The 140850-nt window shown below is 35.0% G+C and overlaps 20 protein-coding genes, 1 long non-coding RNA gene, 1 other non-coding gene and 1 pseudogene across 29 annotated transcripts in view; 16 read left to right on the top strand and 7 right to left on the bottom strand.

Annotated features, from left to right (window-relative positions):
• The first annotated feature begins 3523 nt into the window (after window positions 1-3523).
• LOC106442994 (peroxisomal fatty acid beta-oxidation multifunctional protein AIM1-like) lies at window positions 3524-5034 on the top strand. Its single transcript, XM_022717470.2, has 3 exons — window positions 3524-3858; window positions 3949-4020; window positions 4203-5034. Exons 1-3 carry the CDS (start codon window positions 3762-3764, stop codon window positions 4451-4453), a joined length of 420 nt encoding a protein of 139 aa, XP_022573191.2. The 5' UTR covers window positions 3524-3761; the 3' UTR covers window positions 4454-5034.
• A 329-nt stretch (window positions 5035-5363) lies between these two features.
• LOC111199730 lies at window positions 5364-6245 on the top strand (annotated as a pseudogene).
• Window positions 6246-10137: 3892 nt separating this feature from the next.
• On the top strand, window positions 10138-11984 carry LOC106361013 (5'-methylthioadenosine/S-adenosylhomocysteine nucleosidase). The gene is made up of 8 exons (XM_013800709.3): window positions 10138-10350; window positions 10443-10506; window positions 10579-10670; window positions 10751-10857; window positions 10962-11036; window positions 11119-11193; window positions 11319-11411; window positions 11497-11984. Exons 1-8 carry the CDS (start codon window positions 10254-10256, stop codon window positions 11692-11694), a joined length of 801 nt encoding a protein of 266 aa, XP_013656163.2. The 5' UTR covers window positions 10138-10253; the 3' UTR covers window positions 11695-11984.
• Window positions 11985-12192: 208 nt separating this feature from the next.
• On the top strand, window positions 12193-13605 carry LOC106361012 (type III polyketide synthase B). The gene is made up of 3 exons (XM_013800708.3): window positions 12193-12428; window positions 12520-13086; window positions 13154-13605. Exons 1-3 carry the CDS (start codon window positions 12245-12247, stop codon window positions 13579-13581), a joined length of 1179 nt encoding a protein of 392 aa, XP_013656162.2. The 5' UTR covers window positions 12193-12244; the 3' UTR covers window positions 13582-13605.
• LOC106361011 (probable alkaline/neutral invertase B) lies at window positions 13559-16215 on the bottom strand. 2 transcript variants are annotated; one of them, XM_013800707.3, is made up of 5 exons: window positions 15908-16212; window positions 15395-15808; window positions 14900-15331; window positions 14248-14806; window positions 13559-14177 (listed from the first exon to the last, which is right to left on the bottom strand). In XM_013800707.3, the coding sequence occupies exons 2-5, from the start codon at window positions 15782-15784 to the stop codon at window positions 13882-13884; spliced, it is 1677 nt and encodes a 558-aa protein (XP_013656161.2). In that variant the 5' UTR covers window positions 15785-15808; window positions 15908-16212; the 3' UTR covers window positions 13559-13881. The 2 variants fall into 2 exon arrangements, with proteins under 2 accessions (XP_013656161.2, XP_048594793.1); XM_048738836.1 differs by having other exon boundaries at window positions 15395-16215.
• Window positions 16216-16848: 633 nt separating this feature from the next.
• Window positions 16849-20052, top strand: LOC106361010 (DEAD-box ATP-dependent RNA helicase 16). Its single transcript, XM_013800706.3, has 14 exons — window positions 16849-17099; window positions 17191-17352; window positions 17429-17518; window positions 17592-17720; window positions 17885-17985; window positions 18063-18174; window positions 18258-18389; window positions 18458-18523; window positions 18606-18791; window positions 18865-18960; window positions 19041-19178; window positions 19242-19324; window positions 19403-19664; window positions 19760-20052. Exons 1-14 carry the CDS (start codon window positions 16872-16874, stop codon window positions 19850-19852), a joined length of 1878 nt encoding a protein of 625 aa, XP_013656160.2. The 5' UTR covers window positions 16849-16871; the 3' UTR covers window positions 19853-20052.
• A 1006-nt stretch (window positions 20053-21058) lies between these two features.
• Window positions 21059-22373, top strand: LOC106361009 (PI-PLC X-box domain-containing protein DDB_G0293730). The gene has a single exon (XM_013800705.3). The coding sequence runs from the start codon at window positions 21183-21185 to the stop codon at window positions 22137-22139; it is 957 nt and encodes a 318-aa protein (XP_013656159.2). The 5' UTR covers window positions 21059-21182; the 3' UTR covers window positions 22140-22373.
• A 5400-nt stretch (window positions 22374-27773) lies between these two features.
• On the top strand, window positions 27774-29060 carry LOC125576936. Its single transcript, XM_048737481.1, has 2 exons — window positions 27774-27855; window positions 27907-29060. Exons 1-2 carry the CDS (start codon window positions 27774-27776, stop codon window positions 29058-29060), a joined length of 1236 nt encoding a protein of 411 aa, XP_048593438.1.
• Window positions 29061-36095: 7035 nt separating this feature from the next.
• Window positions 36096-37708, top strand: BNAANNG36510D. Its single transcript, XM_013798710.3, has one exon. The coding sequence runs from the start codon at window positions 36154-36156 to the stop codon at window positions 37447-37449; it is 1296 nt and encodes a 431-aa protein (XP_013654164.2). The 5' UTR covers window positions 36096-36153; the 3' UTR covers window positions 37450-37708.
• A 1147-nt stretch (window positions 37709-38855) lies between these two features.
• LOC125576935 lies at window positions 38856-46934 on the top strand. Its single transcript, XM_048737480.1, has 12 exons — window positions 38856-39384; window positions 42136-42335; window positions 42485-43180; window positions 43280-43537; window positions 43647-43721; window positions 43830-43919; window positions 44010-44180; window positions 44253-44569; window positions 44684-44768; window positions 44843-45302; window positions 45436-45561; window positions 46831-46934. The coding sequence occupies exons 1-12, from the start codon at window positions 38856-38858 to the stop codon at window positions 46932-46934; spliced, it is 3111 nt and encodes a 1036-aa protein (XP_048593437.1).
• Window positions 46935-63043: 16109 nt separating this feature from the next.
• Window positions 63044-65389, top strand: LOC106359745. The gene has a single exon (XM_013799392.3). The coding sequence runs from the start codon at window positions 63231-63233 to the stop codon at window positions 65208-65210; it is 1980 nt and encodes a 659-aa protein (XP_013654846.2). The 5' UTR covers window positions 63044-63230; the 3' UTR covers window positions 65211-65389.
• A 2117-nt stretch (window positions 65390-67506) lies between these two features.
• LOC106359495 lies at window positions 67507-68598 on the bottom strand. The gene is made up of 3 exons (XR_001272540.3): window positions 68244-68598; window positions 67859-68159; window positions 67507-67757 (listed from the first exon to the last, which is right to left on the bottom strand). It is a non-coding gene; the product is annotated as an uncharacterized LOC106359495 (long non-coding RNA).
• A 796-nt stretch (window positions 68599-69394) lies between these two features.
• LOC106361008 (protein NUCLEAR FUSION DEFECTIVE 4) lies at window positions 69395-72065 on the bottom strand. Its single transcript, XM_013800704.3, has 3 exons — window positions 71651-72065; window positions 70511-71382; window positions 69395-70062 (listed from the first exon to the last, which is right to left on the bottom strand). Exons 1-3 carry the CDS (start codon window positions 71978-71980, stop codon window positions 69591-69593), a joined length of 1674 nt encoding a protein of 557 aa, XP_013656158.2. The 5' UTR covers window positions 71981-72065; the 3' UTR covers window positions 69395-69590.
• Window positions 72066-80733: 8668 nt separating this feature from the next.
• Window positions 80734-82551, top strand: LOC106421703 (peptidyl-prolyl cis-trans isomerase CYP21-1). The gene is made up of 7 exons (XM_048738835.1): window positions 80734-81041; window positions 81373-81454; window positions 81524-81571; window positions 81642-81665; window positions 81763-81945; window positions 82031-82106; window positions 82192-82551. The coding sequence occupies exons 1-7, from the start codon at window positions 80943-80945 to the stop codon at window positions 82349-82351; spliced, it is 672 nt and encodes a 223-aa protein (XP_048594792.1). The 5' UTR covers window positions 80734-80942; the 3' UTR covers window positions 82352-82551.
• Window positions 82552-86078: 3527 nt separating this feature from the next.
• LOC106361006 (basic leucine zipper 19) lies at window positions 86079-87598 on the top strand. Its single transcript, XM_013800701.3, has 2 exons — window positions 86079-87197; window positions 87314-87598. Exons 1-2 carry the CDS (start codon window positions 86450-86452, stop codon window positions 87331-87333), a joined length of 768 nt encoding a protein of 255 aa, XP_013656155.2. The 5' UTR covers window positions 86079-86449; the 3' UTR covers window positions 87334-87598.
• A 1431-nt stretch (window positions 87599-89029) lies between these two features.
• On the bottom strand, window positions 89030-89927 carry LOC106359744 (heavy metal-associated isoprenylated plant protein 25). The gene is made up of 2 exons (XM_013799391.3): window positions 89655-89927; window positions 89030-89579 (listed from the first exon to the last, which is right to left on the bottom strand). Exons 1-2 carry the CDS (start codon window positions 89730-89732, stop codon window positions 89193-89195), a joined length of 465 nt encoding a protein of 154 aa, XP_013654845.2. The 5' UTR covers window positions 89733-89927; the 3' UTR covers window positions 89030-89192.
• Window positions 89928-90527: 600 nt separating this feature from the next.
• Window positions 90528-92293, top strand: LOC106359743. 7 transcript variants are annotated; one of them, XM_013799388.3, is made up of 4 exons: window positions 90912-91155; window positions 91380-91534; window positions 91625-91632; window positions 91803-92293. In XM_013799388.3, the coding sequence occupies exons 1-4, from the start codon at window positions 91109-91111 to the stop codon at window positions 92043-92045; spliced, it is 453 nt and encodes a 150-aa protein (XP_013654842.2). In that variant the 5' UTR covers window positions 90912-91108; the 3' UTR covers window positions 92046-92293. The 7 variants fall into 7 exon arrangements, 5 of the variants coding, with proteins under 5 accessions (XP_048594788.1, XP_048594791.1, XP_048594789.1 ...); XR_007315812.1 differs by having other exon boundaries at window positions 90528-91155; window positions 91383-91736; XR_007315811.1 differs by having other exon boundaries at window positions 90862-91155; window positions 91383-91534; window positions 91625-92293.
• A 5253-nt stretch (window positions 92294-97546) lies between these two features.
• LOC125576934 lies at window positions 97547-99115 on the top strand. Its single transcript, XM_048737479.1, has 3 exons — window positions 97547-97649; window positions 97713-97855; window positions 97928-99115. Exons 1-3 carry the CDS (start codon window positions 97547-97549, stop codon window positions 99113-99115), a joined length of 1434 nt encoding a protein of 477 aa, XP_048593436.1.
• Window positions 98012-98118, bottom strand: LOC125577523. The gene has a single exon (XR_007315931.1). It is a non-coding gene; the product is annotated as a small nucleolar RNA R71 (small nucleolar RNA).
• Window positions 99116-115789: 16674 nt separating the features above from the next.
• LOC106421784 (probable BOI-related E3 ubiquitin-protein ligase 2) lies at window positions 115790-117184 on the top strand. The gene is made up of 2 exons (XM_013862602.3): window positions 115790-116258; window positions 116338-117184. Exons 1-2 carry the CDS (start codon window positions 116010-116012, stop codon window positions 116842-116844), a joined length of 756 nt encoding a protein of 251 aa, XP_013718056.2. The 5' UTR covers window positions 115790-116009; the 3' UTR covers window positions 116845-117184.
• Window positions 117185-125830: 8646 nt separating this feature from the next.
• Window positions 125831-128388, bottom strand: LOC106436083 (catalase-2-like). Its single transcript, XM_048738829.1, has 8 exons — window positions 128142-128388; window positions 127965-128061; window positions 127591-127868; window positions 126732-127508; window positions 126547-126636; window positions 126402-126469; window positions 126222-126315; window positions 125831-126132 (listed from the first exon to the last, which is right to left on the bottom strand). Exons 1-8 carry the CDS (start codon window positions 128154-128156, stop codon window positions 126073-126075), a joined length of 1479 nt encoding a protein of 492 aa, XP_048594786.1. The 5' UTR covers window positions 128157-128388; the 3' UTR covers window positions 125831-126072.
• A 5366-nt stretch (window positions 128389-133754) lies between these two features.
• Window positions 133755-136781, top strand: LOC106421786 (aquaporin PIP2-7). Its single transcript, XM_048738830.1, has 4 exons — window positions 133755-134164; window positions 134231-134526; window positions 136164-136304; window positions 136405-136781. Exons 1-4 carry the CDS (start codon window positions 133876-133878, stop codon window positions 136522-136524), a joined length of 846 nt encoding a protein of 281 aa, XP_048594787.1. The 5' UTR covers window positions 133755-133875; the 3' UTR covers window positions 136525-136781.
• Window positions 136782-139523: 2742 nt separating this feature from the next.
• LOC106421695 overlaps window positions 139524-140850 on the bottom strand; it is a 1965-nt gene continuing 638 nt past the window's right edge. The window contains exons 3-4 of the mRNA XM_013862539.3: window positions 140540-140829; window positions 139524-140461 (exon numbers count right to left, since the gene is read on the bottom strand). Coding sequence (XP_013717993.2) covers window positions 139730-140461; window positions 140540-140829 — 1022 coding nt within the window. The 3' untranslated portion in view covers window positions 139524-139729. The remainder of the gene's footprint in view (window positions 140462-140539; window positions 140830-140850) is intronic.

Here is a 140850-nt window from a genome sequence, read left to right as displayed (position 1 = left end):
ACAAACTCTTCAAAACCCATTAAAATCTTTTATAAACCCTTATAAATCTTTTTTTTTGTCAACATTCTTTTCATTTAAGCCTCATGGGCTGAAATTATGGGCACAAGTCTTTCGGCTTAAAGCCCAACACTTTGATACACAAGATTAAATTCATAAGAATAAAGAACACGTGCATGTTTTATAAAGAGATGATGATACGTGGCAGATTCTGAGGCACATGCGGACAGCGAACAATGCTCCACCGCTTCAGACCCCACCGCTTCAGCTCCACGAACGAAGAAACCTCCTTTGTCGGACTTACAAATCTTATATGTCTTTATAAATGGTTTATAGACTCCTACAAATAATTTTACATACCCTTATAAATTATTTTATAATGGTGTATCAATTTTATAAATTATTTTTATAAACCCTTATAAACTATTATACAAACCATTATAAGTTGTTTTATAAAGCTTTCTAAATGGTTATAGACTCTTTTAGGTGATTTATAAACCTATACAACTCTTATAATACCCCTTATAAATTGAATATATGCTTTCATAACATTTTTATAAACTTTTATAAATAGTTTATAAATTGCTTTTATAAACCCTTATAAATTATTTACATTCATCAATAATCATAGATCCACCCCATTGGTTGATCTGAGAAAGTGAACCATAGATCTTAGAGACTCTTAAAAATAATTTATAAACATTTATAAATCGCTTATAAACTTACAAAAATGTTTTATAAACTTTTGTAAATGATTTATAAACTCTTATTTGCCCTTTAAATTTCTTTTCTCTTCACTTTTATCTTCTTTCATGTGTTATTGCTTTATATCATATACTGCAAAAAAGTAAATCCACAAAATTTTGTTCCCATTAACTTTTCTTCTTTTTATATCCTTGTTGAACTAATTGTACAACACTGTCAAAATCTATGTCATTAAGATCTGGATGCGTTGGGGTCACCAAATGTTTGTATTCCTTAGAGAATCCAAACATTGTATTAACCAAAAGATGTAACAAATAATAAACAAGTTTTATAAGTCTCCCAAATCTCTAATTTACAAATTTATAAACCCGTATAAAACTATATTTATAATCTTTTATAAAATACTTCACATTATTGACTAAAACAACGATTGGATAATCACTTTTAGATTGTCTAGTGGATCTGTTCCAGCTTCATAAATCCTCAGAGGAATCACGAAGATGTGCAAAATTCATTGCTATCTAACTGCCTGACGAAATAAAAAGATAATGTTAACTTTTAATCGTGTAAAGATACTTTATCCAAGCATAATGTTCATGTATTTTGGTAACAGTCTTACAAAGAATATAGGATAACACAACACAAGACTTCTCATGTTCACACGTTTATATGTTGTTCTATAGATATATACGATGAACTCTTGTTTAAGAACTTCTTTTATAACACCTTGTAAATCGTTGAGATGTATTATCAGCAATATCCTAAAACTCAGATTTATAAGGGGTTATAATTCCTTAATATGCAGTGTACTATTGGAAAATACCTCTCTTAAATCGACATATTCAAATGAGAAGTCTGAAGCATCAATGATATGAACTTAATAAAACGATGATATGAACTTCTAATCATGGTCTAAGATGGATAAGCATAGTGTTCATGTATTTCGACAAAAGTCTTACAAATAATATAGGATAACACAACAAAAGACTTCTTGAGTTCACACATTTATATGTAGACATATACAACTCTTGTTAAAAATACTTCTCTTATAAATCAACATGTTCAAATGAGAAGTCTAAAGCAATCTTGTTTGATTGTTTCATTGGAAACTTTTCCAGAAATTATAAGGAACCAAGATAGACACAACTGTCACTAATCAGCCAAAAAAAAACTAAATTAACATATTTGGAAGAAAGAGAGAAGCTAATTTAAAAAGTCTTACTTTCATAATTCATCGTAGAAAGAGCAATTGATACTAAAACACAAACTCGTTAAAGACATACACACTGAATTTCATGAATACGACGACGGCGGGGCTCGATGAAGAAGACGACGAACTCGTTAAAGACAGACACGGTGAAGCTCATAAATACAGCAACGACATGTTTGAGGAAGACGAAAGAGAAGCTTGACGAAGAAGACGACGAACTCGTTAAAGACGGACACCGTGAAACTCATGAATACGGCGACGGTGGATCTCCACGAGAGAGAAGGTAGATCTGAAAAGAGACGTTTATGGTTGAAGATAAGGAAACGTTAATTTAGTCTTTCGCCATTTAATGAAGAATGTATTTTTGAAAATGTCCATTTAGTGGTGGTAAAAGTGAAAAGTGGTACATTACAAAGTGTATAATTGAAATTTCTCCAATTTTATTTACATCTTTAAACCTATTATCTAATTAAAATGATTCTAAAAAAAGTGTCAGCATGAAGAGTTAAAAAATATACAATAAAATATAATACATAACGTTAAAAATACATTATCACTGATCTCTAAAAATCATGTTAGTAGTAATAAAAATGAAATGACAGTACATTTATTAAAACCATAGAACATCACACAACAAGGTGTTATTAAATATACAAACTACAAATTAAATATGCTCAACGCAAACACACATAAAAATGAGACATCATATTTGGATATATTTAAATAGATAATTTTAAATATATTATATTCTTGATAATTTTAAAATTGCTTAAAAAGAAACAAAATTATTAAAAAAATTAATATCAAAATAAAACTAAAGCAATATTTTCTAACGTCAAAATAATAAATGAATAAAAAATATATTATGTTAATAAAATAGATTTTAGATTTTAAAGACTTCTAATTCATGTAATATTACAAAATTCAAAATTTGTTTATTACAACTAACATTTTACCATTAGATATATTAAAATAATATTTTAGATCGATATTCAATTATCAGTTTTCAAACTATTACACGTAAAAAAAATATTATTAAGTACGCTTCTTTTTTTGAAAAAGGGGTTTTATATTTTAATTAGGTTATTGGAGTACTTTTTCGTGAATTTATTCGAGATGAAATTCCGATCTTTTAAACTAAGATAATTTGTGTTCTATACATAATTATATTTTTTTTACATAACTCTAAAATCTCGGACTTGATTCTTCATATTTTATTAGTTAATTATGTTACATATAATAGAAATACTTACTTCAAACTTAAAATATTAAAAAAATCCAATTTAAAAATTAGTTATATATAATTTAATATACAAAAATTCACATACAAATAAAAATGAGAAATGTAACAAATTTAAATATATTATCCGCGCGTAGCGCGGAGAAAGTATCTAGTTACTATAATATGTAAATCAATGTTAACAAATCAGAAGAAGACATATTAGCGTCAAATAAACGCATAATATATATTAAAAATAAGTGAAACAGTATTGAACAATTGTTTTAGTGAAATTTATCATGATAAAAATGTAAATCATATCTAAATGATTGCACATTTAGATTTTCATTCAAGCACATCATGTTACTCTACGTTGTTAGAGCATGTGCAACGCAGGCTTTTAGCTAATCCTTAGCTTTAGTCCTTAGCTTTTTAGGAATAAAAAAATATTAAAAAAGAGGGAAAAGCTAAGGATGAATCCTTAACTAAGGAGAAGAAGGATCAAGTCCTTAATATGCTGGCGCAACGGGATTGGTTCGAGCTTTCTATTTTTTTTTCCTTGATACAAAAATAAAAAAACACAGATCTTTATCCGATTACGGGAAAAAGCTAAAAACTTTGTTAAAAGCTATGGCGAAGAAGATGGGAGTAACAATGGAAGTAGGGAACGATGGCGTTGCTGTGATCACCATTTCGAATCCTCCTGTTAACTCTCTGGCCAGCCCAAGTATTAAAAAGCTTCTTACTTTTGATTAATTTCAAGATGTTGATTTGCTTTCTCTTTTAAGCTGATTTTTTATTTTGTGGAATTATTTAGTTATTTCTGGGTTGAAGGAGAAGTTTCAAGATGCGAATCATAGGAGTGATGTTAAGGCCATCGTCTTGACAGGTAAACAAACAAAATTGAGTTTCTTTTGTTTAGATTTTGAAGGATTGTATTCGGATCATGTAGCGTTTAATCTCTATCGAACTTAGCGTTGGTAAAAATTGTGAATTGTCAAAGAAGAGTTTGAAAGTTGAATCCTTTTTTTGGTTTGGTTAAGGCCCTTGATTGTATTTTGATCATTTCAGAGAACGGTGGAAGATTCTCGGGTGGTTTCAACATCAATGTTTTCCAGCAAGTGCATAAGACTGGTACACAAGCGGCATTACTGGTATTAACAAAAACGACGCAGTTCATCTCTTCCAGTCCATGCTTCGGTCTCGTCCCCTCCCTACCGTCATTGACTTCAATAAACTGTCAGCGCCGTCGCCAAGACAAAACAGCACAGCCTCGTGTTATCCCTCTCCAAGCAGATGGAATTCAACGGTATTGCCTTTGACCTCTACACTCTCAACATAACGATGAACTGCTTCTGCCGCCTCCGGAAACTCGGTTTAGCATTTTCCGTTTTGAGCAAGATCTTGAAACTCGGCTTCACCCCCAGCACGATCATGTTTTCAACTCTGGTAGAGTCTCGAAGGCAGAGTCTCCGAAGCCGTGGCTCTAGTTGATCGTATGGTGGAAACGAAAGTCAGACCAGATCTCATCACGTTCACCACTCTCGTCAACGGACTTTGTCTCAAAGGCTATGTGTCTGAAGCAATGAGTTTGATAGATCGGATGGTGGAACACGGCTTCCGACCTGATGGAGTTACCTATGGAACGGTTTTGAACAGATTGTGCAAGTACGGGGAGACTTCCATGGCCTTGGATTTGCTCAGGAAGATCAAGCACCAGGAAGCCGCTTGTTGCTGCAGTTGAAGGATTAGCTCTTGGTGGTGGTTTAGAACTGGCTATGGTGAGACTTTTCAAGTTTATTTTTAAAAGTATCTTTTTGTTGTTGTTCTTGTGTTGTTCTTGTGTTGTTGATTGTACTACTTGTAAAAAAAAATATATCTAAGGATTTCATATTGGATAACACCATTGAACCTACAATTATGATTAGAGTTCTTAACTATTCAAAAAAAAAACATTATTATATTGCTAAGGATTCCAATGGTGGGTAACACCATTGGAGTTGCTGTTAGGAAGAGATAATTGTCAAAAGTGTCTATTTTCATCAATGACAATGAGGAAACTTATTTCTGTTGTCTATTCATCATAACCAATATGACCACACCTGTTTCATGTAACGGCCAGAGGTTTCAATAAGTGACAAAGAAAGCATGTGATTCCTGTAACTTAGGTGGGGCCTATCTGGTTATATTCTTTAGTCACTCATAGAAATCAGAATCAGCTTGATGCTCTAGGTAAACCCTAGTTTTTATTAAGAAGATCCCATGTGAAACCCTTCACTTTTAAATACAACAAAAAATTATTGTATCATTAAACACAAATTCGAAATTAGATTCCTTAACCTATAAACTACTCTATAAATAGTAACTAACACACAACTCCACCAAAAAAATTAATCTTTCTCCGTTTTCATAAAACATATTGTTCTTACAGTCTCTATAGAAACTCTTGGTGTAGACATGGTGGCTATTCGATTGTCGTGTGTTACCAACTCTAAACAGTCCCAAAAACAGCAATTTCGGGTTCCAAAAGGACATGTTGCGGTTTATGTCGGAGAAGAGATGGAGAACAATAAGAGATTCGATCGTGGTTCCCATTTCGTATTTGAACCATCCTTTGTTTCAAGGTTTGCTTAATCGAGCAGAGGAAGAGTTCGGTTTCAATCATCCCGTTGGTGTATTGACGATTCCTTGCAGAGAAGAAACATTCGTAGGTCTTTTGAATTCTTATGGTTGTATTGTTTCAACTTGAGCATCTTTTTTTGGGAACCTCAGAAATTTCTTTTATTTTATTTTCTTTTCTATTTTATAGATTTTTTTGGTTGTTCCTTTTGTTTATTTATTCAAAAGAGAACTGCCTGCATCAACATGTATATATTTTGTACTTCCACAAAAACATTGATATAAATCATGTTTGCGAAGATAATCTTGTTATATAAGTTCATTCGGAATATCCAAAGTACCTTTAGCTTGACAGCTGATTTAAACCTGACAGCACTTGTAAGGAGTCTCTACAACAGGTTTTTAAACTTCAAAACATATTACATATTGTTATACAAAAGTTATTTTATAAAGTTAGAGAACAAATTTTATGCGTCACGCTGATACCGGTTCCTATCGTCTTGCATTTGGTTCCATGGTTGTTCCCAGCGAGAATTCCGAAACCTTGATCTTTCTTCCTCCACTCTGCTGCTGGTACGTAGGATGAAGGCCTCTTGTTTCCTCTTTCCGGAAACTTTACCCATTTAGTATCTGGTTCCTCGTACATTTTTCCCTTGCCTTTTTCATAGTAGCCTCTCTAATCTTTGAGATTCTCTTGATTGCTCACGTCACCATTGATCACCACTCCTTTGTAGCTCCTTGCACGATCCTCTTTCCGGCTTTTTGATTCGTCCTTGGTTTCTTTCTTCTTAACAGGACTCTTTGGGTTCAAAGGACAATGATCCTCATCATGACAGAGCTTGAAACATAGCTTAAAGAACTCAAACAGTTTCTCATATTTGAGAAGAACTGGCACTTCTTCCTCATAAAACTCACCGCTCTTAAAATCAACATTTGCATCAAAACATAGCTCTTTAGTGCCATCTATCACGACTCTCATCTTGCCATAATCCAGATCAACAACATCTGTTGTGGATAGATAAAGGATCCAAAGCCCAAATATTAATTAACTTTTCACAGTAGACCCTTTCGGTTTATTTTTCAGTTAATTCGAGGAATAATTTGCATTTAATTTATTATAAATTTATATACATTATATATGTACCATATTTAGTTCATTTATATAATAATCCGACAATTTATTTGCATTTGATACACACCTTGATCTCTGGTTAGAAAGTTGAAATCGAAATCTCCATATTTACAGCTAAAACATATTCCAATAATCAACTCAAGATTATATACATGCTACGAAACCATAGTTTCAATGCAGCCATGTCGGCACACCAAACTATCATATTATATAAAATGATTTTTTAATATTATTGAATATTTGTTTAACGTCCTTTTCCTCAGACATCAAATTTTCTGTAACTAGAAAATCAAGAATGGAATATGGGTGATTAGATGTGCGACTCAAAAAATCAAAGATCAATATGTAATGATTTGTTAATTGCAACTTCTAGAAATTCAATATATTTGTGGCATTAATTATTTGCCACTCAGAAGATTCGCTTCTATGAGAAGAAAACCAAACCAATGATTAGCCAATTTGACATTGTCTTCTATATTTAAATCTGAAATATCAACTTGGTTATTTGTATCCTGAATTTTTGCTTCATGTTCATTGTTATTTTATCCAATGAAAAAAGAAATGTGACAAGTTGCGCTCACAGTCTTATTTGAAAGTTCTCTGTCCACTTGTTATTATCTGTTACTTAAAAGTACACATCTCTAATAAGTTCAATTTAATAATAAGAAAAGAGTATAATGATAATAATACGTTTGATTTTTCAGCATACATTTATTATTTTCATATAAGTAAGAACAGAGCATTTCTTTTGTTGGAGAGCTCGATGTGAGTTAAGTTAACTAACCCATGGGACAAGCTGATAAGTTAAACAACATACATGAGAAAAAAATGAAGAAAGATTACACTAAGAGTCACTTTTCTACTTTATTATTATACTAGATAAAAATCCACGGCGTAGGGTGGAGTATTACAACACGAAATTTCTTTTGTTAGGTATCAAAATCAGGAAAGCTTGAAATTTATGCAATATAAAAGTCTAAGCAACAATCAGCAAACTATTAGCCATCGGAAAAGTTCTAAAGCCTTTGTGTTTTCCTCTTTGGTACTTATGAATTGATGCAGTTAGCGATCCAACCATTTTCCTTCAGATATTTCTCTGATTAAAATTTCTAGTTGTTTGTTCACTAATTTATTTTTATCTTTGGTCACATTTTGTGTTACCTTCTGTTAGGAACAAAGTTTGAAAAGCATACCATACGGAATTATTTATGTTTCTACGCTTATAAATTGTATTAGTGGTTATTTATAACTAATGTTAATACTTGATTGTTAGATTAACTTCTTATCTACAACTTTGAAATAAAAAATTGAAGTGTTTCATGATGGTTTCTCTGAGATGAAACATAAAAGGGAAAATCATTGGTCTCTTCATCTTGTATATTGTGCTACACATACACTGTAAATATTATAAATACTCTGAAGTTGTAAACATAAACCACCGTGGAAAGTTTAGTATAACAATATAAAGTATGTAAACAAACTAAAGTATTCTTTCCTCAATATGTTGGCTCCAACAACAAAGTTGAAGGACTTGCAGTGTGGCTGCGATCTCCCTGACCAAATACAAATAAGCTCACTTATTTTGAAGTTGGTCATGCAAGCTTAGCTCTACTCTGTTTGGAAAGAGCGGAATCATCGATTTCACTCATCGCTATCTCAACCAACAACGTAAGGGATGGGCCTTCATTTGAAAATCTCCCAAACAATGAGAGCTTAGCTACATCTTTTTTCCCCGAGTTATACCGTCTAGCGTTCAAGAAAGTTTATTACTCTCTACATAGTAATGTTTGGTAAAAGAAAATTTAATTTAAACCGAATTAATTGACTAAAACTGAAACAGTAAAAAATTTAGGGCTTGTTTGTTTTTCCATTTGGATGAGTCATTTAGATGAAAATGAGAATTTTGTTTGTTTATGCACTAAAAGTACAATTCTTTCAGATGGATCAGCCAAATGACTTTTGAACTAATCGACTAAAACCGAACTAATTGACTAAAACTGAAACAGTAAAAAAATTAGGGCTTGTTTGTGTTCTCCATCTGGATGAGTCATCTAGATGAAAATGAGAGTTTTGTTTGTTTATGCACTAAAAATACAATTAATTCAGATGGACCATCCGGATGACTTTTGAAAATTTAGGCTTAATTTTAAAATTCATTCAGCTGAACCAATTTGGATCATTTGAATGGAGATGGTTCATTCAAAATGCTATAATATCTATTATACCCCTAATGTAATTCACAATTTACAAACATAAACATAATATCATTTTTGTCACACACGAAAACTGACAAAACTACAAAAACATGTTTTCCCGCAAAAATTGCAAAAACGTGTTTTTCCGCCAAAACAAAAAAACGTATTTTTACGCTAAAACCAAAAATCTCGTTTTCCCGCCAAAACCAAAAAACGCACTTTCCCGCCAAAACCAAAAAATTTCTCGTTTTCCGCCAAATCCGAAAAATCTTGTTTTCCCGCGAAAACTGCAAAAATGTGTTCCCGCCAAAAACGCAAAAAAACGTGTTTCCCGCCAAATCCGTGTTTTTCCGCCAAAACCGCAAAAATATGTTTTTCCGCCAAAATCGCAAAAACGCATTTTCCCGCCAATAACAAAAGATCTCGTTTTCTCACCAAAACCGAAAAATTTCATTTTCCTGCGAAAATCGCAAAAAACGTGTTTCCCTCCAAAACCGCAAAAAAACGTGTTTTCCCGCCAAAAACGTGTTTTTCCGCCAAAACCACAAAAATGTGTTTTCTCGCCAAAACCAAAAATTTGTATTTTCCCGCCAAAATCGAAAACTCTCGTTTTCCCGCCAAAACTGAAAAATCTTGTTTTTCCGCCCAAACCTCAAAAAGAAAACTCGTTAATTTTGAAATAATTTTAATGTAAATATATTAAACTAAATAATTAAATGTAATATAGTTAAAATTAGTATCAAACATATGATTAAACCAACACAAGAGTATTTTGGTAATTTGTTTACTAAATTCATTTGAATGGAAATGAAAATAATAAAACAAACATAAGATCCATTTAAATGATTTATCTAGATGAGTTATGTGGATAAACAAACAAACAATCACAAAAATCTGAATGAATCATCTGAATAGATCATACAAATAAATCATTTAAATGGAGATGAGAAATAGTTCTCTAACTGAACCGAACTTTCAAACCGAAACCGAACTTTTCCGACAATAACTTCGGGCCTACCTGAATGCAATATAGCTATTTTTATATTCTTTTGATGGGTCTGGATTCCGGTTTAAATCCGGATAGGTCTCGGGTCGGATCCGGTTTTCCACCTCTTCTTTATGCACGTTTCCACTTTCCGGTGGGAAATCAAGAAATTTGTATCTTGACGAATCGCCATGGCTGCCAACGGCGACGGATTCTCAAACGCTTCCATGGAAAATCTTACGGGCCACGTAGAGAAACGCCCGATCTCCACCATCGTCTTCATCGTCGGTACTGTTCTCTTCTCCTCCGTTGATGTTTCTTCTTCGATTGTGAATTTTCTTTTGTTCTTCTTCTTCTTCTAATGATTTGTGTATTCGCAGCTATGCAAAAGGAAGCTCAGCCTCTTATCGAGAGGCTCCGCCTCGTCAAAGACGTTAACTCGCCGTGAGTTCTTTTTTTCATCTCAAAATGTGATTCCTTTGAAAAAAAAATATGAAAACTTTATTTTTAATTTAGGTTTCCAAAAGAGGTGGCTTGGATTCTGTTTAAAGGAATGTATAAAGACTTGAACATTAATATAGTGTGCCCAGGAAAAGATTCAGCTCTTGGTATGTATGCGGTTTCTTGATTTTGGAGTTGCTGATGTGATCTCTAATGGTCATTGTTATTTGGGTTTGATTATGTTTAGGGGTTGATAGTGTATGTACGGTTCCTGCATCTCTCGTGACGTATGCATCTATACAAGCGCTTCAGCCGGACCTAATCATTAATGCAGGAACCGCTGGTGGGTTTAAGGTACAGACATTATTACATAATGCTTTCTCTGCATAAGTTTTGTCTCTTATGTGTCAGAAAGAATAAACATTATCTTTGATTTTTTTTTTGTGGTTCTTTTTCAGGCCAAAGGAGCAAGTATTTGCGATGTTTATATTGTCTCTAGCTCTGCTTTCCATGACAGAAGGATACCTGTTCCTGTGAGTGCTCTTTTGTATGATTTGCCGAGTAAAGCTGTTGTTTTTAGTGAACAGTTTCTCTGTTGTCTACTTGTCTGTTCAGGTCCTTGATCTATATGGTGTTGGTATGCGGAAAGCCTTCCCTACACCCAACCTTATTAAGGAGCTGAACCTAAAGGTGTGTGTGTACTTTATTTGTTCCTTTGAGTTCACCACTGTGAATAGACAGATCTGTTGGTCTGTTCTGTCGTGTAAACAAATGCCATAAGTTGTACATTTACGCTTTGATCTTGATGTTCACAGGTGGGACGATTATCCACTGGTGATTCTATGGATATGTCTCCACATGACAAAGAATCCATCACAGCAAATGATGCTACAGTTAAAGACATGGAGGTAAACAATCCACGAACCTTTTGCTCCAATCTATGTGTTTTAATCAGTTGCAACTGCTTATATTGGGTATCTCCACAAAATTCAGGGAGCAGCAGTGGCCTATGTGGCTGATATTTTTAAGGTTCCTACGATTTTAATAAAAGGAGTAACTGATATTGTGGACGGAAATAGACCAACTTCAGAGGAGTTTTTGGAGAATTTAGCTGCAGTCACTGCCCAACTTGATGAGTCCATTACCAAAGTGATTGACTTCATCAGTGGCAAGTGTCTTTCAGACCTCTGAAGAGAGAGAGAGAGGTTCACATTTTTAATAAAGATTCAAGCAAAAGGGAGAGGTTATAGGCAAATTAGGCAATAGGTTGGAGCAGTGAGTTCATTTTAACTCCATTATTCCTCATGAGTTCTCTTTTTTGGCTCTCTTTCATATGATGATGGATCAATCTAATATGTAGAAACTCAACAAATTTTGATACACAATAACATAATAATTTGCTTTCATCTTATTTCATTGCATTGTTGATGTTCTTTTTTTTTATTTATGCTTGAAATAACAATAAACTTTCTCTGGCCATTCTTTTCAAGTCTATAATTACTTACTCTTGTGTTGGTTAGTAACTAGTATCCCTTTTAGTTAAGGCCTAATATTTTTTAGAAAGAGCCAATGCAATAAACATGAAGCTCCTGAATCTCACACCTAATCTTCACCAAATATCAAACTAGACAAACATCACACAAGGTGCAGATCATATACTTCAAAAGCTGCAGTGTATATATATGCCTTCACTTTGACCCTTTTAAATAGACCAAGAAAAGAAAAAAAGAGATAGATAGAAATGGGAAGCATCGATGCAACAGAGTTGGGTTCAGAGAAGAAACCAAATCCGGGGAAAGCTACAATTCTTGCAATTGGAAAAGCCTTTCCTCAGCAGCTAGTAATGCAAGAGTATTTGGTTGATGGCTACTTCAAAACCACCAACTGTGATGACCCTGAACTCAAACAGAAGCTTACTCGTCTCTGTAATGTCTTCACTTTAACCCTTTTTGAGTTTACTTTGTATAGCCTTTATGAGAACCTGAGGTTGTTTTGACTGTTTCGATCACTATACAGGCAAGACAACAACGGTGAAGACAAGGTATGTTGTCATGTCAGAGGAGATACTAAACAAGTATCCAGAGCTCGCCATTGAAGGAGGATCCACCGTGAAGCAGCGTCTTGACATATGCAACGACGCTGTAACCGAAATGGCAGTGGAGGCTTCTAGAGCCTGCATCAAGAACTGGGGCCGTTCTATTTCCGACATAACTCACCTTGTCTATGTCTCCTCAAGCGAAGCTCGTCTCCCTGGTGGCGACCTCTTCTTAGCCAAAGGGCTTGGTCTCAGCCCCGAGACACACCGTGTCCTGCTCTACTTCGTTGGCTGTTCTGGTGGCGTTGCGGGTCTCCGTGTAGCCAAAGACATAGCTGAGAATAATCCGGGGAGTAGAGTCCTTCTCGCCACGTCTGAGACGACCATCATTGGGTTCAAACCTCCTAGTGCTGACAGACCGTATGATCTTGTTGGTGTTGCCTTGTTTGGTGATGGAGCCGGAGCTATGATCATCGGATCCGATCCAGATCCGATTCTTGAGAAGCCTCTCTTTGAGCTTCACACTGCAATTCAGAACTTCCTGCCTGGTAAAGCTACAAGATACTTTGTAACTTATAACTTAGACTAAACATGGATTGCATTTTCATGGTGCAGACACAGAGAAGACGATAGATGGGAAGCTAACGGAACAAGGGATAAACTTCACGCTGTCTAGAGAGCTTCCGCAGATAATAGAAGACAACGTGGAGAGTTTCTGCAAGAAGCTAATAGGAAAAGCTGGACTGGCTCATAAAGACTATAACCAAATGTTCTGGGCGGTTCATCCAGGTGGACCGGCCATCTTAAACCGAATGGAAAAGCGGCTTAACCTCTCGCCGGAGAAGCTGAGCCCAAGCAGAAGGGCTCTCATGGACTATGGCAATGCAAGTAGCAACTCGATCGTTTATGTGTTGGAGTATATGTTGGAGGAGAGCAGGAAAGCGAGGAACATGAATGAAGGTGGAAACGAGTGGGGTCTGATTCTGGCTTTTGGACCTGGTGTTACATTTGAAGGCATCGTTGCTCGAAACCTTGATGTCTGAGCAAAAAAGTAATGGGGCTTTGGTATTACCTTGAAGCTCAAGAACTGTGGTTTGGTGATAACTTGAAGCTCAAGAAAGAATCCTCTTCTGTTATACAGTCATTTCACCAGAGAGAGAAATCATATATAATAATAAGATAATGAAAGCTAAACCAGATGAAATCTTTTTATGATGCTTAAATTTCTCATAGTCTAAAAATACAAAGCAAAAAACAGGTAAATGTGGAATTTGAAAAACGAAGAAAGAGTAGTTTAATCAGCCTTAGCTCATCTTTTTCCTACGTTACCATGATCAAACTTTTCAACAAGTCCAGGAGTTGGATCTTCTCATAACGGGTTTCATTTGTTTATCTTCCTCAAGAGCAACCATACCGACATGTGATGGATCTTCCAGCATCATCTTGGCCACTAAGTATCCAGCAATTGACCAGGTCTGGCATTTACGCGCTTGTTTCCCCACGTATCTCCCTACCGTCCCATCATAGTATTCAGGCCAGTTGTCTTTATGAAGCCTAGCTTCCGCTACTTCAATCGCTCGTCTTGCTATTTGAGGTCGACCAGTTTTGATACAAGCAGCCGTCAGTACCCATAGCAGCACTGTACCAACGAAGATCATGTCAGCTTTTGTAATCAGAAGCAATATGAAAAGAGAGTTAGTAAATTTTACCTGGCCAGGACCCTCCATTGTGGTAGCTCCATCGAGTGTTTTTGGGGTCACAGCCAGTTACTATCTTCCATTCATGGCTTTCTATTGCAGGGTAGCAAACTTTGAGTGGCATTTCTCCGACCAGCTCTTCCCAGCGAGCTTCTATTAGATCCATAATTGCTGTTGACTGTTCAGGAGTAGCCAAGGAAGACAATATGGCTATACAGTTACCCAGAGCAAACCAACGGAAATCCATTCTCGCGGGACTAACATTGCCGATGAAGAACCCTCCTTGAGGCGGCATGAAGTCGAAAACCCATTCTGGAAGAGAGTCAGGGATCACGTTGAACTTGTTGACAGCAGTGTGAGAGTATTCCTCCGTCTTGTATCGGTAAATGTCATTAAGCTGCTTCAAGTCTAGCCAAAAGTAGCTCCTCATATGGTAGCTCAAAGCATGAAGTCGCTTCACTATCTGTTCCACCATTTCTTTACTTTCTCCTTCATGTTTAAGTAGGAGCAAGGCACACCTCAAGGACATGAAGAAAAGAGCTTGAATCTCTATCGGGTAACCATAAACTCCCTAAAACACACAGAAAACAGATAGCTTCAAACAGTCTTCTTCTAGAAAGAGTCCCTATAATAAAAAAAACTACTAAGATAAGACTTTTCTCACCATCCTACGATCAATCATACAGCAACCATCAGCGCACAAGAGAGTGGGGAAAGTATCAAACCCCTCAGAGAGACACAGGCTTAGTATCAGCCGTATACCCTTCTGGCATTCAGGCATGTCAGCAAGAGAAGAGTCTCCAGTAGACTTGGTGTAGGCCCTGAGCAGAATAATCCACCAGAACCCAGAATCAACCGGCGCCACTCTTCCAATCGCGCTCTCCCCAAAATCAGCTATCAACGTCTCATAGTTTCTAACGGGATCATGAAAAACCTTGAAGCTAGCAGGCATCACTCCTTCACCAAGCTGGAACCTATCAATCTTTTTCTCCCATGACTGAAGACGAAGAGTCTTCAAAAGGAAGTTCTTCACAATATCCGGCTCTCCGTTCATCAAAAATGCTAAAGCACTTGGTACAAAGTCTCTCACAAACACCTAAAACAACAGATCAACATTATGATATTAAACTGTATAGTAAGAATCAAGATTCTTCTTCACCTGATCATAGTTAAGTTTCTCTTCCGAGTTATCCACTGCAGCAATTGTCCCAACGGGCTGTCCACGGAAGTACACCAAAGACCTTCTCAAAGCATCCCAGGCCTCTCCCACCATCGGATGAGACTCAAATCCAGCCAGCGACCGAGGTGTATTGAAGCCAACGCTAGGCGAAACCACACAATCCGCGCGATCTTGGAGACGAGAAGCAGAAGCGTTATCCCCGTTCCTAAGGTGTGGTGGTGAGGTGGATAGTTCAGTCAGAGACCTTTCTTCAAGTGATCTCAGTCTTTCCATATTCAACGGCCTTGGCTTCTCTAGCAACTTTGAGAAATCAATATCGTCCGATGTATCAGCATTCTTGGCGTCACCGTTCTGATTAAAACTCGACATTGCGCAGTCCAATGATCTCACTCCCTGCATTTTCAAAAATCGAATCAGATCCATTTTTTACAACCTCACTAATCATAAATGTTGCTTCCTAACCACAGAGAAAGACGTAGAGAGATAACGAACCTTAGTTATTATAATCGAGTGTAGAAACGAAGAAGAAGACGAAACGAACCTCTCTGCTCTGCGTCTCTATGATCACGAAACAGAAGAGAAGCGAGAGTATATATATATATGACTTAGTGGAACAAGTAATTAAACGGCGGAAGGGTAGACGTATCAGCCATTCAGCGAAGGAGGGTTTGGGTCCACGTGTACGGGCAAGATGTGATATTAGCTATCGGGAAGGTGAAAAAGTTTCAAGTCTTCTTCATGAAGCCATGCATATCATATGAGGTTGTTGAGTTGACAAAAAAAGAATATCATATGGGGTTGTTGAGTTTTGAATTTCACCGGTGGTATTATCTTCACTATATAAGTTCTCATAGGATATTCTTCACAATTAAACATGTTAAAAAACCTCTCTATGAGATATTTTTAGAACTTTATTTAGACACATAATTTTGTTTTTCGAAAGAAAATAAATTATAACTATTTAATTAAAATATATTAAGAAAAACATTTGGTTGACATATTTAGCAGTCTGAGCAGTGAATAAGATGGTTGGCTGTCCACGTGTACGGTGACGTCATATCTGGTGCCATGCACAGGCTGACTATTTGCTGGTTTCAAAATATTTTTACTTTTTAACTTAATCAAATTTTAATTGGAACCATACAATACTTAATCATTCTTGTTGGTAATGAAACAAAAGAAAGGTCTAAATTAGTGTTAGTTTCCAAAGTTGGAGAATGTCTTTTGCTGCCAATGCTTGATTTGCTTTATTTATTTTCTGGATAATATATCTGTTGTCTTAAAAACTTCTTTTTTTTTGGCAAAGCCCACTGAATAAAAAAGCCCAAATCAACATGACAAAAAGGCCCAAAACAACAAAAACAAGAGTGTTACTTCTTCTTCTTTGTTAACCTCTGTGCCGTCGCTTTTGAAACTCCTTCTCCTTCCTCGTAGGTTTAAAGTTTAAACTGTTTCCATGGCTAACACGAAGGGGAAACCTGTTGATGATGTGAACCCGGAAGTGAAAGAAGCAGAGGAAGTTGAAGAACAGAGAGACGTCATAGAGAAAGAAGAGGAAGAGGAAGAAGAGAAAGATAAGAGCTTCGAGGAGCTACGTCTTGATCCTCGTCTCATTCGTGCCTTAACTAAAAAGGGTATAGAGAAACCCACTCCTATTCAGCAAACAGCCATTCCTTTCATTCTGGTAAACAACCAAAGTCTCAACCTTTAGGCTTGTTTAAGAGTCTTATTAGCTTTAGGCTAAGCTGATAGTGTCGTCTCTGTGTTCTTTCTAGGAAGGAAAAGATGTGGTTGCTAAAGCTAAGACGGGCTCAGGTAAGACCTTGGCTTACCTTCTTCCATTGCTCCAGAAGCTCTTCTCAGATTGTGGAAGCAAGAAGAAGAAGCCTGCTCCTTCTGCTTTTATTCTCGTTCCTTCTCGAGAACTATGTCAGCAGGTATGTGTTTCCGACAATTGTTTCATATGTTTCATACTTGCATAGATTTTAATAATCTTTGGTTTGGAAAATACAGGTGTACGCAGAGGTTTCTTCACTTATAGAGTTGTGTCGTGTTCAGATTAAAGCAGTGCAGTTGACTAGTAGCATGCCTCTATCTGATATGGTTTGTGTTTCATCTTTCACCTTTGATAATATATAACCTTCCTACCATTGATATATAATCTTTTCATTTGCAGCGTAACGCTTTGGCCGGACTGCCTGAGATTCTTGTGACGACTCCTGCTTGTATTCCAAAATGTTTTGCTGACGGAGTTTTAAATCCCGCAGCTATCAGTGACTCGCTTGAAATCTTGGTTCTTGATGAGGTATGATAAGCAACTGTAGCTTTGTGGACTATAATTGTTTGATTATACTTTCTTGGAAAGTTATTAGTATAAGCACTTGATTAATTCTTTTAGAGGTTGTGTCATGTTTTCTTTCTATTCCTCTGATTTGAGGAGATGTTGATATGTTTCTGCTATATCATCAGGCAGATCTTTTGTTGTCGTATGGATATGAAGACAATCTAAGGTCGGTCACTTCAATAGTTCCAAGACGTTGCCAGTGTCTTCTCATGTCTGCTACGACAAGGTAATTAATAAATAATTCTAGTTAACCCCTCACATTTTCTTCTGAGAGGTGATGAAATCATGTTTGCAAAATATCAGTTCTGATGTTGAGAAACTGAAGAAATTGATTCTTCACAACCCGGTCGTTTTGACCTTGCAAGAAGGTGCTGACAAGGAAGAGCCGGTCCCAAGTAATGTTCAGCAGTTTTGGGTATGATTCATAGACTAAATCAAATTTTTGCTGGTTATGTTTGGTTTATGAGTGATGATGATTCGTGTGTTACCTTGTCTTAGATTTCTTGCAGTGCTCAGGATAAACTGCTTCACATTCTTGCTCTCCTGAAGCTAGAGGTGGTTCAGAAGAAAATTCTTATATTCATCAATACCATTGACATGGGTTTCAAGTTGAAATTATTCTTAGAAAAGGTAACCGTCATCTATGGTACCATCATGTAGTAATATTAGTGAAGTAATTCGTTTTTTGTTTCTGCCAGTTTGGTATTAAAACTGCAATTTTAAACGGAGAATTGCCTCAGAACTCTCGGCTTCACATCCTTGAGGTACATCACCAAGTCACACACCGGACTTTAGTTTATTCTGAGGTGGCTGCATTTTCATTTTAATCAATGCATGTTTCTACAGCAATTCAATGCAGGTCTTTTTGATTATCTGATTGCAACGGATGATAATAGCCAACAGGCTAAAGCAAAGGAAGAGGCTAAAGACGAAGATAACAAGGAGAAAACTAAAAACAAAAGGCGGTTCAAACCCAAGCTGGACGCTGAGTTTGGTGTAGTTAGAGGAATCGATTTCAAAAAAGTTCACACGGTGTGTATTTCATTTTTTCTCTTTGCCTTAGATTCTTAGCCTTATCTTAGACTCTTTTTTTTTCTATGTACAGGTCATAAACTATGATATGCCTCAAAGTGTGACAGGGTATATTCATCGCATAGGGCGTACAGGGAGAGCATATAGCAGCGGTTCTTCTGTTTCTCTTGTGAGTTTTTTTATCGTTGTTCTATTTGGCATGGTTCTCTTGTTATTTGCAAGTCTAATGATCTGCTTTATCTGCCACAGGTTTCTCCTGATGACATGGAAGGGTTTGAAGAAATAAAATCCTTTTTAGCAGGTGAAGAGGACAAGGATAGTGATGTCATCACACCTTTCCCTTTGTTGACAGAGAATGCTGTAGAGTCTTTAAGATATAGAGCTGAGGTGAGTAATGGAAACTTTGAACATGTGATGCGAGTAGTATTGAAGTTACCTTTTGTTTTGTAGGATGTTGCAAAGAGTGTTACAAAGATTGCTGTTAGAGAGTCTCGAGCTCAGGATTTAAGAAATGAGATTATCAACTCTGAAAAGTAAGCAAGAAGCCAACTTTTGTTAAGATGTGTTACTTAAGTGGGTGTTTTGCTTAGTTCTCTGTTTCTTTTTTTCAGGTTAAAGTCTCATTTTGAAGCTAATCCAAGAGACTTAGATCTGTTGAAACATGACAAGCTTCTGAGTAAGACTGCGCCTGCACCGCATCTGAAGGACATCCCTGAGTATCTAGTGGACCCAAAGACTCAAGAAGCAAGCAAGATGGTGAAGCTAGCTAGAGCAGCAATGGGCAACAGTAGGAGATCCGGTGGTGGTCGCAACAACGCAAACAAGAAACGATCAAGAAAAGGCGTTGACCCTCTCAAAACCTTCAGCGCCAATGTAAAATATAACTAACATATCTCTCTCTTTTTTTCCTTTGCTTTTGTATATTTGGTACTTACTTTTTCTGTTGTTTGCTTTCTTCTATCAACCAGGGATCTAAGAGAGGACGTAGTGGCGGCGTTGGCCAGAAGAAAAATGGTAAAGGATCTAGTGATGGCCTGACCAAGAAACAAAGGACAGCTTAACATTATTTCGTTTTGCTTATGTCTAATCAAATTTTGACTCGTTGTGATTACACAAGTGAAAGGAGACAAGAGTATACCAATCCTTAGCTCTAACAGAGATTTTTGAGAGAATATTATTATCGTTTTCAGTTATTTTTCCGATATAATTTTCTGTATGGTTATGAAGATGCTTAATTGCTTATCAACCGTATGTTATACCTCTCATAATGGTTTGCCATGTGGTATTAATTTGCAAGTGCCAAAACTTTGTAGGGTCGGAAACATTCTAGTCCACTTGCGTCTCTTTTCTTTGTTTTGTTGGGATACAAGCGCTATATTTTTGCACGTTTCTTGTTTGGATAAATTATCGTGGCCACATGTGTCATCAACTGATAGATTGTTTTGTTTATATGATCCCAAATGTAAAGGATATCTACCGGATGATATATGTTGTACTTGTACATACTAATACAATCATCATTATCCTACAGAATTATAGATAGCAAAATTAGAAAACCGCATGAAACAAAACAAACCAACGAATGTGAAATTATCGACTCCTTTCCATAATATAAAGATGTTTTAGAGAAAATTTAATGTTCCATATAATAGAGGTTTTGCTACTTTTAAAATCATTTTAACTTTACCAAAAATTGACTAACCAATAATATTTTACTGCATTATTTATAATTGGTTAATTTATATTAAATGTATATTACTAATACTCATAGCATTATGGAACAGATGGAGTATATTAACTCAATGATATGAAACTATAATGACTGAGCTGATAATTTATATACCGTGAGTTGATTTCTAATATGTCACGAGAATTTTTCAAAGGTAAAAGAAAAACAAATAGATTGATAGTAACAGTTTTTGTAAACAAACTTTGACGGAAAGTTATATAGTTTGAAAAGAAAAAGTAACTTCAAGTATTCAAATAGATTTGATTATAAGTTATCTATGCTGAGCTTCTAAAGCGATAATAATGAAAAAGAAAAAAGGTAAACAACCTAACAAATATTCTATAGATCAAAAAAAGATTTTGATATAATATACAAAAACACATCGCATATTCGGTTTATTAACAAACTCATGTTAATCACAAATCTTAATTGGTGGCAACTTTTAATTAGACAGCCAATCAATTAACTTAAAGAAGTCAAACTCCAACCAATCCACACCAAATAATTGTCTTTGATGTAACGTTTCACACATTAAGGACCATCACTCCACGATCTCTCTCTAGATTTTATATAACCGAAAGACCTCAACACAAAGTTTTGTAAAACTCGACCACAATCACAAACCTTATCTTCTTCTTAGTCATCGTCCATCTCTCAAAACAATGCTATCTTTCTTCTCCGACCAGATCGACAAGCACAAAGCTGTGTCTGAAGAGGAGAAAACCATAAACGATCTCGAGCAATCCGAAGGGTCACACTTCCCTGGCGATGACTACCGTCCGTCCGATCGGAAAAACTGGATGGCCGGTCTAGACGTGGAGAAGCTAACTCTCAGCAAGATCGTGTGGCCAGGGACTCACGACTCAGCCACCAACGACATCGGTATCCCTCTGGTCTCTCGTCCCTTAGCTGAGTGCCAAACGCTCTCCATCTACGACCAGCTCGTTCTTGGAACACGTGTTCTCGACATCCGTGTCCAAGAGGATCGCCATATCTGCCACGGGATCTTGACGTCATACAACGTGGACGCCGTCATCGACGACGTCATCAGATTCTTGTCGGAGACTCACTCCGAGATCATTATCCTTGAGATGAGGACCGAGTACGGACACAAAGACCCTCCAGAGTTCGAGACTTACTTGGCTGACAAGTTAGGTCAGTTCTTGATACAACAAGATGATAACTTGTTCAACAAGTCTGTATCCGAGATCTTGCCCAAAAGGGTTATCTGCATCTGGAAACCTAGAGAGTCTCCAAAGCCGAACCGCGGTGGACTGTTATGGAACTCAGACTATCTTAAAGATAACTGGATCGATACCGATCTTCCATGGACGAAGTTTCAGAGCAACTTGAAGCATCTGAGTGAGCAGCAACCTATATCTTCTAGAAAATATTTTTACCGTGTTGAGAATACTGTTACACCTCAAGCAGATAACCCGGTTGTTTGGGTTAAACCGGTGACCGATCGGATCCGAAAGTACGCGAGGCTGTTCATATCTCAGTGTGTTGCCAAGGGGTGTGGAGATAAGTTGCAGATTCTGTCGACGGATCTCATTGAAGAAGACTTTGTTGATGCTTGTGTTGGATTCACTCACGCAAGAATTGAAGGGAAAGTTTGATACAACTCTACATCAGCACTGGAACTAAGATTATTTTCGTTTGGGTTACGTGTCTTAAGTTACGCTACTTTATAAAGTGTTAAGTGTGTATCCTTTGAAAGTTCCTCATATCGTAAGAGTTTCTTTTCTTGCAAAAGAACGAAACATGATCGCTATTGCTGATTTATTTATTGAATAAATAGGTCGGATATTAGTTGATCGACCATCACCTACCAGTTTATTATTTCATCGATATTAATATCCCCTATATATTATTTGAGAAGCATTGCAACATTTTTTTGTATCCACATGTCATCACTAGAATGATTTTTAGAATCCTTAGATAAATAGGTTGGTCCATCTAAATATATAATAAGTTTTTTATTAAACCACAATAAATACATTATTAAATGTGCTTCGTTATTTCTTTAAATAAGATTACGGAATTGCCTAATGTGGCTAAAGTATATATGACAATTAATGATTTTGAATAATAAAGATTTGATAAAAATAAGTGTGTATTATAATTATATTTGTTTAATTTTAAGCTATTAAAATAAATTAAACAATCATAGTAACTATATAATAAAAATTTAAAAAATTATTTATATATTATATTTTGAATTTTTGAAAGCGAGTATAAATTACTAAAACTGTTAAAAGTTTCACATTCAAATTTTGTGATCTATGATTTAAAAATTTTGTTATGACATGATAAAAATAATTAAAAAATAATATAAGTTGAAAGTCTCATTTAATAAATATCAAAAATAAAAGATATATAAATATATGTATCATTTTAAATTAAACTATATGCCATATAAAAATATATAAATATCTTAATTTTGAAATTTATTTTGAACATTTTTTTGATAAAAAATTTGAAAAAATATTGACAACTTAATTTTTTAAAATATTATAAATTACTTAAACCATTAATCCCATAGTGAAAATTTTGTTATCACTAATTTAGACTTTTTGGTATAACAGATACAAATGATAAAAAAAATATGAGCAAAAAGCATCATCTAATAAATATTAATATTAAAATTTACCATATATATGTTACTATCATTTAAATTTAATTATGTATCATATCAAATATAAATATTTTTTTATTTATAAAATTTATTTATATGTTTGCACCAATTTAATTATATAAGTAGTAGATAATGACTTTTTAATTATTTAATATATATTTATTATTTCATAATATGTTATAAACATATAATATATAAAATAATTTATATATATATAATATTTATCCCGCGCAAGGCGCGGGTCTTAACCTAGTATACGAGTATATCACAAGAAAACGAGTTACTTAAAGAAATGGTCCAAATGGATAAAAGACAAAGATGACGGGACTTACCAGATTGAATAAGGTTTTTGACCAGAAGGATGAACTTGGACAAAGCCAAGTCTCTTACCAAAAAAAATTCAGAGTTCGTATGGAACAACAGATCCTTTTACAATAGGATTTGAATCTTGAACGATCTTTACACCTCTTTGTTTGATTTAACAAGCTCAAACACTAAGCTTTGGAGTTAAGGCAGAAACGCAAAGGAGCTGTAAACTCGTGAGAACAAGCCGGTCTAATACGTTCTCGTGGCGCTGGAGTCTCCAGAGGGAACCAGTTGGCAAAACCAACCTCGCTTCTAGCCACTTGATCGCTTCCTTGATGAAGCAATAAAGAATGGTGGCTCATCCAGTGCTTAGATGAATGTATTGCCTTTGTATTCGTATTCCCTTGATTCAACATAGTATAACCTCATATATATATATATATATATATATTCAAATGAGTTGGTTTGCTTACCAATTTAAAGCTTATTCTTGTAGTGGCACACCTTGAGAAGAGAAACATTGATATGTCGTTAATGGAAGGTATTTTATTGTTCCCTGGGCCACAAGTGAGCAAAGTTCCTAACAATATCCGACTAAATTGTCTATAGTCCCCAAAATTCAAGGATCTGCCATGCAAAACATGAACTCTTCAAAGAATGTATTATTTTTGTTTGTTTTGCTCTTCATATCAATTAGGAATATGCCCAATTCCTTTCTTGCTTGAGTTCCAGCACAGACCAAGCCAAAACAGGGTTCATTAAGGAAAATTTCCTCTAGTGAATTGTGACAATAATGTGGATAAACACATGAAGAAGAGGAAATTATAAAATGCAAATGGGCTTAAGATATCATAATCCTTTTAGGATATAGTAAATCATCTACTATAATAAAGAAGCAGGCGACACTCAATTGGCAATCCAAAAGATAAGAACAATGAGAGATAGAGAGATTAAGTTGCTAGCAAAATAACAAGAGTGCTTTTTTGCTTTGGTTATTAACTTGTGATATTTATTTTTGTTCTTGAGAAACATTAGCTATTCCTTTGAGAGTGAATAAAAGATAAGTTTTGGTATCAAGTTTAATCCAAGTTCTATAGCACAAAGTAGGTTTGAATCCTAACAATACCGGATGACAATGCAATATGCAAAGACAAATGGGATGGAAAGAAGGACAGATTCCATCCATCCCACTCTTATAAGGGCTGCTCCGTAAGGAAGATGGACTGCTGCGTCCATTTCTGTTTTTTTACAGAACCATTCACTTGTCAGAACTGGCCTCCACAATGTTTGGGTACCAAAACAAAATTTACAAGTGGGAAAGTATAAATAATTCGAATAAATCATATCTATTGAATTAGTTATCTCAAAGCCTCGAAATGAATATTGAAGTATTGATCAATTCGTTTAGTTATGATAATAGAAAATGCTGGATTATATAAATATTAAATAGTTTATATACACTACACAAATCAGAAATTTTACTCGGATTTTCTAAGAAAAAGTACAAGAGTTTCTATGAGTATTCTAACAAATATTTATTAGAGAATGTTGGATTATATATACACATCTTTCTCTATATATAAGTATCCTAACAAATATTTATTAGAGAAAGTTGGATAATTTATATACATTATATACACATATCAGAAATTTCGCTAAAGTTTCTAGGAACAAGAACAAAAAATTATTAGAGAGTTAGATTATATATATAGTTTATATACACATATCAGAAATTTTGTTAAGTTTCTAGGAACAAGAACAAAAAAATATTAGAGAGCAGGATTAATTATATATATATATATATATATATATATATTACATACATATCGGATATTTCGCTAAGTTTCTAGGAACAAGAACAAAAAAAATATTAGAGAGTTGAATTATATATATAGTTTATATACACATATCAAAAATTTTGCTAAGTTTCTAGGAACAAGAACAAAAAATATTAGAGGGTTGGATTATATATATAGTTTATCTACACATATTGGAAATTTCTAAGTTTCTTTAAACATGAACAAAAAAATATTAGAGAGTTGAATTATGTGTAGTTTATATACACATATCAGAAATTTTGCTAAGTTTCTAAGAACAAGAAAAAAATATAGAGAGTTGGATTATATATATATAGTTTATATACTCATCAGAATTTTTGCTACGTTTCTAGGAACAAGAACAAAAAAATATTAGAGACTTGAATTATGTATAGAGTTTATATACACATTTCAGAAATTTCGCTAAGTTTGGAACAAGAACAAAAAAAAATATTATAGAGTTTGATTATATATATATATATGGTTTATATACATATATCAGAATTTTTGCTAAGTTTCTAAAAACAAGAACAGAAAATTATTAGAGAGTTGGATTATATATAGTTTACACACACATATCGGAAATTTTGCTAAGTTTCTAAGAACAAGAAAAAAAAATAGACAGTTGGATTATATATATATATAGTTTATATACATATATCAGAAATTTTGCTAAGTTTCTAAGAACAAGAAAAAAAATAGAGAGTTGGATTATATATATAGTTTATATACACATATTGGAAATTTCGTTAAGTTTCTAAGAACAAGAACAAAAAAAAATTAGAGAGGAGGATTATATATATACATATTTTAAATTTTGCTACGTTTCTAGGAACAAGAACAAAAAAAAATATTAGAGAGTTGAGTTATATATGTAGTTTATATACACATATCGGAAATTTTGGTAAGTTTCTAGGAACAAGAACAAAAAATTATTAGAGGGTTGGATTATATATATAGTTTATATACACGTATTGGAAATTTTGCTAATTTTCTAGAAACAAGAACAAAAAAATATTAGAGAGTTGGATTATAAATAGTTTATATACACATATCAGAAATTTCACTAAGTTTCTAAGAACAAAAAAAATAGAGATTTGGATTATATATATAGTTATACACATATTGGATTTTTCGCTAAGTTTCTAGGAACAAGAAAAAACAAATATTAGAGAGTTGGATTATATATATATATATATAGTTTATATACACATATGAGAAATTTCGCTAAGTTTGGAACAAGAACAAAAACAATATTAGAGAGTTGGATTATATATATAGTTTATATACACATATCGGAAGTTTTGCTAAGTTTTTAAAAACAAGAACAAAAAATTATTAGAGAGTTGGATTATATATAGTTTATATACACATATCGGAAATTTCTGTAAGTTTCTAGGAACAAAAAAAAATTATTAGAGAGTTGGATTATATATATATAATTTATATACACATATCGAAAATTTTGTTAAGTTTCTAAGAACAAGAAAAAAGATAGAGAGTTGGATTATATATATATATATAGTTTATATACACATATCGGAGATTTTGCTAAGTTTCTAGGAACAAGAACCAAAAAATATTAGAGAGTTGAATTATATATATAGTTTATATACACATATCGGAAATTTCACTAAGTTTGGAACAATAAAAAAAAATATTAGAGAGTTGGATTATATATATAGTTTATATACATATCGGAAGTTTCGCTACGTTTCTAGAAAAAAGAGAAAAAAATTATTAGAGAGTTGGATTATATATAGTTTATATACACATATCGGAAATTCTGCTAAGTTTCTAGGAACAAGAAAAAAATAGAGAGTTGGATTATATATATAGTTTATATACACATATCGGAAATTTGGCTAAGTTCCTAGGAACAAGAACAAAAAAAAATATTAGAGAGTTGGATTATTTATATAGTTTATACACATATCAGAAATTTTTCTAAGTTTGGAACAAGAACAAAAAAAATATTAGAGAGTTGGATTATATATATATAGTTGATATACACATATCAGAAGTTTTGCTAAGTTTCTAGAAACAAGAACAAGAAATTATTGGAGAGTTAGATTATATATAGTTTATATACACATATCGCAAATTTCGCGAAGTTTTAAGAACAATAAAATATGAGAGAGTTAAATTATATATATACATATAATTTATATACACATATCGAAAATTTTGTTAAGTTTCTAGGAACAAGAAAAAAAATATTAGAGAGTTGGATTATATATATAATTTATATACATATCGGAAATTTCGCTAGAAAATAAGAACAAAAAAATATTAGAGAGTTGTATTATAATATATAGTTTATATACATATATATATCTGAAATTTTGGTTTGCCAACAACTTCATATATTATAAACAACAACAAATTAATTTATATTTTATATTTTATATTTGGGTTTTAGAGACCGAGTAGTGGTCAACTTTTAGATAAACCAATAAAATTGAGAAGCTACATCCAACGAGGCAAAGGAAATGGTCTTACATACGAGGTATTCACAAATAGGGAGAAACACTTCACGAGATTCCATATTTAATGGTGAAGACCCTAAGCGAAGTTCTTATCTCTCATTTCACTCAAACATGGATTTCCTCTAAAAAATCGCAGACGCTTTAGTAAATAAAGTGGTGGATCCAACGGTATCTTTTGCTGAAGATTCTGCAAGAACTGTTGTTAGCAAAGTGGTAGATCCAGCGGTGACTTTTGTAGAAGATTGTGCTAGAACTGTTATACAAGAAGTGATGAATCCAACCGTCACTTTTGTAGAAGATTCTGCAAGAAGTGTTATACAAGAACTGATGAATCCGACAGAAGAGTTCATCGCAACCCAGCTCCAGCGGCCACAGGACGTCATAGAACAACAAGGAATCCTAGACAATCTCCTCGCATCCAATGGTGCACGTTTTCCAGGCGATGACTACCATACACCCGACTTGAAAAACTGGATGGCCCATCTCTCAGTAGAGACACTGGCTCTTAACAAGATCGTATGGCCAGGAACGCACCACTCAGCCACCAACGGGTTACCTTGGCCAACTCGTCCGTTGGTTGAATGCCAAACGCTCTCCATCTACGAGCAGCTAGTTCTTGGCACGCGTGTCTTTGATATCCATGTTCAGAAGGATCGCCGCGTCTGTCATGGAGATCATCGGCCTTCGTACAACGTTGATGTCGTCCTAAACGACATCATCAGGTTCGTTTCGGAGACCCAATCTGAGATCATTATCTTGGAGATAAGGACCGAGTTTGGAGAGAATGACCCTCCGGAGTTTGATACTTACTTGGTTGACAAGTTAGGTCCGTGGTTGATTCATCAAGATGATAACTTGTTCAACAAGCCAGTATCTGAGATCTTGCCTAAAAAGGTTATTTGCATCTGGAAACCTAGAGAGTCCCCCAAGCCGGTCCGTGGTGGAGCTCTCTGGAACTCTGACTATCTGAAAGACAATTGGACCAATACGGATCTTCCATGGACGAAGTTTCAAAGCAATATGAACCATTTGAAAGAGCAGCAACCGATATCTTCTAGAAGATTCTTTTACCGGGTTGAGAATACACTAACGCCACAACCAGATAGTCCGATTCTTTTAATCAAACCCGTGAATGGTCGAATCCGAGAGTACGCTAGGCTCTTCATTTCTAGGTGTATAGCCGAGGGATGTATAGATAAGTTGCAGATTTTTTCAAGGGATTTCATCAATGAGGATTTCGTTGATGCCTGCATTGGGCTTACATATGCCAGAATCAATGGAAGAGTTTGACGATGTATACTACCCTGGACGATGGTTGATGATCTCTACATGTGTAAATATGCTTTTTTCGTTGGCAAAATAAATAAAAATAAAAAATGCTTTTTTTTATATGTTTACTTTAGGGCATGTATGTTCTTTGGACGTGTGAATGTTTTCTTTTGTATATATGTTTTTTTTTCAACCGTGTAAATATATTTTCTTGTAAGTGAGCGTGTAAAATATATTATAAAGTTTGTAATAGTTTTTTTTTGTTGTAAATATACTAAAGAAGCAGGCGACAATCAATTGGCAATCCAAAAGATAAGAACAATGAGAGATAGAGAGATCAAGTTGCTAGCAAAATAACAAGAGTGTGTTTTTGCTTTGGTTATTACCTTGTGATCTTTATTTTTTGTTCTTGAGAAACATTAGTTATTCCTTTGAGAGTGAATAAAAGATAAGTTTTGGTATCAAGTTTATTCCAAGTTCTATAGCACAAAGTAGGTTTGAATCCTAACAATACCGGATGAAAATGCACTATGCAAAGACAAATGGGATGGAAAGAAAGACAGTTTCCATCCAGTCCACTTTTATAAGGGCTGCTCCGTTAAGAAATAGACTGCTGCGTCCAGTTCTGTTTTTTCTACAGAAACATTCACTGGTCAGCACCGGCCTCGACAATGTTTCGGTTCCAAAACAAAATTATACTTTTGGGCAATTATTTATTGAATTTTGTCTTTTTTTTTTAAAGATGAGAGAACAAATTTACAAGTGGGAAAATATAAATAATTCGAAGAAATCAAATCTATTGAATTATTTATCTCGAAGCCTCTAAAAGAATATTGAAGTATTGATCAATTCGTTTAGTTATGATAATAGAAAATGCTTAATTATATAAATATTTTATATACAATACACAAATCAGAAATTTTACTAGGATTTTCTAGAACAAGTACAAGAGTTTCTAAGAGTATTCTAACAAAGATTTATTAGAGAAAGTTTGATAATATATATACTTTATATACACATATCGGAAATTTCGCTAAGTATTTGGGAACAAGAACAAAATATTATTGGAGAGTTGGATTATATATATAGTTTATATAAACATATCAGAAATTTCGTTAAGTTTCTAGGAACAAGAACAAAAAAATATTAGAGAGTTGGTTATATATAGTTTATATACACATATCGGAAATTTTGCTAAGTTTCTAGGAACAAGAAAAAAAATTAGAGAGTTGAATTATATAGATAGTTTATATACACATATCGGAAATTTCGTTAAGTTTCTACGAACAAAAACAAAAAAAAAATATTAGGGAGTTGGATTATCTATATTTTATATACACATATCAGAAATTTCCCTAAGTTTCTAGGAACAAGAACATAAAATTATTAGAGAGTTGAATTATATATATATATATATAGTTTATATACACATATCAAAAAATTTGCTAAGTCTCTAGGAACAATAGAAAAAAAATATTAGAATATATATAGAGTTTATATACACATATCAGAAATTTTGCTAAGTTTCTGGTGACAAGAACAGAAAATTATTAGAGAGTTGGATATATAGTTTATATACACATATCGAAAATTTCGTTAAGTTTCTATGAACAAAAAATAAAATTAAAAAAAATTAGAGAGTTGGATTATATATATGGTTTATATGTACATATCAGAAATTTTGCTAATTTTCTAGGAACAAGAACAAAAAAATATTAGAGAATTGGATTATGTATATAGTTTATATACACATATCGGAAATTTAACTAAGTTTCTAGAAACAAGAATAAAAGAAATATTAGAGAGTTGGATTATATATATAGTTTATATATACATATCGGAAATTTCCCTAAATCTCTTGGAACAAGAATAAAAAATTATTAGAGAGTTAGATAATATATATAGTTTATTTACTCATATCGTAAATTTAACTAAGTTTCTAGGAATAAGAACAAAAAAAAATATTAGAGAGTTAAATTATATATATATTTTATATTCACATATCGGAAATTTTGCTTAAAGATTTTGCAAGTGAGCAAAGTTCCTAATCATATCTCACTAAATTGTCTATAGCGCCTGAAAGTTTCAGGATCTTTTGTACTTCTCAACATCCAAAACATCAACTCCGATCCTTAAGGATTATGTATTATTCTTTGTTTTTTTTTTTTTTTTTTTAACTCAACATCAACTTATCATTAGCCAAATGTTTTGATACAAACAATTGTGACCACAATGCCTCAAGAGGCTTTAACCACAATGTGATATATGGAAGTAGATGTAGCATCATCTAAGATCACTTATTTGGATCCTACATTGCCTCATCTAACTACCTATCACTTTGACCACCATGAAAACAAATTCACTTTACCAAAATGGTGAAAATGAACTGTCCCTTAAACCACTAATTACACGAGCATTGACTAAAACTGAAAACTAGACTTAACAGATGAATTCCAAACTAAGACCTTGCTGGAGATCACCACTTAATTGACATTCAGAACTTGGATCATACCAACTCAACGCCAAGGCGCATACTTCACCCTCAAGTCCCGTCCAGATATCAGTCGTACTCCAGCCTTATTATATGGATTCCAAGCCAAAAGAACCACATAATGAGAAGATACCTTAGTTGCAGATTTCTTTTCAAACACAGAAACGGGTTCCCCACCAAACTGGTGCGTAAACTGCCACACAAGACCTTCCATCACGAGTTCCTAGTCTTGACTCCAAAACCGAGCCGCCGGAACAGAGCTAAACAACATCTCCAAGAGCATGAGTTTCAGTTCTTCCGGAATGAAGAAAAGACGGGTTCAGATGTCGAATCCAACCGGAGCTCATCCACTAACGCCTGCGAAAGAACACTGAAGCTCGGAGGAGAGCGACGACGGCACAGATTAGACATCTACGGAGGTACACGGAGCGACAAGGGGAAAATAGCTCCATCCAAAATCCAACCCTAAAAGCCGACCTCCGATAACGACACCTTCCTGACTCAACTCGCTGTGACTCCAGAAACTCGGAAACCGCACTACACGGCCAGATCTGAGATCTGAAGAGCCGAAGAAGCCAGAGTTCACACGCATCTCGCTGAGGGGAAGGGACGTTAACGAAGGCAAAAGGAAAAGGAGAAAAAAGAAGGTAAAGGGTGACTCTCCGGCGACGACACAGCGACAACGCCGCCGGAGAAACGCGGCGGGCTAGGGTTTCTACTGACTCTCTCTCTCTCTCTCTCTTTATCGTGTATAAACTTGTATTATTCTTTGTTTGTTATCTCTTCACTAGGTGTGAATCCGCACAACTAATGCGAACTAATTTATATGGCAATAATTGTTTTTTGTATTAATGTTCATTTTTATTTAAATTTATTAAATTTGATATTTTTTTGAACGACCTTAAATTAGATATATATATTGTACATGAATGTTATAAAGTATATATCTCCACTATTCGTAATGGCAAATTATTTGTTAAATTTCATTTTCTGTTTTATCTTTTATTTAAAGGGTGTAAATTTTGAATCAAAATCTTCTTTAGTAATAATCCAACTATCATTACTCAACTTGGATTTGAAATCAATCACGTAATCAATCACTTTTTCCAATTGTGGATTGAAAAGAATATCAGTGGTATTGAAAGCATTAGAAACATTCACAACACATAAAACATAAACAAAATAACAATACCCGATAACCATTATACATTATCAACAATTTAGACATTAAATAATATGACAAAAAAACAAAAATAATAAATTACAAAACATGTGTTACTCATATAGTATAATGACATATAAATATGTATTAAGATAAAATCATTTTAATTTTACTGAACTAAATATAAAATAAACTTAACTGTGATATTATCTCTAAAATCTGTTAATATTTATTTATGGGCAAATCTCCAAAATAGCACATTTCTAAGTTTATATCACAAAAATAGCACTCAAAAACTAAAATGACCAAAATAGCATTTTATCTTTTGAAAAATTTAAATTTTTTTATTTTTCAAAATTTGAAATCTTATCCCCAAAACCTCACTTCTCAACTCTAAACCCTAAAACCTAAACTCTAAACCCTAAACCCTAAATTCTAAACCCTAAACCCCACCCTTTGAGTGCTATTTTTGTGACTTTTGGCCTTGAGTGCTAGTTTGAGAACAAAAACTTGATTTAGTGCTATTTTGGTCTTTTTCTCTTTATTTATTTATTTATTATCCCAAATATTTATATTGATAAATTATCATCTAAAGCATTAAAATTGTTTATTAAAAATAATGAATCACCCTAAAATGATGGATAACATGACAAATCAGAAAATTCAATTCTAAAACAATAGTATTAATTGATTGATATCAGACGAAAATGTAACATGCATGCAAAGACAATTTGGATGAAAAGGGAGACAGTTTCTGTTTAGCCCAATCTGATCAGAGCTGCTCCGTTTAGCAAAATGGACTGCTGCTTCGAGTTTTGATATTTCTATAGAACCATGCACTGGTCAGAAGCCGACGTCGACAATGTTTGGCTCCTAAAGAAATTATTTTTGGCCCAATATTAATTGAATTTTGTTTAAAAAAATAAGCAAATTTATAAGTGGGAAAATCCAAATCCTTTTGAAGAAGACATCTATTGAATTAGTCATCTCAAAGCCTGAAAAATGTATACTCGAATATTGATCAATTCATTCAGTTTTTTTTGTCATCAACGATTTAATCAAGAGTAGCTTAACTAAATTGAGGACTATGTTTATAGACAACGTAAAATGACTAACTTCGAACACGAACTTATATGTTCTTGTATTTTGGTTCTGAAACTATCTTTACCAATCGAGAACAATATGTAGTAAAAATCGCATAAATTATCTGAAATTTTCATCATCCAAATGAGAACTTTAAACTTGGGGTGTAAGAGTGAGAGGCCAGATCTTGTATTTCTTGTTTCTATCAAACCATCAAAACATTGTAGTGTACTATACCAATTTTGTCATCCAAACATGTCTTTGTCCTTTCAAGATTCATCCGTAAGATTTAAGTGGCGTGCGTTGGTTTCCTCTTCCCTAGTGATTGAGGTTGTGTTCCAGGTTTTCTGTTTATGCAAAGTGCAAAATATCTCTAAGATTTTTGTCGATACTGTTAAAGACCTTATCAATTTATACTATAACTAATATTACCACCTGTGCTACGCACAGGTTAATTCACTGTTTTAAAAATTATTGATCATCATCAGAATTTTTATTCAGAGTGAATATTATTTAAAATATTGTATAAACAGTAGCACTTACATGCATCCAAACAAAGCGGTTGAAAGGATATAATAATAATTTTGATATCATATAAAATAGATACATATTTGTAGAAGTTTTCAAAAATAAATAAAATATATACCAAAATACGAAACACACTTGGAATAGAATATTAGATGATTTCGTACAGAAAAACAAATACCTAATTTAGCTTAGTGTAAATTTAGATACCATGAATCTAATAAATTTACCATTTAAACTTTTATAGTTTAAAATTGACATTTTATGTTAATTTACCTAACATATTTTTTTAAATATGCATTTAAACAAAATTACCCACATTACTTATTTTGATAGTTTGTTGAATTTATAGGATTATAATTTACAACTTTAGTTTGCCTTTTATAAATTAAAATGAATTGTCTAGTAATAACTAAGTAAAGTAAATTCACCTTTGAATTCAGAAATGCAAGTTCCGTGTGATAAGTTCAGCAATATTTTTAGCCTTGAATTCAACTACAGTAATGAATAATGAAAAATAATTGATTCAAAAAATGAAACATTGGTCAACAAATTAAAGAAATTAGTAAAGAACAGAAAACAGAGACACCTTCTTTGTCAGGCTAAAGCCGTATGATTCTTTGATTCAACTGGAATATTATTGTGGGAGAGTGTAGCTATGAGTTTTCCACAAGAATAATATTGCTAATGCTCCATCTATCTCTCAGAACCTGACTCCAGGGGCTGTAAATCAATACATAGAGAAAAATTCTAAGTTAGCTATATTGTAGTGATCTAAAATCAAATATCTTTAAAACTAACGTACATTAATTCCTTCCCATAATTCCACCGTACCAATCTTAAATCTTGTCGAAAATAGCTGTAAGTATTAATCCAGAACAGAGTAGTAAAAGAAAATTTTGGTGCAGAAACGTAACAGAAGAATACATGATGTTTGGTCTGCAATCTATCAGGTTTAGTGCAGAAACATAATAGACATTACCACTGTCGCAATCTATCAGGTTTGGTCTGCAGTTATCTAACGTAATAGACGAATCCATGATGGCATCACCCTTCCGGAATCTATCCTGGTCAGGAACACCTTGCGACAGGTAAAAGAAAAGGCCATCGCGCTTTCGAACACAGGTCTGGCCATTGGTTCGGAACTTCATATCTTTTGGACGTCTCGTCCGTAGTTTTTGCTTTGCATTTTCTTTGTGATCTCTAAGTCTGAAGAACCGTTGTTTTGCTAGAGAAGATAGAAAAAGGGAAAAAAGAAACAGAAAATAAATTATTAAATAAAAAATTATGTAAAAGAGAAAAACAGTCTAAAATCGTGGTCAGAAACTTTGAACGTGGAGGATTAATTTTGTTCAAAAAAATATTAGGATATAACTGCTAGGATCAAATTTAATTTTTTCAATCAATTATTTCAAAAAAAAATATTTTCCACTTGTCAAACTTTGATTGATCAAGTGACTTGTGGTTTAGTATATAAGGGATATCGAAGCAAGTAATGATTATCAATATCTAAAACAAGTAGTCCATGTTGACCAAGACCATTATAAACAGGAAATCATTAAAATAAGAACAAGAGTTTCTAAGAGCATTCTAACAAAGATTATTTGAGAAAGTATAGGTTATACATTTATATACACCAACAACTTCATATATTCTATATGGGTTTTAGAAGACCAAAGTTTTTAAAGACGGAGAGTTGCTCAACTTTTAGATAAGCCAATCGTTAGGTTGAGAAGCCAAACACAAAGAGGCAACAAAGCAAATTGTCATTTTTTTTATAAGACATTCACGCCATTCCATTTTTATTACTGACGACCCAAGACAAAGTTCTTATCTCTCATTTTCTCTCAAACATGGATTTTTTCAAAAATTTGGCAGACTCTTTTGTAAAAGAAGTGGTCGATCCAACGGTATCTTTTGCAGAAGATTCTGCAAGAACTGTCGCAAGAGAAGTGGTCGATCCAACAGTATCTTTTGCAGAAGATTCTGCAAGAACTGTTGTAAGAGAAGTGGTAGATCCAACAGTAGCTTTTGTAGAAGATTCTGCAAAAACTGTTGTAAGAGAAGTGGTAGATCCGACTGTGGCTTTTGTAGAAGATTCTGCAAAAACTGTTGTAAGAGAAGTGGTAGATCCGACAGTGGCTTTTGTAGAAGATTCTGCAAGAACTGTTGTAAGAGAAGTGATAGATCCGGCCGTCGCGTTCATTGAAACCCAGTTCCAGCGGCCACGAGACGTCATTGAGCAAGAAAAAATCCTAGACAATCTCCTTGCATCCAACGGTTCACGTTTCCCTGGCGACGACTACCATTCCCCCGACCGGAAAAACTGGATGTCCCATCTCTCCTGTGAGAAACTGACTCTTAACAAGATCGTATGGCCAGGAACGCACGACTCAGCCACGAACGGAATCGGTATAGATGTGGTAACTCGTCCCTTGGGTGAGTGCCAAACGCTCTCCATCTACGAGCAGCTAGTTCGTGGAACACGACTCCTCGACGTCCGTGTACAAGAGGATCGCTATATCTGCCACGGGATCTTGGCGTCATACAACGTGGACTTCGCCATCGACGACGTCATCAGATTCTTGTCGGAGACTCACTCGGAGATCATTATCCTAGAGATAAGGACGGAGTACGGACACAAAGACCCTCCGGAGTTTGAAAGTTACTTGACTAACAAGCTAGGTCAATTCTTGATACATCAAGACGATAACTTGTTCAACAAGTCACTATCCGAGATCTTGCCGAAAAGGGTTATTTGCATCTGGAAACCTAGAGAGTCCCCGAGGCCGAGCCGCGGTGGACTTCTCTGGAACTCTGACTATCTAAAAGATAACTGGATCGATACGGATCTTCCATGGACGAAGTTTCAAAGCAATATGAACCATTTGAAAGACCAACCATCGATATCTTCTAGAAGATTCTTTTACCGGGTTGAGAATACACTTACGCCACAAGCAGATAACGTGGTTGTGTGGGTCAGACCCGTGACTGATCGTATCCGAAGGTACGCAAGGCTCTTCGTCTCTAGGTGTATAGCCGAGGGATGTATAGATAAGTTGCAGATTTTTTCGACGGATTTTATCGATGAGGATTTCGTTGATGCCTGCGTTGGGCTTACATACGCTAGAATCAATGGAAGAATTTGATTATATGTACTACACTGAACGATGGTTGATCTCTCTGATGTAACACGAATATGATTTTTCTTTTCTTGTTTGCCTTTTCTTTTTTGACATCTTCTTGCTTGCTTGCCTTTTAAATATGTTTACTTTATGCTTCTTTCGACGTGTAGATGTTTACTTTTTGTATATACAGTATGTTTTTATATCCATGTAAACATATTTCTTTGTCGGGGAACGTGTAAATTATATAGTATAAAATATGTAATGAATTGTATTTAATCTTTGGGGAATTGCACTGTATGACGTCCAATAACCGCATAATTCACTCGATGGTTACTTTCCCTAACTCACCGATATATGGCTCACCATTTATAAAATATTGCCATTTTGCCCTCCTTATTTACCGGGAGTAACGGGCAAAAAAATAAAGATTTAAGTAAAAATTTAAACTGTTCACCCAACTGTCGTGGCGCATCGCTAACCCACAATTTTCTTTTTTACTTTACCATTCCTCTCTCTCTAAACTAAGCACCATTCTTCTCTTTCATCACCACCGCAAATTGACATCGTGTTTTCCCTGACTGTAATCTGCTCGTCACCGCGATACTACTTCACAGACCGACGAATCGGAACACGGAAAGTATTCTACAGTTCTTAATCCGGCGAGGAAGACTCCGGTAGTCTTGTAAGTTCGAATTTACTTTTCTATTTTCTTGAAATTTTCAGTTACTCCGACCGGATTTGAGTCTTGTTGTCCGTTTCTTTGTTCTTTTCAACTTCAAGAGAGATTTAATTGTCCATTTCTTTTATGTACTGTATCGATTTACTGGTCTCTCCACGTGGTAGTTCTTTCGAAGAAAGAAACAAAAATCGACTCCGTGCCTTCGTTTGGAATGTTGTAACTGTGATTTGTGCGTTGTCGCTTTCGGTTATCTTTTTATTTCGTTTTGAACCGGCATTATCTGAACACGAAAATGGATTTTGAATATTAAAGTGGTTTCATTGTTCAATTTGGGATTTAGGATATTTCATAAATATACTCATACTAGACCATTTCTGTTTTGCAATTATAATATAGTCTGTGAATACCATTGTCTTGCCGTGTTCTATTCCATTTTGTGGGTGTTCCGATTTTTTGGTTACGTTTGCAGAATATTCTACTTCATATTTGTGCAATATGTATATGGAATAGTATTGCAAGTACCTACTCTATTTCCTGTCTCTGTCAATCTAACTGGTTGCATTGTTTTGATGGTTGGCAGTGGCAAAATGGACGAACTAGGTCTTCCTCTGAGAATGTTTGAGGCGGGTTCGGAACCATCAGGGCGGAAACGGGTTCGGAACCATCAGGGCGGAAACGGGTTAATAACTACTTTAACCTACGGTGGATTGACCTCATAAAGAATGCACTAGAGGAAGAAGACTTAGAAATGTTGAATCAGTCGCAGTTCCGGAGAGTTTTGCAGATGGGGTCGCATACTTTCTCAGTAATGTTCCTCCATTACTGCCTCTCACGCCAGTTGATCACTGCAAAAGAGTTTGAACTTTGGTGGATCTTCGCTGGTAAGCCGATACGCTATGCCATACAAGACTTTGCTATGGTCACCGGACTGAACTGTGGCGATGGGGTTGGGCTGGCTGGAGAACCCCCCGAAAAAGGTATCGGGCGAGGAAATGCGTCCGGTAAAGGGAAATCATCTATCTCAATATGGGATGATTTATTTCGTGGGGAGGAGAAGCCCACACCTGGATGGATCATGGAGCGGCTTGTGAGGGGTAAAAAATACAAGGATCGGTTAACGCGTTTGCGGCTTTCGTTGTTGGTTTTGGTGGAAGGAATTTTGTGTCCAACATGTGGGACAACAAATATCAGACCCGAAATAGTGAGCATGCTTGGTGATCTTGACGCTTTCCTGAAGTATCCATGGGGCAGGGAGTCATTTTTACTGACGGTTAGAAGTACAAAAGCAAGATCTGCAGTTAATTATGTGAAGGATACTGTGACACCCCCGATCATAGATGACCGGAAATGACACGGTCGATGTTCCTCGATGGTCGATCTGAGGTTCTCAGAATACTTCCGATCGCCTTAGACCAACAATCAAAGAACACCAACGCTCCTATCGGATACCACTCTAGGCTTTTCAACCCGAGAAAGCAATACCTGATAGTTAGTTCGTCCACACAAGGACTAATATCATATGGAACCCGTACTTAAAAAAAAAACATTATTTATATATTATTCAAAATCATCTTACAAAATTTGTTATAAATTAACCTCGAGGTTTTCGGTCTACAAATCTTATTCATAAGATATATCAAAATGACTTTGCAAGGATAATAAAACTACTGCTGGCTAATGCCGTTCCTTCCCGTCCTAGAGTAAAGGTCTCCCACCTACTGGTTACCTGCATATCAAATGAGTCATGAGTAACTAGTTTACTCAGTGAGTCTAATCCCACACCCAAACACATATCAATAGTATCCCGAGCAATCGACACCATTTGAATGCAGTGGAATTATATTCCATAATTAATATAAGGCCTCTCAATCCATCCATGTGAATCTATCTTAAACATCACCTCCACGATACCCGCCAATCACTCATACTCTTAATATATATATATATGCTAAACCCAGAAAACCACCAAGGCTAACCGAGCTTAACGGGGAATAAATATAACCATCATCTCCATCAGATATTCCAAGATATAACATCCAACGCTGCATGCAGTTACACGGCCTCCAGGGTGCGACCCCATCATCGTGTCTTCATGACCTTGATCCATATCGCAGGACCAATTCACGGCAATGCGGGACTTTTGGGAGAGTGAGTATACAATAAGACTTCACATGATTTACACTTATTAATAGAATACTTATAGATTAGTACTTGAGAACAAGTACTAAGGCTCGGGATAACCTCAAAGAATTATTCTTATTAATTCTTAAGTATTTAAACTAGATAAATACTTCATATATAAATATAGATCAAGGGATAATACTTAATCAATCAACCATAACTCCTTAATTAATCCATGATTAATTCTTAATTAATCAATGATTATCCCTTAATTAATTCATGATTAATTCTTAATTAATCAACCATATTCAATATGCAATCATGCATACTCATTCATAATTCACTCATGATCTATCTAGACTCACCTTTAAATCCATGAGATTGACTAAGGAAGACTAGACTCGAGCTCAAGCTAATCACACTTCACTTTTGGATCACTCTCGGTTCAGAACCATCACAAGGATCCAGCTGATCCGAACACTCTCCTTGGCCATCTGAATTCAAAACATAACAGTTGGAACATAAGGTTCAGTAGTCTGGTTCAAGAAGAAACTCAACTCAGTTCATAACATTTCAGTTCAGTTCTCTCATATCAGTTCGGTTCAAGACAGATTGATACCATGTTCAGCTCGGTTCAAGCTTTAACAATTTAACTCGGTTCATATCAGCTTAGTTCATGCTCAGCTAACTCCGGTTCTAATCAGTTCCCAACAGCTTAACTCGGTTATACTCAGACGACATCAGTTCAAGACAATTTCAGACCATAGACAGCTCCGCTCAGATCAGATCAGAACATACTCAGCTCAATTCAGTTCTAAACAAGATCAAATCAGTTCTGTTTAATTCCCATAATTCTTAACAGTTCGTCTACTGGTTCTATGAGACTGATTAAATCATAAACCAACCAAGACTGAAGAGAACAAGACCTTAGACAACTGATCCTGACAGGTTAACCAACATACAGCAATTGGTTCTCATCAAAACATGGCTGAATCAAGAAGCTGAAGCTTACCGGTTTTACTCAACTAATTAAACTTGACTGGTTGTCTCTCTTCAAGCTAACCACGAATTAACCGATCAAAATCAAAGGCTGAAGAACATAGGTGATTCTCAACTTTAAGACACCAAATCTTCAGCTCTTAAACACTCCAAAACTCACTGATTAAAGTCACAGGATGGTGAGAAAGAGTTTTCCATGCTCACTCCTCTTCTCTGAATATTTTTCTGAATTTTTCATGAATCTTTTCTCACAGATTTTTCTCTCTTCTTTCTCTCTTTCTCTCTGAATTTTTCTCTGGTTTTTCTTGCAGGTTATGAACGTCCAGAGGAGAGAAGAGGGTATTTTATATCATAAGGAGTTGCTTCAGATGAGGGTTTGCTCCCACAAAAGACAAAGATGAGGTTAGACAGTTGGTGACATGCTTCAGCACACCAAGCAGCACAAGCAGCTGAACTTTTCCTTCCCATGAAGAAAGCTACAAGCAGCTGAAGCAAGTAGCTTGTGACCAGCATGTGACTTCTAATGAGCAAGCAGGCAAGCAAGTAGGTGTAGGTCATGTGACCTAATTACTGAGGAAGCAAGTAGGCTAGAAGGTGCAAAGCATGTGACTGTTCAGAAATAATTTTAAGAGTTTTGTCGATATTTTCCGGACTGTTTCGACTAAATATTTTTCATCATTCGAATCTCGTCCTGCTCTGAATAAACTCACCCAGCATGAATAAAAATCAACGATAATAATTAACACTCGACCAGAACCATCAAGAGATGGTTTTTCAACCAAAAGACAGCCCCGTCGAGATTAATTCACCGTGTCGATTTTTATTTAAATTCTGATCGATCAATCTTCAAACTGATCTTAAAGAATTTTCTTGACCAAAATTATATCTGCTCGTGAGGGTTATTACAGATACAATGGCCCTTCAAGGATTCACCCATGCGATGGTATTGGTTACTGTGACTGCATGTCCTTCTATCATTATTAAGACTGGCGGTGCGGATCCTCTAGCAGATTCCAACTTGTCCAGCGAAGAGATTATCAGGCGCGTTGTTGATAGAAAGGTGGTAGTCAACATTGTCTCGGCCAAGTCGGTTGATCAACTGGGACAGGTTAGTCAGCATATTTTTCTATTTCATATATATACCATTCCATATATCTATTCATACCATACTATTACAAAGACCTACACCTGTTTTTATTTGACCAGACTACTTACTTAAAATTTCATGCCTTTCACTATCTTGTATTTGTGTTGCAGGCATATGTACGGTCTTTGATTAGCATAGATGAAGTGGGGGAGGATCTTTATCGTGGGTTGGGAGATAAGGAAGATACGAGTGTTGATACCATGGTTGCTTTGATTGACGATGATTACCCATTTGAGCATAACACTTGGTCATGTGGTGTGAAAGCGGATGATGTTAAACTGAAGAAGGGTCATGCACAAACGTCGGAGTCAAGTGATGAAAATGTTCCTGACCCGGTTGAAAAGGATAATGCTCATCGTGGTGGCGTAGAGAGTGGTGGTTACCCTGGAGATCCGAGAGGGCAATCATCAGCTAACCCCTCGGGTGCCCCGCATGGTGGTGAGAGTTTCCCTGTTGATTTCGAAACATTACTTAGGCGTGCAGCTGAGGTTTACGAGGATAAGGTAATTGCAATGTTTGAGGGCTATATTCTGAGTTTGAAGAGACATTTTAATTCTGAAGTGGGAGGCCTTCGAACCGACTTAGAAGCAGCTACCACCGCGATTGGCCATTTGGAAACTACGGTCACAGGGGAGTTTGATAAGATCAATCAGTTACTTAAGTCTGGGCTTAGAGGTGCGGATATGGGAGCAACGTATGGGTTTAGTCCTGGGAGACATTCGTCACCATTCCCAGGTCAGAATGATGATTTCAACTATACAGAGGTTGATCCCGATCGACACACTACACATAGTGGTGTTCCACAGGTAAATATCAATACAATGAAATTATTATTCTATAGTATGTCATTCCATTATCGCACCAGACTATTCCATATCATTTTAATTGTTTGTATTTTTCTCTAGTCAACACCGCGAGATGGAGAGGATGTTGCGGCAACAGAGACCGCCTCAGTTGGTTTGGGACAGAATCTGGATGAAGGAGAAATGGGTGAAGGACTATCTCCGGGTAAACAGACCGAGTCAACTCATGGAGCCGAATTTAGAGCTGAGACAGGGATCCAGCATGTGGGAGATGCTGACATTGGACATGACCCCATAAACGTGGAGGTGGGCGAGCAGGGGGGAGATGCTGAAATGGGACATGACCCCATAAACGTGGAGGTTTGTCCTTTAAATTCTGTTGTGTTTATACCATTCTATGCAGTTGATGGCAGTAGACCCTTTCCATATTGAGATTTGACACGGACATTACCATACTATTTTAATTTAGAATCCCTCGCATTCGGTAAACGTCGCAGCCCCTGACAATTCTGATGCCGCCAATCCTCCTTCTCGAGTTGATGTGGTAAGAATGAGTACAAACCTGATAATCAGTCAAACTGTCGGCTTTGTCTTAATAATATAATAATGTATATTGGCTCAGTTAATTGAAAAATGTGGTTAATCTATCTAGGACGAAGTGAATGTATCATCGGAACGCCGCGTTGATGACCCAGTGTCTGGCGTCGTTAATAAAATTCTATCAGAAGCGGGCATTGATAAAGTAAGTTCTCTAGACTATATTTCCATATACAATTCTATATAACTACTCCATTTGTTAATGGATTCTATTCTATGTGCTTTACATTGGCAGAACCCGGTCCGAGCCTCCGCTGGTTCTGGAACTGATGTACCTCAGACATCATCAGATGTCAATCCGGAGAAAGTGGGTCTTGATGCTGTGCATGACGATCGTGGTGAGGCTGCTGTTGGGAATAAGGGTGACGATGTGGATGAAGATGATGTTACAATTACTAAAGTTCAGGTATAATGCTTTACCTTCTTCCCAGCTCAACTGTAAAGTGTGTTTGCAGAGGTGATAAGTTTATGTTAATAGGCTGGACATAAGAACACTGATGCAGCCGGTGGTCAAGCTGATGGTGGCAGACGTTTTAGTAGACGTACGCATATAAGTACGAAACGCTACACTCCTCCTGCACCCACCGTCCGTAAGAAAGATGGAAACAAGAAAGTGGCGCGTCAAACTGATGATAATCCTGCACCTCCTAAACGGGTTAAAAAGGTGGCGGCTGAGCCAAGTAACCCAAAGCCTCGTCCTCAAGAAAAACACACCTTTATAGGTGGCTTCTCCCCATTTACTCCGCCAACCCCAGCTGCAAGAGAGGCCTTCCTGAAGACAATGGCGGAGGCAAAGTAAGTTGACAGAATAGTATGGTTACTATTCCATTTAAAAACTATATATTCCATATTATATAATATGGTATAGTCAGGAAATAATGAACTAACGGCATTACCACTTTCCTTCAGATCAAATGTGCCATCCCTCGGGTCAATCAGTTCCATTGCTTCTTTGGATGATCTGTTCCATTGCACCGGTGTTTGTTCGTATGAGGTAAGTTATAATCCTCACTCCTTTGCATAAATTATGTTTTTTTGTTTTCCTTCTTATTTATGACTATTTTGTAGGCTGTGGATCGTGTTGTAGGTTGGATAAGAAAGAGGCGTGACAGCAATCCATCTTCAAAATTTGACTTCATCCCTCCAACTTTCTTTACCGATCTGATCCGAAGTTATCCTGCTTTTGAAGCCATGCAAGATAAGTCCGCCTTCACTTTTCCGGTGTCTCTGCGCAGTCAGTTCATGCACCGGCCACAGTGGTTTACGCAAGTAGACTTTCTCTACACTCTGATTAAAGACAGACACTGGATTGGTATGATCGTAGATTTGCCTATGTGGGCCATCTATGTGGTGGACGCAAACCAGACATGTCCTCCTATTTCAGTGGTGAAAGATGTCGTCAACCCGATATCGATTATGATGCCGCACATGGTATCGAGGTTCTGTCTAACTTCTCGACCTCGTGAGTTGAATTACCTTCCGTTCCCCATATCTCGCTTAGACATACCAGTTCTACTTGAACATCCAGGTACTAATCGCCTCTCATTTAAATTTTTGTTTAACCGCCCGAACTATACCATACGCATATCCTACTATACTATATGACGCAACTAGTATAGCATTCCCCCCAGTATTTGTAATAATCCTTTTCCTATTGTTAGGGTACGCCGCGGTTGTGGCACTGATTATGTTAGAAATTGCTGCTGTGGGGAAGCCTTTGCTTGATCTGGCTCTCACTGATGAGGAGGTCCGTGTTGCAGCGGAGAACTATGCGATCTCTACCCTGGGTATGTTTAAGGTGGTCCCCCCTAATCCTGCAGTTTAGTCGTTTTCAGAACTGTACTACTTTATGTTCATTCCTGTTTGATGTAATCCACATTCTGTTGCTGAATTCCCTTTCTCCTACCTCTTTATGTTTTACTCCTTAATCATTTGTTTCTTCAGAATAACAAACGATGATTTCTTATGTTTACTTTATGATGTACTCAGTCCCCGGTTTCTTTATTCCATGCAATTAAAATAGTATTTTTACGGGAGTTAGTGTTTACCGTTTAGAGTACTGATAGTAGAACATGTGGAAGGAAGGATATGCTAAGTCAGTCTCTCTTAAGTCATACCGAAGTTTATGTTCATCTACAAAATCCTATGTAAAGAAAACACATTCCATCTATATTCCATACTGTTTAGTCAATCTTCCGGTACTATCTATTCCATATATGACGATTGATAAATGCACATTGGATTGTTGGTGATTACGTTTGTATCATACAAGTGTGTATTGTATTGGGTTTAGGGTTAAGGGGGGTGGGGTGGGGGGTTTGGGTTTAGTTTTCCGTACGGGTTGGTTTGTTATGTTTAGTATTTCGATTGGTCACGACTTCGAGGACTAATTATAGTATAGTACTGGCAAAAACAGTATAGAATAAATAATGTAAACCATGAATGCTTGTCAGATATGTGGACATAATACATAACTGCACTATTAATATTACACCAAAAAAAGGTCTACCGGTATTCTGTACAATAACCACAACATGTCTAAAAGGGGCCTTTCTATTGGGTTTAGGGTTTATGGGGGTGGGGTGGGGTTTGGGTTTAGTTTTCCATACGGGTTGGTTTGTTGTGCTAAGGTGGTAATGTTAACGTCTGTTCAGGTATTGGGTTTAACTGTATAGAGTTCCTTTTGTAATGGTTATTCGTTTGTCTGCTTATTTCAACTTCACCATATTAACTTTAATGTAGTATAGTCGTACATGAAAAGGTATAGTACGTTATTCTAAGATAGTTACGTAAGCGTGTGGATGTTATGTTTAGTATTTCGATTGTTAAGGACATAGAGGACTAATTATATGGTGATACTGGTAATAACTGGTATAGTATGGTACAGAAGACACATAACGGCATTATTAATATAACACAAAAGAAAAGGTCTACCGGTGTTCCTTACAACAACCACAACATGTCTAACAGGGGCCATTGTATTGGGTTTAGGGTTTATGGGGGTGGGGTGGGGGTTTGGGTTTAGTTTTCCTTACGGGTTGGTTTGTTGTGCTCAGGTGGAAATGTTAACGTGTGTAAAGGTATAGGGTTTAGTGTTGATGAAGGGTTGTTTCGGGTGTTGGGGTTGGATGTTGGATTTATGGGTCTATTTCATGTATGACGATTTATAATATCACGTTATATTGGGTAATTGTAATGTGTATAGGGTTACGGGTGTGAGGGGGGAGGGGGGGGGTTGGGGTTGGGTTTAGTTTTCAATAAGGGTTGGGGTGTTGATGAGGTTTTGTATTATTAAAACGTGTTATTGTATTGGATTTAGAATTTAGTATAAGTGGGGATGTTGTGTTTAGGATTTCTTTTGTTAACGGTTCGAATGTTTTATTAATAGTATAGTACTAATCGCAAATGGTATAGAAAAAACAACCTAAAGGCTTAAGGCTTATAAGGTGTGAGCAAATAGAGGAGAACGGAATTATTAATATTAGACAAAAGAGAAGGTCTGGGGTGTTCCGTACAACAGCCACAAGAGTTGTGATTTAAAGGGGTCTACATAACATGATATGTACATACCAAATAGATAGATATATAACCGTGACGCATATACCATTCTATTGGTTAAAACACTGTTTTACTCCGTTTCCACTTCCTGTACATGCCCGGTCTTCAGACGACACTGGCTACTGCATAATCACCCAGTTCCCAAAATATTTCATCGAACTGCCTTCTGCTGCCTTCTCCTTAGTTATAGATGATCATATTGGGTTGCGGCAGGATGCCCTGTTGTGTCCCGAACGGCCACAACGTTTGCATTTCCTGTTTGACGAGCTTCCTCCTTTCTACATACCAAAGTTAAACATATATCATTCTTGCGTAAATGTAGAATATATAACGTTCCATATTAATAGGTATTACGACAATATTTACATATTGTACTTTACGTTTGGTCCATTTGAACAATTTCATATTTATGTTGACTATTCCATAAGTTTAGCTAACTATTCCGTTCTTTGATTACAAATTTCATCAGTTGTAGAGTAGATTACCTTGTACTCCCCACGTGATAGGATACGGACTTTCCTAGGACGCCCAGGTGGGCGGCGTACTGCTGGTGGAAGTAATGGAGCTCTAGTTCCAGATCCGAGTTCTAATCCACCAACAGATGGGACCGGATAGATTCTTCCGATGAAGCCTTCGCGCCATGTTGGTACACGGTAAGCCGGTGCCACCAGCGCATCTGATGGAAATCCAACCCTGGTGGAACAAGCTAGCGCATGCATACAGGGTATCCCTATTAGTTGATACTCACCACATGTGCAAGTACCGCGACCCAATAAAACTGTGAAGCATTCCCCCGCGGGGTCCTGCACTTGGTATTCAAGATCGGCTATATCACGTACAGCCATAGCGGTGGAGAGATCAAAGTTTTCCTCCACGAGTTTCCTGACATTTGGGGTGATAGTTTCTTGCTCCCGGGTTGATTTCGCGCGACGCAATGCGAACCAAGACATAACTGTTGTACGTATGTACTCAAACATCGTAATGAGGGGATATTCACGTGCTTCCTTAAGCACCCCATTCCAGGATTCAGCTATGTTTGAATCCATGATGTTGAACCTATTCCCCCTGAAATGAACCCTACTCCACTTGTCGAACCCTGTTAACAACAATAATAAGTAGTGGCGAGTTTTATATTTAACACTTTATTTCGTTGAATAGAATGGAAATAAATAAATATAGTATAGTGTCGTCGGATACTATATAATATCAGATTTAATCGTCACCTATATCAACCAAGTAAGCCGCGCAATTTGGGCTGATTTTCTGAATTTCAATAAACTTCTTATTAAATTCAGTCACGGTGAAAGCTCTTGCAGCAGCGGACATAAGGTTGGCGAGTCTGCTACTCTTGTATTTTGCCATCACATTTCTCCACAGATGGACAACACATATGACATGCTGAGCATGGTTGTATACCTGTACAAGTTCAAATATATTATAAAGTCAGTTAATGTTACATATAGTATAGTTGAAAAATGGAATGTGCTAACTTTAAAGTTCACTGAGGATTGTCCGGATATTTACCTTCCTCAGTCCAGTGGCAATATTTGGATGGCGATCAGAGATGAAAACCAAGCCCGGGGTATCGACAACAAAAGTTTGTAGCCTCTGGAAAAACCATTCTCAAGCATCGTCGTTTTCGCTATTAACAACAGCAAACGCAAGGGAAAATATTTGGAAATTCCCATCTTGTGCTGAGGCTGAAAGTAGACACCCACCATACATCCCTTTAAGCGACGTCCCATCAACAACAATAACTTTCCGCATACACGAATACCCTGCCACCGATGCTCCATAAGCAACAAAACAGTATTGAAACCGTGTTCCACCTTCTTCTTCATCCGTACTTTCCACGTAGCATACGGTTCCTACATTAGAAGACTGAAGGAGTGCCAAATATGGAGGTATCAGTGCATAACTCCCAACCATGGTCCCCATTGCCTGCTCCATTGCCATCTCTCTAGCTCTCCAAGCTTTCCAGTATGAAACGTTGACATGAAATTCATCTAGCAATATTTTCCTTATTGCGGCGGCAGTGGGACCCTTCTTAATACCAACAAAACGGGATTGCAATATCTGGCCAATCACGATAGTCGTTGCAAGTTTGTGGTAGTTTCTACGGTCGTCAACGGTGCAAGAGTGAACTAGGTTAGCTTGTCTGACTTGGAAGTTCCCACTGGCATCTAACAAGACCGCATACACGCGCCAGGGGCATGCATCACCAACGCATTGTGCAAGTAGTATGGAAGGGCTTGAACGAGTTGTCCTGAAATGGAACTTCCGGTTTATAGCATGTATTGCAAGTTTGATTTTGCAGTCGGCTTTGGATTTGAAAACACGAACCACATAAAAGTCATCTCCCTCGTATTAAATGTCGGCCAGAGCCGTGTCAACCCCTACAAAGTCAATGAAACATTCAGCTGCATGTCAATTGTTTTATATAGTATGGAATAAGATATTACATTCCAAATATAGTATAGAAAGCCGGCATTAGAAATCGATTCTATATAATTGCATTCCTTATGATGTAGCTTTACATTTGTATTAACTTAGAAGTTATTTTTTACCTGTTCCCTCCCGATTGTTGAATACAGGTGGAGCATCCCTTCCAAAAAAAGCTGGCGTATTCGTGTTGTTTAGCATCTCGTGGAGTGCTTCATCGAATTTACCCCAGTGTAGACCATCGTCTACTGGTAATTCTTCAGAATGATCTGAACCAGAGTTTGAATCTCCAACTCCACCGTCAGTGTCTGGAATGCCAGCATTTCCAAATAATAGACGTCTCCGGACCGGCCTAGACCCTTCTCCGGTTTCACCAACAACCGGGGGAACAACAGGAACGACCATGTCATCATCTGACTCAGACTCTGATTCTGTATCCTCTTCGACAGGACGTTTGTTTTTTGCCCTATCACTCGGGCCTGTCTGACGCCTGGTAGCGCGGGTAGGATCACCTCTTTCTGTGATTACTATTCCACCTGGAGAATGTGGAATAGTAAGGAGTCGTTCTTTAGGTCGCCCCGCATTTGTAACAGAATAGTCTGGAACTTCATGTGGAATCGCCTTTGTTTGCGGTTGAGTGAGTGGAATGGTCAGTGGGGTTTCGGATAGTGCAAAGGTATGCCAGTCTTCTTCATCGATTCCATCTACACCATCCTCGGCCATAGGCTCGCGCTCCTTAGTAAGTAGCTTCCCTCCATGTGATTGGCGGTAGATAGAGACATATAGAGGAACTTCTTCAATAGATCTCCTCATGTTTAGAAACACACCTACTTCTGTGTCCTCGGTTATGTACTGAGGCATTTCGAGCTCCGCATCTCCAAAGCTCACCCATTCCGGATATTGATTGTTGGGGTCAAAATCGGTCACGACGGAATCAATGTCTGAAAGTCCGTAAAAATCAGCATAACCGTTTTTACGAAAAGTAATCTTCGTAAAGATATATTTACGAACAGCCTTGCAGTAAAATATCGTCCAAATCTCAATCGAACCACTAAATACCGATTGTCCAAAGGCAACGGACATGTATCCAAATCGGCCGCGGACAAGCTCGAGTATGGAAATCAGACCGCGGACAAGCCAAGCTCGATCGATACGCGGAGACCAAGCATGCACACAGCTCGGTCGCTACGTAGCGACCGAGCGATCGTCCCGCTCGGTCGCTACGTCGCGACCGAGCTCAGCCAAGCTCGGTCGCTACGTAACGACCGATCGATCGTCCCGCTCGGTCGCTACGTAGCGACCGAGCTCGAGCCAAAGCTCAGTCGCTACGTAGCGACCGAGCGATTGTCCCGCTCGGTCGCTACGTAGCGACCGAGCGATCGTCCCGCTCGGTCGCTACGTAGCGACCGAGCTCGAGCCAAAGCTCGGTCGCTACGTAGCGACCGAGCGATCGTCCCGCTCGGTCGCTACGTAGCGGCCGAGCGATCGTCCCGCTCGGTCGCTACGTAGCGACCGAGCTCAAGCCGAAGCTCGGTCGCTACGTAGCGACCGAGCACTCGTTTCGCTCGGTCGCTACATAGCGACCGGGCTCGAGCCAAAGTTCGGTCGCTGTGTAGCGATTGAACCTTTCCGAACATCGATACGACACCAGTCCTTGCATTCTCGTCAAACCTTCGAATGCTATCTCCCGAAGACCATAGCAAGCTCAGTCTATGTTTCCCGCCATTCTAATTCATCGATCAAACTTCGCGGATTAGAAACCGCGGAAAACTCGTAGTAAACGTGTCGAGTCGTAAGACGGCCCAAAGGGACCTAAAACACGACTCGAGGCCCATCCTACGATTTTCCTAATCAAAAGCCCGTAAACCACAGCCTGGTTTACGCTTGGTCCACAAGGAAGGATAAATGTCAAGTTTCCGCGGATAAATACGGAAGTTTTGAAGATAATTGTGAAGATCGGGAAAAATGGAATATCTCCATTTTTATGCTATGACGGCTTAAGGGCAGAAGAGTAAAAGCGTAAACCGACCTTGGAGCTAGTATATAAGGAGTCCTAGGCGAGGAGCAAGGGGGGAACTTTTTAGATTCGGAATTCTCTGCACTTAGAAACTTTAGGCTTATTCTCGACAAGTTCGGTTTCTATGACTGGCACTCAATTACTAGACGAACTCGCCCAGGCAGTTCGATCTCTTGTCCAGCTCTATCAATTGAACTACGTTCGGCTTGATCCTCGAAAGGGGTACGTAGGCAGCCTTTAACAAGGTTCAGTCCGAAATCAATTTAAGCCTTTTAGATATCTTTTTCGTCCTTTGTTATCGAGCTGCGACTCAACTAGGATTAGGGTTTTATGTTGCTAGAACTAGGTAACTCGCTGACGGCCCCTGCGGCCAAAGCCTTTGTATTCTCTTGTAATGATCGCAACACTCTTACGCGGACTCGAAATAAGATCTACTGTTTTCTCTAAACTCGTTTGTTATCTTTTCATGATTTCCGCATATATTCGATCACTTGTCGTTGGCTCTCGCAGAGATACGGGACCTCTGGGAAATTAGGGTTTTCCTAGTTTCCTAATTTAAACAGAAATCGACAGTGCGAATTTCGGTTCCCACAGTTTGGCGCTAGAAGGAGGGGGGGATACGGATTACTCTTACTCATGGCCACAAAACGCTTGATCGAAACGATGTTTGGATATATGAAAGACAAACTCGCAGCACTGACTGCTCCTATGGCCAACGCTTACGCAAACGCCGTAGTTTTCAACAAAATCGAAAACTTAGTCGCGACCTTCCGCCACAGGAAGAGCACTAAAACAAGCTCGCGATTCCTCCCTGTAAACAAGAAGGGAAACGATAAATCTTATCAAAACCCAGTAAACAAATCTCGATGCATAAGGGTTTTACCAAAACACGTTTTCCGAAAACATTTCGGAAGGATAAAACTTGTTCTCCCAAAAAAACCGCTGAAAAACCCCTACGTTAATCGCGGAAAAAGGAAACACAACAAAACGATTACACAGCTCGGTCGCTACGTAGCGACCGAGCACGCACACTGCTCGGTCGCTACGACGCTGCTCGGTCGCTACGTAGTGACCGAGCACGAACACGTTGCTCGGTCGCTACGTAGCGACCGAGCACGCACACGCTGCTCGGTCGCTACGTAGCGACCGAGCACACACACTGCTCGGTCGCTACGTAGTGACCGAGCTCAAGCCAACTCTCCACTCGCTACATAGCGACCTGTAAGGCCTCAGAAAGGTCCTCCTTTGGGTTCTCTTTTGAATCCTCGTCGAAACGCTTTTCGTTTCGTCTCAATCGGAGTTTCCGTTGAGATTTTACGATGAACACAAGTGGGAATCTTCTCGGCTTGCTTCCACTCGCTACGTAGCGACCTGTCAGACTGTCAGTCGCTACGTAGCGACCTGTAAGGCCTCAGAAAGGTCCTTCTTTGGGTTCTCTTTTGAATCCTCGTCGAAACGCTTTTCGTTTCGTCTCAATCGGAGTTTCCGTTGAGATTTTACGACGAACACAAGTGGGAATCTTCTCGGCTTGCTTCCACTCGCTACGTAGCGACCTGTCAGACTGTCAGTCGCTACGTAGCGACCTGTAAGGCCTCAGAAAGGTCCTTCTTTGGGTTCTCTTTTGAATCCTCGTCGAAACGCTCTTCGTTTCGTCTCAATCGGAGTTTCCGTTGAGATTTTACGACGAAAACAAGTGGGACTCGTCTCGGCTTGCTTCCACTCGCTACGTAGCGACCTGTCAGACTGTCAGTCGCTACGTAGCGACCTGTAAGGCCTCAGAAAGGTCCTTCTTTGGGTTCTTTTTTGAATCCTCGTCGAAACGCTTTTCGTTTCGTCTCAATCGGAGTTTCCGTTGAGATTTTACGACGAAAACAAGTGGGACTCGTCTCGGCTTGCTTCCACTCGCTACGTAGCGACCTGTCAGACTGTCAGTCGCTACGTAGCGACCTGTAAGGCCTCAGAAAGGGCCTCCTTTGGGTTGTCTTTTGAATCCTCGTCGAAACGCTTTTCGTTTCGTCTCAATCGGAGTTTCCGTTGAGATTTTACGACGAAAACAAGTAGGACGCTTCTCGGCTTGCTTCCACTCGCTACGTAGCGACCTGTCAGACTGTCAGTCGCTACGTAGCGACCTGTAAGGCCTCAGAAAGGTCCTCCTTTGGGTTGTCTTTTGAATCCTCGTCGAAACGCTTTTCGTTTCGTCTCAATCGGAGTTTCCGTTGAGATTTTACGACGAAAACAAGTAGGACGCTTCTCGGCTTGCTTCCATTCGCTACTTAGCGACCTGTCAGACTGTCAGTCGCTACGTAGCGACCTGTAAGTCCTCAAAGGGTTCTTCCTTTGCGTTCTCCTTTGAATCCTCTTCGAAATGCTTTTTGTTTCGTCTCAATCGGAGTTTCCGTTGAGATTTTACGACGAAAACAAGTAGGACGCTTCTTGGCTTGCTTCCATTCGCTACGTAGCGACCTGTCAGACTGTCAGTCGCTACGTAGCGACCTGTAAGTCCTCAAAGGGTTCTTCCTTTGCGTTCTCCTTTGAATCCTCTTCAAAATGCTTTTCGTTTCGTTTCAATCGGAGTTTCCGTTGAGATTTTACGACGAAAACAAGTGGGACTCGTCTCGGCTCCCTTCCACTCGCTATAGCGACCGAGATGACATCCTCACTCGCTATAACAACCTGTCAGGCCTCAAAGGGGTCCTCCTTTGCGTTCTCCTTTGAATTCTCATCGAAACGTTTTTGGTTTCGTCTCAATCGGAGTTTCCGTTGAGATTTTACGACAAAAACAAGTAAACCTCATCCTAAACTCCTTGGCTTGTTTCTGCTCACCCTACCTCCATCTTTGCGTTCACTTTCGAATCTCGATCGAAACGTCTCTTGTTTCGCCTCGATTGAAGTTACCATTGAGACTTTACGATATAAAAAAAAAAACCCGCAAAGACCTATTTTCTCGCATGGATTCAGATTAATCGTATAAAACGGCAATGGTTAACTTAACACCTTAGCCGCCTTAACTATACGATTACGTTGGACCTTTTTACAAAAATCGACGTCTTATCTAAGGAGAAGATAACAGTCAAGTTCGGAAGATAAATGTCAAGTTTCAAAGGGACAAAACTGCATCTTCGAGAGAACTAAGGTATTTCCGACTTGAAATTTTTGAAATCAGACTTGGAATTTTCGTAGGAAATTACTTTGAGGCTGCCATAGAACTTTAGGGAACGTAAAACCTAGGCGGATAGTCTAGCGAACTAAGTTTTAAGCGATTTTTCCTGTCTCGATATATTGTCCCATAATTGTTCATCCAAATCTTGCAAACCGATCTAAACTCTCCGAAAGTCGAGAAATGATCGCCACGCATATCAAACTCGCTTCCTAAAGAGAGAAAAAGTTAGAGACATGAACGTCGTCTTAAAACCGATTCGTTTTTGACAATTTTCTCGGAACCGACATATCCCAAGTCGTCAACGTGGAAACAACCAAATCACAGTCCAAGCGTCGTCTATAAATCGTCCCGAATTATCGATCATTCCAAACATCAGGAGAGGAAACGTACACAACCCTTCAAAGTATCGGTTCAACCGTTTTTCTTTCGTAAAAAAAAAAAAAGGGGGAGTAGGTACGTATACTATACTCGTATACTCCCAAACTTCAAAAAACTTCTGCAAATCGTCAAGAATAGGCAAACGACAATCTTAATATTCGTCTAAACGCTAGCAACATATCCAGACGATCATGAACATAATCTCAAAAACTATACATCATTTCTTGTCGCAATCATGCGTACAGAAAACTTGTACCAATATCAAACTGAAACTCGACGATTAGCCAAAGTATTGAAGCCTTTTCCGGCTTCAGAAAGCCAGTTTCGTTTCAAACTTAGCGGCGAGAAATCTTCAATCACCAAAGCATTTCTTTCAGTTTCCGTTGTACCAAGTAAGTCACGGAAAAGTATCGAAAACATTTGCGACGAAGAAAACTCGAGAATATATGTAGCATCGTGCACATTAAAAGAAGCACTTTCCTCCCGATGGTTAGCTAGATCCACTTCTGGTTGACCAATTCTTTCAAGAAACAAATGTGTCATGAGAATCCTCTCGAAAAACCTATGAAAAACGTTCCGCGACTAGATCGTATTGAAATAAACTTCGGTAATACTCCATGGGTAACGCCAAGCAACCTTCACCTAAGATCAAAATCACAGCGGGAACGTTTCTCGTAGAACCCGCAGAAACAATGCTACTTTGACATATGTATACATATCACTGATTTACGACCTTCGTAAAATCGGTTATATGATATGATAAATTATCGTATAGCCCACAATCGGAAATCATATGATAAATTCTTCATAACGAAACTAAGTCCTAACAACCAAACGGTTAACGGAAAATCTAAACTTTTCGAAAATTGACCAAGTTCAATACGCTCCACAATTCACTTTAAGCCCGCAACGTTTTAACCACAATACGCGGCATGTAAGGAAAAATTCGTAACAAAGCTTCTAGAGCTATACGAAACATCCTAAAAAATGCACGAAATACATCTCGGAAGGCCAACTCTTCACAAAGCACCATGAAGGAAAACACTTGTTCCCATGGACAAATTTACACGACACCTCAGTCATAATTCCTCGATCGCAAACAAAACTATTAGCATCCGAACAGGAACAACAATTTTTGGCTGCGAACATTCTTAGTCAAACCAGAATGTTTCTCAAACACAGGGCTAATACTAAACCCTCGCAACATCGCGAAATATCTTCAAAGCCCGCGAACATTTCAAGCACGAAACGTGGCATACGAAAGAATAACAAATCTTCAGCATCGCGAGACGTCGCGGACGCCTGAAGATTAGTTCTTCGACGAAATTTCCTTCCTCGATAAAAACACCTTCATGGAAGACCAGACAGTCATACGCACTAACATCTTCTCAAAACATATTCTTCGCGAAGACTCAAAATAGTAATTTTTACCATTAAGTTTGTTGCTGATCACAACAAACTCTTAACGTCCTAAACAGACTTAGCCATCTCGTAGAAGATGACTCTCTTACATCCGACACAAGGATAATAGCGCTATAAAAGAAATCCGAAATTTTGGTCCAGCACTTCCGGTCTCCGGAGAGATGCTCGATTCCAACCATACAAGTCGTATAAGCCGAGAACCTATCGCGGACTTTAAATCGGTATGGAATCAGGATGAAACTGAAACGGGATACGTAAGTCGAATTAGTCATCGCACCCTCTAAAACCAGGAGTAAACCTAGGTCTTGCCCTAAACCCAGCGCACTGGTCTCTAACATCTCTAGGCATAGTATCAAACACCCTGATACGAGATCCCAAAATTTGTCTCTTTGCCAATATTCGAACGTCTTCAGAAAATCCCGCAAGTTTACACACTGCGGAAAACTCTCGAAACAGATTATGGATATGGCAATTCACACAGAGTTAGATTACGAGACGACAACTCGTAGTCTTCCCTCTACACCCATACAAAATGCCATCGGCAGCAACACGCCTTATAACCGCTACATAAAAACTAGACCATAAAGGTCCTACTGGAAAACTAGTCATAAGAACCTTAACTCCAAGATGAACTACGAAAGGCTTGATCCCTTCAACAAGGGTACGTAGGCAGCCGTCATAAGGCGCAGCCCCAATCTTATCGCGTTTTCTACTTTTAGGAGAGCGAGAAGATCACTTACCACAGACCTTTTCAACCATTAATTCCGCCTAACTCACCTAACTTGCCTAACTTGCCAAGCCACTCGCTAGAACCTCACGCTAGAAGCTCATGATTCTAACGAGCTGGGGGGCTAACTGTTGGGGTCAAAATCGGTCACGACGGAATCAATGTCTGAAAGTCCGTAAAAATCAGCATAACCGTTTTTACGAAAAGTAATCTTCGTAAAGATATCTTTACGAACAGCCTTGCAGTAAAATATCGTCCAAATCTCAATCAAACCACTAAATACCGATTGTCCGAAGGCAACAGACATGTATCCAAATCGGCCGCGGACAAGCTCGAGTATGGAAATCAGACCGCGGACAAGCCAAGCTCGATCGATACGCGGAGACCAAGCATGCACACAGCTCGGTCGCTACGTAGCGACCGAGCGATTGTCCCGCTCGGTCGCTACGTCGCGACCGAGCTCAGCCAAGCTCGGTCGCTACGTAGCGACCGAGCGATCGTCCCGCTCGGTCGCTACGTAGCGACCGAGCTCGAGCCCAAGCTCGGTCGCTACGTAGCGACCGAGCGATCGTCCCGCTCGGTCGCTACGTAGCGACCGAGCGATCGTCCCGCTCGGTCGCTACGTAGCGACCGAGCTCGGGCCAAAGCTCGGTCGCTACGTAGCGGCCGAGCGATCGGGCTCGAGCCAAAGTTCGGTCGCTGTGTAGCGATTGAACCTTTCCGAACATCGATACGACACCAGTCCTTGCATTCTCGTCAAACCTTCGAATGCTATTTCCCGAAGACCGTAGCAAGCTCAGTCTATGTTTCCCGCCATTCTAATTCATCGATCAAACTTCGCGGATTAGAAACCGCGGAAAACTCGTAGTAAACGTGTCGAGTCGTAAGACGGCCCAAAGGGACCTAAAACACGACTCGAGGCCCATCCTACGATTTTCCTAATCAAAAGCCCGTAAACCACTGCCTGGTTTACGCTTGGTCCACAAGGAAGGATAAATGTCAAGTTTCCGCGGATAAATACGGAAGTTTTGAAGATAATTGTGAAGATCGGGAAAAATGGAATATCTCCATTTTTATGCTATGACGGCTTAAGGGCAGAAGAGTAAAAGCGTTAACCGACCTTGGAGCTAGTATATAAGGAGTCCTAGGCGAGGAGCAAGGGGGGAACTTTTTAGATTCGGAATTCTCTGCACTTAGAAACTTTAGGCTTATTCTCGACAAGTTCGGTTTCTATGACTGGCACTCAATTACTAGACGAACTCGCCCAGGCAGTTCGATCTCTTGTCCAGCTCTATCAATTGAACTACGTTCGGCTTGATCCTCGAAAGGGGTACGTAGGCAGCCTTTAACAAGGTTCAGTCCGAAATCAATTTAAGCCTTTTAGATATCTTTTTCGTCCTTTGTTATCGAGCTGCGACTCAACTAGGATTAGGGTTTTATGTTGCTAGAACGAGGTAACTCGCTGACGGCCCCTGCGGCCAAAGCCTTTGTATTCTCTTGTAATGATCGCAACACTCTTACGCGGACTCGAAATAAGATCTACTGTTTTCTCTAAACTCGTTTGTTATCTTTTCATGATTTCCGCATATATTCGATCACTTGTCGTTGGCTCTCGCAGAGATCCGGGACCTCTGGGAAATTAGGGTTTTCCTAGTTTCCTAATTTAAACGGAAATCGACAGTGCGAATTTCGGTTCCCACATTGATATGAAAGCTTGAGCGTAGCATCGGTCGATGATAGTTGATAGCGTTCTCTCACCGAAGTCAATAACTCTGTCATCGTCATCCCGGAGAAAATCCGAATGAAATGTTCTACTTTGGCCGTTATGTCAGGTTCAAATATCCACCGTTGATCGCTATCACGGACCCACGTCCCATGGACAAGTAAGACTTTATCCTGCCCTGTCATCTGTATGTTGGATGTAAAAAATTACTATCTCAGGTCTACATCAAATGGTCCATTCCATATTGAGACAATAATACATATTAAAGAACATACTGATCATCAACTCCAAATACAGATAAATACAAGGATTAGTTGGTTGTTACTGATGATTACCTGTTCGAATCTGCTGAGCATTAACTCGTTCTCTGCTTTCACCTTCGTCAATGTCTTTTTCTTACTTAACAAGAGATGGACAGACTGTCAAATTATATGGAATGCTAGATATTTTCTGAGGGTGGTCTATTCTCATCCACATATTTACTCAACTCAGTAAATAGCATGTGGTTATTTTTATGAGGACGTGGCTTCTACTCTCTCCTTATGATATGCACAGTGCATGGTGAATATCATCCATTCCTCCTTCCCGCAACGTCATCTCTTTCTCTATCACATCGTCATCTATTTAATTTCCTAAACGTCATTTATCTCTCTCTCACCGAAGACTTGTAAGCATGGAGGGTAGAACCGGATGAGGTGAGAGACAATTGTTACCCATTTAATTATGTCAAAATCATGTTCATATACTTAATTTCTCTTCCAGACTTAGCTATTTCGCCAATTAGCCCTTAATCTTTTTGGTAAATACACAACGATATTTTACCACCAAAAAAATACAACGATATATGTAGTGTTACTTAAGAGTTATAAAAGTCCGAAATTAATTAATATCAAGAAACATATACAGTAAAAACTCTATAAACTAATAATGTTGGGATTATGGTATTTTATTAATTTATATAGTTATTAATTTACAAAAAGTTTACTTTTTTAGATTTTTTCTCTATTTCTGAATATTTTTATTTATAAAATACAAAAATAATTGATTAAATTTTAGAAATTAGACTTTCTTATTGTTTTACTATATTATTTGGTGTATATTTTTATATTTCATAAAATTCAAATGTGGTTTCGATATAATTTTACTAAATATTATCAAAATATATTGAAATTTTGAGAAAAATAGAAATAATTTTATTGTGAATATAAGACCAACAATATACTATTTAGTTTGAATTTATGTAAAATGTATATATAGATAGATTTTCAGTTTATGATTTTAATGGGATCACTAGATTTTGACCCGCGCTTTCAAAGCGCGGGATTGTTTTCGAAATATTCCAAATTTATTTGATATAAATTTGTATTTTAATTGTATCTACAATTAAATATTACAAATAGAACATTATATTCAATGTTTTGAAAGCCGACCCGACCCGCAGTAAAATTGGAAAATTCGGTGGTTCATATGTAATCCATTTTTGGTTTTCAAAAAAAAAACTGTTATTTAAAAATTCTATAAAATCCGTAACAACGCTAAAACCCGAAATCTGGTTATCGGTTGAGCTGGTAGATGACCCAATATGTAATTCGGTTTGATTTATTATTATATTTAGAGTATTGTTATATATATTCATGAATGTTCAGATGAATAGTGAATATATTATGAAAGTGATATTCCAGTTTAAATACAATTTTAGTCCAACTAAAATTCCATCTTGTTAATGGATCAATATTTGAGAGGATACATACTGAAAATGAAATAGATTTGAGCATCAATAATGTGTATATGTCTATTACAAATTAATGATTTACGTTTGCAAAAAAAATTGTTTATTTATTTAGTTAGTTTACTTTTGTTATTCACATGTTATTAGATACTTTTTGATGTTTTGTCTATGGCTTATTTTAAATTTAAAATTTAATTTCATTATTCGCATTAGAAATGTAAATATTTATTATTTTATTTTGATATATATTTTTATTATATTTAATTCTTAATTTTTATAATTTATATATGTATAATTATATTTTTTAAATAATTATAATATTAACCCTTACTCTTTGGCATCAATTCATGTTAATATAATGTTTTATGATATATTTGTGTTAATATATTTGTTCAATTAATTTATATTTGATATATATGTTACATGTCTCTTTGAGTAACCCGTAAAAAATATATTCATAAACCTATCAACAGTAACATGTTTCATCGTATAATCACTATTAATATTTATTTTGTCATATATAAATATATATATATATATATATATTTAATACTCTAACTATAAAAATTATATTTTTATGTATTTGGTGAAGGTTTTGAACAATTTGTTTTTTTTTGCATTTGGATTAATATATAGTTGTATATATATAAATGAATAGATATATATATATATATAAGTATTTATTACATTAATAACTAAAATATAATTGATTAGTTATTTAAATTTCGAATTAATATAAATTAAATTCATTAGTTTAAAAAATAACAGATTAGTTAGTTAGTTCCTTAATTTTAGGTATGATGTATATTTAATAATCAAATTAGATATAAATAGAAATAATAAGAAATATAATTAAATATAATGGTCCAACCTAAACTATTTATAAGTAGATAAAAATTGCTTCTGTTTTAATAGTATTGATAGATTTACATAGGACTTTCTAAAAATTATTATCTTATTATTTTATCGATTTGTATCGATTTTAAATCGATCCAATTTGGAAATAGATAAATTTATTAATTTATAATATTTATTAATTTATCGAGTATTAATTTATAGAGTTTCTACTGTCATAAATTACACATATTATAACCCTCTGAACATATTTCACTGATATTAATCTTGTAAACCATTTGAAAAGTACCTCATGAGTCATGAATCATGATTCTTGTAAATAATTCGAACAGTACGGCATATGGGGGACCATATCATAACGTAAATGCATTCAGTTTAATTCTGAAGTGTTTGCTAATATGATTTGTGATTCGCGTTGCATGCTGATTGTAGAATTGAGCTAGTATACGATTAGATTGTTAATTGTCGAAGACGTAAAAAAACTTTCTGAATAATTTAGATGAAACAATAGACTAACCTATTTCTGTACATGCCTTTAACCATTTAAGTTTTGTACAAATTTACACAATTTAAAAATAGGAAAATAGGATACGTTTATTAAAGAGGGACAAAGTCGTGTTCTTGACTGTGTTATGATATACCATAGTTTGCTTGCATCCAAACGTACCAAGAATCATGACTCATCAATAAACTCTTCGCAGTTATTAGACCCAATGCATTTATGTAATGACCCACCACACGTCGTGCCAACTTGGAAAGAACCGAACTTTACACATATGAATGTGGCCTTGGTTACAGGACGTTGGACACTACTGGTCTTACTTTTAGTATCCATAATAATCAATTCTTAGTACGGATGGACTGGACTTATAGAATAATTGAAACATTTTTTTCTTAATTTATACGAAAAGTATCAAAACACTCTTAATATGAACGTATAGACTTATATATGTTTGCACTGAAACATGGTCAATTAGTGTTGAGAGACAAAGTTATGTTTGTACTTAGTTTTTTTTGTTTTGTTTTAAGTTTGTACTTGTTCCTCCAGCTCTTATCGAATATTTTGGTTTTGTCCATGCTTGTATTAAGCGGTTCAAACACCATACTCTATTTATGTTACGTCTAATTTATCATAACCTCAAATACCATACCTTAAAAAATCATATAAAAACTTTACCATACTATATGACTAAACTATATATTACGCATTACGTATTACGTACTCTTATTCCATAATTTCAGTCAGCATTGGACCGTTATATATAACCTCTAGCCAAGCTCAACGTCTAATTTTAGAAGCTTTCCTTCTTCCTTGTAAATCTCGGAGAAATTAACGTTTCACCTATATTTCATTTTCTCTCTTCCTCTCTTTCTCTCTCCGCCGTCGTCTCCGGCCATAAACGCCACCAACATTAACGTCATATTACTTATCTTGATTGGTTCTCATGGCTGATATCGTGAAACAGATTTTAGTGAGACCTATTCAATTAGCGGATCAGATAACCAAAGCCGCCGACGAGGCTTACTCCTTCCGACAAGAATGTCTAGAGGTCAAAGCCAAGACCGAAAAGCTCGCCGGTCTCCTCCGTCAAGCGGCGCGTGCGAGCAACGACCTCTACGAACGTCCCACGCGCCGCATCATCGACGACACGGAGCAAGTCCTCTTCAAAGCCATAGCCCTCGTCGAGAAATGCCGCGCCACGGGGCTGATGAAACGCCTCTTCACCATCATCCCCGCCGCCGCGTTTAGGAAGATCACGATGCAGTTAGAGAATTCGCTCGGAGACGTCTCTTGGCTCCTCCGCGTCTCCGCCTCGGGGGACGACCGTGACGACGAGTACTTAGGTGGTCTCCCTCCTATCGCTGCAAACGAACCTATCCTCTGTTTGATATGGGAGCAAGTCGCTATCCTCTTCACAGGCTCCCTCGACGACCGTTCCGACGCGGCGGCTTCCCTCGTGTCGCTCGCACGTGACAATGATCGATACGGGAGGTTGATTATTGAAGAAGGTGGGGTGCCTCCGTTGTTGAAACTTGCTAAAGAAGGGAAACTTGAAGGGCAAGAAAACGCGGCTCGGGCCATTGGTTTATTAGGGCGAGACCCTGAGAGCGTCGAGCAGATCGTTAACTCAGGTGTGTGTCAAGTCTTTGCGAAGATTCTCAAAGAAGGTCATATGAAGGTTCAGACCGTTGTTGCATGGGCTGTGTCGGAACTAGCATCTAATCATCCAAAATGTCAAGACCATTTCGCTCAGAACAACATCATACGCTTCCTAGTGAGCCATCTCGCTTTCGAGACGGTTCAAGAGCATAGCAAATACGCTATCGTGAGTAACAAGCAAAGTCTGTCTTCTATCCACACGGTTGTGATGGCTAGCAACACGAACCCGAGTGATAAGAGCCACGACCAAGACGAGACAAACAGCAATATTTCACATCCTATGAGTAACCAAACACCGAGCCAGATGCACAGTTTGGTTGCAAACACGTTTGCAATAAAGGGTTCGGGTTCTGGTTCGGGTTCGGGTTCGGGTACTAATAAGAATCAGACGAAACAAAGTAATCAACAACACCAGCATCATACAAAAGGTGGTCCAACTCCAAAAGGGAACAATCCAACACATGTTTCTTTGATGGGGACAAGCATTAAAGGAAGAGAGTATGAGGATCCAGAAACTAAAGCTCAGATGAAAGCAATGGCTGCAAGAGCATTGTGGCAACTCTCAAGAGGGAATCTCCAAATATGTAGAAGCATAACAGAGTCAAGAGCACTTCTCTGTTTCGCGGTTTTGTTAGAGAAAGGAGACGACGAAGTCAAGTCATATTCTGCATTAGCAATGATGGAGATCACTGACGTTGCTGAGCAATACTCTGAGCTAAGACGGTCTGCCTTCAAACCAACCTCTCCTGCTGCTAAAGCTGTGGTTGAACAGCTACTAAAAGTGATCGAAAACGAAGTACCGGACCTTCTAATCCCGTGTGTCAAATCGATAGGTAGTCTCTCGAGAACGTTCCGTGCAACGGAGACAAGAATCATTGCACCACTTGTGAAGCTTCTTGATGAAAGAGAAGCTGAGGTTTCAATGGAAGCAGCCGTGGCGCTTATCAAGTTCGCATGTACTGAGAATTTCTTGCGCGATAACCACTCTAAGGCCATCATAGCAGCAGGAGGTGCAAAGCATTTGATTCAGCTGGTGTACTTTGGAGAACAGATGGTTCAAGCCCCGGCTTTGGTACTACTATGTTACATTGCATTGAATGTACCGGACAGTGAGACTCTAGCGCAAGAAGAGGTCCTTGTTGTGCTTGAATGGTCGACAAAGCAATCTCATTTGGTTGAAGCACCGACCATTGATGAGATTTTGCCAGAGGCAAAGAGTAGATTGGAGCTTTATCAATCTAGAGGGTCAAGAGGATTTCATTGATATGAGCTTCACTCTCTAGTATGAACACTCTCTTTTTTTGTTTTCTTCTTTGATGTGTTCTATTTGTCTTCTCCATTGTTTGATGATACTCTTTGTATATACATTGGTGATGCTCATAGACATTGTTTTAAGTGTATAGAATGTGTTGTAAGTCAAAACTATATATTTATTTTAGGTTATTATATATAGGACTAGGATCGGCCCGGCTACGCCCGGGTTTTTTGTTTAAATTTTAATTTTGACTATATATTTAGTATAGTTATTTTAATATATAAATTTTATAATCGATTATAAAAATATAAGTAGCTATAGATAAATATAAAATAATTTTAAAATATTCAAGTTTTTGTCTTACGCGATTCGAAAATTTTTGTATCCATTTTTTTGTTATTAAAAATTATATATAAGGTGAAGAGCAGAATTAAAAAAAAAAATAACTAAACTTATTTTTTAATATTTTTTTTAGTTATGGTGTTTAATTGATTGAATTGTTTACATGTTTCACTTCATTTAAAACTATTTTACGTTTGTTTTCAATTAGTCTCTGAGTAATTTAATGGACTCTCCCTTTTAAATTTACCACCCTATATATCTTTATGTTTTTTTCTTAAATCAGCTGTTTAAAAATTGTAGTATTTTGTAGATCTTGATGTAAATGCACCATTTATATAATATTATATATAATCAATTTTGAACAATGATGATCATAATTTTATCTTAAAATTTGTCGTTGATTAAAAAGTTATCACCAAAGTATAACAAATTTTGTGTTGTGTTTATATGGTAATTGTTATTTCAAACGATTATGCACTAAATCACAATATGTAACTGAGGTTTTTCTCTTAGAACAAAACAATATAGAGAACCAAGATAAGCTATTTAAATAAGTTTAGACCGTGTTTAACTTTATTCATTGTTTTCACTTTCGTTCCCACATCTCACATTCGAACCAAACATGGCTGACTTTGTGATATGAGTTATTCTGTATGCTTCCGGAGATGATTTATTAAATTGGAGAAGTGTTGGGCTAATATATTTTAAGAATTTAAAGAGTTTTCAATATTAGTTGCACTACATGCATAAAATTTGTGTATTTTATTGAACTTAGGATTTTATCTGAAAGTGTTTGGTTTTATATTCTTGACCAAAATTTTGATTAAAAATGATAATCGAATTCAATCTCATTACGATAAACTAAACTTCATAATTCAGCGTAACTGTTGAGATTGTTTTAATGAAACCATGTTCTAATTATTTTGGTGGTATTGTTCTCTTTTATTTTTTTAGCGCATATGTTTTATTTGTGTTTATATTTAGCGCAAATAAGTTTTTTTGGATTTTTCATTTTTTATGTTATATTTTGTTATCTTACACATTTAAAATTTAAATGTGGTTTACATAGATCTTCAACTATTACATTAAATATCCTCAGTATTTGTGTAGACAATGATCCGAAGGTGAAATAATGAAAGAAACATTACTGTGTAGATTTTATGATTTGAAATTTGCAGGGTATAAAAAATATTGAATGATATAATAGTTATGAAAGATGAGATAATGTAAAAAGCAATGAAAAGGTGATAAATATTGTTTTAATATACTAAAAAAAAAGTAATGAAATGATAAATGGCATACATGTATGGTCGCACATTCTCTGGTTACAAAAGGAATTGTGTATAATATTTGGTACTACACAATCATCAACTATATTGTAGATCTCTTGCTGGCCTCCAAAGAATGGTCATATTCAAACTCAAGAATGATATGTTCAGACAAATGCTTTCACTTTAAAAATAGATCAAGCTATTAAAACCTTTTATAGGCAATAACAGGCACACACAAAGGCTGTGAAAAACTTGTGATCAGGTGGCAAGTCCATTGATATGTCCAAGTTGAAGGACTTTAGTCGATATCCCTAGATCACGACCAAGCTCAGCCATCCTTCTTCGGCATGTATATCTCAGTTTGGCTGATTGAGTTACAGTCAGTTTGTACGCTATATTTTACGGCCCCTTTTAACATCTTTTATCTGGATAATCTTCAATGCAAAGAAACACACAGGGATCATACATCAGTTCTGATGTCTCTTATTTGCTGGGATCAGTTTCTCTTGTCTTGCTTATTGGACAACACGGTGAAGGTTTGGTCATTGGTAACTATCTATCAGATCATCTTGCGAAAGTTTTTATTTTCCCTTGTGTAACTTTGATTTCTTTCTTTCTCGGCTCTAGATATGGGCTGCCGTTGAAGCTTGTAACTTGGAAGTTACATACACTCAAAAAGAAGAACATGTACAGTTTCTTGTTAAACGTGTTATCCTCTCACTTTTGGTCCTAATCTTATATGTAATGTAACTAACAACTTCTGTTAATAACTGAATATTCAGGGAGTGTTAGTTTTATGAGGTGTGCATGATGCAGAAGCCAAGCCAGTTTTGTTGTGCTCTTGCAAAGACAATACTTTGCGTCTCTACGACTTACCATCATAAGTCTTGCAAAAACTATTTGTTTTCCAAATCTCTTCAAATCTTTTTTCTTTTGTGTTTACCTACATAGATCTTCTTTTGACGTTTGAGTTGGTTTAAAGGTGAACTCGAAAAATAAAACAGCAAAACCTTGGAGAAAAGCTGGCACCATCGTCTGATTCACCATTGACACACCAGCAGAAGCTTTATTCTTAACTTGGTCCACAAAGACCGTCAAATATAGATACAGCAAAATAATAATAACAACTTTGTCTAATTTTGAGAACGAAAAAAAAAATTTGGTCTTAACTCCATCCGACTCTATCTCACTTTCTTCTCCCTCTAATTCATCCTCCTTGCCTTAGACACATTTGCTTCAAAAACGGAACTCACATTTGAATCAAGCAAAAGCATATGGACATACATGAGTTCATCACCGCGCCTAATATTACTCACCTCCCAGAAACCCAACGACCTAACCTCAACTGTAGAAGAACATCTCTCAGTAAATAAGTAGATTAATTTGTTCAATAGGTTGATAGGATGATTAAGAGTGTAGAGATGTAAACCTTTTTATAGTCGAATCTCCACCGCTTTCCAAGAGCATAGATGGCATTGAAGAGAGATCGTGTACAATGGATTAATGAAGAAATTTAATAGGAATGAATCGGTAACTGGCGATTTCTAGATCTGTAGGAAGAAGATGGAAACTCGAACGCAACCATAGAATTGTTACGGCAGAGAAGAGAGAGGGATGAAACCAAAAAATCAAAAACGACGCGTTTCAAAATATAAGATCTATGGGACTGGGCTTACTAAAGCAAACAACACACCCTAATTATGAAGAAAAGCCCAACCGGTTTTTTTTAAAATATGATACGATACGTTTTGGCACAGCGGGACACGTGTCATGCCAACAGAACTCGAATTTCCTAGCTGGATGCTGACGTGGCATACCCAGGAGAGAAGGAACTCTATTTTATATATATAGATAGATAGTCTCATGTGTCATGTGGATTTCAATTTTATCAGGCTAATTTTATAGTATTTTGTTTGTAAATACATGGATTATGACCTTTCTGCCATTGTTGAAGAGTGTCTAGCCTTTTTGGTTGCACATGTTCTGACCTCTGTATAGGCATTTCAAAGCTTGTCTACAAGTCAGACTGTCAAGAACTCATTCACCTTTTTCAGAGAATAGGTCAAATGATGTTCACCGGATCTATTCGCTATTCGATCATTTATCTTGGTTGTTGATGATTTGTATCTTCATCTTGTATTTCATTTGGCATGTTATATGGTTCTTGTGGTGGCTGGTTATGCCTTTTTATCTTGTAGTATTTCCTCCTCTAATGGAGTTTGAAACTACAAATGAATGGAAGTATGGTTTGTCCAAAAAAAATACATGGTTTATGTTTTCCAATTTTTATTGTTCCATTTTCTAAGTACATTAATTGGATAGTTTATAAACAAGACGTGTGATTAACAGAGAAAGTGCATAAAAAAAGTAAACAACAATTGTGAAAACATTGCTATAAGTCTCTTTAGACTGACTTATATTGTAATCATGTTTTTGGTTTAGGCGTTTAGGTTCGTTTCATTGACCAAAAACTAAGGACCTGAACTTGTGATTATACATAAAACATACTGTTAAGTGTTAAACTTTAATTTTTGGACAACTTTAAAAAAAAACAGATACAAACAGAAAGTAATCGTGAAAATATAAAACTGATTTCCTATTATCTGAAATTTTGAACCATACAACTGGTTTTTACACAAACACTTCGTAAGTGAAAGTGTACAAACATCCCATCCAATGGTAACGAATATAGACTATATAGTCTACATATTACTAATAGAACTAGTGTGCCCAAAAATGATTTTACCCAAAAGCTATCTAGTTTAAACACAATTTTTCATCTAACACTACCACTAGATCTCTTAACCTTCTTGCTAGCATGAATCTTGGTATAGATCTCCTTAGTTCTGAACGCAAGCCAGAAGTCAAGACCAACTCCAATGATGGATGTAAATGCCATTACAATGAAGACTAAACGGTAACAATGTGCTCCCACGCACGTGTTGCCTCCATCAGGAGTCGGTGTAGCTTCAGCATCGTAGAGCAAACCCGCAAGAAGACCGGAGAAAAGAAATGAGCCAAGAGGAAAATTAAGTATGAGGATGTTGTACAAGAGTCCGTAGTACTTGAGGCCAAAGAGTTCTGAGGCGATTGGTACTGTTATGGCTAACCGGACTCCGTAGCAAGCCCCAACCACAACTGAACCGAAGTAGAGTGAACCGGGTATAGCTAAAGCCATCAGTAGATATCCTACGGCCATGACAACTTGAGATGCTGCGTTCCATAATGGTCTTGGTGTTCCATTTTTTCTATAAAATTATCAAACTTACAAGATTAGTCAATGTAATAAAAGTTCTCTTAATAGCCTTTTGTCCTAAAAGAAAAAGTTATCTTAATAGCAAGACTATTCAAAATTTCCATGATTTCATGTCAAATAAAATTATAAGAGATCATTTAACGGTCCCCGGGTACAAGATATTGGACCCATTGTTAGACAAGGAAACTTTTACATAAAGAATTAAATAACTACGTAAATGGAATTTCCTTTCATGTCTTATTTTAAAAAACCATCATAAATAAAAGATCATGTAAATGGAAAAATATTTAATTCAGAGTAACTGGAAAAGAAATCAAATATACTTCTCTTAAAATGATCATGAGAAGCTTCCAAGTCACGTTAAACAATTAGTTTCTTTCCAATTATCAAATTAGTTTCCATATTTAGACGAATCTTTAGGGTTTAGTGAAGTGACTTACTTGATAAAGTGCTCGGAGATGGTACCGGAGAGAATCCGACCAAAGAAACCCCAAATGCTCATCATGGAGACAAAGATGGAGACGTCTGTATAACCAAGCGCAAGCCCTATCTGACCCATGTTGTTCATTACAGCTAAACCAGTTCCTACTCCACACAAAAACGACACAAACAACACCCAAAAGTCAACGGTCAACGCCGCTTCTAATATGGTGTGGTCTTCTCCAAGCACCGGTCTCCTCTTCTCTATACCTCCTTGATTATTTTCCTCCTCCTTTAGAAGCGTAGGATACGGTGGTAACTCATTATCCGCCGCAGCGGCGGCACCAACCACCGTCTCCTCCGTGATCTCGGATCTCAGCAAAGGTTCATCGGCTCGTCCTTCTACGTCTTCTTCGTTCAGATTTAAACTCCGAACGTAGGCGTGGAAAGGGACGGCGATAGGTGAAGCTAAGAGGATGAGAAGCACGGAGGCGAACGCGACGGAGACAGCTCCGGTTTTGATTCCGATAACGTCATACGACTGAAGGTACACGGCAACGACAATCGCCACAATATTAAACACGGCGAAGTAGCGAGACTCTTCGTTTTCCTCTGCGGTGGAAGTAGCGGGAGGGACTTCACGGAGGAAGAAAACCGCCGTGAGACAGACGGCGAATGGCACGACGGAGAGGAGAACAAGAAAGGAAGCCGGATCGGAGGAGAACAGAGCAGTGCACACCACCGTGAATATCGCAGTGCTCAAGCCGACGTAGCCTTTGAGAATCCCTGAAACAGGACCACGGTTTCTCCGGAAGTTCCTTATGCACGTTACAAGAACCGCTGTGTTCATCCACGTCGTGCTGTTTCCTCCCATACAGAGAAACACACACATCTACAACAAGAACACAACACAGTTTCGAAATGACGTCAAGTCCAAGAAATCTAACATTTCAAAGTGTCTAAAGAAAAAGAAAAATTAAACTCCTAAATTTTATATTTACTTCAAATTTTAATTTTCTACAAAATTTATTTGTGACGAATTTTTTTATTTTTTTAAAAATTGAAATATGTTTGGATTTATCAATCTAGAGTTAAATATTTTTATAAATTATAAAACGGGACGCCCTGTTTCCAGTTATGAAATGATGAATCTACAGAACCTGCCAATAAGGGAGAGGTTGGATGGTGCGGCTCACGACGAGCCATTGTACACCGTAACCGAGAAGGCCTTCGAAACAGCCGATGAGGAGGATGACTGGAGTGGAAAGACGATCTGAAGCAAGTCCAGCGAGGATTCCGAAGGCTTTTCCGACGTCCTTAGCGACGGAGAGGCTGTTGAGCTCGACCTGAGTGAGGTTCATTAGGGATTTTAGAGCGTCAGAGTAATTGGAGAAGGTGTAGTTGTTGCCGGAGATGGATTGGACCCAAACAGCCGTAACGAAGCCAAGCCATTTCAGAGCCGATGAAGAAGAAGATCTCCCCAAACCCATTGGAGACTTGAGAAGCAGAAGATGAAAAGGCTTTTTTAGTATTCGGCTTTGTTGAGCTCTTTGCGTACTGCTTTATAGGTCAAAGGTTTGAACATCAGTAGTCTCATCACCACAAAGTCTATTAATATTGGGATTTTTGCAAAATTGAACTACAACTTAAAGTCAAACACAAAACTAACCTCCCTTTTTTTTGAAAATTGGTTTTGCCCTATTCACCCCACAAGTTCATATAATTTACGAAAATGCCATCAATTTTTTTTTTTTTTTTTTTTACGAAAATGACATTTTTACTCTCTCACCCTCATCATCTTCAAGTAATTACAAGATTGCCATTGTCATCAATACCACAACCACCATGAACAACCAATTTGAAGCTCTTAATGCTCCCAAAATCGATTTACCCTTCTTCTTTTTCCATTCTTGTGAACTAAACATAACATATCTCTCACTTTCTCTCCACAATGAGCTAAAAAACCCAAGATTTTGATTCTAAAATTTTTATGGTTCATAGAGTCATAGAAGCTAACGATTATGGGTGGGTGACTTTTGTTTGTGATTCTGTGTGCTTGGAGAAGCCTTATGTATGCTAAGGAACTTATCTCACCAATTTAAGGTATGACATCGAGTTTTTTTCCAGATCTGTTCGTCAGACGACTTACTTGGGAAGTCGTCTGGCTGTAGACGACTTACCTTTCAGTCGTCTGGCTGTATACGACTTACCTGGAAGTCGTCTGGTCAACGCAGAGGTTATTTTTGCAATTGACTTTGAAATCTGTAACCTGAGACGACTGAAAGTTAAGTCGTCTACTATTGTTTGGTTTCAAAAAAAATTCCAAAGAACCTAGACAACTTACATTTCAGTCGTCATAGGTTAGTTTTGCATTTGACTGGATAATTTCAGAAGTTTGACTTCCCCAGACGACTTACATTTCAGTCGTCTGGCGAAAATTAAAATAATAATATTTTTTTTAAAGTAAACGACTTACAACTAAGTAGTCATAGGTTAGTTTTGCAATTAAAAAAAACTTCAAGATTTAATTATACACAGACGACTTATAATTCAGTCGTCCACCAGACGACTTAATTGTAAGTCGTCCAGGACTTTTTCCGAAATTCTGGTCAAACCTCGTAAATCCTGGACGACTTACATTTCAGTCGTCTCGTGGACGACTGAATTATAAGTCGTCTGTATATATTTAAATCTTGAAGTTTTTTTTTTCAATTGCAAAACTAACCTATGACGACTTAACTGTAAGTCGTCTACTTTTAAAAAAATATTATTATTTTAATTTTCACTAGACGACTGAAATGTAAGTCGTCCAAAAAGTCAAACTTCTGAAATAATCTAGTCAAATGCAAAACTAACCTCTGACGACTGAAATGTAAGTCGTCTAGCTTTTTTGGAGTTTTTTTTTTAACCAAACAATAGTAGACGACTTAACTTTCAGTCGTCCGAAATAACAGATTTCAAAGTCAATTGCAAAAATAACCTCTGCGTTGACCAGACGACATATAGTTTAGTCGTCTAGACAACTTAGATTGAAGTCATCCGCGTCTTCTCTACTAGTTTTTAAGTCTTCTACGTTAGTTTTTGAATAACTTGTATTTTTAAGAGTGATAAGTAACTTCAGGATATGTAAAACTCATATTTACAAAATATGTTCACTCCCTTAGTTTTACTAAATTTGACTAAGTTTTTTAATGCAAACTTATAAAAAAATATGATATGCTTTGACTAGTTACTATTGTTTGTTTCCATCTCTTACCAAAATTCTTGTTTATTAAGATGAGAAAAAGGCCATTGGAGTTTATTATTGCATATGAGAGATCCAAAGATAAGAAAAAGGCTACTAAAGTCTATTATTTCACTGATTTGTAAATGTGTAAACACATTGTTAGCACATTTAATACATCTTAAAAAACATTATTACTGATTTTACAAAAAATTCACAACTAAAAGAGTATACATACAATTCACAAAACAGACCACAAACAAAACTATTATAGATCATTCATCTACAAAGACAAGCTTGGATTCCACTTGAGTAGACAAGACCAGACAACTTTTAAGAAGTCCAGACGACTTCCAGGAAGTTCAGACGACTTTACCAGAAGACTTTTAGGAAGTTTAGACGACTTCCAGACGACTTTACAGGAAGTCCAGACGACTTCCAGACGACTTCCAGACGACTTCCAGACGACTAACAAGTAAGTCGTCCCAGAAGTCTTCCAGATCTGAAAAACCTGCATATTAAATCCAGATCTGAAAAACCTGCATATTCAAAAACGTTCAAATGGCTTAAAAACAGAAAACATGAATGGAAGATTAGATAAATCTACCTTTACAGAACACACAAAAATACATATCTAAAAATAATAGATCTACCTTTAAATTAGTGGAAGATGAGTACCATCTAATTAAAAACTTGCAAAAAAAAAAATAGATTAGTAACAAAGACATGAGACAAAATTGAAAAATTCATATAAAGTTTGGTGTTTTCAAGTCAAAGAGATTAGAGTGGGTTTAGAAAGTTTTAGTTTGGGAAAAAAGTAAGAACTTTATACAACAAGAAGTTACCAAATGAAGAAAAATCAGACATAAAAACTTACCAAAACGCTCAGAAAAATCCAGACGACTTCCTAGAAGTCCAGACGACTTCCTGGAAGTCCAGACGACTTCCTGGAAGTCCAGACGACTTCCTGGAAGTCCAGACGACTTCCTGGAAGTCCAGACGACTTCCTGGAAGTCCAGACGACTTCCTGAAAGTCCAGACGACTTCCTGAAAGTCCAGACGACTTTGTCAGAAGACTTCCAAGAAGTCCAGACGACTTCCAGACGACTTCCAGACGACTTCCAGACGACTAACAGGTAAGTCGTCCCAGAAGTCTTCCAGATCTGAAAAACCTGCACATCAAATCCAGATCTGAAAAACCTGCATATCCAAAAACGTTCAAATGACTTAAAAATAGAGAAAATGAGTGGAAGATTAGATAAATCTACATTTATAGAACACACAAAAATACATATCTAAAATTAATAGATCTACCTCTAAATTAGTGGAAGATGAGTACCATTTGATTAAAAACCTGCAAAAGAAATAAATTAGTAAGAAATACATGAGACAAAACTGAAAAATTCATATAAAGTTTGGTGTTTTCAAGTCAAAGAGATTAGAGAGAGGTTGGAGAGTTTTAGAATGATGAACATTACATTTTTGTTGCAGCCATTTGAGAGGAGGAGAGAGAATGTGTAAATTTTTCTTTATATAGGGAGACAAAAAATCCAATTAGATTAAATATTTTTGACTCAGACGACTTCCTGGACGACTTACATTTCAGTCGTCTGGTGAAGAAATTAAAACAGACGACTTACATGTAAGTCGTCCAGAAGAGTTTAATATTTTTAGCGGAAAATTAAATATTTTTAGCGGGAAACTAAAATAGAAGACTTTCCAGACGACTTACAAGTAAGTCGTCTGGACGACTGAAATATACGTCGTCCGGGTAAATTATTCAACAGACGACTGAAATATAAGTCGTCCACACCCTAAACATAACCCCTAAACTTAATTATCTAATTAAACACTTCATAAAACCAAATCAAACTTGAAAAGTATTTACTATACACAGAAATAAACACATATAGGTGAAAACTAATTTTTGAAAAAAACATTTTAGTTTTCCAAAATCTAACCCTAACAATACATACAATACTACAACATATGTTTGACAAACTCCTAAACTAATGTATTTCATGATTCACTACTTCCACTCATCTATCTTCAAAACAAATCAATTTTATCATATCTTAATTTATATCAGTTAAAACTGTTTATAATTACTTGATTTTTATTTTTTACGCATCAAAATATTTTTTTACAAGATTTATAAATTATTTTTAAAATAAACTGGTACCAGACGACTTACACTTCAGTCGTCCAGACGACTTCCAACATCTCAGACGACTCAGACGATTTACTGGGGCTATATTCGTAAAAATGGCTTCTGTTTTTTTGTTTGGTCACAAGGGGCTGAACTGTAATTTCACTAGGCTTTTAGGTTAGTTTTGCATTTGATTCAAGTTTGGGTATAGATTTGGGATTAAAATCAAGTTGTGGGTTAGTTTTGGCAAAAACCCCATTAATATTTAAGATTTTAAAGGTGGAAACAAAATTAGTACATATATTAACGAAATTAAGGTACAATTTTCTTAAATTTATTAATACATATGTTTAAATAATGAAAAAATTCCTAGGATTGTCTTTTTAATTTATTTTCACAAAAAATTCAAAATAAATAACAAAAATAAATTTTATTAAATGGTAAATATACCATTATTCACCTAGGTTTAGAGCTAAAGGATGAAGGTTTAAAGATGGAGCTTAAATTTGTTTTTTTTTTCAAATTTAAAATAGTTTCAAAAGGCATTTTAAAATTTTAAAAATAAAATTTGAAAAAATTCAAAAAATATAAAAAGTTTGAATTTGAAAACATATAATTCGAAATTATAACAAAAATATTATTTATATATCTATAAAACAGGAGGTGAAAAGTTTTTTTCTTTTTGTAATAAAACATCTTTTGGTCATTTTCCTATTTAAGAGTTTTTTGTGACAAAAATTTAAGAAAAACTATTTAAGAGAATTGCTCTTAAATAATTTAATCATGTATTGTTTTTTTGGGGTTAAATTGTGTATTTTTTTTATGTTCATTTTTCTAGTGCTTTATATTTATTTTTTGTAGATAGTGAGTAATTTGCTATAAATCGAACAATTCAATATTGGTTATTTTAAGAAAGATACACATGTACGATGTGAAGGTGTGTGGAAGCCGTGATAATTACGGTGTAATCCTTTTTGTTTCTTTTCATTCATTTTCTTATATAAATGTCGACAGAAAAAATATAAGAAATTTCTTCTAATGCAAATTGCTTTTTATACTGAACTGGCGATAACAAAAATATGGTTAAGTAGGATGATTAGTAGTTTCTTTTCTTTTTTTTTGGTGTAAAGCCAGTTGTTTCTTGCAGCTGTAAGTTAACTTATTTGAATTTCGTAAGCGACCACATGGTTTTATTTGATGAAAGATTTCTGTATGTCTTAACTAATGAAAAAGCTCCGTAAAGCTTATCAGACAAACCATTTGACAAACATTTTTTTTTAAATGCTGTTTTAGTCAAGCTATATGTTTTGTTTCCATTATATGGTAATGATGGGAGATGGTCAGAGAGTCATATACTAATATTAACTTGATTATTTGTCTCTCGTAGTATTAAGAGTCTATATGTAAACGTTCTGTTTGGTAGCATTAGGGAATCATGGGATAATAAGAAAAGAATATACAGAATGAAATATAAGAGATATCTGTAACTTGTAAGCACTTTTTCTTTGGCAAAAGGAAGTTTGTAATAATTATATTGAACACAATCCGACACCAGTCTAATGACTCAATACTCAAGTATGATCAATTCAGACACGTTTCATCGTCATAGAAGAAATAACATTTAATCACGCCTGACTTGCCAATTTGTTGATGCTCCACATTACTTTATACCGTATGTACGAAAAATGGATTATTCACAAATTGATTCTATCGTATAGTTAGAAGTGTCTATGTTACTTGATTTCTGTTTGGCCTTTTTTGTGTGTGCAAACTATCTAGATGTAATAGACATTTTTATGTAATAAACCTAACTTTGAAACATAGACTAATTCGTATAATAAACCTAAATGAGATAACGGAGAAGGAGGAGGCACTCATGGAGTCATGATGATATCCGAGAGGATTTTATGGATCTCTTGAAACAGAAGAGCCTGAGTTAATGACAGCTTGACTGGACAAAAAAAAATTTGGCGAGTTGTTTTAGTAGTTAAACTCCTAAATTACGTAACATGGATTGTAGAAGCTTTGCTGAATGGAATATACGTTTATGGCTTTGAGATCAGCTTGAAGCTTTGCTGAGTGGAATATACGTTTATGGCTTTGAGATCAGCTTGAAGCTTTGCTGAATGGAATATACGTTTTGTAGCAAAAGAGCACCATGACATCGGCGTGTATCACAGACTTCAGAGTTGGTAGATAAAAGATGCCCAACAAATATCTCATGTATGTTTGAAAGTTTTATTGCCACTTGCCATTTGTAATTTATGATAATAGTACTGAATTGATGGGGACAATTCGGGATTTCGGACAATAAGTGAGATATGAGCATGTCTCTATCAATGTATGGTGGGAGCGAGGTTATCACAATCGCCACAATTAGTATAATTTTGTCAAATAAGTGATCTGATTTTTGGGCAAGGTTATCACAATTTGCTTATCACCAAAAGATATTTTGAGATGAAAAATACGAAAACGTTAAATGTTGTAGAGATTCGTAAACGATGAGTCCGTAGGGATAATGATCCTTATATGATATTAAATGGATCCAACGGTTGAGAACGAATGACAAAAAGATATAACATGAGAGCAGGTAGACAGGTACTAGCAAATAAAATAATAGCTTATCTTTAATAAAAGTTTGGGTTAATATGCTTATAAATAAGTATTAAATTCACTCTTTCATTATTTTCTTAACTAGTTTGTGGGATGGAGCCGATCGATTACTAAATTTGTTGCTAGCTATCTAAGATATTGTGGCTCAGTATCTTTTTGTCATGTATTTTTCGGATTTTCTCTAACGCTTTTACGAGGGTTAGTACGTACTAATATCACAATGCAAAACCTGCAATGGTGACAAAAGAATCCATATGTTTCACGCAATATTTTCATACACAAAATTCATTCATAGTTAGACATAAAATATTATAAAACAGCACGACTAAGTAAACGTTCATTCTAGATAAAAGATTAATGGTTCTGTGGGTTTTCAATTTAATACCTCAACTGCTCAACATGTGGTTTCAGTGAGTTATCGAATAACAGATAACATAACTAATGATCACACAAGGTTGTGACTCAACAAGTCGCTTTGGCCGAGTGGTTAAGGCGTGTGCCTGCTAAGTACATAATCTTAAAAAAAAAAAAAAAGGTTGTGACTCGGAAACAATGCAGCGCAACCCAGAATAAAATATATTTCGCTAGACCCACAGTAGTTAGATTAAATATCTTTTTGTTATCAAGTAAATTGTTTTTTTTCCAACTGAAAAGTTTACTCTAAATAAAGGAGGCGGAAACATTATTAACTCTATAGATATTTTTGGCTCCCACCGTTTTTACTCCAACTTTTTTACCAGTGAGAGCCAAAATATCGCACGCACCTACCAACTACAGTGGGTGTGGCGTGTCCAACTGTCCATTCATTTACATTTGAACCATTCATCAAGTATGTTTTATTTATTTTCCCATAAAACAAAAAGTTTCCTCAAGTTTTGGCTAAAAAACAACAACATTTTTTTTTTCACAGTGAACATATTCATTAGCAAAATATTTTAATACATTGGTGGGATACGAACAGTGGCGGGCCCAGACTGTGTTTTAAGGAGGATTATAATCTTTGGGCCAAAGCCCAGCTTAAAAATAAATGAAAAAAAAAGTATTTGAGAGATTTGAACGGATGAAAGGGTGTGTCAAAGATGGACTATACAACCATTTGAACTACAGAACTCTCATGCACTAATAGAAAAAACACTAAATTATAAATTTAACCTGTATCATATGACACCCCATTTCTCAACGTAGGTCCACCAGTGGATACAAATGATGAAACACAATGCCCGCAGATAATCAATCTTTCGAGACAGAGCCAGCAACCCGAAAGACAAGAGACACACACAACAAACAACTAGAAATGAATAGCTTATCTCAAACATAATCCAGACAACCTTCGTGCTGGAGCACAACCATGGTCCATGAGAGTCATCACGCAATTTACTAGCTAAAGGAAGTACAAGAAAAAACAACAACAAATAAACAGAGATATTTGTCTCTTTCTCGAACAAGCTGAGTAGGGACCAATAAAATATAAAAGCTGAGTAAAAACCAAAATATAAGAATTGTGTATTATTTCATTAAATAAAAGCTACGGAATTACTTAATATGATTAACATATATATGACAACTAATGACTATGAATTATAAAGATTGATAACAATTTTTGAATCTTTCTTCATTTTGCTTAATTTTATATTATTAAAAAAGTTAAACAATCATATTAACCATATAATAATAAAAAAATAGATTTTTTTATATCTTATATTTTGAATTTTTTAAAATAACTTTAAATTACAAAAATGAGAAAATCTTATATGTTATATTTTAAATTTATTAAAACGATTTCAAATTACAAAAATGAGGAAACGTTATATGTTATATTTTTCTTATATGTTATATTTTGAATTTTTTAAAACGACTTTAAATTATAAAAATGTAATTTTTCCTTAAGCATACAACTAAAAACATTAAAATGACATGTATTAATTCGATGGTTAATCTAAAAACTTTCAAAATCATATGAAAGATAAATGTCAAAATAATTTAACTGTGGAAATAATACTATTTACTTTTTTCAAGAATGTATTCGGTGAAAAAATAAAGTTTTTGTGTTATAATTTGCTTAATTTTCAATCCGATCAATTCATAATATATTAATTATATTTTAATTCACTAATAACCGGTTCAACCTCCAACGGCATTAGAGCACTTCAGTATGGGCTACCAATAAACTAATGGGCCTTTAGTGGTCATGTAAGCCCATTATAGCATATCGCACAAGAAAGAAAGTCACCTTCGAAGAAGAAACGAAACGAAACACACAGATCGTTTTGGACTGTAAACCTCATCACTTTCGAAAGTATACTCCGGCCACAAACAATTTGCCGGCGAATTATCTAATTTACATTGCTGCTGTAAAACTCACGAAGAGAGATCTAAGAAGAGTGAAGTCCCGTTTTTGTGATTTGGAGGGTGAGATCGAGCTCTGTGTGAGATGAATTCTTAAGAAAGAAAGAAAGAAAGAAGGAAGATGAGTAAAGAGATGTCGTTTTGGGTACAGCCGAGGTGCCTTCTTCTCCTCGCTGCCCTTACGATCTTCCTCGTCTTTGCGCTCTCACACACCCGTAAAGTAAGTAGGACACTTTCCTCCTCCTCCTCCGACCCAGCTTCTTGTTATTATTACGCTTTTTAATGTGGATCTGGCTCTTTGATCTTTGATAAAAGTAATAATGTCTATGCATTTGGTATTATCCTAAGGAAGCATTATAAACGGATGATGTAAGCTAAGGGGCGTAGAATGAGTGTCACATGCTTTGTATTCATCTGATGATTGATTATTGTGTCATGATTAGCCTTCCAATGTTTGTCTCCGCATTGTTGTTAGTTTGCTAATGAGTTCAAAATAACCAGCAGAATATGATAAGCCTTTTTTTTGCGTGCTCTTTTGATATGCTGCTTAGGAGGAGGAGAAGCAAGTCACCGAGGATTGCCAAGTTACACACAGAGTGTTTCTCGATATCGATATCGAAGGCCAGCGCTTAGGTAAAAGTTACTAATATATATTCTATTCTACAAGCTTTGTTGATTTTCTTGTGTTTACAATACTTGCAGGCAGGATAGTTATTGGATTATACGGCAATGTTGTTCCCAAAACCGTAGGTATGTCTTTGTCATCTTCAGGTTACGCTTAAACTGTTTTTCTAATGGTATACTATTTGTTTTTATGCAGAAAATTTCAGAGCTTTATGCACAGGTTTGCTTACTTAAATGATTGATTAATGTTTTATCTTGAAAACGTTGGCCTCCTCATCAGTTTCTGATTAAATGGATCTGGACACTACTTTACTTAGGAGAGAAGGGACAAGCTTCAAGCGGAAAGCCTCTACATTACAAAGGAACACAGTTTCACCGTATAGTTTCTGGATTCGTAGTCCAAGGAGGAGACATCATCCATGGTGATGGAAAAGGGAGCGAGTCAACGTATGGTGGTACCTTCCCTGACGAAAATTTTAAAGTAAAGCATTCACATGCGGGTGCGCACTTGTACTCTCTGTACCAACTTTAGGAAAGTGAGTTGCATGTAAACTCTTGTAGCTAACCAAATCTGTATTATGTTAGGTGTTGTAGCGATGGCTAATACAGGACCTGATTCTAATGGCTCACAGTTCTTTATCACTACTATCAAGGCTACCTGGTACTCTCTCTCCTCTCATTGATAAACCCTCATGCTCTTACACAGAACTGAGTAACTAACAGTATGTGAAATGTGTGGTGGACAGGTTGGAAGGGGAACATGTGGTGTTTGGGAAGGTGATACAAGGGATGGACAATGTGTTCGCCATTGAAGGTGGGGCTGGTACTTACAGTGGCAAACCCAGGAAGAAAGTTGTGATTGCTGATTCTGGAGAGATCCCTCAAGACAAATGGGATGAAGAATGATATGACCCAAAACACACAACCAAAAACTTGCTCATCTGGCTCTGTTCGTGTGTGAGATCCTCTCTCTCTCTCTTTTTATTTATAGTTTCGCAGATGTGATGATCTGAATTCTGAACAACTATGCCAATGTAGTTCTCACAAACGTTGCAATGAGCACTAGAAATGTTATTGATGATTAATAATAGTTCTTTAATGCCAAATAAGAGAATCAGTAAGGTTCTTTACTGCTTTCGTGTGTGTTGTTTTCCTTCCAACATTTACTTGGAATCTCGTAAAAGTAACCAAAAGGCAGCAGCAATCGCAAACCCCAAACGCGCTCTGTGCTAGAACTGTCTGCGACCGTCTTAACCGCAGAGGAGGTGGAGTTGAAACAGAGCTCAGAGTGTTTCTTGCGCGATTCAGCATAGTTTCATCCTGTCACCACAAACTGAACTTGTCAAATATGAGTTAACAACAGAAATGGGATGGCCTACTTGCAAATGTTATGCAAGCTCAATATCAAAAGCTCTAAAATTATATTAAAAGCTCAATATTAAGTGATGAAATTATATTAAAAGCTCTAAAATTTTCTACATTTATCAAGTGGTTCTGATAGGTTTCATTCATCATTCAGTTTTGGTTTCTTGTTTCTTGTTTCTCAGTGGGTTCCTTAACTGAAAAATATGCTTCTGGTGTTCCCATCATCCTCGTTAGAACCAAAAAAATAAATTAATTAGAGTAATTTACATTTAAAGGCAGTTTCTGAGTTTTTATTACATTCAGAGACAGTTTCAACTACTAAGGTAGTTTATCTCAACTAAAACAGAACGAAACATTGGTTTTTCCAACTAGTAGGACCCATACGTTTATTATCTCTTAATCTTCCCAAACAAGAAAAAGAAGACACGAAGATCTCAAACATTTCAGACCCGTAATAATATATACCGCCAAAGCCCTTGTGTTCAGTTCATCTCCACTTGTGCTCTTTAACTCATCTTCTTTGACAAAAAACTCACTATTTTTGAAATCTGAATGTGAAAAATATTTTATAGATGATAAAACTACGATCTTGAAGTGTAACATATAATTAAACGTAAAAGAATGAAAGATTATGTGAAAGAAATCAATAGCGGCCGTAAATTTTTTGGAGAAAGCCCTAAAATTTTGAGGAAGACGAAGACATATTTACTAAAATGCCACTGATTAAATTTTTTGAAAATAAACAAAATATGTACACATTCATGGTCGTACACATGGATAATAATGTGTATGTACACTATTATATTAATAATTTGTAAACACATATAAAAGTGTTTGCGTGTTTAACATTTACTTATAAAAGAAATTTACAAGTATGTACAATATTTTATCAGATATATTGCATTCAGTTGTGTTCTGATATTGATAAGTTTGAACATGTCCATGTTGTGTAATATAAGTAAATATGTACATTTACATGTTCAGTGTTCATATGGACAACGTGGAAACAACCATTTGTACAAATGAATAGGTGTATATGAATCATTTCGTATAATATGATACACGTGGACAGTAAAACATATGTGTACACGTTGAGGATATTTAACATACTAAATAGTTTTAAAGTATCATTCAAAATGTGATTTTGGGATTTTAACCAGACAATGTGATTTGCGGTTTTAGTGGAGAAGCATGATTGTACGGTACATTGCGTTAATGATATATAATATACACACAAGTGATGATGGACACATAAACACATATAAACATGTACACGTGTACACATGTTAACATGTACAAATTTACACATGTATGCATTCCAAACCTTGATTATGCAATTATGTATACAAATACAATATTAACAATTAAATACTACTTAAATAATCAAAATTAACTAATAAGATGCAATAGTAACATCTAAATGCTCATATTGTACATGTACATCTATTTCATAGATGTACATATGTACATCAACATCAAAGTGTACATGTGTACACTGCATATGTTCTTTAGATATAAACAAATTGCACCACAATTGCATAAAATATCATAATTACAATAAAATTATATGGTTAGATCACAATTAGATATCGTGTTTTTTCACTAAAACTGCAAATCACATTGTCTGGTTAAAAACCCAAAAACAAAAAAAAAAATCAAATTTTGAATGATACTTGAAAGGTACATAGTGTGTTAAATATCATCAACGTGTACACATATATTCTACTGTCCATATGTACAATATTATATGAAATGATACATGTACACATAATCATTTGTACATTTTTCATATTATGATATTTAATAATTCTAATGATTTTGAGAATAGTTGCTAAAAAGATGTATTTATAGGTTTTTGGTAAAAAAATTTCTTCATTTCATTCGAAAGGGTCTAAAATGCAAATTTAAAAGTTTTAGTTTCACTAAAGATGACTTATTTGCAAATCTGAAAGTTTTAGGGCAACAGTGGAAATATTTAAAATTACAAAGATCACATATGAAAATTAAAGAAAATTAATTTCAAGGTCCAACAATGGCGAAATAATCTCAGATGCGGCGGCGGCTTCCCTTTACGGTCCACCTGAGGCACAAAGACAGGCTGAGATCACCACAAACACCTTTTGGGACACCGTGGAAGATAGTCTGAGGGCACAAGGTTGAGGCTTTCCATCGGATTTGAGATACTACAAAATAGAAGATCTATGTAGAAGAAAGGAGATGGTAGTAGAGCTCGTCGTACTTGTGAATTATGGTGGAAAACTTGTTGACTTACATCAATCATGATATCTATGGTTTGTGATGGTAAATCAGTCACTATGAGCTGAATTTGTGGCTCAATCTGAATTTTGCAAAGATAATCTTTTGAAATAAAAAGATTAGAAATCAGAGATTTTAAAATGAAGAAGATGAAAAAGTTCGAGAGAAAAAAAGAAGAAGATAAAAGATAGTTGAAAGTGGGTCAAGAAGATAAGAGAGAGAGATGAAAGTGGGTTCTACTATTTACAATATAGTTCTGTTTTAACTTGGAAAACCCAACGATATGTGATGAAGTTAGAGAAAAGTGTGTCTGTAGTATAAACTGTCTTATTGTGTTATAAATAACTTAAAACTGCCTTTGCCTTTGTTCAATTAATTACTTACAATAAGTACACCACTAGCCCAAAAGGAATAGAATTTCTTCATCAAACCTGCTTTTTATTCTTATGATCTAAAGTAAAGATATAAAAGTACAAAAGCTACGTCTATCACGTTCGCTAATGTTCACGTCAACGTGATTAACGATCTATTTGTTTTTTACTTTAGTAGATGGTGATTAAAGACAGCTTTCCAAAAAAGAAAATAAAAATAACAAGTTGAAGACAATATTCGTTTTAACGATCTTATTTGTTTTTTTTTTCTTTAATCACAAAAACTTATTATTGTTTTAATTTTATTATTCGTTTTAAGTCAATGTTTTGTTTTCTCAAGTAAGTTGTTTGCTACATCCATATTATCAATTTATTATGATGATAACATAATTTTGACAAATAAAAAAAATGATGATAATACAAGTCTACTTAATTATTTAAATATAAAAGATGCTGCTGAGCCAATCACGTTCAGATTCTTATAATTAAACTTTTTTAAGAATAAAAAAAAAGAAAAAGAGAATCTCTTTTCAACTCGAAATCGCGATCGTACATCCATGTCTTTTAGCCGACCACTTAAGTGATGACACCTGTATTGTAAAAGTTACTATATAATCAACGGTCCCCCTTTCTCTCTCTCTCCCCCCTTCCCGTCCATCACTCATCTCAATTTTGGAATCTTAGGGTTTTATCTTCTTAAATCACAAATCGAATTCCTCCGATTGTTGTGAAATTAGGGTTTTGATCGATTCGGAAGCTCGAGATTTCACGTGCTTTAGCTAGAAAGTGTCGATTTTTAGGGGTTTTCTTGGATCTAATTGCTCGGATTGTTCTGAAATTAGGGTTTTGATCGATTCGGAAGCTCGAGATTTCACGGGTTTAGCTCGAAAGTATCGACTTTTAGGGCTTTTCTACGATCTCTCTTCTCAATCACAGATCGAATTGCTGTGAAATCAGAGTTTTGATTGATTCGGTAGCTCGAGATTTCACTGGTTTAGCTAAAGTACCGTCAATGGAAGACGGCGAGCTCGAGTTCTCGAACCAGGAAGTGTTTTCAACTTCCGACATGAATGGGTTACCTCTTACAAACTGTTCCATGGATACTTTCTTCGACGAGCTTCTCAAGGATTCCAACGCAGCTTGCACCCACACACACACATGTAACCCCACGGGTCCTGAGAACGCCCACACTCACACCTGCTTCCACGTCCACACCAAGATCCTCCCAGAGGACAGCGACGAGAAGGTCTCCACCGACGACACAGCCGAGTCCTGCGGGAAGAAGGGGGATAATAAGAGGCCTTTGGGGAACAGGGAAGCCGTTAGGAAGTATAGAGAGAAGAAGAAGGCTAAGGCCGCTTCGTTGGAGGACGAGGTGGCGAGGCTCACGGCTGTGAATCACCAGCTTGTGAAGAGGTTGCAGAGTCAGGGTGCCTTGGAAGCTGAGGTCTCGAGGCTCAAGTGTTTGCTTGTGGATTTGAGAGGGAGGATTGATGGGGAGATTGGGTCTTTTCCTTATCAGAAGCCTAATGTTCCTTCTTTCTCACACATGATGATGAATCCTTGTAATGTGGAGTGTGGTGATGAGGTTTATTGCCTTCAGGATGGGTTTGGAGGGAGTAGCCAAGGAGGTGTGTCGATCAATGATGGTTGTGGTTTTGATCAGTTACAACAGTGCGTGGCTAATCACAACTTAGTTGGCAATGGAAACGGATCGTTTAACAGCAGTGCCAATGCATCTGCCTCCAATAAGAGAAAAGGTAACTGTGAAACTGAGATAGTTTGTCGATCAATGATTCATATGGTGGGCTTCATCATTTGTTTCTTCATAGAATTAGTATGACTCATGCTTTTTTTTGTTTGGTCTTCATTTTAGGTGGGCATAAAGCAGCTTGAACCACCATCAAGCTTGTAACATCTATTTACACCTGGATAGATATTTATATTCCAAATAAGTTGTAGAGTTCAGCTGCATCATCAGTTTCACTCAGGTTCCCTTTTGCTTTTTTGAAACTCTTTTCATTCCATTGTATTTTCTTGTTGAGTTTTGCGGTGCAAGAAGGATGATTTGTTAATACAAACTGTGGTCCTGCCATTTGTTTCTAAGTTGATTGATATTATGTCTGTGTATGAGGAATTAGCAATTGTTTTATTTGCTGAACGGTGTTGGTGTGGTGTTTCATCATAAAAGTTTCACTTCCTGAGATCTCCTACCTTATTTGCTGAATGGGGTTCTCACACAGATTGCTTAACAAAATCTTTTGTTGATCTTAATGTCATCTAGTCTTTTCTCATCACTTGAACTAATCTCAAAATAGGATTTTGCAATAGGAATCATAGCATACAGCCATAACGTTGTATATATAGTAGATTGGCTCAAACAAGTTAACAGCAGTTAAAATAGTGGTAGACGCCTTCTGGCAGACCTAAAGCTAGTCTCCCTTTAACTCATACACATGCATTGCATTCAAAATCTTATCATCGGCAGTAGCTGAAACATCCCAGAGGCAGAATTTCAAACCTTGTGAGCCCACTCAATAGATATCCTTCCTAGAAAGGAGCTCCAAGCCAATCCATAACAACCTTGTTCATGTTCCATTAGGCCTTCGCGTACAAGGATGTTTTGATCTTCTGCAAGAAAATGCTCTGCCGTTTATTTTACGCACACACGGCATGCACTGTCTTTCAGGATAACATGTTGATACGAAAGTTTTAGCTGACAAATAAAAATTTGTATTGGACTATTCGTTGGGAGGCCCAGCTTTGGCTCCAGCCACTCCACTATAGTATTATTGATGATGACGACCTTACATGCATAGGTCTAGCTTTGGCTCCAGCCACTCCACTATAGTATTATGGACTATTCGTTGGGAGGCCCAGCTTTGGCTCCAGCCACTCCACTTGTCAGTTGTATTTTCATAAAAACACAGCCTGGCATTTAATGCAAGTGATACGAAATTAATCCGTGGTCATATATCTATTAACATAATATAAAGATAGACTAGTTATATAACTTATATCCAAAGTGATCATAGTACATTTCAGAGAAAATACAATTGGCTAACTTCGTGTAATCATATTGATAAATTTATAGCAACAAATACACTATTTCAACGCTTGTGATAGTTAAGGGACAACTATTTGCTCTGATTGCTACACATGTATCCATGTTTTTTCCTTAACTTCAATGATTTCTACGTTTATTCATACTTTTCTCTCATTTCATAATCACATAATTAACAATGAGATGCTTCCTTTAAACAGGTAAATTAGTGACAACTAAACTAATAATCCCACTTCACCATGGCTAATGATTAGATGGCAACCGCAAGCTATCAAATTTGCATTATTTTCCGTCCTAGTCAATTCCACCTAACTATATTATTAGGTCCAAGAGAAAACAAACTAGTGACTTTTTTGATTCCTGCAATACGACAAATTTACTTTTAATTTCCTTCCAGGATTATTTGAGTAACTTACTATATTGTTAATTGAAAATCGTTCTAAAAGACTTACAAAATCATAGCAGTTTTAATATCTTCTAATAATGTTATGATGCAACTTATTTCATATCATTTTGGCGATTATTATCTCGCAAATTAATATTTATTTTTTTGATCATTTTGATAACCTATTCATCAACATACCGTTTACATTTTAACTCGGTCTTATACATTACAAACCAACATGAACAGACAAACAAAAATCAATTCTCGAAAACACATCGACACAAAAAAAAAAAACAGCAAATAAAATCACATAATCACACAACCGGAGGCGTTCTCGTCGCTAAACGCCGTGGTATAACGAACTTCAGTGGAGCTAGCACGTGCGAGCCGCGACACATGTGGATCATACTCGGTGTTCCTAACGTACCCAACCGGAGCTCTATTATCGTAGACACCAGACGCGTAAGGGTGAGCCACAACGTCGTAAGGAACAAAAGGGTAAAGCTCAGCTCTTTTACCGGTCCGGTGAATGATCCGAGCCACCACTCTGTTTGGCTCAACGTAACCAACCACAGTCACTTTCTGAGCATTGGCCTCGATGGTTACATCTCTCACTCCTTTCATTCCTTCTAAGGCTCTTCTCACTTTCCTCTCGCACCCTTCACAGTCTATCAAAACCCTCACATCCACCGTCTAATGTCCACCATCATATATTAAAAAGTTGTGGTTATGTAAAACGTAATTATATATATGGGTCGAGTTTGTTACCTGTAGACTTTTGTGTCTCTTGGAGCTACCATGGGAGGAGCAATCAAAGTATTCAGAGACGTGATCAAGAACACCCATTTTTTTCTTTGCTTTCTAGATTTCTTCTTTTGGGTTGAGAGAAGAAAAAAAAATAGATATAAACTTTTGAAGTCTGGAGATAAATTCAATATGATTTTTTTCTGGTTGGTTGAGTGAACACAAAAATGAATTTTAAATTTTGAAAATACGACCAACCAAACTATTTTTCTTTGTGCAACTCTATAAGTAGTTTTCGACCATATGTTTATATATGTCTATATGTGTTGGTATTTGGCATCAACTTTGGTGACTTGGGTGTGAGTTTGACTACCGAACAATAAGAAAAGCCAATACAGCTATATAATTCTTGGTGTGCATTATTAATCTTCTTATAAAGAAGAGTTTAATCTATATAGGTCGCTTTTCTAATATATGCACCGCACCACCTAACAATAATTAATCTTGACAGACATTTGCAGAATAATTCATGCTTGCTATTGATCGATATAAGGACTTCTTAAAATATCTTTGTACGCAATTATTTAAAAGCTGACTAATTAAACTAAACAATTAGATAAATGATCATTAATTTGGGATTGGAAGTTGGAATCTTTTAAGATAGACTCGTGTTACGTGCACAAACGAAAATATGTCTCATTTCAGTGCCGTCTCTGGGGTCTTTTCAAAAAACAATTAACACTATATTTTAGTGATATAATAAAGTAGTTTTAAAAGTTTATATTTCTATATATATATATATATACGTCTCTTTTAAATTTATAAGTTCTAAATTTAATATTATATCTAAAATTTTGAACTTTTAAACTACAATTTATATATTTATTATTAAAAAATTCTAAATTCTTACATTTTTAGATTTGAGCCCTATTGTACCACTCTACTTGTTCATGCTATTAAACGGCTATATCTCTCAACATCACTTTTTATTTTATTTTTGAAAACTTAACATCGTATTTGTTGTTATGGCTTTTGAATTGATATCTTAAGAGAAATATTGATTTTGTTTTCTTTCTACCTACTGCAAATAAGACTTTATGAAACAAACATCACGTAACACGTTAATTCTAACGATAATTAATTACAGTAGTACCCTCAATGTATTGAATATATCCAATTGTCATTATTAAAAAAAATATTTTTTTGTTTTTTATTTTTTTTATTTAGGTTCCTTTTTCTTCATATTTTTCAAATAACCTTATAATTTAAAAAACATTTATAAATTTAAAAAACAAACAAAACAATTTAAATAACATAAACTATGATATCGTCGCTTTAACCTGAGCTCATAAACTTACGACACTTTAGGGTTTTTGATCCCATTGTTTCATCTTCTTCCTCACAATCCAAGAATCCTCCAGTTACAGATCCATTTTATTAAAGTCGTTCTTGGATCCATCATCCACGATGTATCTTTAATGCGAACTTTGCTCTTGGTAGGTGGTGGAACTTCAAGTATAAAAAGGTTAGCAGTTCTGCTCTCTAAATCATCTTACCAAATCCACTTATTTCATGAACTCATGTCTGTCGATATGCTCTTGCTTGATACGAAGGTGATTCCGTTTTTAAATTTCTGATTACAGTGATATTGATTCTTTTGGTGACATTCAATAAGAATTTCTTTGAGCATGTATGATCCGTTTCTTAATTTTGGCAAATTATGTGGGATGTAACGATTCTTGATGGTAGTAGAAGCAAGCAAAGCTTCAGATTTGCGGACACCCCTGTTTCGCTCCTATTCGAAGAGGTCTCTGAGAGCAGAAACTTCATCCACAAGGAGCTGCTCCGTTTTCAAGGTTACGAGGAGTTAATGTCAGTAGCTAATACCAACTCCGAGTTACCTGGTTTGTTTAATTCACCACGTTCCAACTCCATCTTCTTAATCCTTGATAATCATTTCATACACACCCATAATTCCATATGTTTTATTCCAGATATTTTGGTAAGTTATGGGTTTTACTTCCACTTTCAAGAAGAAACACAAAAGACTCCGCCAATTATGGCCAACCTCTGCATCCAGAGCTCATACCAAACTATTCATTTCATGTTGTTAAACTCTTTACGATGACTTCTGCTTCACATCATTGTAATCATTTCTTGACTCCTCCACAGGTAGGTGATGACAATCCCGGCCATGATATGCCAGGAGCTGGAGCTGTAACAACAGACCCTTCTCAAAGTGTTGAAAGAGGTATTCATGACAACAGCAACAGACCCAGTAACCATGTGATGGTGGAAAGCCTCCCAGGAGATGTTACCGAACCAAACGACACCCCTGTTTCATCTGACATGTCTTCTGCGGAGTCCCTCGAGGCAGATGGTGTTCACTCTGCGAAGAAGCCACACCATGGTTAAGCTTCAGATTATTGGAGTCCAATTCAAATTAGCTCAATCTCACGACTGCTTTCTTAACCAGTTTTTTTAATATTTCATAAACCGGATAAGTATCACTCAAGCTATTTTCCTCAGTGTTTTAACTTTAAATGTATTTCCTCTTCTTTATGAACTCTGCAGCTTCAACAAAGCTATGTTTGCTTCCTTTTAAAATTATTTTAAACCTTAGAACTGGTTTGATGCCCCGTCGTTAAGAGCATTTTGTTAACTTAAAATATTATGTCTATTCCAAGGATTCTATTTTTAGTTATGATTTTAAATTGTGGTCATCGTACTGGCTGGTTAGAGTGGACAAGATTATTCAAAACAGCTGACAAAAAAAAAATTATTCAACCCCTTCTGATCATGTCACATACATAAATATTCCGTACTCTTCATCGAATATTATCCATAGGTCATAACAAAAAGTGAGATCAAACCACTCAAGTAAAGTTCCACCTCGAAACTGTTTAAGCCATCATGCGGATTTTTTTAAGAAAGCAAACATCTATGGTAAACTTGATTCCAGACTTAAAGCGCTGCTAATGGTTACATTAAACATCACACTTTCTGTGAATAAAATATATATTCCGGAGAACAGTTTAGAGTTAAGAATCCTCTGTTTCATGCATGTGTAGCTTAATTACAGTTACTCCATGGTCACAACAATGTTAAAGGAGTCCCAACAGTTACCGTTACAAAATAAAACCCCTACAGACATTCATTAGTCATAGCTTTCACTGGAACTGCATAACCTTTTCGCCGCACCAAGTTAACAATAGGACAAAAAGCATAGACTTACTAATAGAGCATTGTGACAAAGAATATCACATCGTGCTTTGTTGAACGCAAAGATGCTGAAATGGCTTTATCATGAACTAAAGAAAAATCAGAGTAAGAAGCTGAAAAAATCAGGTGTTAGCTTTTTTGGGTTAGATTTGGTTGAAAATAGACTTTGGTTTGGTTAAAAGTGATTGAATATTATTTGGTAGATAGTAAACCGACTAAAAACGTAATCTATGGATTATTAAATTTTAACTACTAATCATGGAGAAATGAGTTTGTGATTTTTAATTTGGTAAGAAATAAATTCATTAGTTTCATCTAACAGTAGGTGGATATTTGATTATATATGATAACTATTCGTGGAATATAGCATATTTTCCTTATCTAGACCAAAATTTTAATACAATATAATCCATAAATTATATAATTAGTTGCACAATGTCAACTAAATAAGTTTATAACATCAATGTATTTGCAAAAAAATAACTTAACTAAAACACATAATATAATTCAAAATATTATGAAATTAGAGAAAAAAATAATTCTTTTGCAAAAAAAAAAAAACAATACAAACAAAAGTAATGTGCATAATGATGGAAAAGTACATCCACAAATTAACTTATAATTAAAACAGTGATCTCCAGAAATTAATTTCTTATTATGAAAATGAATCAATAATATTTATTTTGAAAATCAAAATCCTTTATTCAGATAACATATTTTAATTGATGTTCAAATATAATGAATAAAAAAAATTCAAGTAACACATGAATATTAATTTTATTATCTGTGTGAAATATATTAATAAAATATCTAATATTACATGAATAATACTATAAGTAATTATACATTTTAAATCAGATAAAGTTTCAACAATAATCTATCGTAAAATTTAGTAAATTTATAATCAAAACAATAAATTTTAAGAAATTAAAATTTAAAATTTATATTATGAAAATTAATCAGTAACATTTTTGTCAACTAATCAGTAACATTTATTTTCAAAATCATAATCATTTATATAAAAAAATGGTTTACTTGATTTTCAAATATAATAAATATAAAAAGTTATACCAAGCATGTATATTTTCTATTATCTGGGTCAAATATATTAATTAAATATCTAATATTACATAAATAATTTTATAATTAATTATACATTTTAACTCAAACAAAATTTTGATAATAATCTACTGCAAAAACTAAACTTAGTAAAAACATTTGATAGTGTTCCAAAAAAAAAAGTAAGAACATTTGATAATCCACAAAAGTATATAAAATTAAACAAAAAGTAGGTGAATTTATTTACAAGTTTGTTTCTTTTCTACTAACAGGAATGATGATGTAATGTCACATACAATTCTTAATATATAATTAAACATAGATTACTTAACAAAAAAAATTATCTGAAAAAAATAACAAGTAATATTTATTTTTTAAAAAAAATAACTAATTTTTTAGATAACATGGTTTATTTAGTGTTCAAATAAAATAACATGTATAAAATCTAACTAATATGTATATTTTAAAATAATAACATTATATATAAAAATATTTATTCTAGCTACTTAAATTATTTGTTAATTTTTATCCCGTCTGTAAGTCAGACCGATCCTAGTTTAAAATAAAGGTTGGTTAGTTGTTACTGTTCCAATGTGAACGAGATATGTGATATGACATAAGGATTTTTATTTCATAAGAGTGAAAATGTATGTCACCATGTTTCACAACCTGATAACGTGTGTTGAAATATATGTCATCATCCGGATTCTGAGACTACATAATGCTTGTTATAGTTTTTTTTTTTTTTTTTGTCACAGTATGCTTGTTATTATTAGATAAAGATAGCAAAACAAGCCAAAAATATATCGTCATGGTAATAATGGGTCCTTAGAACTTACAGATGGAAAACCATGGCCCATTACATTCTTTCTTTAAGGCCCACTACAATCTTATTTTACGACAGAGTATTTATATTTCATATTTATCCAAAAATAAGTGGAAAATGTGATTGACCAAATTGAGTTGCATATTGGTTCATTATGTATAGAATAAATTTAATTATCCAAATGGATATGTGGTTTACAGTATATCATCATTTGTAAAATAAAATATCTACACTAAGAAACCTAAAGATGTAGCAATACAATATAAAAAAAAACAGGATAACTCTTTATTTATAGATACAAATTAATTGTATGAGATTTAACTTTTGGATAGATAAATATATATATAATGATGATAAATACAACGATGTATTAATAATTTTAATGTGTTAAAATTAAACTTAAACAGTATTTAGTGGAATGCATGTCAAAAATTCAAAAGAAAAAGAATCCCTTGTTTTACGTTGCTCCAGAAAACAAAGAGGAAAAATAAATATCTATACTATTAAAGGAGGGTCCTATTGTCATAATTATCTTAGGGGCATGTTTCCTTCACTAACATTGCATGTTTCATTAAGGACAATTAAGTAATATTAATAACAAATCTATATTGGATCATTATTTTTGGATCCAGCCTAAATCAAATCTCTCTTGGGCCATTTGGGCCTATTAAAAAATCAGATTCAATTTTCACTTTTTTTTTTGGGCCATTGAGTCCAAGTTAAAATAATTTTTTTCAACTATTCTTAATTATAATTTTTTTCTTTTCTTAATATAATTTAAGCATTCATAAAAATAATTAAATTTTTTTATTGAAAAGTATAAATCTTTATTAAAAGTATATAATTTTTTAATTAAAATATTAACTCCATAATAAAATTAATTTATCAGAGTTATACCAACTTAATTCATTAAAAAATAAAGTTTAATTTTTTAAACATAAATAATCATTTAAAATGAAATACGATAAATAAAGATAAAATTTTTAAGTTTTTTATAAAATAAAATACAAATATATGAAAATGTGACATTTACTAAATATTTGTCAATTGAAAAAAAAACAAAAATAAACCCACGCTTTAAATATTTGTCAATTGAAAGCGCTGATATCTTGCATAATTACATTGTTTTAACCCTCTATTTCTTGCATGTTTTGATCATCTAGATTAGGAATCATGCATTTTAGTCTCTTTTTGCACTGCATAAGTCTCTATCAGGTTTTGGAGTTTCCATTGGAGATATTAGAGGTACTTGGAAGCATTTGGGATCAAAAAGGGAGTGGAAAATGCTGTTTAGGCGAGCAAAGCACCAGAGCGGGGTACGGGAGCGACGTGCGACACCCGCTCCAGAAGAATCGAAGGCTGGCGCGACGTCTTGCACCGAGGTGATACACCCGCTCCAGAAGAATCGAAGGCTGGCGCGACGTCTTGCACCGAGGTGATACACCCGCTCCAAGCCCAACTTCTTGTCGACGACTTTCATTATGCGGAGCGACCTATGGCAGCGACGTCACTCACCCGCGGCGGATGCAGAGCGGCCTCTGGAGCGACGTCATCAACCCGCGCGCGTTTTGGAGAGGTGAAGCATGTGTTTCGGAGCGACCTATGGGAGCGACCTAGTGCACCCGCGCCGCGTTTTATCTTATGTCGAAAACTTATGTTTTATTTGGGCTTTTGAAGTGATTAATTAAGCCCATTAGGTTTTAGAAGTCACATAAATACTCTCTAAACCTAATTGTAGGATCTTATCTTGTTTTCTATCTAATCACAAAAGAACTTTTAGGTGAAAGATCCTATCTTGATCATTTTTCTCTTGTGATTGCTTGATTATCTTGATCACTAATCATGATTAGCACCAAATCATCTTTGATTCTTGGGCTCATCATGGAAAGTAGTGAGTAGTCATCTTTGGATTCATGGGTTAGGGAGATTAAGAGTGATTAAGCTAGATCTAAGGTGTTTAGGTGTAGATCAATCTTATTCCTTGCTAGTAGAGGGCTTTTAATGCAACTTTAGAGTTGGCCTCTCTAAAGTTGAGCTCTAGGCATTTCATACCCGGAAGGTGTTTGATGAAATGCCTGAACCAACTCTCCTAAGCTTTTAACATCCTTTACCAAAGGGATTTGTTGTTAAAGGTGTTAAGATGGCTAGTAGACTTGTGATTAATGATTACTTAGATAACATTCAACCAAAGGGATTTGATGCTTGAGTTATCTAGGTAAATGAGCATTCTTCTAGGGATAGAGTTTGTTTAGGATTGTGTCTAGGTCTAAGGTAGATATAGATTGGTTCAAAGTTGACACCTTTAGGTTGAATCTTGATCACCCAAGATCGATTCCCATAGCCCATGAGTTCTCCCTTCTTATAAGAAAGAAAGCTTTGTCCTTTATTGCATTTTAGGTAGTAATCTAGTTTAAAAACATCTCAAAAACTGGTAGCACTTAGATTAAGCATGGTCTTGCATTCCCTTTGCTTTAGAATCACTTAGAACTGGTTTGACATCCTTTATACTACAACATTTGATTAGGAGCCTTGAAACTCTTATCATCAAATTGGCGCCGTTGCCAAATTCTAAGTTGATTGTGACATTGGGATTTAGTCATTTGCTTGAGACTAAGTCAATTTTTATTTAATTGTGTTATTGCTTCTCTTTGTCCTTCTCCCTTTGCATTTCAGGTGTATGAACACAAGGAGCAGAGGTCCAACAAACCTAGTTCCAAGAGTTGAAGACATTAGAGCACTTGAGAGGGAGATAGCAAGACAAAGAAGAGAAGTAGAGCAACAGGCTCACTTGCAAAGGTTGGAGCTTGATATGGAGAATCTGCCTCAAGATGGTGAAGTCCAAGGAGGCAATGGTCCAAGAGTTGATCCTTTTAGACCACAGCGCCAGCCACAACATCCACAGCGCCAAGCCCGTGCCATTGGAGCCTATGATCAACCTCACATTCATGGTCATAGGTTGGGAATCAGAGCACCAGCTGTGGAGAACAACAACTTCGAGATCAAGTCAGGACTGCTCAACACTATAGAGAACAACAAGTATCATGGTCTAGCTGCTGAGGACCCTTTTGATCACTTGTACAAGTTTGATCAGTACTGTGGCTTGTCCAAGACTAATGGTGTTTCAGAAGATGCTTTCAAGCTGAAGCTATTTCCTTTCTCTTTGGGAGACAAAGCACACTAATGGGAGAAGACTCTTCCAAGTGACACAGTCACTACTTGGGAAGATTGCAAGAGAGCTTTCCTAGAAAAGTTCTTCTCTACTTCAAGGACAGCTAAGATCAGAAACGAAATCTCCGGGTTTCAACAAAAAGGTCTAGAGAGCTTCAGTGAAGCATGGGAGAGGTTCAAGGGCTATTGGTCTCAATGTCCCCATCATGGTTTCAGCAAGGAGAGTTTGCTAAGCACTTTCTATAGAGGAGCTTTACCACAGTGCAGAAACAGGCTTGATACTGCAAGCAATGGTTTCTTCTTGGGGAGGACTGAAGAAGAAGCAGAGGAACTGGTGGAGAACATGGCTAAGAGCGACTCCGTCTATAGCGAGGAGCATGATAGGGTCAACAGAAATGATGATCACCAGACAAAGAAAGAGATCAAGTCCTTGCAGGAGAAGATGGACTTGCTTCTTTCTAACCAAGCTAAACAAGAGCAGGTCAACTTTGTGGGTGGTCCTATTCAAGAGGTTCCTCCTAAGATTAATGAGGTTGATGGTTTGGAAGGACAAGAAGAGCTGTGCTTCATCAATAACAATGGTTCTTGGTACAGGAAGGAGCCTAACTTTCAGTACAACAACTACCAACAAAAGTCCTACTCAAACAACCAGCAAGGAGGATACCAGCAGAGGCAAAACACTCACCAAGGGAACTATCAGCCTAGGCAAAACACCCCTCCTGATTTCAATAATACCAACAATCAGTCTACTCAAGCTCAAGGAAGTTCTTCACAAGCTCCAACTTCAGATACAAGTGTGGATGCAATGTTCAAGAAACTTTTGGATTTTCAGGCCAAGAATGAGAAGACAATGGGTTATGAGTTCACGAAAATTCACTCCAAGATCGATGGAAGCTACAATGAGCTCAACAACAAGATCCGACATTTGGAGAATCAGTTTGCTTCCATGAACTCTCAGCCAAGTCGCCAACAAGGGGCATTACCTGGAAAGCCAGAGCAAAATCCCAAGGAAACAATGAAAGCCATCACCCTTAGGAGTGGAAAACAGCTACCACCAAGAACTCTCATTAGGGATAATGAGAAGCAAGATGGGGAGGTAGTCATCAATGTGGATGATGATGTGGTTATTATGGATGAGAAAACCAATGAGGAGATCTTGGAGAAAATAGTTGAAGCAAAAGGAAAGGGTAAAATTGGAGATGATGCTTGAGTTATCTAGGTAATCGAGCATTCTTCTAGGGATGGTTAGCCTTTGAATAATAGCGCTACACTCATGAGTAAGAACCACCATGCCTTCCATCTCCTTCTTCTTCTTAGTTACAGCATCTTTGAGGAACTTGCTGTATTGAGGCACTAGCATGAAGGCATCAATTATGGGCATAGTAATCTGAACTTCACTCATTTGCTTCTCAAATAAAGCTTTGTATTGCTCCAAAAGCTGTCTCTTGAATCTACCGGGAAAAGGAAGTTTTGGTTCATAGGGAGGAGGATTGAATAGAGCTCCTTTTGATGAAGTTGCAGCTTCATTCTTGTTCTCCCCCTTCTTTTCTTCTCCAATTTTACCCTTTCCTTTTGCTTCAACTATTTTCTCCAAGATCTCCTCATTGGTTTTCTCATCCATAATAACCACATCATCATCCACATTGATGATGTACTACAAGGATTGGGTTTGGACTACAGCAGATTCATCGCCTCAGCTTGGAATTGGTGGTATGATAACTCCACTGCTGATAGCAAATGGTGTGAACTTGGGGAATGATCCCAAAGGACCAGCATTCATTGATGCCCCTTATTTGAGGATTGCTACTTACATTGGTGGAAGGTATCAAGAGAAAGTTGTCTACACCTACTTCCGCAAGGGAAAGATGGCTAAGTTGCTGCTCCCAAATAGAAAGCTCACAAACATAGAAAGGCCGGGGATCATCCACTTCGACATAGATGAATCAGAGCTCTTTGGACCCCATGGCCCTATAGATCCTGTGACTGCTCCTAAGAGAAGGAGAGGTGGAGGGAGAGGTCATGTAATGACTGGAACAAGTGATGCTACACAAGAAGGATCTGCTACCCCCCTTTATGGTCCACCTCGCTACCACTTTACTCAGAGCTCAACAGCTTTACCCCATGGCCCTCTCCGTGAAGCTCATGAGCATATTGACAAGCTTCAAAGATGGAACAAGGCTCAGGACAGGACAATCTTCAAACTAAAGACCAAGTACAAGGAACTTAAAAAGACAGTAAAGAAGCAAGCTGAAGCTTCAGCTCAATTCATGAAGAAGGTGGCTGATCTTTTGGTTAGAGGAGGAGTAGGAGGATGTAGTTCTGAAGACTTTGTTACTAGAGATACCTCAATTCCTCAACCTCAGCCCTATGACCCTGTCACCAACCCTTCCTTGGACCTTGGACCTCTCCTTACTGCCCGACAGCTCTTGCGCCTGGCACGAAACCCCCAAGCTCATAAATCCAACTCCGAGAATAAGTCTCCTTCCCTTGCCTCAACCGATGCTGAAACCGACAACGAGGAAGTTGCCAGCGAGCCCCAAGAATACTACACTACCTTCCCTGATGACTCCGGATATGGGGACTCGGGTTTCTTCCCGAACGCTTAGACAGGTACTCCACTAACTTTCCATTGTATATACCAGTTTTTCTTCGCAATTGTTTTCGGTATCTCCTCCAACTTCCTAACACAGAGACTGTGTGAACTAAGTTTGGGGGAGGCATCAAGTATTTAATATGTTTTCTTTGATGATTTGAGTCTCATGCATTGCATTGTACATATATATATGCATAAAAAAAAAAAAATTAAAAAATCAAAAAACACAAAAAAAAGAAACATGTAGTTGCATCACTTGCACTTTTAAGATTGAGTCTAGAGCATATAGGTTGCATTCACTTGCATTGGGAACGATGATTTAAAATGCCTTGCAAAGAACCCTTGTCTAGAACTCAAAATGACACCCTAGTTAAACATATCAAGTAGCTTAAGCATCTCTTGAAAACCTTGCACGCTTCGAGCCTTGAAAACTCTTCTTGAAACTTGTTTGCTTGCTTGATGTTAGCATTGTTCTTAAGATCAGCTCCAATCTAAACTTGGCTTGAATGAACTTAATTTCTCTTGCATATGGGCATTCGCATACTTGATCATGGATCTCACACACATTTGGGTTATCTTATTCCTTCATACCTATCTTTGTTAACCCAAATGGCACTCCTTATCCTAAAACCCTAACCATTCCTTGAGACCAAACATTTAATTGCATGAGTGAGGCCTCTTTTGATAGCTTGTCATGTGCAAAATCTTGAGAGTATTGGAGGCGACATAGGTTTATTCTCATCTCTTGCTAGCACAATGAGTTAGCATTTGGGGATGTGAGAGGGGTTTGTGTGTTTTAAATTTCAATATCTTGGGTTTGGAGAGTGAGAAAGATGAGAGATATGAAAATAAAGCTCCTAGGGATAAAAAAAAAAAAAAAAGCTCTTGATTATGTAACAAAGAACCTTCCCCCTAAAAAAAAAAAAAAAAAATATATATATATAAAAAAAAAAAAAAAGAAAAAAAAAGTGGGGAAAGAAATGAAAAAAGGTTAGAGCTTGTGGAAAGTGGATTAAAATCCCTAGTGAGTGTGTCAAATGAAAAGAAAAGAGAGTTGTACATTGGGTGAGTGATGTGAGGGGGTTTAGATTGATTTTGAGATGATGATAAAGAGGGTAGAACTTGTGATCATTTACAACAAAATGGGGTAGAATGATGAGAAGGAATCTATGTATGCATGAGTTGCTTCTAATCTTAGATAAATTTTGCATAATGATCAAGCTCCTTGTTTTGAGTGATAACCACCCTTAAATAAAAACATTTGAACCCATCTCTTCATTCATATTAGACCATTGCATGCCTAGCCAAATGATTGAGATCATGTGCCCATTTGTGAGACTTCACCTTGTGTGTGTGTGTGAATCAATGTGAGAGCTGATTGAAAGGACTTGTTGGTAAAGAGTATTGCAACTTGAGTAGAGGAAAAAAGAGTATGGATAGGCCTAGAGAAGGTAGAGTATAATAAGGAGAATGCTCATGCTATTTGTTATGTTTCTTTAGGATGTTAAGTTGAGTGCTAGGAAGTGTTACTTTTGGCTATGAGTTCCCACTTTCAAACCTCTCTCCCTATGAGTTCTTACAAGTCACTTGAGGACAAGTAAGATACAAGTTTGGGGGAGTTGATATCTTGCATAATTACATTGTTTTAACCCTCTATTTCTTGCATGTTTTGATCATCTAGATTAGGAATCATGCATTTTAGTCTCTTTTTGCACTGCATAAGTCTCTATCAGGTTTTGGAGTTTCCATTGGAGATATTAGAGGTACTTGGAAGCATTTGGGATCAAAAAGGGAGTGGAAAATGCTGTTTAGGCGAGCAAAGCACCAGAGCGGGGTACGGGAGCGACGTGCGACACCCGCTCCAGAAGAATCGAAGGCTGGCGCGACGTCTTGCACCGAGGTGATACACCCGCTCCAGAAGAATCGAAGGCTGGCGCGACGTCTTGCACCGAGGTGATACACCCGCTCCAAGCCCAACTTCTTGTCGACGACTTTCATTATGCGGAGCGACCTATGGCAGCGACGTCACTCACCCGCGGCGGATGCAGAGCGACCTCTGGAGCGACGTCATCAACCCGCGCGCGTTTTGGAGAGGTGAAGCATGTGTTTCGGAGCGACCTATGGGAGCGACCTAGTGCACCCGCGCCGCGTTTTATCTTATGTCGAAAACTTATGTTTTATTTGGGCTTTTGAAGTGATTAATTAAGCCCATTAGGTTTTAGAAGTCACATAAATACTCTCTAAACCTAATTGTAGGATCTTATCTTGTTTTCTATCTAATCACAAAAGAACTTTTAGGTGAAAGATCCTATCTTGATCATTTTTCTCTTGTGATTGCTTGATTATCTTGATCACTAATCATGATTAGCACCAAATCATCTTTGATTCTTGGGCTCATCATGGAAAGTAGTGAGTAGTCATCTTTGGATTCATGGGTTAGGGAGATTAAGGGTGATTAAGCTAGATCTAAGGTGTTTAGGTGTAGATCAATCTTATTTCTTGCTAGTAGAGGGCTTTTAATGCAACTTTAGAGTTGGCCTCTCTAAAGTTGAGCTCTAGGCATTTCATACCCGGAAGGTGTTTGATGAAATGCCTGAACCAACTCTCCTAAGCTTTTAACATCCTTTACCAAAGGGATTTGTTGTTAAAGGTGTTAAGATGGCTAGTAGACTTGTGATTAATGATTACCTAGATAACATTCAACCAAAGGGATTTGATGCTTGAGTTATCTAGGTAAATGAGCATTCTTCTAGGGATAGAGTTTGTTTAGGATTGTGTCTAGGTCTAAGGTAGATATAGATTGGTTCAAAGTTGACACCTTTAGGTTGAATCTTGATCACCCAAGATCGATTCCCATAGCCCATGAGTTCTCCCTTCTTATAAGAAAGAAAGCTTTGTCCTTTATTGTATTTTAGGTAGTAATCTAGTTTAAAAACATCTCAAAAACTGGTAGCACTTAGATTAAGCATGGTCTTGCATTCCCTTTGCTTTAGAATCACTTAGAACTGGTTTGACATCCTTTATACTACAACATTTGATTAGGAGCTTTGAAACTCTTATCATCAAGCGCGGATCAAAATCTAGTTTTCCTTTATATACATTTCAACTTCATTCTTGACTTTTTACAGAATACTTTATTTTTTGCCTTTTTCCTTTATAAGTCACTACCAGTTATTCATGTTAATTAATGTATGAATGTTTGAAACTTTGTTACAATTCCAAGTAGACCTATAAAATTAAATTGATTAATACATTTTATAATTAAATAAATACAAATTGAATTGATGGAATGATTACGGAACTAGGAAATGAGGGAGTATGAAAGGAACTAGGAGGATAAGTCAAATAAGTAACCAAAATAAAAAGATTACGTAAATTATGCAGAAGTATGGAATATTGTGTTGTATGTGACAGGTCGTGGCCTCGATACTTTAAGCCCTCTTGGAAACAAGAATTGGTCCAGAGAAAAAAAAATATACGTTACCAACAACTTCTCCTTTTTCAATTATCTTTACACCGAAAGTAACTGAACCGGGAAAGTAGGAATCATTCAATGCCTCTGTCTGATCATCCGGTTATTGCACGAATAAAGTTAAGCACCATCAAAGGACAACTAATATCATTACATCTAAAGAGAACACGCTCTTGAACAAAGTCTTACTAGGTTCAGCTTTTAATATACGTTACCAAAACGGTCCATTGAGTTAAATCAGTCAATTTGACGAAGAAAGCAAATCAATCAAATAGTATAAATGTATAGTTGGTACTTGATTTGTCAAATTATTGTTAGTCGTGCCAGGTATGTCGTATCAAACGGTCTTTCAGTTCAAGTAATACTCGGCCAACTTTTTTTTTTCTTTTTTTTATCAAATACTCGGCCAACTTTTCAAAACGATTAAATTTAAAAGTCATTGTGATCTTCAAAGAAATGTATTAAACGAAGACATAAGTTTTTTTATTTCATAAGAGTGAAAATGTATATATAATTACATGGGGGAAAAAAATCGGATGATGGTGATGAATCATTTTTCCTAGTCAAATTCGTACGATAAATGGTTGGAAAAACTAGTTCAACATATTTTTATTTTAGTATTTTTCTAAAGTTCTGTTTAATGAATATCCTTGTCCTTTTGCCCATTTTTTTTAGAGGAAACCGAAACATTAATGTTTTTGTGTTAAAACAATGTTATATGCCTTTCAGACTTTGTCTATTTTGGTTGATTTTCTCGAGAACAGAAGAGAAAGTGAAAAAGAAAACAATGAGAAAAGAAATAAAGAGAAAGAACAGTTCACATGAGTTTCGTGTGTCGGTGTCCATCAAAGACTGTGACACGAAGCTGACACATTTGCATGGCCACGGGAAACCACCCCCACTCTCTAAACCCTAATCTCTTTTCTTTGTTCATTTTTCGGGGGTAAATGTTAATTCTATTCTATCATATTTTTATTCCCATTTTTCGTTATATGTCATTTTTTCTTAAAGAAAATAATCAATGATTTCAAAATGTATATGAACTTATTGATCTAATATTTGTAGGTTTTCTTTAAGTATTTGTAGGTTTGTATCGTGAACTTTTTTAGCATATCACTGTAATTATTCGGCACTTCATGAGGAATATAGACAAATTCCTTTTTCTTTTCTTTTTTTTTTTGAAACAAGACAAATTCCTATGTAACTAATAAACTAAACAGTAGGAACGATGGACCATGTGTTTACAACATATGCGACAAGGCAGGATCTGCTATTGCAGTTACGGTCATACCTTGCATGATTTTAACATGTATCGGTGAATTATGTATCAATTTATGGACGTTTATCCATGACACAACCTAGGAACTCGAACCCATATAAATGTAAATAGTAACTTAAATACACGTAATCTCTAGCGTAAGTCTCAACGTATGCACATAATATTATATGGTATCCGTAGGACCATAGGCCATAACGTAAATATTTTATGGCTTTTGAATGAGTTTGGTGATGTCAGAACGTACATAACGCCGATGGCACGACTACTGGCGGCATCGAGGGACAAGATTTCTATCGCATGCATATGGACAATAGCTGATATATACAACCTATTTGGAACACAATATTTTAAAATTTCATCATTAAAGAAATTGTTCAATACTGTATTAAGTTTGTAGTCACTTCATCTGAAGTCATATCGTTGATACGGTTTAAACCTGATAATCTATATATATAAAAGTGAAGAAGAACTTACTAACTAGCTTCAAATGGTGACTGCGATTTGAGTGGTGCGGGACAAGCGGTTCAACTGTGGTGCGGTTTTAACAGTTATAAAAATGTATAGATATATAGTATATGTAGAGATTTTTGTTACTGTTAACTGCGGGACGGGACGGAACGACAATCACCATTCGAAGCCTCTTATTTCGTCTATTTCCTTTGCCATTTTTAAGTCTTCTATATACAATTTTATTGTGTTGACTCGTTAGATTCATGTCGTTGATATGTATTTTTTTTATAGGTGTTGTCAATATGAGGTTTTTCGGCCGTATATCATCTATGTGAGATTCAAACAATGTAATTTAAACATTTTTCAATGAGGTTTGAATTTGTATACTAAATAATACTCACTCTATTTCATAATGTAAGATGTTTAAATGAATTTTTGATGTTTCAAAATATAAAATATTTATAACTTCTTAAATAACTTTTAATTTTATTAAAAATTGTGTAACCAGTTACATTTTATAGTTTATTTTATAATTAGTTAGATTGATTTTAATCAATATTTTTATTGATACTTTTTAAGTAAAAGCAACTTCCTAAATATTTATGATTTCATCCAAAACATCTTAGATTTTTTTAAGAAGAGAGATTATATATTATAATCACTAAGACCATCTCCAACTCATCTATATAAAAGAGATCTCTAAAATAGAAAAAAAAAATAGAGATTGAGATTTTTATTCTAATGTGTTCTTCTATTAAAGATGTTCTAACCTACCTCATTGGTGTTAATAAGTAACTTTAACCATAATGTTACATTTATTTATTTTAAAGAAATTGAAAAGATAACAATACTTTATTCATTGGCTTCGGACTGGATTTTAAAAGTTCCCGTGGAGCCTACATATGCGATAATGTAGGAAAGAAAAGAACATAGAGCAATGGAGGGGAGTGATGGAGCAGTTATACTGGGTACGACAAGCTATTTAATGGTGTGGAATTGGACCAATCGGCAAACACGGGAACTGCATGGAAATGAAATGAGAGTGGTGTATCACGATGCGTATGTGACAATTGTTATAGAACGCAATGCAAGACTTTTATGTGCAGCCAACTGCATAGTATTGTACTGTTAATACACGCATTTGTCTTATGCAACATATACTTTTAAAGAAATTTCTTAGTAAACACGGATTGAGTAAAGCTACGAGCTTAATTTGATATTTAAAAAAAAAAGCAAAAAAGTTGTCGGGTTTGGTGTCGTTTTGTGTAAAGATTTTCAAAAGCAAATTAGGTTAATGTCTGCTTTCACCGCAAACCACGAAATATTCGAGATCCTCTCTTTTGCTCATCCTCAGTTACAATATGCATATAGAGATGACTAAACCTAATTCTTAATCTAATATGGAATATTACATTATAGATAATGATAAGTTTTATATTCTAATATATTGATGTATATCTAAATCATGGATTTGGGTCGATCTTCTAGATCTTTGATACCATTTTTTGTCAAACTGTCGTTTTTCATGATGTCTATCAGTATTCAATTTTCACCTGACTAAACTGATCAAGGTACACAAAAATTTGCTTAAATTACATCATAAAGGTGTGCATACGTAGATAGCATTCAAAGATGGTTGGTAGCTTGAGACCATGCGACAATGTTTAGATAAATCCTGTTCGGTTTAGTAAATAACCAGTGGTGGCTAGAAATTCCACATATCTTTTTCCACTTAGTAAATAACTAATTTGACAAAAAAAAAGTAAACAACTAATTGTGGCTATATATATAAATTCAACAAAACGTGTTTCATTTAATCAAATGTATTAATATATCAAGTATCAACTACATGAGAAATTTATTGGTTATTTTAAGTGGTTAAACCACATGTTTATCATTTTCTATGGTTTCTTTCTACTCTTTGCTTGTGTTATCTTCAAAACTTTCTTATCGATACCCTGTAGATATACCTGGAGCTTTCTCTTGGCCCCCGAACATTCGGTAAAAAAACGTTTCGACCTAACAATGCTTTTGAGTTTAGCAGCGTCCCTAAATCATCAATATCAGAGACTTGCATCATATGTGCTTATAGTAATTACTAATCACCAAGTCATAAGAAAGTGAGATTAAAGTGAGACAATTGGCGACAATTTTGCTAAGTATTTGGGGTATATTAAACTATTTCCAGCTCACATAAGAGGTGGGAGTTTGGGGAAAGTTTATTTTGCGTGCGTTTTGTCTTTTATTATCTTCTTCAGGAATTGGATTTTATTTTATTTGCGAGGGAAACAATACAACACATCCACCTCCCAAGAAACAGGCGACACACACTCGGATGATGGCAATAATAGCCAACAAATGTCTCTCAAGCCACTCAATATCCAAATCATATTGTAATTTATAAAAGGAGACATTATAGTTGAAAAATCTCACATGGTTTGCTCTATTCCTCTAGCATGTATTATGTCATAATTCATAAATATGGACCCTTCTCTCCATGTTTTCTTTCTTACCGTCCAAAGGCCAACCCATCAAAGACGTTCAAACAGAAAATCATTTGAATACTATCATTTAATTAACTTATTTATAGTTTGCATTTACCTTGTGTTTTATGCTTCTAATTTAGGAGCCTGTTATAAACAAACGTGAATCAAAACTTAAGAAAGTAAAATAAGCAAAACGTTGGCAAATCACCGTTTAGGGTTTGTATATTATTATGTGAATGAATAATTTTACAATCCCTTATATTTATATTTATAGCAGTTTTAAAATCCAATATTTTTTTTTATGAAAACATACTTATCTAAAAAAACTAAATTTTCCTAATTCTAAAATGCTAAGCTTTTACTGGTGCATTGAGATTTAATACACTTTCGGATGTAACAGAGTGTTTGTTCCACCTAAATCGGTGATATGTATATCAGTGAACCAATTCCCCAGTTAGTATAAGGCATTTTTAAGTTTATTTTTGATTAGGTGTTTCAGTTGGAGATTTGAAGTACAGTTTGGTCTCAGAGATTAGCGATTTGGTATATTTGCACCATGAAAGATATACGTAGCCTAGTGTCAAAAATCTACGGTTTGAGCTTGACACATGAACATTAAAGTAGGTCTTATTCATTGAACTTTAATTGATAAAAAGTGTTTAATAGAAACTTTAAACAAGAACTATAATTCTACAGAAAAAGTTCACGATTTTGAGGTTGATGTTTTATTATCTTTTATAACTTGAGGTTGAGGTCATGCATGGATTACACGCAACACTCTTGTAAAGCAACATTTCTATACTAATTTTTGCGTGTCTAATTAGTATCTAACCCTATGTTATTTCTTCTGTCTATATATATATTCAAACTATGACTAGTTTACAACCTTCCCGATATTGCTTAGTTGGAAAACTAGTTATTCATTGTTTTGGTTTCGGTCAAGTTATCTTCCTCTTAAACTATCAAATATGATATGGATGAAACGATACAGTGAATTTATTTTCAAAAATGACTTTGTAATGTAACTAGAAGAAACGTGTATTTCCAGGTCTCTAGACAGATACATTTCATTCATGACGACGACTTACCAATGCACATCTAATATTTCTTTGCGTTTCTTTGTCTTTTTACATGTTACATCTCAGGGCTGAAAAAAAAAACAAATCTGAAAACCCAAACCGAATCCGATCTAAAAATAGTACCGAACCAAAATTGATTAAATATCTGAATTTGTTCAAAATTTTAGAATCTATAGAATCCGAACCGAACCCGATCCGGAATTCAAGTACCCGAATGTATCAAAATAAATTAATATACTTAAATATATTAATTATTTTTATATTTCATATATATAATATAAATAAAATATCCAAATATATAAAATATTTTTAAGTTGTTTAAAAAACTTGGAAATAGATTCAAATAGTCAAAAATAAATGTTTAAAATAGCTAAACAATACTCAAAACACCAAAATACTTAAAATATCTATTGATTTTTGTAGAACTTAAAATATTTATTGATTAACTATCCAAATAATCAAGTTACACTAATTTATATGTTACGTTTAGGAAAAATTTCATGTTTGCCACTTTTATGGTACCACTTTTCATATTTACCACCACTAAAGAAATATTTTCAAAGATATCTTAAATTATTATTTATAAAAAAAAAAGTTTTCGAATTATACATTTTCAAATCCAAACTTTTTATAATTTTATTTTGATTTTTTTTAAATTCTTTTTGAAAATCGAATATTATGTTTGAACTATTTTTAAAATTTTTATATATTTTTAAAATTTTTATTTATATATTTATTAGAGTCATAAATTTCACATTTCAAAAACCTTACCCCACCCCTCAACTCTAAACCCTAAACATGAAAAATGTTACTATAAATATTGTATTTGTGAGAATTTTCCTAAAGTTAAAATATTTTGGCATATGTTATTCAAATTTATATGTAATATATTGTTTTTTAGATACCGAATGGTAACAAAATCTTTAACTCCGAAAACTAAAAATCCGAAGTGAACCGAATGAATCCGAATGGATTATCCCGAACGTCAACCCATGTTACTTCTTATCCCTTGTTACTTTTTAGAGCATCTCCAAAATACACTCAATAACTGCAAATATAAAGCTTCTTGCTTTTCAAAAAGGAAATTCAAAACTTCAAATTTGAAGTTTTGTAGAGTGAAACTCTATATTTTAAGTTTCATTACTCAAAATTTCAAATTTGAAGTTTTATATTTTTATTTGCATTTTGGTCCCTACAATCACACATCATCTTTATGATTCATAAATATTTTATTGTTTATTGTTTTAATCCTTCAAAAATTATATATCATATATATTTTAATTTTTGTTTACAGATTTTAAAATTTACACATAAAATTAAAAACTTTAAAATAAGATTTAAAATATTTTAAATTAGATTTAGACAACAATAACATACAAAAGAAACTTAACAAAAAAAGATTTTTTAAAATTACATGAAGGCATAACTATAACACAAATTTAAATATTACAACAACACTAATAGTCAGGTAAGTTTGATCCGAAACCTTCAAAATTTTCAAATATTGTCCAATTTTTTTTATATAGTGAAGATGGTTGTTGTTGTTGTCTTTGATGTCTTTTTTGTACAATTTTTTACTGTTCATATCGAATATATTCACGAGTATTAATATCATCAAAAAAACTTAGTTTCTTAGCAATATTTTATGTTTCTCTTTTACTTTCTTGTTTGGATATTATGTATTTACAAATATCAATATCACCCGATTTCAACAACTTTTAGCTCGCAATCTACAAAGTAAAAATGAGGAGAGCTCTTTTTACATTAAAATGCACTAAAAGATCATATATGCATTACGAAAATCATTTTATGGAATAATATGGTATTTTGTTTGAAGTTTAATGTTAAGTTATTTTTATTTAAATTTTTATAGGATATTTTATTTATTAGTATTCTTGTAATATGTTTATATATGTGCTAGTTATTTACAAAAGTTTTATGAATTCAAATTAGTTATGAAAAATATAAGGTCCATATTATAAAATATAAATAGTTTTAAAGTTGAGTTTAAAGTTTTGATTTTGGAGAATAATACCTTTAAACTTTAAATATAGAGTTTTGTAAACTTCAAAATAGAAAATCTTTTAGGAGATGTTCTTATAATTGTCTTTTCCTTCTTTCTAGGATACGATGTTTGAACTATTTTCTATTTATTAACTTGTTTTAAATGATTGAATATATATGGTTTGTCGACTTAAAAATATTAGATTTGCATTTACTCATGTAGTCATGTTGCGTGCTAAATTCTAAACCTTATTTAAGTGAAATATGTATATCTTGAACCTGCTGACAAAAATTAATTAGATTAGACGGTTTAACACATTCTGATATTTGATTTCTAAAATCTCAGTTTTCTCAACTCGTGAAGTGAAAGTTGTAACTAGTTTCATATGAAAATTACTTTACCAACTATTACATCCATAAAATTAAGAAATACAAAAAGGCAGAAATCGTGGAAAACTCATTTGTCCAGTGATTTAATTAAGGATAATTTAATGCTTCTACATCATCAGGTTTCACTACAATAAAAATAGGAGGTTAACGACTGCATAATTCGTCGTTATATCATTGTTAATCCCCATTTACGACGATTTTACTATAATTCAACAATCATCGTTAGTAGCTCGTCGTAATCCATAAATCGTCGTAAATATTACAATGCGCAAAACTAGTCTATAAATTGTCGTAAATCGATTCGTCGTAAGGTAAACATAATATTACGTTCACACATCTCGTCGTAAAATAGTCGTAAATTATCGTCGTTATCCTGTCGTAAAAGTAATTGTAAAAGTTAGGTTAAATGGTCGTAACTTTACGACGATTTTACATCGACAGTTGACGTGAATTAGTCGTAAATTGCACGACTAATTTACGACTAATTAACGTTACAAATTATTCATTTAAAAGAATTGTCTTAAATTATAAATTCATGAAATATTTTTTTTTGTAAAATTATTTTAATTCGAAATTAAAATAAAAATCATATATATTAAAAGTTGCTAATATCTAAAATATATTACAAGCCGAGAAAATGAAATCAAAAGGTTCAGGTCGTCACGTAGCTCTCAACTACGGCGTTCGGGATGCCGCCCTAGCTTCGCCTCCTCTTTCGGTGTGCAGTTGGGGTTTATGTTCGGATGTACCGTCCTCCACCTTTCCGCAATTGTCGGGTTCGCATCCGCCATGATATCAAAGATCGACGTCATCGCCATCATATGGGTCCTCTTCTCCGCCATGACGGTGTTGGCATTCGACAAAGTTTTCCGGGGCTGAGCATTTTCCTCCCTTGCAGCAACATGACCTACACTCGCCCTCGAAACATCGTTCACTGAACCAACCCCAACCATCCGTTCCTTTTTTCTTCGGGTCAACAAACTCGATGTTTTGCAAAAGATCATCAAGTTAGTATTGAAATAAGTATATAATTGATAAATTAAATTTCATACCGAAAATAATTACCTTTCAAATGACTGCATTTCCGTGCAGTTAAGGAGTATGTATGTGTAGGCACTGTAAGCGTCTTCTGTACTCGACCACCAAACTTCTTTGAGTTTCCCACCTAGACGTCCAATCTGATGGTATATGTCAAGAACACATGGTACAACATATGTCAGCATAACACCACCGTCACCATATTTTTTTGGAGCCATTTTCCGTGTCCGGACTTGTGACCCAAAGTAGTACGACGTCATGAAGTGAGATGTTTTCTCAGTCAAACTCCCAGCCACTATTGAACCTTCCACTAGTGCAAGATTTTTGGCTTTTCCTTTCAAATGTTTTGATGGACGCTCATAAGGATACATCCATCCGTTACTAACAAGTCTACGAACCAATGCCTCATATGGATGGTGGACAACTAGATGTTCCATGACATAAAAAAATGACAGAGATAATTTTTTTCTCCAAATTGCACATTAAGATGAGGATATTCTCATCAAGTTGTCTGGCGATATCTTTAGTTAAGGTACGTGTGCTTAGATCTATGAAAAAGTCTCATATGCATGAAAATATTAATGTACAAGGAATTAGCTAGTAATATATACTAATTTTATAACATGAAGTGATTATAGTAGTTTGTTACCTGCAACTGCTTGGTGAATATTATTTAGAAGCACCTCCGAAAAAGTAAATGGTAGTAGTCGTTGCATAAACACATGACAGTCATGACTCTTCATCCCTGAAAACTTTTGTCCCTGCTCAACACATCTTGATAGATTTGAAACGTACCCAGTAGAAAACTTCACATCTGATGCCACCCACTTGAACAGCGCCGCCTTCGCTTCTGCTGATAATGGGAACGGAAATTTGCCCATTGGTTTTAATATGCAGCTTACTCCTACAACATAATACATGAAAGTTCAACCTTGAGTTTTTGTTATTTTAATCTTCTTAGAAACGTTCAGTAATGTTTCAATCCGATTATCAAAATGAAAAATTTCTATGGAGTCCTTCCGCATATTAGAAATCTATCTTTTTAAGTTTCTGTTTATTTTCTCTTATTCCAAAAGAGCAAAATAGGCATACAAATTGTGTAGTAAAACTTTTTTTCTGTAATACGAACTCATCGTAAGATTTGGCCTAATTTCATTTATAAAATTTGGTTGATCTTGATAAAAAAAATGGTTGATCAAAAATAGAATCATTTAAAACAATATTTTAAATAACAATAATATATATTATCATTAAAACAATCATCAAACCAGTAATATTATGTTTACTAAGAATGTTAGAATCCATTAAATTATACTCTCTCTGTTTCCAAAATAAATATTTTCTAGATTATTCACGCATATTAAGAATAAATTAATTTTTTACACTTGAATTTATTATTTATTTTACTATATATTTTCCAATAAATATCAACCAATAGTATTTATCCAATTCAAATATTTTCAATTAATGTTTCTTAAAAGTATACAATTTTTCAACATTAAATACTAAAAGTACCTTAAAATTTTAGAAAATCTATCATTTTAGAACAAAAAATAAATCTAAAAAATCCTAGTTTCAGAAAAAGAGGGAGTATATTAACCATATTTTAAAAAAACTTATCGATCATTATAAGTTCAGCTCTTAAGTAACATTTTCTAAAGGTAAAGTTCAATCGGTCCGACTGGCTGATCCAATGATGTTTAAATCATTGTTCAAAACTTATCTGTTTTATGTGTGGTTTACTAATCAAAATTTCAACTCATATTTAAAAAGTTGCGCAAAAATTTAGATATCTTCATTTTGTATGAGAAGTATCTTTAAATTTTTGAAAAAGAGATCTATCTTAAAAAAGTGTTAACTTTTATTTCCCCAGAAAAGTTACATGGTATTTACAAAACCTTCATCATTTCAAAGTAAACACAATCAAATTGCAAACATTAAATCATAGGAAACCGGCAATTTCAGTCATATAGGGACATTAAGTATTGTTACTTAGCTAGACCAATGACCATTCCATTATATATTCAAAGTTCAAATTTCCATGGTGCTCAGAAGGTAACGTTCCAACAGATTTGCTTTATTTATTTCTAGTATAAGAGTTCATTTATTCATCGCATATTTCGTAATCAGACTACGAAAAATGTTGCGCAAAAAAAGACTAATAAAGTTAGTATTTAGTAAAAGGAGTTTTTATTTCAGTTTAAAATTTAAATTTGATTAAAAAAGTTCAGTTTAAATTGCTAACCCGTGTGTTAAAAAAAAAATTTGCTAACTCATATTTGACCATAAGAAAATAGTGGTCAACTAAAGCGTTTTGGAATTATGATTTCATTGAATAAAATAATAAATTTAAATCTGCCACATTTCTATTAAGAAATTAGCCAAACAATTTATAAAAAAAAGTCAATGTCTCTGGAATTTACTATACAAATGTCTTCAGTTTTGTTAATATATCAGCAACACATTATATATTTATATAAAATTCTATATTTGAGCTGTAAAATAAAATAGCAATCTAAATTTTGTTTTTTTCCCAATTTTGTTCTTTTGCACATCTACATTAAAGCCTATGGTTGTGGGTAACAGCAAAAAGTTAACGTCAATTATTCGTAACAATAGTGTTATATGACTGTTTTTCTGTGCATACAATGGCATAACCTTTTCTAGAACAAAATAATGGGTAAATAGCCATCGTTTGACTAAGAATTTTACAATTAATTCATAAATAGAAAAGACAGAAAATAGTGGTAAAAAATAGAAAAAAATCATATAATTCAGGCGTTCCAGATGACCCAACTGACCAATTCAGAGTAAACAATCAGAGAAAATTAAAAAAAAAAATCAAAAGGAAAACAATCTGTGCCCTGCAATAATTCCACTTGGACTTGTATCTTTTTCACATTATCGAAAAAGCCGAGAAAAGAATCAATTAAAAAAAAAGGTAAATAAAAGACAAAACGGCTCTGGCAAAATCTCTGACCTTTAAAGATAGTTCAGTCACATAATCAGCATGTGTACGTCGTTTCTTTTTTAAAAAATAAACAGAAACTTAATTGTCTATATATAATAATAGTGTCAGATAAATATTAACCCAAGAAAGTCTCTCTTTCTCTATCTTTTTGTTTTCTTTTTTACGATTCCCATCAATACAAATCAACATATATATATTTATAAGGTGGTCTTGATGCAGAGGTTACATGCATTGTAGTATTAAACATCGATTCTACTCCTCTCTCTCTCTGTTCTTCTGCTTCATCTTTCTTTGATAAAAAAACAAACAAAGCTTATATCCTCTGTTTTGGCCGGTAAAGAGATGGCGATACAAGCGCAGTTGCATTACAACGCTTCGAACGTGAACCAAATCGGTACTGGCGGGTCTCTGTTCAACAACAATGGAGGAATCGGAATCGATCAGTCGTACATGAACAACCATAATCTCCTGTCGCAGAAAGATTTGAACCAGCATGCTCTGTTTCAACACCAACAGTATCGTTCTCAGAGCGTTTTAGACGCTTACATGGAGAGACAGAAGCAAGAGATCGACCAGTTCATCAGAGTCCAGGTTCGTAATCATATCATCTTACCAAAAAGATTTGGTTTTTAAAACATGGGTACTGATAAAGGTTTCGTCTTTTTAACAGAACGAGAGGTTGAGATACGCGTTGCAAGAACAGAGGAGGCAAGAGATGGAGACGATGTTGAGGAAGATGGAGGCGAAAGCTTTGGTTTTGATGACGCAGAAGGAGGAAGAGATGTCGAGAGCCCTGAGCAAGAACATGGAGCTCGAGGATCTGTTGAGGAAAATGGAAATGGAGAATCAAACGTGGCAGAGGATGGCTCGTGAGAACGAAGCGATGGTCGCGACGCTTAACTCGACGTTAGAACAGGCTCGAGAGAGGGCCGTAGCCGCCGCGTGTCATAACGAAGACATAGCGGTGGAGGACGAAGGGTCGTGCTGCGGAGGAGATGATTTTCGGGCGAAGAAGGTGAGTGGTTGTTGCTGGAATTGTGGGTCTAATGGAGAGACAAGAGTGCTGTTTCTGCCGTGTAGGCATCTCTGTTGCTGCACGGGGTGCGAGGACGGTCTTGTTCTTTGTCCGATGTGTAGTGCCCCGAAGAAGAATAGAATCGAGGCGTTTATTTTCTAAGGGAAACTGTTTTCCTTTCTTTCTCTGAAAAAATGGTAGAGAAGCCATTAAGACCGGTCCACCGGTGAACGGAGAGGTTCTTACACCGGGACGATGACGTGGCAGGTTGATTTTGTGTTTTTCGAGAAGTTTAGGGAAAAAGGGAAAGTTAGACTAGGGAAAGGATTTGCTCCAACAAAAAAAAAAGACTAGGTAAAGGTGATCAAGAAGTAAATTCTTATTAGGGTTTTCTTTTTCCTCTTTTGTTTGTTTTTTGGATCAATGGAAAGGAAAAACCCAGCTGGATTTGATGAACATAATTCATATTTTACCATTATCTAATGAATATTTATTTATTTTTTTGATCGAACTAATGAATATTTATATAAAGAAGATAATTTTAGGACAAATTATATATATATATATATATATATATTTGCTTCTTCCAAATAATTATGACGTAAAGCCAATTTAATTTTTTTAAATATTTATTTTTACATTTATTTGACGTTAATACATACATAAAGGAATTAAATATTAATTTTGTGAAAACAATTAAAAAATGAATTTCATAAATAAAATGGAGAAAGGAGGTAGAGTCCGTAGACACCCTTATTGGGAGAAGTTGTACGCTTAGTATTGGGTTGCTCAATAATCAATTGTATAGTACAGTGACAAGAGAGCACTATAATACTTTTTATTTCAACATTTGTTTTTTCTAATGAAAAATAGGGGAGCATCAGAGTTTGGCCTGCCATAGGATTGAGTTCTCACGCTTTCCTAAACAGAAACATGTTTCATTGGACACTTGAGCCTTCTTCCAATGGATTCTCGATCTCTGTTTGGACAGATCTGCGCTACCCTATGATTTCTAGATCCTCTTTAATACCTATGACTATAGTAATCTAGTTATAGATATATGGTCTACAATAGAGTGTACTATGCTATAGTCGCCCTTCAATTTGTCAATAAATAGTACGCTATAAGATTACACTACTATTGGTTTTTTTTTGCTAAACTATGTTTTTTACTATGAGGTTTTGCAATGTTGGATTTTGTGCATCATTAGTCGATTAACTTGCAACTCAAGAAGTTATAGGATCTATCATAACTTGCTACGTTTCTTAGTTGAGATAGTTATGAATGCCAACTGTGGTAGATTTCTTCCCAACTGTGATAGATTTCTTCCCAACTGTGATAGATTTCTGTCCATATTGTTTTTTGGTTAACAGGTTTCTTTCCATATATTCTACAAATGTATTTCTTATTAGTATTATTATCTAAAGATATTGGTTCTTAGGATTTTGAATTTTTCTAAAGTAACTATCCTTGCATGTACTGTTATATTTTAATTGTATTTAGTCATAGGCATTCGGGTATGAACCATTTGGTTCCGAGTACATCTGATAAATCATTCTTATATATATCCAACAAGTATTTATGAGATTTCGGTTTGGTTTCAGATCGGTTTTGGATACCCATTTAATATGTGAATTAAATATATATACAAAATATATTAGTTAACATGGTAATCTAAGTGGTCTATTGGTTACACACTTGCATATTTGTCAATCCAACCAGAGTTGGAGTAACTAAGTTGTTAATTTCATAAATACTTACTGTATTTTAAATAGAAATACCATATATATTTATAATATAAGAGAGTACATAAAAGATAACGTCGATTGGTAACAACAATGTTCTCACTCTTCATGTCTAACCCGTATTCGAGTGGGGTTGATGACATTTTACCTTATATCAGAAAGCAGAATTACGTTTTCCGGATAATCGGATACCCGTTCAGTTCTCGGTTTGGTTCCAATTTAATTATTTTAGATATAGAAATATAGGAACTATTGAGGTATTTGAGAGTTTCGGTTTTTCAGTTCTGTTTTTTTTTTGCCCAGGACTACTAGTGTTCATAGAATAATGTTCATTGCATTAAAAATATTCTTTTAGTTTGTGTTTATCAGTTTATATATACAAATTTTATTTACTTATATATATACACATATATCAAAAGAGTTTTTATGTCTGTTTTCATTTATATCACTTTTAGCTGGAAGAAATATAAAATCTTTAGACATCAATCAGGGTCTTGATCTAGGGTTGGACAGATAATTGTTGTAGCCTTGTAGTTTGTGGGAAGTTTCGTGTCAATTGCTCTACTACTATAATTTTTTGTCTTCTAATTACGGATTAGAGTCTGGGTTTGAAATGCTGTAAATCTAACAAAGATCGGTATAAACCCAATTTTTGGCATATAGGTTTTACTCGACTCAAAGCTCACAAAAACGATAGTGTGTAATTATGTGGATTACGTATGGACCCATGGGCCGGCCCATTATTTTCCACATATTGTTGTAGGACCAGTTTAGCATAGCATATAATTTCTGTAATCATACAAAGCAATTTCTGTATATCTCCATGATACAATGATAGTCTTTGATACAAATCTTATACAAAACTGACCTCCTAAATCAACAAGAGCTAACTAAATTCAGTAACTATTGTTAGTAACTAACCATGACACTAACATTTCATTTAACCAAGTTGATAGGTAGTATTCATCTTCTCACACACTCAAAACAAATTAATTACATCCCTCCAGTATAAACTCAAAAACAAAATCGATGACCAAAGGGATTGTAGGGACTAGCCGACTAGGTAGGTAAGTCTATATAAGCAGATAAGGAATAATGGAAGCGTCGTGGATAACATACCTCGTGACTTTTCTTTTCCTCTAAATATTTGACATTTCCAAACAAACACATAGACTTATGCTTTCCTTTGGCCTAACCAAGTGTTTACAATTGGCGACATATTTTAAGCCTTGTGTCGCCTTAGAAACCGACATGGTAGCAACAGAGAAAGAGGCCTTGATGCCCCTTCCAAGAAGAAAAAAATAGGGTTTGCTACATTTGCGACTGGAGTGGTTCACGGGTTACAACCAGATGCTCTGATGATTGTGTTGCCTGCATTGGCTCTGCCGTCTCGGTTAGCTGGGTCTGCGTTTCTTATAATGTTTCTGGTTGGTACGGTGGTGGCAATGGGGAGTTACACAGCGTTTATTGGGTCTTGTAGTGAGGCATTGAAGGAGAAGATGCCAAGGATCACAGAGAAGCTAATTTGGGTTTCGTCTATAATGGCAATAGGTCTTGGTTTGGGTATTGTCATCAGCCCTTTCTTTGGTTTTAGCCTCTACTGAGAAATTAAAAGCCCCTTCAGGTAAAATGAGAGGAGTTGAAACATTTGTAGCTCTAGATGATCAAGATAATTTTTCTTGATCCATTCATTTTACTACTAGTACTTGCATGAATAAAATGCATATTCATATAATGTAAAAGAAATATTAACATGATTTTAGCATAACTAGGTGGTTGTCCGCGAGTGCGCGGAATAGAAATAATTTTAAAAATTTCAAATATATTTCAGATTTTATTTATTTTAATTATTTTATTACTTTTTAAAAGTATAAGTATGATTTTGTAATATTTTATTAGATTTTTATCAACAACTATATATGATTGATTAAGATTATCGTCCATTAAGAATGAGAACTTCATTTCTTTTTAAACTTTAGTAAAAAAAAAGAAATATATATATATATAGTAGGGTTAGCTTATAGACCAAGTTTTTTCGTCTAAAAATTATTAAAAACTCCAAGAAACAGGAACTTAGATGACAAATAAATCCAAGTATAAGACATAAATGTTATTAAGAAGAAACATAACTATATATATGTGGATTTTCATAAATTAAATAAATTTCGAGTATTATTTTTTCAATTAGTAAGATTCAATTCATATTAATTTGTACATTAATATATCATAGTAATAGTGTTTGTATTTAATATGATAACAAAAAGTTCCATTTTATATGGAAAGTTGTGTCAATTCTAAACAATGAAAGAGTTAACTATTATTAGATGTATAGTTTAACTCTCTCATGATAATTTTTATTTTAAATAGAATGTTTATGAATTTGTTTTATTTTGTAAGGTAAACTGATACAAAATGCTTTAAGTCATAAAAATTGAATGTATATATACGTTTTTAATTTGAATGTATTTGTTGATAATAAACTTAGTCATTTTGTAAATATGGTGTAAGATAAATTTGTATCCGATTTGATTTTCTATAATCAGAAAGTCTTCAGATATATTCAAATTTTTATTTTGTGTTTAAAATGATATAATATGACTCTAAAATTTGAATGTTCAAAAAATGTAAAATATTTGAACGATTCTTTTTAAATTAGATATTTCAACTTTAAATTTTATTATTAGATGTGTTTGACTACAAATTTGTCATAAATTTAAATATGTTTCATTCATATCTTGCTTATACAACAACATAATTTTGTTATATCTTGCTTATACAGCAACATCTGGCGTCTTCACAAACTACCCTTGCAAACACGCTAACATTAGTTGCACAGAAGGGCTGGCAAGTATAACACGGCTGCTCTGGGAAGCATTTCTTAAACTCTTGATTTATTCCATAACCTATTTTAACAAGAATTATTATTAAACCAATATATCTTAGGAAGAAAGTGTTCACAATTTTTTTAGATAAAGGGTAAAATTGAATTGTTATATAGACTAATACCAAGATTACGGTCGGAGCAATGAACAGAAGACACAATGAAAAGGATGCTGAAAACCATTGCCACTAATATTTTTTTGGTGATAGCCATTTCTAGTGATGTTTTCTTGATCTTTTACGTTTTACTACAGATGGTTCTATATATAACAACTTATATCAGTAAATGATATTTTGGTGGTAAGAGAACCTTTTAGATTATAGAGATGGTTCTATACATAACAACATATATCTGTAAAAGATATTTCCGCGGTATAGTTTTTAGATTATAGGGATGGTTCTATATATAACAAGATATTTGTATAAAATATATTTTGGTGGTAAGAAAATCTTCCAGTTTAATTTTCAGATTATAGTAAAAAATGATTATTTTTCGTAATTATGGCTTTGACTATATGCACTCGTTAGAGTAAACTTTTACTCTGAATTTAAGTTTGATTCTCATTCCAACTTTTCTTAATCAATCAGGTCAAAATGGAAAATAAGAAAAAAAAATGCATTGGTCTTGATGAAAATCTATAAAATAGAATAAAACTTCTCTCCACTAAAATGTAGCGAGAATGAGAATAATACATTTTTTCCACTTTTCATTTATCGTTTTATTGCCACATGTTTACTCTACTTTTTTTTACCAGTCACACACTATGTTCAACATTGTGCGATAATATTTATTCTTTCATAGACACCTAAAATTGAATATATGAAAAAGAAAAGGAAATCTTCAGATTTACTGCATTAATGATTGAAATTTTTGTTAATAACTATAAGAGACAACTAACCTCAGATATCGTCTTCTTAGAGCATCTCCATTTCACTTCTATATTTATTTATATAATAACATTTTTAGGTAAAATTATTCTAATTCATTCATATTTTTTACTCTAAATTAGATATTGTTATTTTTTTATATTTATAGAGGAAAAAATAATATTTCTCTATATTCTATATGTAGAGTTTGATATCTAGAGATATACACTGAAGTAAATATCGTCTCTATTATAGAGTTCGTCTATTTTATAGGAAGAAATAGAAAAAAATACATTGTAGATGTCTTAGAGTATATATTCAATCCGTCCATATATTTGTTTTTATAATAGTATCTAGAGATACTCCAACCCATTTCCATTTTCTTTCTCTAATTAGAGATTGCTATTTTTTTAAACAAAAAAAAGAGATTACTATTTTTTTCTTTATAGATAGGAGAAAATAGAAATTCCTTTTTTTTTACTCAATAACTAAATGCTTGTCCACGAATCTGCGGGATAAATATAGTTTTAAAAGTTCAAAATAATGTAGTATTTATAATATTTTCTAGGGTGTTATAAGATAATTTTAATTCTTAAACTGAATGCAATTTTTGGTACATAGTTTTTAAATAAACATAGTTTATATTTTATATTTTGATTATCGTATTACTTTTTACAAGTATAAGTATGATTTTGTAGTATCTTATTTGATTTTTATCAACAACTATATATGACTGATTAAGATTATCGTCCATTAAGAATAGCATTTCATCTTTTAAAAAAACTCTCGTAAATATATACATATATATAATAGAAACTATATCAATTAGTACTCGATGAATTAATAAAGACCATAAATTAATAAATGTCTATGGTCCCTAGTTAGGTTGATTCAAAATATGGCACAAATCGATAAAGTAATAAGATAATAAATTTTTAGAAAATCTTAGGTAAATATATGGTCCCATTAAAAATTAAAAATTAAAAACTTATATATATACTTATAAATATATTATATAAGTACAAACAAACCATTATATAAATTTTCTTATATTCATAATATAATTATCTTATATTTTCTTAATGCTTAATATATTTTTATGAGATTTTGTAAACTTATCTCTAAAACCATATTTAAATTCTATGAAACATATTTTATATGAACCAAATAATATAATAAAATCAATATGAATATTGAATTTAAAAAAAAATAATTAATGTATATACACTAAAATCAAATATTTTTAATTATAAAAACTGATATTATAAAATAAAATAAAATCTAAAAAAGAATTTTTTGTAAATTAATAACTCTATAAATTAATAAAATGCCATAGTCTCAACATTATTAATTTATAAAGTTTTTGCTGTAATAGGATTACTGTATTGGCTGAGTTTTTTTCGTCTAAAATTATTAAAAATCCAAGAAATATGAACTTTTGTGACAAATAAATCCACAATTGCAATTAAAGTATAAAACATAAAATTTTATTAAGAAGAAAGATAACTATATATATATGTGGATTTTCATAAATTTAATAAAATTTCTAGTGATATTTTTTCAAGTAAGATTCAATTCATACTAATTTATACATTGATATATCATAGTAATAGTGTTTGTATATAATATGATAACAAAAGTTTCATTTTATATGGAGATTGTGTTAGTTCTAAACCATGAAAATTTTAATTATTATTAGATGTATAGTTTAACTCTTATGATAATTTTTATTTTAAATAGAATATTTATGAAAGTTGTGTTAGTTCTAAAGTTCTAAACCAATCCGACTCGCTGTGAGATTTGTGGAGCACCTCCAAAGACCGTCAAATCTGGGCTACTCCGTCTTGTTGCACGAGGATCCGAGAGGGGAAGACCGCTGCATGCTCCAGAGAGGTCGCCGACCACCGCATAACCTTCACCAATCACCCTATGAACAAAGTAGAGAGGGTAACTTTTAAGTGTGTGGTATTTACTTGTCTCTCTGAGTAATAATCTCAAATGCTAATGAGCGAAAAAAATTCTCTATACTCTTACTTATTCTGGTGTAAATTCTTATTTTTAATGAAATAAGACAATTTGAATTTCGCCCTTGTTTTTTTCCTCCAAATCATATTTCAAATTTCAAAATTTTAGATTTCAATAATCGTGGTCAAATTTCATCTAGTTTTACAGCTTTACCAAATTTTACAGTCTTACAATTTACAAGTTCCACAATTTTACCAAGTTAAACGGTTGTATATTTGGTAAAACTTGGCACAAAATTTTACTAAGTTGTACTATAATCGAGGTACAACTTTATAAAACTTTGTACATAGTTTAACCATGTTCTATAGTTTTACAAAGTTGTACTTAAACGATTGTATAACTTTGGCTCCAATTGGTGATCATGTTGAAGGAAAAAAAATATGGTGAATTTTCTATTCCTCAAAATTTATACTAATTAGGTTGATTTTTTGTCAAATTTTTAATTGATAGGTCCCACATTTTTCCTCTAAATTCTTCAAAGATAAATTAATTTATTAAGAAAAATATTCCTCTGCAATTTTGATGAGGAATAAAATGAACAAAAATTCTTATTTTTTTAATTTTTTCAGTTCTTCAAATGAAATTTTATTTTTCATTTTGTTCATTTTTTTTTATTCATCTTGTGGTCACCAATCGAAGCCTTAGTAAAACTTTGTTTCTAGGTTAAAGTTTTACTTTTACAGTTTTCATATATCATGTCACATGCCAGATCTAAGAGAGAAAATCAAATAAGAAGAAGAAGAAATCGTAGAAAAATCTTCAATCGCGAAGAAAGACCAACAAAACAAAAAAAGAGAAGAAGAACGGATCAAAGTAGAAGAACACGAAATCAAAGAAAATGAATGAAGAATTCATAAAAGAGTAGAAGAGATTCGAAGACGAATATATTTGTTGAAGAACAAGAGGAAAATATATTGAAGGAGAAACAGAGAATTCATATAAATAAATAAAAAAACAATTCGAAGAACAAGATATTGAGATCAAAGATTGAAAGAGAGGAGAGAAAAAAAAGAGAAGAGAGAAAAAAAAAAATGAAGAATGAAAGAGAAATCAAGATCTGTAGAGATAAGAAGAAAAATTAGGTCTAATGGCATAGCATGTAAATAAGTGGATTTATTAAGTGTATATTAGATTTTTAATCAGATTTAGAATAAAAAAAATAAATCAAAATAAAATAGAATTTAGAAGAGGAGTATTTGAGAATTTTTTTTTTTCAAGTAGGAGTACTGAACAATTGATTCGGTCTCTCTAAGGCAAAAAAGTGAATTTGTTTCTGAAGAAAAAAAAAACTTTGATGTAACGTTTCTCAGATGTGGCCAGTTCTACATCGCATATTGACAACAACTCTTAGTTCTCTATGACTACACAAATCAAACAGAAGACTATATGGCCTTTGTTGTTTTTTTCGTTTCATACTTGCTCTTCCCTTACGTCAAGAACATGTGTAGTAACAGCACGTCCTTGTCAATTGGTTACGTCCAGAACATGTGTAATAACAGTACGTTCTTGTCTATAGGTCTTTTGATTATGTGGTTCTTACCTTTTTTTAGTGTAATAAACTCGAGTTTGTTATGAAAGAAGAATTCTAGATTTCACGGTTTTAAAGGAAGATTTCAAGTAAAGAGGAGCTCTGATCAACTAACACCGATTACTATTATAATCTTTGATGTATTATTCTAAAGAACATGAGACAAAAACTAAGGTCACAATACAACACACAAGGTTTTTTTTAAGTCTTTAAACAGATAATATTACAACATAGCACATAGGAGCCACATGACGAAGATTATATTTGTAGGGTCAGATCCCTTCCCATCTTTTTTCTCTGCCTATTAGAACCACACAAGGACGAATCAAGAATCTTGTTCACCCATTAGATGCTTGGTCTCACGTTCAGACTGCTTGCAAGCTTCTGTCCCAGAGTTTTGTCAGCCTGTTTTCACACAACATATTTACCACATCAGTGACAAAAATGTTACAAACTTTCACCAACATTATCTGATTATCTCACGGATATTATACCTGAGACCAGTAAGAGATCCAGATGCTGCGGATTTCATGTGTGATGCGGGGGTCAGATAAGGCTTCAATCCATCTACGGATGAACCGTTCTTGCCTGAAGTCAAAACCAAACCGTATAACATCAAGAACATATAGATGCCTTGGACATCATCATCATTTAAAAAAAAAAAAATCAAATACCTCTCTGGTGTAAAGGAACGGTATCTCTCTCCAGGCTCCTTGAAGTTGTTCTCTTTCTCAATAACACACTGCAAACACACAACAGTAAACTATTAGTTCATATGTTTCTTGTGTGAAAAATCTTTGTGTTGATATGATTACTTACTCTCTCACGTTTCCCAGAGCAGACAGCAGGTGGAGTTGGATACTTCTCAGCATGACGAACAGGATCATACCTCGATGGGAAGTAGTTGACCTGTAACAACATCTCTTCTTGTAAGATAACCCCATTCTAGCTTCCAAAAGTTCAATATAAAGATACTAATATACTGTCATATTGCATATACCCACCTCCTCGTCCCTGTGCATGAAGTTCATGAACCCCTCATGGTGATTGTTGTGATGAGCACATTTGGGTGCATTAACTGGTAACTGAAGGTAGTTCGGTCCAAGGCGGTGTCTCTGAGTGTCAGCATAAGAGAAGACACGCGTCTGAAGCAGCTTGTCGTCCGAGTAATGTATCCCAGGAACAATGATAGCAGGGCAAAAGGCAAGCTGCTCATTCTCCGCAAAGAAGTTGTCAATGTTCTTGTTCAACACCATACGACCAACGGGTTGGAGAGGCAAAAGATTCTCAGGCCAGGTCTTGGTGACATCGAGTGGGTCAAAGTCGAACTTGTCTTCGTCAGCTGGATCAATGACCTGGATAAAGAGCTTCCACTCAGGGTAGTTTCCAGCAGCAATGGAGTCATACAAGTCCTGTGTGGCGTGACTGTGGTTGGTTCCTCCTACACGGACTGCATCTTCTTCTAAAAGAGACTTGACTCCACATGTTGGTTTCCAGTGGAACTTCACGTAGTGAGCTTTGCCGGATTTGTTGATGAGCATATAAGTGTTGACACCTGAGCCTTCCATGTGTCTGTAATCTTGCGGGATACCGATGTCGTCAAAGAGGAAAGTGAACATGTTCAAGCTCTCAGGGTGGTGTGAGAAGAAGTCAAGAACTCTCCAGTTTTCTTGGATGTGAGATTTAGGGTTTGGTTTAAGCGCGTGGACCATGTCAGGGAACTTCATCCCGTCCCTTATGAAGAAGACAGGGAAGTTGTTTCCGACAAGATCAAAGTTCCCCTGTTCGGAAAGAACAATCACTTACTTGTTTAGCAAGAAATATCTATTTTTATTAATTTGTTAAAAAGAAGTGATGACTTACTTCTCTGGTGTAGAACTTGACTGCGAAGCCACGAGGGTCTCTCAAGGTCTCGGGACTTCCACGTTCATGGATAACGGTGGAGAAACGGACAATGACCGGTGTCTGTACACCTGGAGCTCTAAGGAAGTCTGCGCACGTTAGGTTGGATATATCATGCGTGACCTCGAAGAAACCCTTTGCACTGGCTCCTCTTGCGTGAACCACACGTTCTGGAATACGCTCCCTGTCGAAGTTGGCAAGCTTCTCGACGAGATGGTAATCCTCAAGAAGGATAGGACCTGCCAAGATCCAACACAAACAGAAGTGTGTAACGTTAACATTTCTTACAGATGTAAACCATATGAAGTACGGTCATAGTAAGATAGAGAGGATACCTCTGGGTCCAACGGTCATGGAGGAGTTGTTGTTCCATACAGGAGCACCAGAGTTGGTGGTGAAGAATGGAGAGTTGTAAGAACTCGCCGGCCGATACTGCATCAATCAGAAGCATCATCCTGGTTTAACCAAACATTCAAGACGAAGAGGTGATAGACATAGGATAGAGTTGTTACCTTGTAAGGATCCATAGTAGAAAGATAGAGAGAGCTTGGAGAGATTCAGGGATTTAGCAAAACGAGGAGATGGAGATGATTTTAATATTTGCTTGCATATTTATAAATGGCGTGTGTCTTGCTGCCTCTGCGCTTTAAAGCCAATTTTAAAGGTTATCGTTTTTTCTTTTATTTTCTGATAAAAACTGGAAAATCAAATACTACAAAAGTTATTTATTGTGGCGATAAATTCAGGAACGTCTGTAGATGATATATCAATTGTTTTTTCTTTCTTAAAACTAACCACCGGTTACCTACGTATTTATTTTATTTTATTAGTTTTGACTTGTTGTACTTGTACGAATATTTTTCTTCTGTAAGAAAATGATTGAGAAAATTGTTTTCAATTTTGGATTGTTTAAGCTTACCAATATCAGTTGGGAGTGTTATATGATCGGATACACATTCATAGATGAACCCTTTGATTAACATCACATTTTCAAGTTTAAATTTTGGAGGAGGGTAATGCTTTTTAACTAAGTAAACTCTTCAACACTTATTAATAGAAGATGAAAAACATGACATGTTTTAGCTCAAAATTAAATTACGTTTATGTATTTTGAGTTTTTGTTTAAAACCCAATTAATATGTAGTTTTGAACCTTGTAGGTATAATACTACTAACACCTTCAACTCGTAAATAGCTCAAGACGATAAAGTATACAATGTGATCAGAATCTAGATTCCCGAGAAGAAAGATAAGCTGATGAACCCACTATGGTGATATTGTCAAAAATATTTTGAATATAGGAGATTTTTTATATGGTTACAGAAGCAAGGAAGAAGAATGACAAAAATAAAAAAAATAATGTATTTTCCAACACAGAGAAGAAGAAAAAATGAGGACGGCATGGAGTTATGGTTCCTTATCCGGTTATTTTGGCTCTTTACTACAACCTTTTATGTGGTTTAGTGTGGTTTTGGATGACGTGGATGATTACTTGGGCTCCACGTGTGGTTGGATAATGTGAACGCCTCAGGCTGGAGCAGATGCCCTTTTGAATTGATAATTGTTTTGTTTGTCTATGCGAGATGAGATAATCAGTTTCTGAATGGCCTACCTCAGAACCTTCATGTTGTTTCTGAAGTTTTAAGTGATTTTAAGACTTTTCATTAAACAGAAATTTAACACACGTTTATTCACCCTCCCACGTATGGCAGTATGATCGCCTAACAAAACATACACATTGGTACACATTGGGTTACTCAACCCCCATAGGTTATAGAGAAACCAAAAAGTAAGTGTACATATAACAAAGCATTATTATGAATTTTATTATTACTATGGGCTTAATAAGCAAGCTGATCTAAATTGACAAACCATGTCAGCTATAGACTTTGACAATATAACTATATAAACTATTCGGTTTTCGATCTTTTTTTTCATTTTAGTTTTTGATCTTGTAAATGGCAATAAGATTTTACCAAATGAGCTAGAAAAAAAGAGCGAGCAACTGAACCTATTGTGAGTACACTTTTTTTTTGTGCAAACATGGTCGCCATTAATTAAACTTGAAGATCCTTACAATAGTTTAGAGCTTTTACAGCTCCATTAGCATAATAGCATTACAAACTGCCAACTTGGTGGCTAAACAAAAGTTTTTTTAACCATTTAGCTTTTACAGCTCTATTGTGAGTACACTATAGCCCAAAAGCTCCACCGAATCAAACGACACGGCAATAACAAAAAGGTGTCAAATGGACCAATATATCTGGGCTGGACCAAATACTTAACACGATTCTACAACTAATACTCTACCGTTTTCATGGTATACTTGATGTAATCTTGGTTTATATGAAGTGTCCGGTTACTTTAATTCCCTAACTAATCTTGAAGTAAGAAGGTTCTTGGAAAGAATTTTCTACAGGCCTACCTTCAGGCTAACTATTGGATCAAGCCCATGATCAAATAGGCCGCATGTGGTTACAGCTGATTTGTGTTTGAGTGAACTGAGCTACATTTGGTGAAGTCCTCGTTATTAAGCTGATTTAACAAGTTGTAGTATACATGATGCCTGTTGATCAATTCTGTTCCTCTCCTTCACAAGAATCACCATGTGTCACTATGTTCATGTTCTACTAAAAGTCATAAGGATACATAGGCTCTTTTTAGTTCCTCTGGTCGATTGTTTCACGTTTTGTGTCCACCTCCAAAAGTTTTTGCTAGAAGCTTGTAAAGGTTTGATTTGCTCAAATTAAATTCCCTTTATAAAAGGCAACATTTTCTTTTAATTTAATATTAAATTATTAGTCATAACCAAAAACAGCTGGAAATCTGAAATATTGAGGAACACCAGGTTTTTATTATCATAGTTAACTTTGTTTGGATGTATACGTACTTTTTTTTTTAAAAAGAGCTAGATTAAGGGGACGTACATTTGAAATAAAGTATTATTATACGAAAACCGAAGTAGAATGGCCAGGCAAGATGGTACTATTACTATATGTATGTTTTTAAGTTTAAATATACAAAAAAACTTGTAAGAATAATTAAGCTAAGTTCATACACATGACACTTTAGCTACTAATACCATATGTAGTATTAGCACTAACGACAGGACACCCAATAAGAGTACAATCCACAAACTAAACGTATTCACTGAATTAAGTACGATATGTTAAACATGTATTGTGTATCTATGGTGCTTATTATAGCATATTCTGTGTGCCTGACTGAACCATTAAACATCCGCCACAAGTTTTAACATAAAAGTAGTGGCCGTTTGGTAATAATAATTAAAAATAACATTCTGAAAACGAGGACCACCTTTAAAGAGTTGGAGAAAGACAGATGTTGTAGATGAATCTAGCCGTTACCAGAAATAGTACACGTGGCACGATTTGAGTGAACGAAGGAAGAGATCTGACCTGTCTTTTGCCCAACTGATGTGGAAACAGTGACGTGGATGTCTTGGAGATAAAGATTGGGCGAGCAAGGTTGCCCTTGTGGTAGGTTATTTGCTTGAACTTCAGTTATTATCCAAATTAACCCAATTTGTTTAATAATTTAATCATAACCCCCTTCTTTTCCGAAGAAAGAACATAAATCAAGGATTGGCAGCGAGATCATGTTTAAGATATGATTCATTCTCACATGCAGTGATATCGTCTGAACCAAAAATATGATCCACCATAAGGAGATTTGAATCAGGAAATGTCATAGATGGCTCAGTTCAAAAAAAAAATGTCTTAGATGACAAACCCACCCAATTGATTATGACGACCATCATTTCGGTTTCATAAATTGACTCAGGTATATGCATATTCCCACCAGCTTTGGCTAATCAGTTTTCAAGTTAAATATAGACACGCTAATGACTCAGAGTCTCGGACCTGTACGAGTTTAAGATGCAAATGAACATGCATTAATATTTGGATTATATTTAAGCTTAAATAATTTTTCTTACATAATTTTGTAATGAGAAAAGCAAACAGTCATGGAAAAGGAGGATAACAATAATCAGTTTCATGATTGCACAGCGACCAGACATTTTTTTCTGTCACAAAGACAGCATAATTTCAAATCAAATATTTCTGATGTACTGTACTTCCATGATGGTGTATTAATTAAAGTTATTTCCGTGTCTATATAGAACGTAAAAGACTCAAAGTATTTCTATCATGCTAATCAGTTAATATATTGACATTTGCGTAACAAATAAGTGTTAATATTGGTATTTCAGAAAGTGACTAATTAGTAACTATGGACATTAACAAAAGAAAGTTTATTAGGGCTCGGAGGATAAGGACAAATGTTCTATTCACGAATTAAAAAAACGAAAGCAGTAGGGTGTATAATAGTCTTTTTTTTGGTTCAAATGTACTACTATCATATAATCTGCTTTTGGAAACATAATTAAAAATTGAAATCACTTTGTTTTTGAACTTGGATGGACCAAAACGATAATAATTACTCGTTACGGTCTTACAGGCTTCCTCTTCCGTTAATATTATCCGTTGGTCCCCTATTTTAACTCGAGGATAATTGCTAGTTCTTTTTTTTTGAGTCAAATATTCTTGCGGTAATGGTTTTGTATATATGCAATCCTTATTTCTAAATTAGCATTCATAGACGATTATTCATATATGTATATATGTAACATAAAAAAAATTCTGCTTAATGTCAAAGAAATCTTTGAATCCTGATAATTGTTCGTATAGTAATCATATAAAATAACAAGTTACAAGTAATTAGTTCCTTATGGGCAGAAAGTCTGGTAGACTTGATTTTGAGACATGAACTTCGTTTTTGTTTGTTATATAACTTATAAGAACATCTATACAATTAAAAGTACATCATAAGTCTCTAATTACTTTAAAAGTAACAATAATAGAAGAAAAAATGAGTGAGAAATCAAATAAGAAACTTTAAAATTTCATGAGAATCCTATAATCCACTTATTATTTATCATTAATTGTGTTTTATTTCTGTAAAAGTTTAATACTAAAAATAAAAATCCAATAAATATACATGGTTAAAGATGCTCGAATGCATACAAACCTATTGTATGAGATTTTCAAGAAAGTTTGTAAAATCCTCGTCAAAATTTTCTTAGCATACATCCACGAGTGAATAACTTACCTTTACTAATTTTGTCAAAAGTGTATCACATCATCAATCAAATCCATCTTCCTCTTTTCTTGTTTTGTATAAAAGATGATCATTTTTAACCACCACGAATAATATGTTCTTCTAATATTATTTCTGCTAACAAGTATGTAGAGAGTTTTAACCAAACAAAATGTTAAATAGCTGTTAACTATTCGGAAAGTAATTAGTTTAGATAGGCACTACTAACCACTTGGAAAATCAACATTTCACCTAAATAACGTTATTTGGTAAATAAATTAAAAACAAGAAGAAACTTGCAAAAAAAGGAGATTGGACAATAAAAGACAAAGAAATCGATATAACCGTTGAGAAGAAGAGAGAAAAGGGGTTGGATGACAGGCTGACGAGAAAACCTTACACCTCATTTCTATCATTAACCCTCACATGGCTTACCTGTACACTTGGGTTCCACCATCTTCTACTTTTTCAATCTCTTTTCAAATTGTATTAACCCCAAAAAATTATTCAGCAAATCTTAATTTACATTATTCTCTCGCATTTTGTTTTATTATCAGAAAATATTCACAATTCCAGAACCGCAGAAGATTTTGTCCATACCCACCTTTGATTTTTATTTCGTATCATCACTGTCAGATGATACTAAATATTAATTATTTGACATATAATGCCTGTAGTAATACACAACAAAACAAAAGAAAAAAAAAACAAATAAACTATAAGTTTTATCTAGTAATTGGTTTTTTTCTCGTTATTTATTAAATGATCTTATTAATGCCTTGATTATTCGTTATTAACTAGAACTAGAAAGTTCTAAGTACAATTTTAAGTTTAGAGGTAATCATCTGACATTTAAATTCCCAAAAACTCTTAAGAATCTTTCCCATTATGGCACTAAAACAACTAACCGTACAAATAATGATTTTCTTACAGAGCTGTTTAACATAATTACCATACTAGTATTAAAAAAAAAACACAAGACAATACCGAAAACACCCTCGGCTTATCCACGGGGGCACTTGCTAGGTTCTTTTAAAAGGCAGAAGAGAGACACTGTCGTCGTCACTCACCACCACTCCATACCTATCTAGAGAGAGAAAAACTCAAGTTTCTTTAAGAGAGAGAGATGTCGAAAGAAGTGAGCGAAGAGGGACACACTCAAAGCCATGGAAAAGACTACGTTGATCCTCCCCCAGCTCCGTTCCTCGACATGGGGGAGCTCAAGTCCTGGTCTTTCTACAGAGCCCTCATCGCCGAGTTCATCGCCACGCTCCTCTTCCTCTACGTCACCGTAGCCACCGTCATCGGCCACAAGAAGCAAACCGGTCCTTGCGACGGCGTCGGTTTACTCGGTATCGCATGGGCTTTCGGTGGTATGATCTTCGTCCTCGTCTACTGCACCGCCGGTATCTCTGGTAAGTTATCATAATCTTCTTACACGTTTCGTTTACTTTGTTGCTAATCTTGTTTTTTTTTCTCAGGTGGTCACATCAACCCAGCTGTGACTTTCGGTCTGTTCTTGGCGCGTAAGGTCTCTCTGGTGAGAGCTGTTGGGTACATGATAGCTCAGTGTCTTGGAGCCATTTGTGGTGTGGGTTTCGTGAAAGCTTTCATGAAGACTCCTTACAACACTCTCGGAGGCGGAGCTAACACCGTAGCCCCTGGTTACAGCAAGGGAACTGCTCTCGGAGCTGAGATCATTGGAACTTTCGTCCTCGTTTACACCGTCTTCTCCGCTACTGACCCTAAGAGAAGCGCTCGTGACTCTCACATCCCCGTAAGTGGATAAAGTTTAGATCTTTTAAGGTTTTGTGATAGAAGTTTGGTATATTCTCAGACGGGGTTTGGGTAGATTCTGATTATCCTTGAATCTTTATATGGTTTTATGATTAATCTTGTTAAAATATTAAAAGGGGCGGTAAAGATCTTATATATTAAAACAGAAGTCACAACCTTGATTCATGTGTAATGTTTTTAAAAATAGACCTAATGGACCTATTCATAGAAATTCATACTATATTTTAATTTAGACTAATAATAAATATAATTTTTAAAATATTTTAATCATATTATCTTTTGATATTTTTTCATTTTAAATATAAATATATTTATTTTAAAATTTTAACAAATCTGTTTAAAAAGATTTTTACAAGATTTTCATTTTCGAAATTATATTTAAATATTTTCACTAATTTCGAAATTAGTTTAAAATATTATTATACACATTAATATATTCAGTTATATAAAAAGAAAAATAAAAAAATCTATAATATTTTAGTTATTATATAATCATAATCAATCATATTAAATTAAAATTATTATATTGAGCTAAATATAATAAAATTATATTAAATTTATATATTTATATATTTTATTTTCGTAATTATAAAATATTTATGTTCAAAAATAAAATCTAATATGTTGGTAAGATGGGTTAACATTATCAAACTATATAATATATGTATAAAAATTAACGTGTATTTCTTTAAAGTTAATAATATAAAATCTTTGTAACTACTTTAATCATAATATATTTTCATTTTAAATATAATATATATTTATATATTATATTTTAAAAATTTTAATAAATCTGTGTAATATTTAAACAGTAACTTAATGTATTTTAAGTTATCGTTTAGAAATGAAAATAAATAAATTATATCCTATTTTGTCTACTTTTATAGTCATGATCATGTTAAAATATAATTATTATACTAAAATAAATATGATAAAATTATATTCAATTGATAAATTTATAAATTTTATTTTCATAAATATAAACTATTTATTTAAAATATAATATGATGATAGAATGGCTTAAAATTAACAAACTATATAATACATGTCTAAAAATTAACATATCTTACACTTTTATATATACAATAATAAATTATCTAAAATGAATAAGCATAAAAATATTGGTAAAAAGAAATCCAGTTTTGAAATACGAGTCAGAATTTAGCATAATTTTTTAAATATATTTTCTCATGAATATATTAATTTGCTTAATAACTAAATATAAATACAATAAGATAAGTATATAATAAAAAGTGGCAAATACATAAGGTTTAAACAACTAATTAATTATAACATATAAATTATAAAATTATTGTATTTGAAATAGTTATATAAATATTTAAGTATATGATTAACATTAAAAATATATATCACTTATGTTCTAAAACAATAATTTATGTATAGAAAAGTGAAAATAAATACCCGTACAGTTGCACGGGTCAAAATCTAGTTCTTATTAAAGTTTGATTCTTTTTGGGTAGATTATAATTTTCTTGAATTTCTGGTAAAGTTTGATTTTTTTTGGGTTTGTGGTTGTCTCAAATGGGTTTTTGTAGTGAAGATTATGATATTGTCTGAACGTTTTTTTTTGGTTTGGTTGTTCTGTTTTCTGACTAGGTTTTGGCTCCACTTCCAATTGGATTCGCTGTGATCATGGTGCATTTGGCTACTATCCCCATTACCGGAACTGGAATTAACCCAGCGAGAAGCTTTGGTGCTGCTGTTATCTACAACAACGAGAAGGCGTGGGATGACCATGTAAAGTCTTTACTTAGTATCATAATTGATACGTTATCTTTGTTAAAAGTAAATTAACCATTCGCGTCTCTAATTATTTGATTTTCACATGTTTTTTTAGTGGATCTTCTGGGTTGGTCCGTTTGTGGGAGCACTAGCAGCAGCAGCTTACCATCAATACATCTTGAGAGCTGCAGCAGTTAAGGCATTGGCCTCATTCCGAAGCAGCGCAACAAACTGATGATGAAGTTGTGAATTTTACCCACTTAATGAAGGATTCAATGTTACTTTATTTGTTGCTTTTGTGTGTAATGAGAAAGAACTTAAGTTGGTGGATGGATATGGATGATGTTAATTATGAAATGGATCTATGTTTTCTTTTCTTTCCTTTATTTATTTTTGTTAAAGAAAAACCCACTTTGTTAGTTTTCAATAGTTTAGTTCGATGTGTCTTGTGGATCATTTGGCTTTTTATAAGTTAATCTTTCTATTCCTCTACATCCAGTTCAAGAGTATCTCATCACTTAATTTCGTATTATTGTATTATATGTTTTGTCGGAACTCTTATCAGTAACGTCGAAATAAAATACAATTTTTTCTGCTGGTCATGCTGTATTATTGTGTATAGGAGACGCGTGGTGGGTCATCGATTTCATTTCGTTTCATTATCCTCGGTTTGTCAACAAACCAATTAGTCAGTGACATGTGTACTTTCATATCAGAGTCGAGTAAGAATAATGCGTTACGGCTGTTTCTCGATTGTTCCTTGGATTCCATTTTGCTACGATTTAACTTTTTCGTAAAGCTCTTGCTCATGCTTCTTTTTAGTCTTTTCTTACTCATACAAGAATTTTTTTATATAAAAAGTGAAGCCAATGGGATTATTACAACCAGCCAAACAACGAGACATTAAGCCCATTTCCCACCGCACAAAACCTTTTCACGCATGTCGCGTAGCTAATTTTCACCACATGGGTAACTCCCTACGTGAATATTGCAGGTATTATTATTACTGTTTTATAGACCCACACTACCTGTTTATGTTTGGACTTACTGAGAAGTGATCTGTATTCGGAACTATACAAACTCAACTAATTGTTTTCTATCTAAAATAATTGAATAATTTGTCTCGACTAAATAGTTGTGATTTTTTTCTAAATCGATCACAATCACATGTAAGGGGGTAGAAACAATGTCACGTCTTGTCTTTTCAGTAAAGTGAAACACAGAGAGGAGAAGGGACCACCACAACAACAGCCTAGCATCTACTCTTTACTGGTTATCACGCCTTTTCGGCTCTGTTTTTGAAAATACTTAGCCGTTATGAACCTTTCTTCGTTATCTCTTCCTAGCTTCCAACATGGTCCATTCATTTTCAAGTTTGTAAACCCTAAACCCTAACAGTTTATGAGCCATGTTCTTATATAAATGGCCCGCAAGGGTTTTGTTTTCTATTATTTTAGTGGATTCTGGAGAAGAACAATGTTGCAAGTTGCAACTCCCAACAAACCTTTTTATAAAAAAGAAGAAGAAAAACTTCCAACAAGCCCTTCTACACCTGGACAAAAATTTTGAAATCCGAGATCCAGAATGAACCGGAACCGGAAAACCAAAAAAGTATCTGATTCAAGATGGAAAAATTCCCGAATAGATCCTATAAAATTACATAAAATCCAAACCAAAGTGTTATTAACTAAATCTAAGTGGATATTCCAAAACCTCCAAAATACAAAAAAGTAATATCCGAAATAAATATTTAATACTTAAATTAATAATTCAAATATTCAATTATATGCTTATTTTATCATAATATACAAACAAGTATTTAAAACTTAAAATACCTAATTTCATGTTTATTTTAATATGATATCTAAAAATAAATGTATCCGAAGTAAAATAAACCGAATATAAAATTAGTGGTTAGAAGACTTTTGACATGTATTACAAATTATGACTGAATCAAAGTACTATTAACTGAACATTATCCATATTTAAATAATATTGAATGAGGCCTATAAAGTCAAATATGGAACATGGAAACCTGAAAAATCTAAACGAATCCGAATGTGTACTCGAACATCTATGCCTTATATCTAACTAATCTAAGAATCAGTAATTGCAGGTAAAGCAAAAGAAAGCAGAAAAAAATTATTAGCAAGAATTCATTGTGTTTTTCTTTTGAAATCATGTTAAAAAATCATATTTAAAATAACAAAATAAATACAACTAATTCGTAAACATGTTAATCAAGCACAATTCTTTTGAATCACCAAAATATTTTATAGCATACACTTGTTAACTAGTTATGAACTGAAGTTCTTTTGAGTCTAGATTTCAATTATTCAGGTTTGTAGAAGATTGATCAAAAGCAGACTCTTTAAAAAGTTGCCGACTTTTTGGTTTGTATTTGATGTTCAGAATTATTTTTCTGGTGTCGACAAAAACACACCTTCTCTAATAATGTTGATAAAAAATGGTACAACATTAAGTTTTGGAAGGCAACTGACTTGAGAATAATTTTATCCCACAAATTGGTTCGTCAAATATTATAGAAATTAAGAAACATAAGAAAACAAAAATTCGTTGTCAAAGGTGATTTGAAGCGACAAACAATTTGTCGTTGACATCATTTGTCATCTTCCGTGTTTTGTCTTGTGATTCCTTTACAACTATTGCTCTCACTAGTAGTTAAGATTTAATATCCAATAATGTTAATTAATTATTTACTCATGCTATGCAAAAAGACTAAGCACATTCCTTTTTGGGGGATTCTAGTTCAGCTTCGCCGTTTTACGCATAGTCTTCGGCTCGGGAGCTGCCTGTTGGGCCATGTTACAGTGGGCTTCAATATAAAGGCCACATGAGTAACTGAAGCCTAGTGGCATTGCCACAAATAACAAAGTTCGTTAGTCTAACGGCTTAAGAACAGAGCAGAAGTTAAAACAGAGTAGGCTGTAAGATAATTTTCTTACATTTCTTCTTCGTGTTAGTTCTTCTCAGTATACATTTTTACTATCACCATAAAAGCATCCTTTTGACATTTTCTATAATATATTGAAAACGATTAAATTATACAAGTAGTTTTGACCAAGTGATTAACTAAGTCTAAAACATTCTGTGCATAAGCCACTAGCAGATTCAGGAACATATCTTTCGTTATCTAACTAAACTCAAGACAACATATGTTCTTATAATCATTCCATTGGAGAAAACGAAAGAAACTAAAAAAGTAAAAGAACATTTGCATCACAAAGCCAAACATATTTATTAGCAACAACAAATACATCAACACCATTACAAGTTACTAATAAATAAACCTTAGTGATATAAAACCATTTTTTCCCATATACTTCTAAAAAACCGAAAACTCATTTTAGAGTCTTTAGATTTTGTGCTACAACTTACTATTAAACCCTTGACAAAATCACAATCACACAAATACAAACTCACAGAAGCTCATCTATAAACGTTTTCCCTTTAAATTTCTCAATCTTGAATCCCATTTTCTCCATCCTCACCCATTCACTCTCCATCTCGACCACCAGGTCCCGTGTCTCCTCAATCCGCAACCTCGCCTTGGCCACTTCCTCCTCCATCCCAACCAAATCAGCTTCTTGAGCTTCAAGCTCTTCTCTCTTAGCCTTCAGTAAACTCTCTTGCCTCTCTTTTTCACTCTCTACATCTTCTTGAGACCGCGCAAACTCCTCAAGAACCAAACGCAGCCAAGCCACTTCGATGTTCACTGACTCCAAGTCTCTGAGAACTGCCAACATCTCTTTGACTTTGACTTTGGTCAACTTCCCGACCGGGGTTGACTTAAGTTCCTGCATCAACGAACATAAACACTCGAGGTAACGAGACCGCATTGACCCCGACTCCAGCTTACAGTTTTGAGCAATGTCTCCGTGTTTCTCGATGATAGCTTTCAGGATTGCTGCCAAACCCGATCTCACTCTGTATTTCCCGACAGAGACGATAGTGTCAGACATTACTGACTCAAGATCGAGCTCTACTCCAATCTCATTGTTGCTTTCTTCTTCTTCTTCATCATCATCACTGCTCTCTTTTCCATGCGGTATTGGAGAATTCAGGAAATTAAATAATGTAGTTTCAACGCCTGCTTCAATCTCTCCTTCTTGTTTTCCCGGTTTAGGTGATACCGGTTTGCTTTTATCAACCTTCACAAACATGGTAGAAACATTGAGAAATACATTTAATATAGACGAATAGTTTGAATGATGGACAGATAAAAATACCATTTTTTCGGGGGAAAGAGGAATGATTTGAGAGAGTTTTTTCTCCGGTTTATGCTTAAAGAAATCATCAGATGATGAAGAGGAGAAAGACTTATTCGTATCAGAAACTGTCTTGTTCTTCACAGCAACAGGTGCAGCTACTACTGCATGGTGAACCTTAGGAAAAATAGCGTTTCCAAAACTGCCTCCACCGTTTTGATATGGCCTTGCAGATAACGGTGAAAGCGGTTGTGGATATGATTCCTTCTTTTTCCTACCAAAACTCCCTGATAAACTAAGAGCCTTTAAACCTGTAATAATTTTAATTACAT

Source organism: Brassica napus, chromosome A8, assembly GCF_020379485.1.
Source record: "Brassica napus cultivar Da-Ae chromosome A8, Da-Ae, whole genome shotgun sequence".
NCBI classification, from domain to species: Eukaryota; Viridiplantae; Streptophyta; class Magnoliopsida; order Brassicales; family Brassicaceae; genus Brassica; species Brassica napus.
The sequence above is the reverse complement of the archived record's forward strand: the minus strand, read 5'-3'. Positions and strand labels throughout refer to the sequence as shown.

Bases quoted from the DNA above. Each gene is read 5' to 3' on its own strand.
- BNAANNG36510D (XM_013798710.3), top strand. From the start codon at position 36,154: ATGGATTTTTTCAAAAATTTGGCAGACTCTTTTGTAAAAGAAGTGGTC.
- LOC106361013 (XM_013800709.3), top strand. From the start codon at position 10,254: ATGGCTGCCAACGGCGACGGATTCTCAAACGCTTCCATGGAAAATCTT. The intron at 10,351-10,442 runs GTACTGTTCTCT...GTGTATTCGCAG, and splicing joins CACCATCGTCTTCATCGTCG to CTATGCAAAAGGAAGCTCAG. The intron at 10,507-10,578 runs GTGAGTTCTTTT...TTTTTAATTTAG, and splicing joins GTCAAAGACGTTAACTCGCC to GTTTCCAAAAGAGGTGGCTT.
- LOC106436083 (XM_048738829.1), bottom strand. The intron at 127,509-127,590 runs GTAAGTCATCAC...CTTTCCGAACAG, and splicing joins TCAAGTTCTACACCAGAGAA to GGGAACTTTGATCTTGTCGG. The intron at 126,637-126,731 runs GTGGGTATATGC...ATGTTGTTACAG, and splicing joins TCATGCACAGGGACGAGGAG to GTCAACTACTTCCCATCGAG.
- LOC106361008 (XM_013800704.3), bottom strand. From the start codon at position 71,980: ATGGGTTTGGGGAGATCTTCTTCTTCATCGGCTCTGAAATGGCTTGGC. The intron at 71,383-71,650 runs GTTCTGTAGATT...TTCTTGTTGTAG, and splicing joins AACCTCTCCCTTATTGGCAG to ATGTGTGTGTTTCTCTGTAT. The intron at 70,063-70,510 runs GTAAGTCACTTC...ATAATTTTATAG, and splicing joins ATCTCCGAGCACTTTATCAA to AAAAAATGGAACACCAAGAC.
- LOC106359743 (XM_048738831.1), top strand. From the start codon at position 91,109: ATGCGAACTTTGCTCTTGGTAGGTGGTGGAACTTCAAGTATAAAAAG. The intron at 91,156-91,379 runs GTTAGCAGTTCT...TCTTGATGGTAG, and splicing joins GGAACTTCAAGTATAAAAAG to TAGAAGCAAGCAAAGCTTCA. The intron at 91,633-91,802 runs GTAAGTTATGGG...ACTCCTCCACAG, and splicing joins GTTTTATTCCAGATATTTTG to GTAGGTGATGACAATCCCGG.
- LOC106359745 (XM_013799392.3), top strand. From the start codon at position 63,231: ATGGCTGATATCGTGAAACAGATTTTAGTGAGACCTATTCAATTAGCG.
- LOC106361006 (XM_013800701.3), top strand. From the start codon at position 86,450: ATGGAAGACGGCGAGCTCGAGTTCTCGAACCAGGAAGTGTTTTCAACT. The intron at 87,198-87,313 runs GTAACTGTGAAA...TCTTCATTTTAG, and splicing joins TGCCTCCAATAAGAGAAAAG to GTGGGCATAAAGCAGCTTGA.
- LOC106361010 (XM_013800706.3), top strand. From the start codon at position 16,872: ATGGCTAACACGAAGGGGAAACCTGTTGATGATGTGAACCCGGAAGTG. The intron at 17,986-18,062 runs GTAATTAATAAA...GCAAAATATCAG, and splicing joins CTCATGTCTGCTACGACAAG to TTCTGATGTTGAGAAACTGA. The intron at 19,325-19,402 runs GTAAGCAAGAAG...TCTTTTTTTCAG, and splicing joins GAGATTATCAACTCTGAAAA to GTTAAAGTCTCATTTTGAAG.
- LOC106361009 (XM_013800705.3), top strand. From the start codon at position 21,183: ATGCTATCTTTCTTCTCCGACCAGATCGACAAGCACAAAGCTGTGTCT.
- LOC106442994 (XM_022717470.2), top strand. From the start codon at position 3,762: ATGGCGAAGAAGATGGGAGTAACAATGGAAGTAGGGAACGATGGCGTT. The intron at 3,859-3,948 runs GTATTAAAAAGC...GGAATTATTTAG, and splicing joins TAACTCTCTGGCCAGCCCAA to TTATTTCTGGGTTGAAGGAG. The intron at 4,021-4,202 runs GTAAACAAACAA...TGATCATTTCAG, and splicing joins TAAGGCCATCGTCTTGACAG to AGAACGGTGGAAGATTCTCG.
- LOC106361012 (XM_013800708.3), top strand. From the start codon at position 12,245: ATGGGAAGCATCGATGCAACAGAGTTGGGTTCAGAGAAGAAACCAAAT. The intron at 12,429-12,519 runs GTAATGTCTTCA...ATCACTATACAG, and splicing joins ACAGAAGCTTACTCGTCTCT to GCAAGACAACAACGGTGAAG. The intron at 13,087-13,153 runs GTAAAGCTACAA...TTCATGGTGCAG, and splicing joins AATTCAGAACTTCCTGCCTG to ACACAGAGAAGACGATAGAT.
- LOC106421786 (XM_048738830.1), top strand. From the start codon at position 133,876: ATGTCGAAAGAAGTGAGCGAAGAGGGACACACTCAAAGCCATGGAAAA. The intron at 134,165-134,230 runs GTAAGTTATCAT...TTTTTTTCTCAG, and splicing joins CTGCACCGCCGGTATCTCTG to GTGGTCACATCAACCCAGCT. The intron at 134,527-136,163 runs GTAAGTGGATAA...TTTTCTGACTAG, and splicing joins CTCGTGACTCTCACATCCCC to GTTTTGGCTCCACTTCCAAT.
- LOC106361011 (XM_048738836.1), bottom strand. From the start codon at position 15,838: ATGGATCTGATTCGATTTTTGAAAATGCAGGGAGTGAGATCATTGGAC. The intron at 15,332-15,394 runs GTGAAGAAGAAT...CTGTTGTTTTAG, and splicing joins AGAAACTTAACTATGATCAG to GTGTTTGTGAGAGACTTTGT. The intron at 14,807-14,899 runs GTGAGAAAAGTC...TGTGTGTTTTAG, and splicing joins GTATGATTGATCGTAGGATG to GGAGTTTATGGTTACCCGAT.
- LOC106421703 (XM_048738835.1), top strand. From the start codon at position 80,943: ATGAGTAAAGAGATGTCGTTTTGGGTACAGCCGAGGTGCCTTCTTCTC. The intron at 81,946-82,030 runs GTGCGCACTTGT...GTATTATGTTAG, and splicing joins AGTAAAGCATTCACATGCGG to GTGTTGTAGCGATGGCTAAT. The intron at 82,107-82,191 runs GTACTCTCTCTC...TGTGGTGGACAG, and splicing joins ACTACTATCAAGGCTACCTG to GTTGGAAGGGGAACATGTGG.
- LOC125576935 (XM_048737480.1), top strand. From the start codon at position 38,856: ATGTTGAATCAGTCGCAGTTCCGGAGAGTTTTGCAGATGGGGTCGCAT. The intron at 43,538-43,646 runs GTTTGTCCTTTA...ATTTTAATTTAG, and splicing joins ATGACCCCATAAACGTGGAG to AATCCCTCGCATTCGGTAAA. The intron at 44,181-44,252 runs GTATAATGCTTT...TTATGTTAATAG, and splicing joins TTACAATTACTAAAGTTCAG to GCTGGACATAAGAACACTGA.
- LOC106359744 (XM_013799391.3), bottom strand. From the start codon at position 89,732: ATGGGTGTTCTTGATCACGTCTCTGAATACTTTGATTGCTCCTCCCAT. The intron at 89,580-89,654 runs GTAACAAACTCG...GGTGGACATTAG, and splicing joins AGAGACACAAAAGTCTACAG to ACGGTGGATGTGAGGGTTTT.
- LOC125576936 (XM_048737481.1), top strand. From the start codon at position 27,774: ATGGTCTTACATACGAGGTATTCACAAATAGGGAGAAACACTTCACGA. The intron at 27,856-27,906 runs GTTCTTATCTCT...AAAAAATCGCAG, and splicing joins TGGTGAAGACCCTAAGCGAA to ACGCTTTAGTAAATAAAGTG.
- LOC125576934 (XM_048737479.1), top strand. From the start codon at position 97,547: ATGGAGAATCTGCCTCAAGATGGTGAAGTCCAAGGAGGCAATGGTCCA. The intron at 97,650-97,712 runs GTGCCATTGGAG...TCAGAGCACCAG, and splicing joins ACATCCACAGCGCCAAGCCC to CTGTGGAGAACAACAACTTC. The intron at 97,856-97,927 runs GTTTCAGAAGAT...TAATGGGAGAAG, and splicing joins GCTTGTCCAAGACTAATGGT to ACTCTTCCAAGTGACACAGT.
- LOC106421784 (XM_013862602.3), top strand. From the start codon at position 116,010: ATGGCGATACAAGCGCAGTTGCATTACAACGCTTCGAACGTGAACCAA. The intron at 116,259-116,337 runs GTTCGTAATCAT...TCTTTTTAACAG, and splicing joins ACCAGTTCATCAGAGTCCAG to AACGAGAGGTTGAGATACGC.